The sequence below is a fragment of the Salmo salar genome, chromosome ssa10 (genome assembly GCF_905237065.1).
Source record: "Salmo salar chromosome ssa10, Ssal_v3.1, whole genome shotgun sequence".
Classification (NCBI taxonomy): domain Eukaryota; kingdom Metazoa; phylum Chordata; class Actinopteri; order Salmoniformes; family Salmonidae; genus Salmo; species Salmo salar.
Window position 1 is genome coordinate 65,186,565 of NC_059451.1, and position 137,185 is coordinate 65,323,749.

Below are 137,185 nucleotides of genomic sequence, written 5' to 3' on the forward strand. Positions count from 1 at the left end.
ACGCCGCTGTTTGGATATAACTATGGATTATTTTGAACCAAACCAACATTTGTTATTGAAGTAGCAGTCCTGGGAGTGCATTCTGACGAAGACAACAAAGGTAATCAAAACTTTTGTAATAGTAAATCGGAGTTTGGTCAGGGCTAAACTTGGTCGGTGTCTAAATAGCTAGCCGTGATGGCTGGGCTATCTCCTGAGAATATTGCAAAATGTGCTTTCACCGAAAAGCTATTTTAAAATCGGACATATCGAGTGCATAGAGGAGTTCTGTATCTATAATTCTTAAAATAATTGTTATGCTTTTTGTGAACGTTTATCGTGAGTAATTTAGTAAATTCACCGGCAGTGTTCGGTGGGAATGCTAGTCACATGCTAGTCACATGCTAATGTAAAAAGCTGGTTTTTGATATAAATATGAACTTGATTGAACAAAACATGCATGTATTGTATAACATAATGTCCTAGGGTTGTCATCTGATGAAGATCATCAAAGGTTAGTGCTGCATTTAGCTGTGGTTTGGGTTTATGTGACATTATATGCTAGCTTGAAAAATGGGTGTCTGATTATTTCTGGCTGGGTACTCTGCTGACATAATCTAATGTTTTGCTTTCGTTGTAAAGCCTTTTTGAAATCGGACAGTGTGGTTAGATTAACGAGAGTCTTGTCTTTAAAATGGTGTAAAATAGTCATATGTTTGAAAAATTTAAGTTTTTGCATTTTTTAGGTTTTTGAATAACGCGCCACAGGATTACACTGGCTGTTACGTAGGTGGGACGATTTGGTGCCACCTGCCCTAGAGAGGTTAATCATTTATTTACTAACTAAATAATCACAGAAATGCATAAAGAACCAAACAGGAGATATGGTTACAAGGAAATTATAGGGGAGGTTCCCTAGTGGGCTAAGCCGATATGGCGGCTTGGTGGAGAAAGGGAACTGGGTGTGGACTGAGAACATGCGGGAAAGACAAAAGGGATCACTACACAGTTGATAATTATATTATTTGAAATGCTAACCCTTTGCACATGAACGCTCACTCATTCGGGAATAATTGCAATCAATATATATTTACGCCGAGTGTGTCATTGTGATCTCTGTTGGAATCGTCAGTCCGTCTGTTGGAGAGTTCATCCGAGTCTCTTTCTCTCTCTCTCTGCTTCCCTGAAGATCAAAGTATTTCCTGGTTAGAATGGTAACTTCAGAGTACCTTTCAGAAATGTTCTCATAGAATAGATGTTTCGGCGGTTGTCGATAATAGCATCCCAGGTTTACCTAATTTCTAGCTGCAGACTAGTAAATAGTATCTAAGATTTGCTCTTATTCTATCGGGATCGATAGTCTCAGAGTTTAACCATTTCTCGTCGTGTAGCCAATGCTTCACGTGGTATGGTTAGGAATTCAACGACCATTGTAACCTTAGCTTACACTGAGGTTTTTGAGGTCTGAAGAGGATTTCCTCAGGAGGGGGTTTTATTTGTAAAAATAGGAAGGGGCGGTTCCATGATGCCAGATCGTGTCTGTGCTCACGGGGGTGGGCCAATGACTTAGTTAAACTTTAAAGGGAATACAATGCTCTCACATTAAAGATTTATTAACATCACATTACATCATTTCACAAACAGTTGCATCTTTTTTTCATTCATTTTATACAAGAATTCGATGCAAACCCCATAATTGAGAAATGTACACATTCAGAGATATAGTTATGTGTGTTTCCTGTCCTCTCTGAGGTCACCAAATGCAACACACTCATCCTAACCGTCCCTTAAGTGTCCACGGACCATTCCCACCTTCTCACAAGTGGACATTTTGTTTCAAATTCCCATTTTGGGGATTTAGGAGTTCGCCATGTGAAATACTTTGTTCTCTCTGTGTCTCTCTTTCTGCATGATCAGGGGAAGAGAGTCTCTGCCAGGAATTTATGACCTGAGATAACAGAACCTGGGTGTAGGGGAGAATGAGGGGGAAGTCACTATCTATACCCAGAAAGGGCCACGTCATGACAGTCTGGACCCTGATCTCTCTTTTGACGAACTTATCAAGAAAATTTCAAGGGCAGCTTTTTTCCATCTTCGTAACATTGCAAAAATCTGAAACATTCTGTACAGAAATGATGCAGATAAGAAAAGCCATGCTTATGTCACTTCTAGATTAGACTACTGCAATTTTCTACTCTCCAGCTTCAGTTAGTGCTAAACACGGCAGCTAGAATCCTGACTGGAACCAAAACATTTGATCATGTTACTCAGTGCTAGCCTCTCTACATTACCTTACTGTTAAGGCTAGGGCTGATTTTTTTTTTACAGCTATCCTACAAAGCCTTACATGGGCTTGTGTAACCGATGTGAAATGGCTAGTTAGTTAGCGGTGGTGCGCGCTAATAGCATTTCAATCAGTGACGTCACTCGCTCTGAGACTTGAAGTAGGGTTTCCCCTTGCGTTGCAAGGCTTTTGTGGCGCGATGGGTAACGATGCTTTGTGGGGTGTCAGTTGTTGATGTGTGCAAGGGTTTCTGGTTCGAGCCTGGGTTGGGGCGAAGAGAGGGACGGAACCTACACTGTTACATTGATGCTGTTGACCCGGATCATTGGTTGCTGTGGAAAAGGAGGAGGTCAAAGGGGGGGTGAGTGTAACTGATGTGAAATGGCTAGTTAGTTAGCGGTGGTGCGCGCTAATAGCATTTCAATCAGTGACGTCACTCGCTCTGAGACTTGAAGTAGGGTTTCCCCTTGCGTTGCAAGGCTTTTGTGGCGCGATGGGTAACGATGCTTTGTGGGGTGTCAGTTGTTGATGTGTGCAAGGGTTTCTGGTTCGAGCCTGGGTTGGGGCGAAGAGAGGGACGGAACCTACACTGTTACATTGATGCTGTTGACCCGGATCATTGGTTGCTGCGGAAAAGGAGGAGGTCAAAGGGGGGGTGAGTGTAACTGATGTGAAATGGCTAGTTAGTTAGCGGTGGTGCGCGCTAATAGCATTTCAATCAGTGACGTCACTCGCTCTGAGACTTGAAGTAGGGTTTCCCCTTGCGTTGCAAGGGCCGCGGCTTTTGTGGTGCGATGGGTAACGATGCTTCGTGGGGTGTCAGTTGTTGATGTGTGCAAGGGTCCCTGGTTCGAGCCCGGGTTGGGGCGAAGAGAGGGACGGAACCTACACTGTTACACTTGCTCCTACTTATCTCTTCGATTTTGTCCTGCCATACATACCTATACGTACGCTACGGTCACAAAACACAGGCCTCCTTATTGTCCCTAGAATCTCTAAGCAAACAGCTCGAGGCAGGGCTTTCTCCTACAGAGCTCAATTTTTATGGAATGATCTGCCTATCCATGTGAGAGACGTAGACTCAGTCTCGACCTTTAAGTCTTTACTGAAGACTCATCTCTTCAGTAGGTCCTTATCATGGCTCAGGCTAAGACCCAGATGCAGACACAGAAGGCGGATAGTCCGAGTCTCAGAGCTTATTATTGTACAAGGGGCAGGCAAAAGGTAAGTCAAGACAGGCAAAGAGTCGTAATCCAAATCAAAGTCGGGCATGTACACGACGGCAGGGAGGATCAGGGTCAGGACAGGCAGAAAGGTCAGAACTGGAAGACAAAAAAAAAAAAATAGAACACAGGAAACACGCTGGTAGGACTTGACGGGACAAGGCAAACTGGCAACAGACAAACAGAAAACACATGTACATATAAATACACAGGAGAAAATATGGACAAATGGGAGACACCTGGTGGGGGGTGGAGACAAGCACAAGACAGGTGAAACAGATCAGGCTGTGACAGTACCCCACCCCTCTAGGGGCACCACCTGGAGTCCTACCCTGGCACATACCTGGTTGACCGGGGTACCGGCGCCGGACCCCACCCATGAGGGCTGGGTCCAGGATGTTCCTAGCGGGGACCCAGCACCTCTCCTTCCTGCCCCGAGGTCAAACACTCAGGAGGCACCTCACCGTGTATGCCGGATGGCCATCAATGAGACGGGGCAGAGGGGTGGGTTTGGAAACAGGAGAAAAAGGAAGGTGAGACAGGGGTTTAATTCTAGATACATGGTGTGACGACCCTCCTACATGGTGTGACGACACATCTGCCGAATTCTTTCTCTTTGCTCTTGTTTTCTTTAATAGGATGTCGGTGGGCGGAGCAGGGAGGGTCGTCAGCGAAATGGGACACACCTGTGCTCGGGACCATATTAGTTTGTTGGTGATGTGGACACCAAGGAACTTGAAGCACTCAACCTGCTCCACTACAGCCTCATCGATGAGAATGGGGGCGTGCTCGGTCCTCCTTTTCCTGTAGTCCACAGTCATCTCTTTTGTCTTGATCACGTTGAGGAGGAGGTTGTTGTCCTTGCATCACATGGTCAGGTCACTGACCTCCTCCCTAAAGGTGACAGGCGGACCTATGCACCGTCTATGAACGCAATCACTCACTAACACTACTGATTACTGACTACACACCATTGTTAATTGTATATAGTTTACTTTAGCTAATAAATATATTTTTGTCATTCCTTGATCTCTGCATTGTATCGCTCTTTGTTATGGGCTACTAGCTGGTTCGTGACAATGAAAAGTGGGATGTATACAGAGAGTGCGGGGTAACATTAGGTGAACTGCAGAGGGGCTAAGGACCTAAGAGATGGGGAAAGGGCCAATAAAACGGGTTGAAATTTGCGGGACTCTACCCGGAGGGGCAGATCCCGGGTGGAAAGCCATACCCTCTGCCCAAGATGGTAGCGGGGAGCAGGGGTCTGGTGGCGGTCTGCCTGTCGTCGATACTTGGAGGTGGTCTTGAAAAGAGCAGCCCCGGCTCTCTTCTAGGTAAAGGAAGACCCCCTTGAATTGGACAAAAATGGCAACTTGTTGGCATTGGGTGAACCATATACACAATCACAAATACCACTCAAATGGACAGCAGTTCATCAAAACCCTATTGCAAGCGGAACATGGCAAATGCTGTGTCATACTCCAAAAATCCCAAAGATGGTGAGCAAGTTCCACCGTAGATTCTCATATGGCAAATGGTCACAAAGTCAGGTCCCAAGGGTGAAAATATTGAAACCTCATAAAAAGTGCTGACATAATCTGATGTTTTGCTTTCGCTGTAAAGCCTTTTTGAAATCGGACAGTGTGGTTAGATAAAGGAGAGTCTTGTCTTTAAAATGCTGTGAAATAGTCATATGTTTGAAAAATTGAAGTTTTTGTATTTTAGAGGAATTTGTAATTCGCGCCACGCCTATCATTGGATATTGGAGCAGGTGTTCCGCTAGCGGAACGTCTAGATGTAAGAGTTAACCTAGAAGGTCTATTTGTCATGTTTGATCATAGGAAGTCATAGGAAGTAAGAATTTCTCGTTGATGTTGATTCAGCATGTCCATTTCGTAACGGGAAGTCCTTATGGATATACATTGGCAATAGACACTGTCAACTTGCAGAAGAGCATGTTCACACTGACAATATAGCATATGTGTGATGGACACTGTCCAATCGCTCATTGGTGTTGATTTCAGCCTGTCCATTTGGTGATGGAAAATCCCAAATTAAATACATTGGAAATGGACAAATGTAAACTGTCAATTTGTTATGTCTTACAATGAGCATTTACAATCACAAATTGTACATGCTCTAATATACTGCATTGGGTTCCCAGGTGCTGGTGATTGAAAACTTCCAAAATGACCAGGGTGTGGGAGTCCCCTGTTGGTTTGACCCGGGTGGGGGAGTGCTCCCTATGTGGGTATGAAGCCCAAGCACCCCCCGGAAGCCATTTAAAGCCATATCAAAAATACGCTCCTGGTAACCCGTTCAATCACCAGATGCACGGCTCTGTCATTGACTTACATTGGGTTCCCAGCTGCTGGTGGTTGAAAACGTGCAAAATGACCAGGGACGCCCCCTGCTGGTTGGACCCGGGTGGCAGATGCTCCCTACCCGGCCATGGACCCCTAACACCCCCCGAAGCCATTTAGAGCCATATTAAAAATACGCTCCTGGTAACCCGTTCAATTACCAGGTAATTACCATTTGCAATGTCTTACAATGGGCATTTACCACCACGAATTGGACATGCTCTAATATACTGCAAAAATGACCAATTGACTGGCCCGTTGAAACTCAGGATGGCCAAGCAGTGATAGTTGTTCCTCTCCATCGCTCGTTGGTGTTGATTTCAGCCTGTCCATTTGGTGATGGTAAATCCCTCATTAAATACATTGGAAATGTACACTGTACATTTTCAATGTCTTACAATAGGCATTTACCAACACGAATTGGACATGCTCTAATATACTGCAGACATGCACAATTGACTGCCGAGCAGTTCCTCTCCATTGCTTGTTGGTGTTGATTTCAGCCTGTCCAATTGGTGATGGTAAATCCCTCATTAAATACACTGGAAATGTACACTGTCCATTTGCAATATAAAATGTACAATGCCAATATATTACACTGCCATCAAGTCAGCCATCAGTCAATAAGATATCATACGGACACCAAACTTATAAATACTGACACCAAACTCACTTAGTCCAACTCTTTTAGAAGCCAACTATCACATATTTCAGAGCCGGCCCACAATTCATAGTGCCTTCTGTTAAAACCATAAAAAAACATCAATAAAATAGTTACATTCGAGCTGCGGGTCCAGTTCTGACATTATGTGTAGGCCTAACTGAGGCGACCCCTAATCCCGAGTTTTGGGTCAATAGGTCAGCGACCTTAATTAGTGCTGAAAATTCACTTTTCCCAGGCATTGCTACGGGGTCCCTGAAAGAGCTATTGGACAGAAACTGTAGGGTCTGTCTCTATGGGCCGAGGCGGTTTCAATGCACCTAGTCTTGTGATTCTGGGACTTTTCTAAATGTCATCATTTTCGCGACATTAATAATGAATTGAAGTTATTGCAAATGGACGAGGCTGAACCTACTAGAGCCACATGAATCACCGTGCAATACCGACTGAAGCCCTAGAACAGGTTTATAAAGTTTCAGAGCTCTAGGCCTGACGGTTCTTTGATAGTTCGAACCCGGGTAACTATTGCAGGCTCTGTGTGTCTTTAAGCCCCACACTGTCACTCCACATTGACTGTGTGTGTGTGTGTGTGTGTGAGTACAGAAAATCACAGAAATCACGTAGAGCTCCAAAACCCGCTTTAACGGATTCGCCTTAACATGACGCAACTGGAACTATAACTTTTTTGAAGAAAAAGAACACATTTATTTAACTTGACGGGACAAGGCGAACTGGCAACAGACAAACAGAAAACGCAGGTATAAATACACAGGAGATAATGTGGACACATGGGAGACACCTGGTGGGGGGTGGAGACAAGCACAAGACAGGTGAAACAGATCAGGGTGTGACAGTCCTATGATCGAATGTAGTCTGGCCCAGGAATGCAAAGGTGACTGCCCTTGCTTTCTCTGTCTGGCCGGCTCCCCTCTCTCCACAGGATTCTCTGCCTCTGACCCTACTACGGGGGCTGAGTCACTGGCTTACTAGTGCTCTTCCATGCCGTCCCTAGGAGGGGTGCGTCACTTGAGTGGGGTGAGTCACAGACGTGATCTTCCTGTCCGGTTTTGTGCCCCCTTGGGCTCGTGCGGTGGATGAGATCTTCGTGGGCTATACTCAGCCTTGTCTCAGGGTAGTAAGTTGGTGGTCTGTTGATATCCCTCTAGTGGTGTGGGGGCTGTGCTTTGGCAAAGTGGGTGGGGTTACATCCTGCCTGGTTGGCCCTGTCCGGAGTTATCGTCGGATGGGGCCACAATATCCCCCGACTCACCCTTGTTTCAGTCTCCAGTATCTATGCTGCTCTCCTTCCCCTTCTGGAGGACCCTAGCCCTATGATCATGCCACAGGACTACCTGGCCTGATGACTCCTGGCTGTCCCCAGGCCACCTGGCTGTGCTGCTGCTCCAGTTTCAACTGTTCTGCCTGCGGCTAGGGAACCCTGACCTGTTCACCGGACCTGCTGTTTTCAACACTCTCTCTCTCTACTGCACCTACTGTCTCGACCTCTGAATGCTCGGCTATGAAAAGGCAACTGACATTTACTCCTGAGTTGCTGACCTGTTGCACCCTCTACAACCACTGTGATTATTATTTGACCCTGCAGGTAATCTATGAACGTTTGCACATCTTGAAGAACAAACATGTACTCTTATAATCTCCATCAGGCACAGCCAGAAGAGGACTGGCCACCCCTCAGAGCCTGGTTCCTCTCTAGGTTTCTTCCTAGGTTCCTGTCCTTCTAGGGAGTTTTTCCTAGCCACTGTGTTTCTACATCTGCATTGCTTGCTGTTTGGGGTTTTGGGCTGGGTTACTGTATAGCACTTTGTGACATCTGCTGATGTAAAAAGGGCTTTATAAAGAAATTTGATTGGTATATTCTTAATTCCAAACTTTTACTTTTACATCTGTGTGTATTGTTGTGAACTGCTAGATATTACTGCAATGCTGGAGCTAGCAGTAACACAAGCAGTAACACAAGCATTTCGCTACACCCGCGATAGCGTCTGCTAAATATCTGTATGCGACCACATTTTTTTTATTTAACTTGATTTAAAGAGATTCTCTGGTACTTTTGTATACATTTTAGCCAGATATTAGCACTCATGAGCCAAAAGTGCCCCTGAAAATTGCGTACTATGTCACATACGTGTAGATACAGTGCCTTCAGAAAGTTTTCACATCCCTTGACTTTATCAACATTTTGTTGTGTTACAGCCTGAATTTAAAATGTATTAAATTTAGATTTTGTGTCACTGGCCTACACACTATACCCCATAATTTCAAAGTGGAATTATGTTTTTAGATTTTTTTACTCATTAATAAAAAATGAAAATCTGAAATGTTTTGAGTCAATAAGTTTTCAACCCATTTGCCATGGTAAGCCTAAATACGTTCAGGAGTAAAAAAATATTTTTAAGAAGTCGCATAATAAGTTGCATGGATTCACTCTGTGTGCAATAATCGTGTTAAACATTACTTTTGAATGACTACCTCATCTCTGTAACGCTCACATACAATTATTCCAGTCGAGCAGTGAATTTCAAACACAGATTCAACCACAAAGACCAGGGATGATTTCCAATGCTTCGCAAAGAAGAGCACCTATTGGGAGATGGGTAAAAATAAAAAAGCATACATTCAATATCCATTTGAGCATGGTGAAGTTATTAATTACACTTTGGATGGTGTATCAATAGACCGAGTGACTACAAAGGTAGTAGTGTCCTTCCTAACTCAGTTGCTGGAGAGGAAGGAAACCTCTCAGGGATTTCACCATGAGGCAAACGGTGACTTTAAAACAGTTACAGAGTTTAATGGCTGTGATAAGAGAAAACTGAGGATGGATCAACAATATTGTAGTTACTCCATAATACTAACCTAAAAGACAGAGTGAAAATAAAGAAGCCTGTAAAGAATAAAAATATTCCAAAGCATGCATCCTGTTTGCAATTAAATACTCAAGTAATACTGCAAAAAATGTGGCAAAGAAATGTACTTTATGTCCTGAATACAAAGCGTTACATTTGGGGCAAATCCAAGACAACAACACATCACTGAGCACCACTCTTCTTCACCACTTGCAAGCAGGGTGGTGGCTGCATCATGTTATTGGTATGCTTGGCATCGGCAAGGAATAGGGAGTTATTTAGGATAAAAATACATTTAATAGAGCTAGGCATAGGCAAAATCCTAGAGGAAAACCTGGTTCAGTCAGCTTTCCAACAGACACTGAGAGAAAAATTCACCTTTCAGCAGGACAATAACCTAAAAAACAAGACCAAATCTACACTGGAGTTGTTTACCAAGATTACATTAAATGTTCCTGAGTGGCGTAGTTACAGTTTTGACTTAAATCGTCTTGAAAATGGCTGTCTGGCAATAATCAATAAACAACTTGACAGAACTTGAAGAATTTGAAAAATAATAATGTCCAAATATTGTACAATCCGTGTGTGCAAAGCTCTTAGAGACTTACCCAGAAAGACTCACAGCTGTAATCGCTGCCTAAGGTGATTCTGACGTATACAGTTGAAGTCGGATGTTTATATACACCTTAGCCAAATACATTTAAACTCAGTTTTTCACAATTCCTGACATTTAATACTAGTAAAGATTCTCTGTCTTAGGTCGGTTAGGATCACCACTTTATTTTATGAATGTGAAATGTCAGAATAATAGTAGAGAGATGTCACGCCCTGACCTGAGAGAGAGGGTTTGTTTCTCTATGTGGTTAGGTCAGGGTGTGGGGTGGGCATTCTATGTGTTGTATTTCTTTGTGTTGGGCCGAGTATGGTTCCTAACCAGAGGCAGCTGTCTATCGTTGTCTCTGATTAGGAACCATACTTAGGCAGCCTGTTTTTCATTTGGGTTTGGTGGGAGGTTGTTTCCGTTTAGTCTAGAGTACCTGACGGGACTGTTGTTTTTCGTTTTATTGTTTTGTTGTTGAAGTGTTTTCATTAAAAATCAAAGAATGAGCACTATACACGCTGTGCCTTGGTCTCCATTCAACGACCCCTGTGACAGGAGAAGGATTTATTTCAGCTTTTATTTCTTTCATCACATTTCCAGTGGGTGAGAAGTTTACATACACTCAATTAGTACTTGGTAGCATTGCCTTTAAATTGTTTAACTTGGGTCAAATGTTTCGGGTAGCCTTCCACAAGCTTCCCACAATAAGTTGGGTGAATTTTGGCCCATTCCTCCTGACAGAGCTGGTGTAACTGAGTCAGATTTGTAAGCCCCCTTGCTCGCACACGCTTTTTCAGTTCTGCCCACAAATTTTCTATAGGATTGAGGTCAGGGCTTTGTGATGGTCATTCCAATATCTTGACTTTGTTGTCCTTAAGCCATTTTGCCACAACTTTGGAAATATGCTTGTGGTCATTGTCAATTTGGAAGACCCATTAGCGACCAAGCTTTAACTTGCTTCAATATCTCCACATAATTTTCCTTCTCATGATGCCATCTATTTTGTGAAGTGCACCGGTCCCACATGCAGCAAAGCACCCCCACAACATGATGCTGCCACCCACAAGCTTCACGGTTGGGATGGTGTTCTTCGGCTTGCAAGCCTCCCTCCTTTTCCTCCAAACATAATGATGGTCATTATGGCCAAACAGTTTTATTTTTGTTTCATCAGACCAGAGGACATTTCTCCAAAAAGTACGATCTTTGTCCCCATGCGCAGTTGCAAACCGTAGTCTGGCTTTTTTATGGCAGTTTTGGAGCAGTGGATTCTTCCTTGCTGAGAGGCCTTTCAGGTTATGTTGATATAGGACTCGTTTTACTGTGGATATAGATACTTTGTACCTGTTTCCTCCAGCATCTTCACAAGGTCCTTTGCTGTTGTTCTGGGATTGATTTGCACTTTTCGCACCAAAGTATGTTCATCTCCAAGAGACAGAATGCGTCTCCTTCCTGAGCGGTATGACGGCTGCGTGGTCCCATTGTGTTTATACTTATGTACCATTGTTTGTACAGATGAACGTGGTACCTTCAGGCGTTTGGAAATAGCTCCCAAGGATGAACCAGACTTGTGGAGGTCTACAATTCTTTTCTGAGGTCTTGTGTGAGCTGAGAGCTGTGTGAGCTGTGTGAGCTGTCTGACAGGCAGCTGTGTGAGCTGTCTGACAGTGTGACCTGTCTGACAATGAGAGCTGTGTGACCTGTCTGACAGTGAGAGCTGTGTGACCTGTCTGACAGTGAGAGCTGTGTGACCTGTCTGACAGTGAGAGCTGTGTGACCTGTCTGACAGTGAGAGCTGTGTGACCTGTCTGACAGTGAGAGCTGTGTGAGCTGTCTGACAGTGTGAGCTGTGTGACCTGTCTGACAGTGAGAGCTGTGTGAGTTGTCTGACAGTGAGAGCTGTGTGAGTTGTCTGACAGTGTGAGCTGTGTGACCTGTCTGACAGTGAGAGCTGTGTGACCTGTCTGACAGTGAGAGCTGTGTGAGCTGTCTGACAGTGAGAACTGTGTGAGCTGTCTGACAGTGAGAGCTGTGTGACCTGTCTGACAGTGAGAGCTGTGTGAGTTGTCTGACAGTGAGAGCTGTGTGAGTTGTCTGACAGTGTGAGCTGTGTGAGTTGTCTGACAGTGTGAGCTGTGTGACCTGTCTGACAATGAGAGCTGTGTGACCTGTCTGACAATGAGAGCTGTGTGACCTGTCTGACAGTGAGAACTGTGTGAGCTGTCTGACAGTGTGAGCTGTGTGAGCTGTCTGACAATGTGAGCTGTGAGTTGCTGTCTGACAGTGAGAGCTGTGTGAGTTGCTGTCTGACAGTGAGAGCAGTGTAAGCTGTCTGACAGTGAGAGCTGTGTGAGCTGTCTGACAATGTGAGCTGTGTGAGCTGTCTGACAGTGGGAGCTGTGTGAGCTGTCTGACAGTGTGAGCTATGTGAGCTGTCTGACAGTGTGAGCTATGTGAGCTGTCTGACAATGTGAGCTGTGAGTTACTGTCTGACAGTGAGAGCTGTGTGAGTTGTCTGACAGTGTGAGCTGTGTGAGCTGTCTGACAGTGAGAGCTATGAGAGCTGTGTGAGCTGTCTGACAATGTGAGCTGTGTGAGCTGTCTGACAGTGTGAGCTGTGTGAGCTGTCTGACAATGTGAGCTGTGAGTTGCTGTCTGTCAGTGAGAGCTGTGTGAGTTGTCTGACAGTGAGAGCTGTGTGAGCTGTCTGACAGTGAGAGCTGTGTGAGCTGTCTGACCATGAGAGTTTGTAACTAGTACAGGCATGATGTATCAAATGTCGTTTTCTAAATTCATTGTCACGATAAATTTTTACATCTGGCTTATTCTTCTTTTAGCCCATATATAAAGTATAAAGGTGCTAGAGCCGTGTGGCATGCCACAACACTCAGAGAGGGAGCGAGTGTATGCATGCCACACGGCAGCTTCCCGCCTATATATAGTCTGGGTCGATTTGGGGGGGGGTGGGGGGTCCATTAATGTCATCACATTGACCTTTAACCCGGGAGCTGGGCAGCCACACGGCTGATGTGAACTTGAATTTCAGGGGAAAGAGAGAGATACAAACTCATACAGAGATGGATACATGCATGTGTACAACACACATACACGGTATAGATACAGCACATTATAATTATGTACTGGTGTACGCTTTTATACACAGACGCACACAGACGCACACAGACGCACACAGACACACACACACACACACACACACACACACACACACACACACACACACACACACACACACACACACACACACACACACACACACACACACACACACACACACAGTCTCTCTCTCTCTCTCTCTCTCTCTCTCTCTCTCTCTGTGTAATGGCTGTGGTTTCTGAGAATGTAGTACAGTTCAGAAGACTAGGTGCTAAGACACACTGATGGTTGGGATGATAAAGTAGGGCGCTCACAGAGGGTGAGGTTCCCACAGCCTTATCCACTGACTGTGAACCTGTGGTGGCCAGGGGACACTGATTTTTAAGGCATTTGAGCCGACACTCACTGGCTACACGCCGCACTGCATCAGCACCGCACCACGACATCTCCAAACCTAACAGACATTAAATTACTACACCCAGATATCAATTTCTGACATTTAATGACGCACCCCAGCCCGTTCTCTTGTCCATGCACAAAACATCAGCGATATACACAGTAAACTGATGATGACATACTAGATAAAAGATTTGCTTGTTCATTCTTAGTTGCTCATAAACGTATAGGTAGGCTATCTATGAGTTAGAGTAAATACATTTTATACTAGCCCATGCACAGCATGAACGAAACAACAAACCTCCACTAAAACATACTCTGAATGCATGGGAGAAAGAGACAGTAGAGAGGGGGGAGGCAGAAAGAGAGAGTCAGAGAGAATGAGTTAGAGCGGGGGAGAAGGAGAGTCAAGTGCAATGAAAGCTTGAACAATTACATAATCAATGAGATGCCACCGTTTGTAGTGGGGGTGCCTCCAAGATGCTTTGAGTACATTTGTCTGGCGGAAGAAAGTGTTCGTGATGGTAAGGTCGTACTCAGCACATTTGGTGAGAAGAACAACTCCATTGGAGTTGATGTTGCCAATGCCTTCCTTTCTTTTTTGTAGTCATAATGCATCTTGTCTTACCAATTTTATTGTCCACAATAATTCTTTAGTAATGTCAACCATGTGCGTATCGAAGACAACGTGAAAGACAGACTTGGGATTTATACATACACTACATATACAAAAGTTTGTGGACACCGCTTCAAATTATTGGATTCAGCTATTTCAGGCACACTCGTTGCTGACAGGTGTATAAAATCGAGTACACAGTCATGCAATCTCCATAGACAAACATAGGACGCACGTAAACATTTCTGTTTTTTATTTTAATACATTTGCAAAAATGAATTTAATCCATTTTCAAATAAAGCTGTAACATAACAAAATGCACTGTAAATAACCCCTTAGTTTTCTTATTTGCATCTGGTGCTGTTGGCCCATATACATTTATCACTCTTCATTTTGTTCCTCTGATGAAGCAGTACAATATTAAATGATCGATGTCTGCAAAGTCTGTTATTCTAAGCTCTTTTAGATACATTCCTTCTACTGGAGACTTTGTTTCTCACCTTTGTTTTTAACTTGGCTTTGGAGTGGTGGTGGGAACTAACTCTGGCAGGGAAGGGAGCAGAGGGGAGGGGGGCATTGGGGGAAGGGAATCATTGTCATCTCCCTCTCTTTCGGGGGTTGGGGAATTAGTGCTGAAGTCTGATTTGCTCATGTCCTCAAAGGACACTTCTTCCTCACTCTCACTGCGGCTGGACCTGGAGGATTGGATACCCTCATCGACACCTTCGTCTGAGAGCTGGTCACCCTCACATTTGGATTCAGCTCCCTCTCTCATTCACTGGCACCTGACTTTCAGCTGCGCTCGGACCAGTCGTGGTGACCACCAGCTCGGCTGTGGCATGGGGGATGGAACTCACTCTCGGGGTCGGTGGCTCTGCCACTCTCTCTCTCTCGCATCGTTCAGCTCTTCCTCTGGGCTAGATGGGGTACCAGCCCTCGCTTTGTAAGCATACGACTGGGGACACTTGAAGAAGTCGTGGTCCTCTTTTGCACACAGGGTCCACTTGCTTGGAGTATCACAGTACCTGGATTTGTGTCCAAGGTCTCCGCATCTCACACTTCATTTGTGGGCAATCCTTGACCTGGTGGTGGCCCCTGGCAGATGTAACACCGAGGGATCTGTCCAGGGTAGGACTTCCCGTTGTACAGGCCCAGGGAGATTTAGTTAGGGATTGTTATTGACTGCCCACTGGTGGTTTTGCGCAAGAGCACTTTGTACTTGCCACCTCCATACCATATCTACCATATCCCAAACTTATCCACAGGTTTCACTGCAGGTAGTAAAATAGTTTAGTACCTGTTTAGAAACACTTAATCGTTGTGATCTGGAACTCTTTCCATCCAGAACTTTACAAAGACCTTCTTAACATCCAGCTTAATGGAAGACTCCATTGTCCAGTTCTTCCACTTTGCAGCTGTCTCTTGGGCTGACTGGACTTCTAAGAAGAGGCATAATGGAGGATCTTCCTTGAAAACAAGTATGACATCTCTCCAGTTAGGCATTGCAATGAATGAGTAAACATCAGCTGCACTAATCCAATTGATTGGAATAAGAGTGTCCCTCCAACATAGTCACGGTTTGGTGGATCTAGATTTCCGGTGGATTTCAATCTTGCCCAGTATTGACCAAAACGTGCGGCAAATGCCACCCAAGGATGTGCCATATGGCTCTGAGAGTCCAGAGATACTACGTTATTGGACTATTACCATGGCAAATTGTTTATCTACACTTTGGTTTGTAATGGACAACCGCAAGGTCAGCCAAACATCATGTTTACTAGTTGAGTTCAAGGGAATGCCTTCCTTTCCTATTGTTCCTGTCCAAAGGTTGTGATCCCGGCCAACCCTGGCATTGAAGTCGCCAAGAATAATTATTTTATCCTAATTTGGGATGCTTGACAGTGTTGGGTCTAAGCTGTCGTATAAAGTCTCCTTTTACTTCCTGCTGTGAATCCAGAGTTGGAGCATAGGCACTCAAAACTGTTGCCATCTCATTGTTAGCAAGAACAAGATGTATGTTCATGAGATGCTCACTGATCCTAACGGGAAATTCAGAGAGGTGGCTGATGAGCTGGTTCTTGATAGCGACTCCAAGGCCATGGATCCTGGACTCATCAGTGGCTTTCCCTTTCCAGAAGAAGGTGTACACACCCTTCTCCTCCTTTAGTTGCCCTCCATCTGCCAGATGGGTTTCCGAGAGGTCAGCTAGGTAAATCTGGCAACTACTAAGTTCTCTGGCTACGATCGCAGTTCTCCTCTCGGGTCGATCACTGGTTGCACCATCCATTAGGGTGCACACATTCCAGGCTCCAAAATATATTTTCCTTTGTTTCTGACCGCATGTAGGTGATCCCTCTGGACGTGGTGATCCAGTCAGGATTTTTTGAAGCAGGCTATTTTTAGGGCACCTTTTCTAGCCCCTTCCCCTACTGGGGTGAGCAGTGGCTCCTAAAGAGGGCTGCTCAGTCATGGGCGCAGCTGCCGAAGGGCTCTGCTTCAGTCCAAGAGCCCAGCAATTGAATCTAACACCCACCGCTTGACGTGCCAGCTCGTGACTAGGAGCTTCCAGATCAGTGTTAATTTCATCAACAAAAATAGTGACTAAAATATTCATAAAAAACACAGATTTTTCAGTGGCAATTGACGAGACTAAAATGAGACAAAATTATCTCGTGGACTGGAGAAGAGTTTATGGAGATATTGAGAGCTTTTCAGTGATAAGCACAATTAATATTATCAACACAGATATGCAACGTAGTCCTGTTCAGCAGTGGGAAGGACGCGCCACACCCGGTACACACAGCCTACATCAGCTGGTGAGCAGCGGGGGAGCAAGTGATGACTGTAGCCAGACATGCAGACCAGCTCCGCTCCGGCTCCACCTCCGATTAAACACATTGTGCAGGCAACTCTCTTGCTTCCCTTTAGCTAACCAGTCACCACCAGATTTCTAGTTAGCTACCCTTTGCCTGGTTAAGAAACACAAGCTGCTTTACAATGTTTTTTTGTTAGCATTGAGTTTACTAGTAAAACAACAGTATAGCAATGATTTTTTTCTCCCTTGAGGATATAAAAGTAGTCTTTTAATTTTTAGTCTCGCTCAACCCTCCCACTGCATTCCATATCCAGGTTCTGTAGTCAAGTCTCCCTCTATCTCTCAGAGAAAACAGCTTGAGAGATTACCGTAAAAAAAATGTGACCCATGTTACCGGCACTATGTTTTTTTTCTTTCTATCGTACATTGGCGGGCTGCATTTTACATTCATAAAGCATGTCGCAGACCGTTCCAAAACTGGGCTACTTGCGGACCAGACCATTAACCATTTGTTCAGTCATGTTAACTCATTAGCTAGCTATAGGACACAATATTTTGGAACGTTCAGATAGAAATATGCTATGTAGAACAAACATGCGTCTCTGACATGTTGAATGAGGAATAACATTGGCTTTATTCATGGGATTTCTATCTGCAACATTCGAGAACGTTTTGCAACTGAACATGGCCCTGGTAACATTAGCAGTAGCCTATATGCAAATATTTGGTGGCACAGAATGAAAGGAAAAGGGATAGCAAACAATTTATTGACTAAATTCCTCTTTCTACTACACAATATCTGACTGGGTAAATCATTTTATTTTGAATTAATGTCGACTCAGCGACTCAGACATGAGAACTTGGACCATGACTCAATCACTGGGACTCGGACTTCAGCCATAGTGACTCGACTCGTGACTCGATCATTGGTAACTTGGACTCGAGCACAGGGGGACTTGGGACTTAAGGTTTAGTGACTGGGCGAAACAGTCATTAGCCCCTGTTCTACTTTTGGACATCAATGTTGATGCGGCGTCTGTTGAACGTTGATAACAATGGCAATCCTACTTTGCCAATACTTTGCAGAACCATCTGGTGATTGTGCTACTCTCTCTCTCTCTCTCTCACTCTCCATCTGTCTCTCTCTGTCCCTCTCTCTCTGCGCTTGTGTGTGTCTGTTTGTTTAGTATGTAATGTGCAATATCTATGTAGACTGAATTAGGAATTTACATGGCCAGATAATTATTATATATGTTTGTGTAATGGCTGTTGAAGGGAGTAGACCAAGGCGCAGCGTGGTTAGTGCTCATCTTGTAATTTATTAAACTGAGAACACAATAAACAAAGAAACTAAAACGACAGCCCACAGTTCTGTCAGGTTAGACAACTAAACAGAAATTAACCACCCACAAAACCCAAAGGAAAACAGGCTACTTAAGTATGGCACCCAATCAGCGACAACGATGTACAGCTGTCCATGATTGAGAGCCATACCAGGCCAAAACAAAGAAATACCAAACATAGAAAAAAGGACATAGAATGTAACCCCAAAACACACAGAAAAACACCCCGTGCCACGCCCTGACCAAACTACAATAACAAATATTGGTCCGGATGTGACAGTTTGTCATATTTCTGCTATTGGTAAGAGAATAGGATGTTATTCAAAAAAAATATGTTGGTAGGACAAGGCTATGTATGTTTGTGCACATGGAAGTTAGTGATTTATATTTACTATAGGTTAATGAGGCAATACAAATGTGATATGACTAAAATGTAACAAAAATTAAAGGGCATTTAGTTGACTAAAATGGCCCACTAGACTAAATCATTATTCAATTGACAAAAATATTTTATTTTAGTCAAAATGACTAAGACTAGACTAAATCTAAAAGAAAGAGTACCAAAATGAACACTGTTCAGATCTCACAATCCTGCCCCCTTCTCCACTTGCTGAACTCCATAGGACTTTGGTCCTGGATGTTTAGGGGAGATTCCCTTTTAGAGGACGCCTGTGCGTGACATTGTTTAACATGGAGAGACTGATGAACGTGCAGCCACCACACGGTCCTTGATAGATGGGGGTCGTTTTGACATGGACTCCAAAACGACTGGGGACCCTTCTCTGCTGCAGCCTTCCTCCACCTTTACAGCCATTGTGACTTGCCATACATAATCTTCTACCTGCTCCACTGTTGAGGTCTTGATTGGAACCTCCCCCTTGACCTTACCACCATGGGTGAACCTACCAGGAACTAGCTTAGCTCCAGACGGCATTGCTCTCGGGATCATTGGAACTGTGTAAGCTTCTCCACCAAGGCAAGGTGGCGATACTCTGAGAAGATTATATCGTTGTTCGAGCTAGGGACTGCCGTGACATAGACATCATAAAGGCCATGATCAGCACAGATGACTATTGGACAGATCATTGTCTTATCTGCTCCATAATGTCCATCAGACTAGTGCAGAAGAGGTCAGTTTACAAGACGCAGACTCGGCAACACCTCCAGGCCTCGCTTGCTGAAAAACTCCTACAGGAGTATCCAGAGGATATCGGAGAACACTGGGGTCTGCTCAAATCAAACAAACAACAGGACTGGTTTGATGAGAATGACACAGAAATAGAGCAGCTCATGACAAAAAAAGGAAAGCCTTTTGTGCCTGGCAGAACGACATCAATTTCAAGGCCAAAAGAGAGGCTCGCTCCAAAGCTAAGGCTGATGTCCAGCGCAGGCTGAGACATCAGATTGTCCATGTTGCTTAGTTTAAAGAAAATGGAAATTCAAATTGTCCATGTTGCTTAGTTTAAAGAAAATCTTCCTTTTTCTAAACTACCAAAAGTGTGTCAGGACAAGCAACAGAGAAGATGACATAATGCAAATGTATATATAAATCACAATAGAGAACATCAAGGCCATCTTTAACAACATCTCCCATTAGCCTTTAAAGAAAAGAGAAATGGAGAGACTTGTGCAAACTCCAAGTATTTCAATCAAATGTTTTAACACTCCCCCTTCAAAAAGGTCAAGAACATGTGGTGGACTGAAAAAGCCCTGGAAATCCAATGGCTGGCAGACACCGGTGATTCCAGAGGCTTCTTCAGTGCCACCAAGTCAGTGTATGGTCCAAGCTACTGCGACATAAACCCCCTGCACTCTAAGGATGGACAAACATTGCTGAAGGACAATGAGGCAATCAACACCTGATGGAGAGATCACTTTCTAGAACTCCTCAACCACAACAGCACCGATGATTTGAAGGTTATCAACCAAATCCCCCAGATATGGTGACATGGGGGATCCTCCCAGTGTGACCGAGGTGCAAGATGCCATCAGGACCCTGAGAAACAACAAGGCCGCCAGACAAGACAGGGTTCCAGCAGAAATCCTAAAGGAAGACAGACCAGAGCTCCTGCACCACATACCTGCCCTGCTCCTGAAGATCTGGGACAAGAAAGAACTACCTTCAGAGCTCAGGCATGCTCTGATAGTGTCCATCTTCAAAATGGGAGACAGGGCAGAGTGTGGGAACTACAGAGGCATGTCTCTCCTGTCAACCACACGCAAAGTAATTGCACATGTTTTTGCCAACCGAATGCTACCCCTGCCTGAGGAAGTACTCTCAGAATCGCAGTGCAGCTTCCGCCCATCCAGAGGTACTGCAGATATGATTTTCACAGCACGCCAACTACAAGAGAAATGCAACCATTACACATGGCCTTCATAGACCTTACAAAAGCCTTCAACACAGTTGACCGCCACGCTCTCTGACGGATACTCTCAAAATACGGCTTCCGTGACAAGCTTGTCAGAATACTGAGACTGCTTCATGATGACATGTCTGCCACAGTGCTCAGCAACAGCGGCTCAGGCCCTTTCATTGTAGAGACAGAGGTCAAACAGGGCTGCATCATCATGCCCACCCTGTTTGCAATCTTCATTGCTGCCATCCTCCACCTTGTTGGCCAATACCTGCCACAGGGAATTCAAATCCTGTACCGGAAAGATGGCAGGCTATTCAACCTCATGGGGCTTCATTATGCCGACAACAATGTCATCACAGCAGACTCCGAAGAAGACCTTCAGTGTTTCCTGGATGCCATTGCCAAGTCATACAGGCTCCTGGGTCTAGCCTTGAATTTAAAGAAGACTAAAATCTTCCCCAACCACCACCCAACAAGCCCTCTACTCCACCAACAATACAGGTTGACGATAACACCCTTGAAAATGTGGATCACTTCCCATACCTCGACAGCCTTATCTTCTCCAAAGCCAACATTGACTCGACAATAAACTATCCCCTGAGTTGTGCCAATGGAGCTTATGCAAGACAAAGAACATTTGTGTTTGAATACCATGACCTATACAACTAACTCTCATGTCAGAATGATGTTCATCCATGTTTCTCAAACGTCAAATTTCGAAGTTCTTCCAAACATCAAATGTCAAAGTGTTTAAGGTTAGTTTTAGTCATAAAATCAGAATTTTTAAGGTTATGGATAAGTTAAGGCATTACATCCAAATTGTTATGGTAAGGGTTAAGATTTGGGATAGGCTTAAAACAAACATTTTTAAATCAACTTTCTATTGCTGGATTTGAACACACAACCTTTGGCATCAGCGGCAGATTCTTACACCCATCTGGCATCCCTGTCCACAAAGATCTAGCAAAACCGAAACCTACTTGAAGGTAACAGTGCTCCCTGTTGCCCCTAGTGGCTGGTTTCTACGACATCTCCCGACGTCCTCAGACATGGATGGACGTCGAATACTGACTTGTATCACGGGTGACCTGGCTGGACCTACAGGTCCAAATGAAACTCCTGGTCTACAGGACACTGCACTAAACAGACACAACTGAAGAAAAAACACTCAAGAGGGAATTGCACTACACAAAAAAGATATCCACCATGCCGCGGAGGAGAAGTGGCAGCTACACAAGTAGAGGCCCAACCAGGAAGGCCCAACCACCACCCCTGCCCACACTGCACCAAAATATGTGGCTCCTGGATTGGCCTCTACAGCCATCTGAAGACCCACAACTAGAAGACACCATGGAGGACAATAATACTTGACTTAAGTGATCGCCGATGATGGTGTGTAAGTAGACTACCATGGTAATGTGAGTACCGGTATGTAGCTCTATGGGTGTGCTCTATGGGTGTGCTTCAACAGGACATGCGTGTGGTAATGTGCATGTCCCCAGACCACAGTATTACTGTGACAAGCGGAGTGACAGGACTTCAGCTATATTGCACTGTGATTCCAGACACAATAGCTGTTGACAGACAAAACACCTGCAAATGCCACCATCTGCAAGCCACATATACCCCCACATGACCCTTCAAACCGGTCATAAAAAACATTCCAGGCCCCAAACGCTTGTAAGTCATACCCCAACACAACGCTTCTAAATCATACCCCAACACCTTTAATTGACTGGTCCCCTCTGTTGACACAGGGCTGGTTAAGGAAAAGCTACACTTCTCATAGTTACCAAGAAAAAGTGTTCATTATTTTTGTCTTTTAACACATATATACACTTTTTGGCCCACTTACCCACTTTGTGCATCAAGGGTTCATTTGACATGGAGGATAATCTAACACTTGTTTGTCACGAAACAACGTTTATTGGGTCCTACTATTACAATGCATAAAATACAATGCCAACCATTCGCTCGAACACAGACACATTGGGTTCCAAGCAAAATTGCGTGATTATTCAAATATTGTTATTACCTTGGATATGAACTCTGAATGTGATTAGGCATGAACGTGTTTAAAATGTCTCTTGCTTTCTGCAATCAGATGCATATATCTCTAATTGTCATTATAAAAAGAAGGGATAACTTCTTGGAATTTCTAATTTGTTCAAACAATGTTTTTCCATTGGTTATTACATGTGGCAACGAGGTAAAAGGTCAATGAAAATAACGTCTGGTACATGAACATTTCAAGTTTCACGTTCCAGGGACTTCACGAGCTAGAAGGCTAAAGCTAGTTACTAACAGAGAAAGGGGTGCCGCGGTAGGATCGGTATCTACCTTTGATCATCAGACGCAAGCATGGGAGGAATAGTGTGAAGTGCTTGGTCATTTTTTAGAGTCGAACAAAATAGAAGATAATGGAGAGAAAATAGCTATTCTGTTGAGTTTAGTGGGAAGCCAAACCTACAATCTACGAGAAATCTGCTTAGTCCTGGTAATCCTGGAGATTTGATGAGCAAGTGGACTTGCTAAAAGCACATTTCAACCCGAAGCCAAGTGAGATTGTGGAAAGGTTTAAGTGTAATTAAAGGAACAGAAATGCAGATAAGAGTGTTGTGGACTATGTAGCACTTGCACAAGATTGTAATTATAGGAACAATCTGAAGGAATTGCTGAGAGATAGGCTGGTCTGTGGCATAACCAATGACCAAATTCAACTGAAGTTATTATCCAAGACTTGTCTTATGTTTGATAGAGCATTGGACCTTGTTCCAGCAATGGAGATTGCCAACAAGGATGTAAAAGAAATCCAGGGGAAATGTGTGGACAGTGCTGTGACTTGGAAGCAAGGGACAGGCCAGGGAAGTGTGCACAAGCTAAGCATGCGTCAAAGAGAGGAACCAACACGAGGTGAGCTCATGAAAACATGTTACAGATGTAAAGGTGATCACATGGCAAGTGAGTGATGTTTTCAGGATGAAAAGTTACATAATTGTGGTAAATAAGGACATATCAACGAGCATGTAGGGCAAAATCACCTTCAGAGAGTTCCAACCCAAAAGGGGGAGGAAAGCAAAAGCAAGGAAAATGAGTGAAAAAGCATGGGATACATCACATCAGCAGGGAAGATGAACAAACAAAGAGGAAGAATAGGAGGATACATTTACAGTGTACACTGACCTTATTTTCCAAAAGTGGCTCATATCACATTGAAATTGAAAGTCAGATGTGGAGTTTGAAGTTGATACAAGGTGCAGTGAAACCATAATGAACAGGTCAGAGTACTCAAAGTTGTGGGAGAGTGCAAAAGTTCCAGACTTAAATACTTGTTCTCTGCATCTGTAAATGTAAGGTGAGAGAGTAGACACAGTAGGTGCTGCTAATGTAACTGTGCAGCACAGAGATGCAGTGCTTTAGACCTCTGCGCCACTCAGGAGCACAAGTCTTTCTGTATCTGGCACAGAACAAAACCCAGAAATACTCACAGCTGTAATCGCTGCCAAAGGTGCTTCTACAAAGTATTGACTCAGGGGTGTGAATATTTATGTAAATTAGATATTTCTGTATTTCATCTTCATTATGGGGTATTGTGTTTAGATGGGTCAGAAGAAAAATCTATTTAATTCATTTTGAATTCAGGCTCTAACACAACAAAATGTAGAATAAATCACGGGGTATGAATACTTTCTGAAGGCTTTGTAGCTGTCTGATTTAGAGAGAGAGACAAGTGCCTTAGCAGAATGCAATCTAAAGCTTGTGTGGTCCAGAGATGAGAACTCTGCGAGAAAGCCTGAGTTCCTGAAAGGGAATCAGCCCATGCTTGTTGAATAGCACTTGGTTGATCTCTGGGAGCAGGACACAGCAAAGCTCAATAGATAATGTGAGACAAAAGTGAGAGACAAGAATTAATCAAATCACAGCAAAGGAATGTATTTAGTTTGTGAGCTAGAAAATGAACATACTGACTATCCCAGGCAGGGTGCTCTGCAGTCATCCTACCCCAACTACTGACAGAGATAATGTAGGATTTCTTATTTATCAGTATGAATTCAATTAGTGGGTCCTGCCTTGATGACTGTGTTTTCTTTACACTATTTGTCTTATATATTTTGTCATCTTAATTTATTAAATGGAATAAACATGCTCCTTCTAGCAAGAAAATGATCTACTTGTTGTAACTAGCTAGATAACTAGCAAGCTAGCTACATTAATAAGGTTGCTGCGTTTTAACCTCTGCAGGATTGGTGTCCCTAAACCGGGACAGTTGTTGCTCAATATGTGATAATGTTACTAGAATGACTTTGTAAACAACAGCCAATTCCGGGACATGGACATGTCTTATATTGGCAGAAAGCTTAAATTATTGTTAATCTAACTGTAGTATCCAATTTACTGTAGCTAGTACAACAACAACAAAAAATACCATGCTATTGTTTGAGGATAGTGCACAACAACAAAACAGTTTTATCACGGCAACTGGTTTGATACATTCACTTCTGAAGGTAAATAATGTACTTACATTCAGTAATCTTGCTCTGATTTTTCATCCTGAGGGCCCCAGAGAAAAACATTTGTGTAGTTTTGTTTGAAAAAAAGAAATGTTTATATTCAAATGTAGGAACTGGGTTTTACAGTTTGACCCCACTGATGTCTCTGGCTCCACCCCCCGCCTGGCCATCTAGATGTGTGAAGGTTAGTGTATTTTCTGTAGGGAAGCTAATGATCCATCATGTATGACATTCCTGTGAGTGTGTAAACTTCATTTTTTTATTACCATAGCATTTTTGTATGTTCTCTATAATTATATACTTGAAAATGTATATTCACCAATTTGGCACATTTGGGCAAATTCCTGGCAGACTTGATACAAAATGTTGTGTAGTGATGTAATTCTTCACTGGATCAGTCTGACACTTTGCACACACACTGCTGCCATCATTTGGACAACATCTAAATTACGCCTAAAATCCTATCTGAGTGTATGGCCTTTCTCTTGCATTTCAAAGATGATACGATTAAAAAAAATTGAAAACGCATGTTATTTTGTTTGTATTATCTTTCACCAGATCTAATGTGTTATATTCTCCTACATTAATTTCACATTTCCACAAACTTCAAAGTGTGTCCTTTCAAATGGCATCAAGAATATGCATATCCATGCTTCAGGTCCTGAGCTACAGGCAGTTAGATTTGGGTATGTCATTTTAGGCGAAATTTTTAAAAAGGGTCATTTTACAGCTTGCATTGATGGTATCAGGTACAAATAACTAAATAGTCAAGTTAACAATACAGTAAATAAAAGAGACTACCTGATAGCAGTCTGTCACGGACAGGAAGAGGTGTAGCGAGAGGTTTCACTATCGCCAAAATCTTTCCAAAATAAGCCCAATACATTTCTATGTGCTTATTTTGGACCTAAGCTTGTCACCTCCTTCCCGCCTTTGGGACAATGACTCCCATTGTTAGGGTGGAAACATGAGCATCCCATAATTATATACAGAACTCTGGCTGTCACCAGCTGTCTACTACCATAGGTATGGATGAAGTGATTAGCAGACGTGATCAGCAGAGATCGCACCATGGATAGTACACACGTTTTTATTGGTTTACAGTTTAGTACTCGGCAGCGTTTGCCTGTCCAGCTAGCAAACATAAAAGTAAGTATTTTGCAAAAATGTGCAAGAAAAAACATTGCCAACACATGTAAATGTGTTCAGATGAAACAAATACAGTGCCTTCGGAAAGTATTCAGACGCCTTGACTTTCTCCCCCTTTTGGGTTACTTACAGCCTTATTCTAAAATTGATTAAATCGTTTTTTCCCTCATTAGTCTACACATAATATCCCATAATGACAAAGCAAAAACGGACTTTTTGAATTTTTGCAAATTTACAAAAAATAACAAATATAACAGTTGAAGTCGGAGGTTTACATACACTTAGGTTGGAGTCATTACAACTCGTTTTTCAATCACTCCACAAATTTGGGGACAAAGACCATACTTTTTTGAGAAATGTCCTCTGACCTCAATCCTATAGAAAATTTGTGGGCAGAACTGAAAAAGCGTGGGCGAGCAAGGAGGCCTGACTCAGTTACACCAGCTCTGTCAGGAGGAATGGGTAAAAATTCACCCAACTTATTGTGGGAAGCGTGTGGAAGTCTACCCAAATTTTTACTAGGATTAAATGTCAGGAATTGTGAAAAACTGAGTTGAAATGTATTTGGCTAAGATGTATGTAAACTTCTGACTTCAACTGTAAGTATTCAGACCCTTTACTCAGTACTTTGTTGAAACACCTTAGGCAGCGATTACAGCATCAAGTCTTCTTGGGTATGACGCTACAAGCTTGGCACACCTCTATTTGGGGAGTCTCACATTCTTCTCTGCAGATCCTCTCAAGCTCTGTCAGGTTGGATGGGGAGTGTTGCTGCACAGCTATTTTCAGGTCTCTCCAGAGATGTTCGATCTGGTTCAAGTCCGGGCTCTGGCTGGGCCACTCAAGGACATTCTAAGACTTGTTCCGAAGCCACTCCTGCATTGTCTTGGCTGTGTGCTTAGGGTCGTTGTCCTGGTGGAAGGGGAACCTTCGCCCCAGTCTGAGGTCCGGAGCACTCTGGAGCAAGTTTTCATCAACGATCTCTCTGTACTTTGCTCTGTTCATCCCTGCCTTGATCCTGACTAGTCTCCCAGTCCCTGCTGCTGAAAAGCATTCCCACAGCATGATGCTGCCACCACCATGCTTCACCTTAGGGATGGTGCCAGGTTTCCTCCAGATGTGATGCTTGGCATTCAGGCCAAAGAGTTCAATCTTGGTTTCATCAGACCAGAGAATCTTGTTTCTCATCATCTGAGAGTCTTCAAGTGCCTTTTGGTAAACTCCAAGCAGGTTGTCATGTGTCTTTTACTGAGGAGTTGGCTTCCGCCTGGCCACTCTACCATAAATGCCTGATTGGTGGAGTGCTGCAGAGATGGTTGTCCTTCTGGAAGGTTCTCCCATCTCCACAGAAGAACTCTAGAGCTCTGTCAGAGTGACCACCGTGTTATTGGTCACCTCCCTGACCAAGGCCCTTCTCCCCAGATTGCTCAGTTTGGCCGGCTGGCCAGCTCTAGAACGAGTCTTGGTGGTTCTAAACTTTTTTCATTTAAGAATTACGGAGGCCACTGTGTTCTTGGGTACCTTCAATGCTAAAGACATTTTTTGGTACCCTTCCCCAGATCTGTGCTTCAACACAATCCTGTCTCGGAGCTCTACGGACAATTCATTCGACCTCATGGCTTGGTTTTTGCTCTGACATGCACTGTCAACTGTGGGACCTTATATAGAAAGGTTTGTGCCTTTCCAAATCATGTCCAATCAATTCAATTTACCACAGATGGACTCTAATCAAGTTGTAGAAACATCTCAAGGATGATCAATGGAAACAGGATGCACCTGAGCTAAATTTCGAGCCTCATAGCAAAGGGTCTGAATACTAATATATTTTAATAGATTTGCAAAAATGTCTAAAAAGCTGTTTTCGCTTTGTCAATATGGGGTATTGTGTGTAGATTGCTGAGAATTTAAAAACAAATCAATTTTAGAATGAGGCTGTAACTTAGCAAAATGTGGAAAAGGTTAAGGGGTCTGAATACTTTCCGAAGGCACTGTATACACAATATCTGACCAACTGGCTCGATTCGGTCTTATGTAGCAACATTTGAAATTGTGTTTTTTACATTGAATAAAAGTACAGATTAAGCGCTAGAAAATTGTATATCATACACAACAGTTGAGGAACAATGGGAAAGTAATTATGCTTTGAAAGTTGATAACCTTGTAACCCCACTTTTGAGAAAATGTCCCTTGAATATTTTCGTACGCCTACTGGAGAGTTCTTCTTTGTCTACACACATTCAGCATCAATCATCAATATTTGTATTAAGCCTTACCCCCACCCATCTCTTCATTTTTTTATTTTTTATTTTAAGGGGTGGATCAGCTTAATATTGCGGAAAGAATGTTGCTTCCATCAATGTAATTGTCTGCATCATTTCCAATCCCCCATATATTTTTTGGGTAAATATATACATCCATATACATACACGCATGCATACATATACACATATATACATACACATACCTATATAGACATACATACTTTTTTTTGAATATACCTTTATTATTCCCTGCAAACCCTACCACCCTTCCCCCAATTAGAGTAAACCAATAAACACTTAGGCTTCTACCTTCCGTTTATATATCTTATACACATTTTACAGACACAATCTATTTTACAATAGTTATATTTTGTTTGTTTTTAGTCCTTCCTCTATTTCTGATGTCCATCCAGTTTGATTTCTATTTGTAACTGTGCTATTTCACAAAAGTTCTGAACATATATACATACAACCACTCATCTCTTTAAGGATTCACATGTGAGGCCATGTGCTAAACAGTGAGTACATTCGTGTACTAAACAACCAAAGATTTCAAGACTAAAGGCTGGCTTATACTACGTCTGTCAACATGTCTGTATACAGTTCAATATTACAGGAAAATAAACTCACAACAAGATCATTATTTACAAGTTACAGAATATTAAAGAAAATAGCTTACAGTTGTGAGTGTGAAGAAATAAAAGCAGGGCATTCTACTGAAATAATTTTAGAACATGGACTCTGTCTCGTTGGCCTAACGTTATATCCTAATTTGACTTTGGTGCGGGTAATGTTGTTCTTCACATTACTGTCTCTGGTAAACACACACTATATCAAATAAAATCAAAGTTTATTTCTCACATGCACAGGATACAGAAGGTGTAAATGGTACAGTGAAATGGTTACTTGCATAGTGGAGTCTTTTGTTTAGACATGTAGCTAGCTAGTTAAACAATGAACTATAATCTCAACTCATAACAATACTACCCTGCATGAATCTACAGGTAGCTAAACGCTAACAAACTAGGTTCAATGTTAGCTAGCTAGCTAACATTAGGCTATAACTAGAAATTCAAAAAAACACTAATACTAGTACTGCATAGATCATACATGTAATGTTAGCTAGCGAGCAAGCCAGTTAACGTTAGCTAGCTAGCTAACAGTACGCTTTAACTTGCAATGAAAAACGACTCTCTGACAAAATTGAAAATTATAATATCTGAAAATGTAGCTAGCTAGACTCTTTCACCTGTAAACATGAATGAAGGCTTCTCCTTTTCTGTCATAGATGCCATGGTTGCCTTTAGTTTGAAGATGTATTCCAGAGAGGTGTTTTATACAACAGCCTTCTGTGTTCTCTTTTCGACTCCTTCCACATTTGCAATCAAACGCCTGAATTTTCTCCATCTCCTTAGCTATCATACTCTGCTTCCAGTGATTTCAAAATGTGGTCCTCCAGAAAGTGGAGAGGTGTGTTTAAAAAAAATCCCAGTTAGAAAGGATTACCTACACCTACTGAGCAGCTCATTATGGACAGAAGCGTGCTAGACGACAAACCAATCCGAACTCATCTTTTGGCATGTCCAACCCATCCATTATCTCATCCAATCATGGCCTGCGGGAAGGTTCCTGGCTTTTCCATGGCTAAATCAACTAGGCTCGTAATTTAACAATTGTATTCGTATTTACAGATGGCATACAAGTTTGCTACTAAGGCACTTGAAAGTTCACATGTTCCAGAAGTTATTTCTGTCAAAAAACGCATTTTGAAAACTAGTCACATATGTAAAAAACAGCTTCTCCCTCAACAGAGATCAATCATGTCCCAAACTAAAGCAGATAGCTTGCTATGGCTCACCACCTAATTGTAACACACCCAAGACACACGTTGTTAGTGAAGCTGCGACTGCCTGTCTGTTACGCCATGTTCCAGTTCAGTAATAAAGCACACAGTTTATAAAGAGCCACTTCTTCCAAGGCATAAAGAGTTCCATGTGTTATTACAGTTTCATGTATAATTTTTTTATCCAAACATTTGGTAATTGTAAAAGCATCGATCTAGCCAAAATGTTGCCTGTTTGCAACCATGTTTTACCAAGCTAGCTAGCTAACCAGGCTAGCGATGAGCTAAGCTAGATATCTAGCTAGTGCAGTTCACGTTGGACAATTCCAGTTGAAACTGGAACGAGAAAGGTCTGGGTTCACTTTTAAAATTACATTTATTGACTGCTAGACCATGTACATAAACCTTGACTAACCATGGGGTCTAGAATTTTTTATACATTTCCCATTTGGCATATCTCTTTTGTTGTGTTTTGCAGCAGCAGTAACAGCTGTGTTGACATGACAAATGGGTTCCGAACAGAATGGTATAGAGCTGACCAGCTTGTGGTCCTAAAAAATGGAAATGAGTTACCTCTGGTTCATCAGCCATTCATACTGTATGGGGGAAATTAATGTGATAAGAATGGGGTTTTATGATAAACGTCAAAAATAAGGTCTGCGGTTAACACAGACTTAAATCTTACACATTTTGTTCTATGAGATAATATCAGTCAGTTAACATGACCTATATGAATTATGAAGCCTTTAGGTGCTTGTTTTGATTACATAAATGCTTAAAAATTCACAAAAAGTTATGTTAGCTGAAGAAGATTGTCATAGAACAAAATGTATAAGATCTCCTACACCTGTTTTTATCACATACCTTATTTTCAGCATTTATCCAAAAACCCTACAGAAAAACCCATTCATTTCCTAATAGACTTTTAACCAACGAGCCATGGCAGGGTTAGTGCATACAAAAAGTGACCATTAGGCTATTGCTCTATGATTGATTTATATTTCTTGTGATGCAATTCAACTAAATTGCAGGAAATTTTGGGGGGTTGAGACACTGACCAACCCAGTTGCAACTTTGTTGCAAGCAACATAAACATACAGATAGCTTGTGAATATCGGCTTTTAAGGTCAATTTTAATTGCAACTGGCCAAATGTAGCCTACTTGTTGATGTTTCGCCCACTATAGGCCTAGGCCTACTCCATAGAAAGTCAATTGCAACCTAAAGACATTGAGTTCCAAAAATGGTTAAGCAACACAATTTTACCCCTCTCCAAATTAATATTTATTCGGGTGATATTAACTTAAGCGCAGTGTTGTAAAAACGTGCAATGGCGAGCCTGCCAGTTGGAGCGCATGCAAGGGGAGCGAGCACCGGTCACTCCCCACCGCCAATGGCCTGCTCGCCCCAACCGGCTGCTCTGGGACTGCCTGTCAAGCCCAGCTCCTCGCGTCTACCGGTTCCCTTATCACTATATCTTCTCTACTCTACCTTTCTGAAGAAACAGCCTGGCGTTACGTCAGACCCGGGCAAAAACCGCAGGGCAAGCAAGTCGGCGTCTAAGGAGCTAGGTAGGCATTGCTGCCAAACCCGGGTTAAGGCTGCTCACTCACAGCTCAGCGTTCAATGTCATTAAAAAGGAACACTTTTCAACCGCGGCAGCATGTGGTAAGTCAATTTTTCTCTGATTAATTTTTCCAGCCGTTGGGATTTTTTTTTACCATTTTCACTCACATGACACTTTGACCAGTTGTCTCTGGCTGGCATAATTGCGCTAAAACTGCGGTAACACCGTGTGTTGGAGATTGTTCAAAAGTAGACTAACAAACGTTCGGCCACTTTGAAACCGACATGACATGATGATGAGGCACCCAAGCTTTTCAACAACCACTTGCAGAGATTTTTTCTTCATTTTTTCAATTTGATTCTTGATCATTTCAAAACAAACATGCCTCATGCTCGAAATAGGAACCCTAGCCCCATCCCTGAGGTAACATGGGATACGGGATTGAAGGAGATGAACGAAACTTGGAAGGGAGCTATTGCCTGTCTCGGGGTGGCAGTCTTTTTCGTCATGACCATTGGGATCATATACTGGCAAGTGGTGGATCAGCCCAACAAGAACTGGATCCTAAAGGGGAGTTATAGCGGGCTAATCTGGGAGAGACGGACTCACTCTCTGGTCATACAGACACTGACAGAAGACAAGACCTATGTGGAGATTGACGTGGGCAACGTGGGGAACCCCGATATTGAAGTGCCGTTTGTCAGGAACCTGTGCTGGCTCAATAAGACGGAGTTCTGCTATACATGGGATTCGGTGGCGGAGGTTAAAATATCTTTGGAGGTGAATGAGGCGACGGAGACGGAGTGTTATAGCATGACATGGGCGCCGGTGCACTGTCATGTGGAGCTGAAGGTACGGGAACGGTTTCTCTCTCTCTCTCTCTCTCTCTCTCTCACACACACATACACACAGCCGATTCAGAAAGATATCAGACTATTCAGAGACGTTTTATTCACATAAACCCATCAGGATATATTTTCCAAAATTGTCGTTTCCAAATCAATCAATTTACATACATAAGTGGCTTTTACATACATACGTGGCTTTTCTTATTGGGAGACGGGTGTTGGTTGTCACACTTTTTATTGTTGTGTGTATTTGTCAGCACCAGTTTATCTTACAAGAGTCTTTTCAATATTATGAGAAAGACCAAGGTCTTTGGTTGAAATGGGGTCCCGTTTTATCCTGCATATCTTATTCCAACATGGAGTTAGTTATAACCCATCAAACTCTCTGTCCACTTGTGACAACCAGACCCATTGTGGGGTGGGTTGTCACACAGTATGGGGGTTGGTTGTCACAATGTTTGCTAGTAGCTTATTCCTTTTGTAACAGGAAATTAAGCAATATAGCATATAGTGTATTGCATATGATTGAACAATATTCCTAACAACATTCAGCAGTTTATTCCTTGATAAGAACATGACATGTTGAGTAAATTTGTGCGTGTGAATGTAAATTTAAGACTGCTGTCCTATTTTTGTTCTAAAAAATATGTGTGTGAGAGGGAGGCAAGGAAGTGAGCTCTCTATAGTACAAGCAAAAAAGAGCTTAGGATTTATTGTAATGTCCCTGAACAATATGCCCTGCACACCAAAATTGGTTCTGTGAAAGTTCCCAAAACATTCGTTAGGTTGTGGAAAATATTCTCATAACACAAAAACTGTCCAGTTGGACTGATGATTACACAATGTTTGTGTAAAACATTTTCCTGATGTTGCAAGAATGTTCCCAGAATGTTGCTCTCACATTTTGTTGCAGCAGTATGTTAGTAATAATAACACTGTTCTAAAAACTTTACTGGTACATTGTGTTATTACATTACCTGTAAACCTAATGAGAATGTTTGGGTTCGGGGAATGTTCTTTTGTGGTTGTTACAGATGTTGTGCACAACATTTTAGTGAATGTTAGGACAACACTCCAAGGATATTTAATTGTAATATTATTTTATTTGTAATCAAAAACATTCTTTGAATGGTATGTTTGGTATGTTATCATCCTAATGTTAGATAAAACCCTAACTAGAATTTTAATGGTAATTTTAGCTATTATTCTGGGAACGTTCCCGGTTGCACGGTGGTTACAGTGGATTGAATTCTGACAAGGGCATTTCCAAGTGAAAGGCCTCATGAGCACTAACATAAGAGCACTTTGGTGTCAAATGAAAGCTAAGAGACAATTTTTTTTTCATTTTCATTTTTATTCATTAAGGCATATATACATTTTTCATATTTTTTTATCTAAAAAAAATGGAGTAAGCAAAGGCTTTGATTTCTGGTCAAACATATGGAAGACGGGTCTTAGAAAACAGTAGAGTATAGTTCAGTACAGTACAGTTCAGTAGACTAGAGTTCAGTACAATACAGTAGAGTTTAGTACTGTACAGTACATTTGAGCACACTAACGTAGAGTACAGTATAATTTACTGTATTGTACTATACTGTACTGTACTCTACTGTACTGTGCTCTTTTGTACTGTACTAAACTGTGCTGTGCTGTACTTTTCTCTTCTGTGCTGTTCTGGGATGTCCAAACCTGTGAAACATAGATGTCTATGATTGGTACAGATTTGGTCCGGTCTGGGCTAAACCAAATTTGGTCTTGTTTGGAGGCGAAGCTCATTAGAATAATAGCCAGTATGTAGAATAATAACCACACATAGAATAGACGATTCTATATTTTTACCATGAAGAGAATGACATTCATTATTATGCATTTCTGTATTGTACAGATCAGGGACCAATGATGTCATTCTGTTACCATCATTATGTTACCATAGAATTGCCCACAATCAACACCAATTTGTTTTTATAATGGAGTTGATTATGACAACCACCCACCCAATGCTAATTAAGATGTTAGTTACCACATGACCTAGGAACTCAGAAATAGGTTTGAAATATATCTCTCCCTTTCCTCTTTTCATCAAACATAATTGTTCATGGATACAGCTGCACCATCTACAGCTGCACCATCGAGAGCATCCTGACTGGTTGCATCACTGCCTGGAATGGCAAATGCTCGGCCTTCGACCGTAAGGCACTACAGAGCGTAGTGCGTACGACCCAGTACATCACTGGGGCCAAGCTTCCTGCCATCTAGGACCTATATATTAGGCGGTGTCAGAGGAAGGCCATAAAATTGTCAAAGACTCCAGCCACCCTAGTCATAGACTGTTCTCTCTGCTTCCGCACGGCAAGCGGTACCGGAGCACCAAGTCGAGGTCCAAAAGGCTTCTGAACAGCTTCTACCCCCAAGCCATAAGACTCCTGAACTGCTAATCAAAGGGCTACCTGAACTGTTTGCATTGTCCCTCCCCCCCTCTTTTACGCTCCTGCTACTCTCTGTTTATTATTTATGCATAGTCACTTTACCTCTACCTACATGTATATATTACCCCAATTACCTCGACTAACCGGTGCACCCGCACATTGACTCTACCAGTACCCCTGGTATATAGCCTCGCTTGTTATTTTACTGCTGCTGTAGGGGGTGCGTACTGGCGGCAGAGAAGTCAGGCGCAGGAGAGCAAAAACTGATTTACAACGGCGCAGTTTAATAAATAAAACCACCGTAAACAGAACAATAAATGAATGGGTAAACAAAACCCGTTACACACCAGCATAACGTGAACAAGCACTACAATAAACAATTCCGGACAAGGACATGGGGGAAACAGAGGGTTAAATACACAACATGTAATGATGGAATTGAAACCAGGTGTGTGGGAAGACAAGACAAAACAAATTGAAAATGAAAGGTGGATCAGCGATGGCTAGAAGACCTGTGACGTCGACCGCTGAGCGCCGCCCGAACAAGGAGAGGGACCGACTTCGGCGGAAGTCATGACAGCTGCTGTTTAATAATTTGTTACTTTGATTTTCTATTTTTTACTTAACACTTATTTAAATGTTTTTCTTAACAAGCATGGTTGGTTAAGGGCTTGTAAGTAAGCATTTCACTGTAAGGTCTACACCTTTTGTATTCGGCACATGTGACAAATACAATTGGATTTGATACCCCCATTTTCTTTTACTTTCACCTACACTACCATTCAAAAGTTTGGGTCAAATTTCGCTGTTTATGTCCATTAAAATATAATCAAATTGATCAGAAATACAGTGTAGACATTGATAATGTTGTAAATGACTATTGTAGCTGGAAACGGCTGATTTTTAATGGAATATCTACATAGGCGTACAGAGGCCCATTATCAGCAACCATCACTCCTGTGTTCCAATGGCACGTTGTGTTAGCTAATCCAAGTTGATAATTTTAAAAGGCTAATTGATCATTAGAAAACCCTTTTGCAATTATATGTTAGCACAACTGAAAACTGTTATGCTGATTAAAAAAGCAATAAAACTGGCCTTCTTTAGACTTGTTGAGCATCAGCATTTGTGGGTTTGACTACAGGATCAAAATGGCCAGAAACAAAGACCTTTCTTCTGAAACTCGTCAGTCAAGTCTTGTTCTGAGAAATGAAGGCTATTCCATGCGAGAAATTGCCAAGAAACTGAAGATCTCGTACAACACTGTGTACTACTCCCTTCACAGAACAGCACAAACTGGCTCTAACCAGAATAGAAAGATGAGTGGGACGCCCCGGTGCACAACTGAGCAAGAGGACAAGTACATTAGAGTGTCTAGTTTCAGAAACAGATGCCTCACAAGTCCTCAACTGGCAGCTTCATTAAATAGTACCAGCAAAACACCAGTCTCACCGTCAACAGTGAAGAGGCGACTCAGGGATGCTGGACTTCTAGGCAGATTTGCACAGAAAAAGCCATATCTCAGACTGGCCGATAAAAAGAAAAGATTAAGATAGGAAAAATAACAGTCACTGGACCAAGGAAGATTGGAAAAAAGTGTTATGGACAGACAAATCTAAGTTTGAAGTGTTCGGATCACAAGAAGAAAGAACAACATTCGTGAGACGCAGAAAAAATGAAAAGATGCTGGAGGGGTGCTTGACGCAATCTGTCAAGCGTAGTGGAGGCAATGTGATGGTCTGGGGGTGCTTTGGTGGTGGTAAAGTGGGAGATTTGTACAGGGTAAAAGGGATCTTGAAGAAGGAAGGCTATCACTCCATTTTGCAACGCCATGCCATACCTTGTGGACGGCGTTTAACCTGTTAGGGCTAGGGGGCAGTATTGACACGGCTGGATAAAAAACGTACCCGATTTAATCTGGTTACCACTCCTACCCAGTAACTAGAATATGCATATACGTATTACATATGGATAGAAAACACCCTAAAGTTTCTAAAACTGTTTGAATGGTGTCTGTGAGTATAACAGAACTCAAATGGCAGGTCAAAACCTGAGAGATTCCTTTACAGGAAGTGGCCTGTCTGACCATTTCTGGAACTTCTTTGCCATCTCTATCTTTTACTAAGGATCTCTGCTCTAACGTGACACTTCCTACGTCGTCCATAGGCGCTCAGAGCCCGGGAAAAACCTGAATGTCGTCATCCCAGCCCCAGGCTGAAACACATTATCGCCTTTCTCAAGTGGCCGATCAAGGGACTCTGGGCTTAGGCGCGTGACCTGACCGCCCCCGTCTTTGTGATTTTTCCTCTGTTTGCCGAAAAGGAGATTCCCGGTCGGAATATTATCGCTTTTCTACGAGAAAAATGGCATAAAAATTGATTTTAAACAGCGGTTGACATGCTTCGAAGTACGGTAATGGAATATTTAGAATTTTTTTGTCACGAATTGCGCCATGCGCGCGACCCTTCTTTACCATTTCGGATAGTGTCTGGAACGCACGAACAAAACGCCGCTATTCGGATATAACGATGGATTATTTTGGACCAAACCAACATTTGTTATTGAAGTAGCAGTCCTGGGAGTGCATTCTGACGAAGACAACAAAAGGTAATCAAACTTTTATAATAGTAAATATGATTATGGTGAGTGCTAAACTTGCCGGGTGTCTAAATAGCTAGCCCGTGATGCCTGGGCTATGTACTTAGAATATTGCAAAATGTGCTTTCACCAAAAAGCTATTTTCAAATCGGACATATCGAGTGCATAGAGGAGGTCTGTATCTATAATTCTTAAAATAATTGTTATGCTTTTTGTGAACGTTTATCGTGAGTAATTTAGTAAAATGTTAGCGAATTCCCCGGAAGTTTGCGGGGGGTATGCTAGTTCTGAACGTCACATGCTAATGTAAAAAGCTGGTTTTTGATATAAATATGAACTTGATTGAACAAAACATGCATGTATTGTATAACATAATGTCCTAGGGTTGTCATCTGATGAAGATCATAAAAGGTTAGTGCTGCATTTAGCTGTCTTCTGGGTTTTTGTGACATTATATGCTAGCTTGAAAAATGGGTGTCTGATTATTTCTGGCTTGGTACTCTGCTGACATAATCTAATGTTTTGCTTTCGTTGTAAAGCCTTTTTGAAATCGGACAGTGTGGTTAGATTAACGAGAGTCTTGTCTTTAAATAGCTGTAAAATAGTCATATGTTTGAGAAATTGAAGTAATAGGATTTTTAAGGTTTTGAAAATCGCGCCACAGGCTTCAAGTGGCTGTTACGTAGGTGGGACGAATTCGTCCCGCCTAGCCCATAGAGGTTAATTGGAGCCAATTTCCTCCTACAACAGGACAATTACCCAAAGCACAGCTCCAAACTATGCAAGAAGTATTTAGGGAACAAGCAGTCAGCTGGTATTCTGTCTATATTAGAGTGGCCAGCACAGTCACTGGATCTCAACCCTATTGAGTTGTTGTGGGAGCAGCTTGACCATATGGTACATAAGAAGTGCCCATCAAGCCAATCCAACTTGTGGGAGGTGCTTCAGGAGGCATGGGGTGAAATCTCTTCAGATTCCCTCAACAAATTGACAACTAGAATGCCAAAGATCTGCAAGGCTGTAATTGCTGTAAATTATGGAATCTTTGACAAAAGCAAAGGACACTAGAGGTCGACCGATTAATTGGAATGGCCGATTAATTAGGGCCGATTTCAAGTTTTCATAACAATCGGAAATTGCTATTTTAGGACGCCGATTTGGCCGATAGTTTTTTTTTAGGTTTTTTTACCTTTATTTAACTAGGCAAGTCAGTTAAGAACACATTCTTATTTTCAATGACGGCCTAGGAACGGTGGGTTAACTGCCTTGTTCAGGGGCAGAATGATAGATTTTTACCTTGTCAGCTCAGGGATTCAATCTTGCAACCTTACAGTTAACTAGTCCAACGCTCTAACCACCTGCTTTACATTGCACTCCACGAGGTTACGCGAATGCAGTAAGAAGCTAAGGTAAGTTGCTAGCTAGCATTAAACGTAAAAACAATCAATCAATCATAATCACTAGTTAACTACACATGGTTGATGATATTACTAGTTTATCTAGCCTGTCCTGCGTTGCATATAATCGCTTAGGTACACGTTGCTCCAACCATAAACATCAATGCCTTTCTTAAAATCAATACACAAGTATATATTTTTAAACCTGCATATTTAGTTAATATTGCCTGCTAACATGAATTTCTTTTAACTAGGGAAAATGTGTCACTTCTCTTGCAAACAGAGTCAGGGTATATGCAGCAGTTTGGGCCGCCTGGCTCGTTGCGAACTGTGAAGACTATTTCTTCCTAACAAAGACAGCCAACTTCGCCAAACGGGGATGATTTAACAAAAGCGCATTTGCGAAAAAAGCACAATCATTTCACGACTATACCTAACCATAAACATCAATGCCTTTCTTAAAATCAATACACAGAAGTATATATTTTTAAACCTGCATATTTAGCTAAAAGGAATCCAGGTTAGCAGGCAATATTAACCAGGTGAAATTGTGTCATTTTGCGTTCATTGCACGCAGTCAGGGTATATGCAACAGTTTGGGCCGCCTGGCCCGTTGCGAACTAATTTGCCAGAATTTTACGTAATTATGACATAACACTGAAGGTTGTGCAATGTAACAGGAATAATGTTTTGTTTTCGAGATGATAGTTTCCGGATTCGACCATATTAATGACCTAAGGCTCGTGTTTCTGTGTGTTATTATGTTATAATTAAGTCTATGATTTGATAGAGCAGTCTGACTGAGCGATGGTAGGCAGCAGCAGGCTCGTAAGCATTCATTCAAAATAGCACTTTCGTGCGTTTTGCCAGCAGCCCTTCGCAATGCATTGTGCTGTTTATGACTTCAAGCCTGTCAACTCCCAAGATTAGGCTGGTGTAACCGATATGAAATGGCTAGCTAGTTGGCCGGGTGTGCGCTAATAGCATTTCAAACGTCACTCGCTCTGAGACTTGGAGTAGTTTTTTCCCTTCCTCTACATGGGTAATGCTGCTTCCAGGGTGGCTGTTGTCGATGTGTTCCAGGTTCGAGCCCATGTAGGAGCGAGGAGAGGGACGGAAGCTATATTGCTACACTGGCAATACTAAAGTGCCTATAAGAACATCCAATAGTCAAAGGTATATGAAATCCAAATCGTATAGAGAGAAATAGTCCTATAATAACTACAACCTAAAACATCTTACCTGGGAATATTGAAGACTCATGTTAAAAGGAAACACCAGCTTTCATATTTCTCATGTTCTGAGCAAGGAACTTAACGTTAGCTTTTTTACATGGCACATATTGCACTTTTACTTTCTTCTCCAACACTTTGTTTTTGCATTATTTAAACCAAATTGAACATGTTTCATTATTTATTTGAGGCTAAATTGATTTTATTTGTGTATTATATTAAGTTAAAATAAGTGTTCATTCAGTATTGTTGTAATTGTCATTATTACAAATAAATAAATAAAATAAAAAAATCGGCCGATTAATCGGTGTCGGGCGGTTTTTGACCATCCAATAATCGGTATCGGCATCGGCGTTGAAAAATCATAATCGGTTGACCTCTAAAGGACACAATTATTATTTCAATTAAAAATCATTATTTATAATCTTGTCAACGTCTTGACTATATTGCCTATTCATTTTGCAACTCATTTCATGTATGTTTTCATGGAAAACAAGGACATTTCTAAGTGACCCCAAACTTTTGAACGGTAGTGTATGAAAAACATTTATATCATGCTGACATAAATTGACCAGGTGGAGGAGTTCTTTCAAAGAATTCACATATTTGAACCTTAAAAAAATAACACACAGTGCCATTTTGATTGGGAGTAATTAGCACTGTGACAACCAACTCCTGAGATAAACAGCCCCAGTCTCGTCTATACTTTAATATTTAGCCTATTTTTCATAATTAACAGTGAAGCTTTTTGGATTGTGTGCACTAGGCCAACTGTTTGTAGCCTATTGTTTGTAGAATTTTTTGGGGACTGACAAATTAGTTAATTGATTGTTAAAATGTACCCTGGAAACAGTTTCATTTGTGACTCTTTTCAGCAAACTAGGCGTATGTCGCGGGTCACTACTTCACAGGAGAGCCATTTGAACGTAAACTATTTTTTTTTGCTGTTGCCAGAAATGCCTTCTGGAACATGTGAACTTTTGTGTGCCTTAATAACAAACTTGTATGCGATTTGTAAATACAAATAAATTGTTAAATTACGAGCCTAGTTGGTTAAGCCACAGAAAAAGTAGTAACCTTCCCACTAGCCATGATTGGCTGAGATAATGAGTGGGCTGGACATGCCGAGAGAGGAGTTCAGATTGGTCTGCCATATAGAGGGCTTCTGTCTGTTTGAGCTGGCCAGTCTGTGTTCGTAATTCTGTCGAACGCAGCTTTTTTTATGTATCGTGTAGTGGAGCTGCATAAGGGTTGATCTCCACTTTCTGGAGGATCGAGTTTTGAAATCAGTGGAATTAGAGTATGATATCTAAAGAAATTGAGAAAATACCTGTGTCCGGATGACATCTTCAAACTAAGGGCAACCATGGCATGGCATCCGTGACAGTCCATCATGCATGATGATGTATACAGATAAGATAGTCTCGCTAGCTACATTTTCAGATATTACACTTTTCTAATTTTGACAGAAAGTGGTTTAATTTCAAGCTAAAGTGTACTGTTAGCTAGCTAGCTGACGTTAGCTGGCTGGCTCGCTAGCTAACGTTACATGTATGATGTTATTATTCGTGTCTCAGAGCTGTTTGCTTTGCTAGATAGAGCCTAATGTTAGCTAGCTGACATTGAACCTGGTTGGTTAGCTACCACTACCAGCAGATTCATGCAAGGCGTAGTAACGTCATGAGTTGGCACTATGTTCATTGTTATTTAACTAACTAACGTTAGCTGGCTGGCTGGCTTGCTAGCTAACGTTATGTGAGGTGTATGATCTCATATGTTGTTTACCTAGCTAGGTTAATTGTGTTTACCAAGCTAGCTACATGTCTTAAGCTAAAGTGTACTGTTAGCTAGCTAGCTAATGTTAGCTGGCTGGCTCCCTAGCTAACGTTACGTGTATGATATTATTATTCGTATCCCAGAGCCTAATGTTAGCTAGCTGGCTCGCTAGCTAACATTATGTGAATGATGTTATTATTTGTATCTCAGAGCCATTTGCTTTACTTGTTAGAGCCTAATGTTAGCTAGCTAACATTGAATCTGGTTGGTTAGCTCCCTTCCGATTCATGCAGGGTAGTAACGACATTATTTGGCACTATGTTCATTGTTGTTTAACTAGCTAACGTTAGCTGGCTGGCTCGCTAGCTAACGTTACGTGATGTGTATGATCTTACACGTTGTTTACCTAGCTAGGTTCATTGTTTACCTAGCTAGCTAGCTACATATCTTAACAAAAGACTCCACTATGCAAGTAACCATTTCAGGTAAGCTTGTAAATTCAGTCTGAGTATGCCAGAGCGCAGAATAACTGATGAATTTATGAATGCATAACACCCGTTGAATATGGCCAGTGTCAGTAAACGTCGGCAAAAAAGCGTAATGAAATTGTTGCCAGCAGAGCTGGTTAGGCTGTTTTCATGTTATCCAGAGGTAAACAAATCATCGCCCAGAGCGTCAAGTCTGCGTTCCGAATGCTCCGAGAGCGAAACGAGTTGGGTGGGGCTAAAGCTTAAGAGGGTGTGAACGATGCTGAATGGGTGTAGACAAAGAAGAGCTCTTCACTAGGTACCAAAACTTTCAAAGGCCATTCTCTCAAAAGTGAGTTTACAAGTTTATCAACTTTCAAAGCAGAGTTGCTTTCCCATTGTTCCTCAAACATGCAGTGTATGATATACCATTTTGTAGCTCTGAGTCTCTTCTTTTATCGAATGTAAAAAACACAATTTCAAATTTTGCTACATAAGACCAATTTGAGCCAGTTGGTCACATTTATCCTAGACATTTATATTATTTGGTTGAACTTGAATACATTTTAATCAGATATCCAGTGCGTGCACGATGCACAGACATGGCTGTGGAAAGGAAGCAGGATCTTCAACGTCCAGTCTGCTTCGCCATGGCACTGGGTTCTAAGACCACAGAATTACTGTCCTTCAGTCCCTCCTGTTGCCTAATGATGAAATACTTAACAATTCGGATGTTTTGAAAGTTTAATCCTTGTATTGGTACATTCCCTGGCATAAGTCTGTTGTCCCGTGTCATTTGGCGATTCCAGTGGGTTTATATCCTAAAAGAATGTCATTTCATAAGTCCCAAATCCTATCACGTGTGTGAGAGAAATTTTAAGATTATGTTATAATGCTGTTATTGCATCAAATGGTTGTTTTATGCAACAGAATAAGGGGTTGTTAGAACACTCATCTAGAGCACTCAATCGATTCACTTTATATGTGTGTGTTGTCTTGATCGGCTCCCTTATTAATAAGTGAATAAAGATTTAGTTTAAGTATAACTCTGACTTGTGTGATAAATTTGTCTCTCCTCATTCGATAGTAAAGAAATGAACTATCACACGTGTCTCAGGTGACCGCCTGGCACTTGTATAAATTCCTGGCACGGAGCGGAAAATACTTGGAGGAAAAGCAGAATGAACATCATAGAGACTAGGGTGAAAGACTACAAATGTGGCGTGATTTGGTTTACGTGGACATATTTTCTTCTTTAGGCTACAGTGAAGTGGTGAAGTGGAGATGACCATGTTCTATGCACATTTGAAGAACATTTAATGTAATATTGTAGGCCTGTCATTTTTCATTTGATTCAATGTCACATGCAATTATTATTCCACATAATTCACCAGCTTTACTATAAGTGTATTGATCAGGTAGATTTTTTTTTTTTTTTTATGTAACCAATTTTGATGCCCAAAAATGACAAAACACAGTTGCTTACAGTACTACAGTACTTATCACAATTTGATTAGAGTATATAATGAGTATGTGGAGTGCAATATTTTGCCAGTTACACTGTAAAGAGGATGCCATGAATTTGACAGTAAGAAAAGTGGCAAGTACATTGCTGTATTTTACATTGCAGTAAATCTACTGTAATCTAAATACATTATCAAAGCAAGTGCTGTGTAATTACACACAGTACGATACCATACAATTGCATGTATTATACTGTAAAAAAGTAAATGCTACTGTAATCATAATGAATGAATGAATGAATAAATTAATTAATTAAATTCATTTTTTTTTTCACCTTTATTTAACCAGGTAGGCTAGTTGAGAACAAGTTCTTATTTGCATTGAGGGGAGGGGTTTGTTTTTCACAGTATTTTACTGTAATTACATAGGATTGGTTGGCTGCTAGGTAATGTGTTTATGAATATTTGGTGTTTTATATCACTTGCACTACTAGAGGCCTTAACAAAGGCTTCCAAACTGGCAGTGACTACAGGGCAAAACAGACCAAAAATAAATGGCAAAATGTTCAACCATTTAAGGCTTAAAGGCCCAATGCAGCCATTTTTCTATACATTTTAAATCATTTCTGGGTAACAATTAAGTAGATTACTGTAATAGTTTTCCATTCAAAAGGTTAAAAAAATAATCATAAATAGCTTTTTAGCAACAACTTTTTCTCTCTTTGTTATTGGTTTATTAACTAATTTAACACCTGGTGATGTCACCAGGCAAGCCGAAACCCCACCCATTCAAAACATGCTGATTATATACACTGAGTGTACTAAACATTAGGAACACCTGCTCTTTCCATGACATAGACTGACCAGGTGATTGCAGGTGAAAGCTATGACCCCTTATTGATGTCACCTGTTAAACCCACTTCAATCAGTGTAGATGAAGGGGAGGAAACAGGTTAAAGAAGAACTTTTAAGCCTTGAGACAATTGAGACATGGATTGTGTATGTGTGCTATTCAGAGGGTGAATTGACAAGACAACATATTTAAATGCCTTTGAACGGGGTATGGTAGTAGATGCCAGGCGCACCAGTTTGAGTGTGTCAAGAACTACAATGCTGCTGTGGTTTTCACGCTCAGCAGTTTCCCGTGCGTATCAAGAATGGTCTATCATCCAAAGTACATAACACTGATCACATTTGTTCACAGTGTAACGTTTTACAGTGTTAGTTTCATCAGCTTTTGTACAAAATGATACGAAACACAGGAAAAACTGAATTGTTGACTGCACTAGGCCTTTAAGACGTGTTACCACTCCAACCTATCCCCTATACAATTTAAATTGATGGGGCAATATAACCACATAGGGATTAAATTGGTAGACCAGTCTCACTAACGGGTGCAACAAATATAGCTTTTTACAAGGTATGCCTCAAAATATGTTATTGAGACAGAAACAACAATACCATGCACCCACTTGTGGTCAAAAGTATTTTTGTGCTCCAAAAATACGGAACGATGCAGTACCCTTGAAATACAGCAAATCTTTCCCCACCCACAATGCACCATAGTTTACAGTATGCTGCAGTAAAATGTTTCACAGTATTTTACTGTTGATGATACCCCAAATTACTCTATAAATGACAGTTTTGCGTTACAGTGTACAGTTAAGTCAACTGGATATAGCGATCACTATAATTAAGATTTCATTGGATACATTTGTTGTAAAATTGTTCTGACAGGCTACACCTAAGTGTTTTTTAGATATGGCAGATTTGTCTGGATAATTTGTTGATAGTTTATGCAGCATCTACGTATTACACCTCTCTTGGCCGTATGAAATCTAAAAGAGCTACTTCTGATTTATTAATATATTTATTGAAATCACAGCTCTTGGTAGAAAAGTCTGTTGCCCTACAACCAGCTCATTATTTTTGTAGACAGCACTTTTTAAGTTAGATCTTCAACGCTCGTGCGCTCTTCCATTGCTCCTCCTTTTTCTTCTTCCTTATCCTCCTCTTCCCCCTTCTCCTCCTCCTCCCCCCTCCTCCTTTATTTTTTATGACGATATGTATTAGTGTTTGAGGTTGATTCTAGATGACACTCAAGACCTCAGATCAACCCCTTTAGATTTTCCAACTCTGTCTCAATCTCTGTTTTCTTCCACTGTGTATTCTTTATCATTCAACTACCTTTCATCTATCTCTCATCATTTTCCTCCCTCCTTCTTTACCTTGTTTCAATTCACCTTTCTCTCCCTGTTCTGTTTCTTTAGAGGAATATTCTCTCTTCCTCCCGCCTTCCACTTTCAGGAGCCCAGTCTCTTTTTTCTCTTTGTCCATCTCTCACTCCCTCTTGCCAGTGTATTAATCTCCTCTCTCTGTCTTTTCCGACCATCTACTTCTCTCTCTCCTCCTATTTCACTCACTCTTTAACTGTATGTCTTCTCTAACTGTTTTGTGTGTGTGTGTGTGTGTGTGTGTGTGTGTGTGTGTATCTCTCCCCCCTCCCCAGGACTGCTTCTCCATGGCTAACATGTCGTGGTACGGTGGTGCCAGTGTCCAGAACCAGAGCTGGCCAATCAACGAGCAGAATGTCACCATGCAGCCGTTCACTGTTAGCAACCTCAGGGACAACCCCTCTGGCTTTGGCTCAGTCCTCGAACGCTACTTCCTGGGCTCGTCAGGTAAGGGGTCGTCGCCTTGACAACGAGCGCAATATCTGGTCCGTCGGCTTAATAACAGGTGCAGAATGAGAATGTTGAGCCAGATTGATTTAGCTAAAAGTTGCCCCTATTCACTGATACAGGGTTAGATACATTTTCCATCCCCTAATGGTTATGGTTAGGACAGGGGAAGGGATATCTGATTCTACATCTGTGGTTATTGGTGACTTTATGAGTCACAGGGACAGGGGGAAGCCCTGTCGTTGTTCTTTGTTGACTTACTGTATCACTTACAGGCCTACGGGACACATGCTCTGTAAATAGTGTAACACAATACAGGTTGTCCCTGGGTTTATTCATTGAGAGATTATACTACAAAGAGCAGCAAACCACCAAATGTACATGAACTCCTAGGGATGCAGCCCTAATTGCCTTTTGTTTCTATTATTAGAAGCAACAGATTACTTTATTGGAAAGGTTATTTTGGGGGGGTGTTGGTTTTATCGGGATAGGAGTGTGGGGAATGCCATGCTAGTGGTCCCAGCCGGATGTAAATGTGTGTGTGTGTGATGAGGGGTATTGCAATGACCCCTGGGGACTATGGACCACCACGCCTGCTATGTGTGGCATGTGTGACAGGGCTTCTGAGCTCCAAACCCAGTCTCTGCTTAAAGTGAGCCATATGTAAACACCAACCACACACACACACACACACACACACACACACACACACACACACACACACACACACACACACACACACACACACACACACACACACACACATACACACACATACACACACACACACAATGAGAAAAGGGTACAAAATACAAACACATCTTAATGCAATGTGTGTGAGTCAAGGTTTGTTTGTGTACGTGTGTGTCTGTGTTTGTGTGTATGTGCGCACGCGTGTGTGTGTGTGTGTGTGTGTGTGTGTGTGTGTGTACACATGTGTGAGTGAGAGAGTGTACCATGACTGTGTGTGTGTGTGTGTTGGAGCTAAAACATGCTAATCTTTGTCCCAGACAGCTTTGCCAGTCCAGATCAGATCATGGGGCAATACATCAACTAAAGGCCATAATTATCATCATGTGATACAAACAAAGGCCCTTTGTGATTCATCAGACCATTGTGTCCTCACACACACACACACACACACACACACACACACACACACACACACACACACTTATATAACACAGTAGCAGGAGCTTAACTGTCACATGACTTAAATCTCTTTTCCACCTTCTGAGAGGGCAGCAGTAATGTCCAGGACCTTTTAACCCTCTATCTATCACTGTGCTTTGAAGACAAATAACAAAAGTGCTCTGGGCTGAAGCTACTGTCGCTATCTCTGGGCATAGCAAAGCTGATCCACAACCATGCCAGACATGCTAATGTGATACTAATGCTAACATTTTGCAGGTAATATTTCCTCATTCAAAATTAACACAGAATAAAATGTAGTGCCGGTTTCCCAGATACAGATTAAGCCTAGTCCTGGATTAAAAAGCTTCTCCATTAAAAGCGCTTTTCAAATCAAATCAAATTGTATTGGTCACATACACATATTTAGCAGATGTGATTGTGGGTGGAACGAAATGCTTGTGTTCCTAGCTCCAACAGTGCAGTAATATCTAACAATTTACAACAATACACACAAATCTAGAAGTAAATCATGGAATTAAGAAATATATAAATATTAGGACGAGCAATGTCAGAGTGGCATTGACTAAAATACAGTAAAATAGAATACAGTCACGCCTGCTCCCTCTCTCCCTCCCTGGCGCTCGAGGGTGCCAGGCTGCCCTGCATTACGCACTTCTGACACCATCATTACACACACCTGCTTCCCTCGTCACGTGCATCAGCGACCATTTGGACACACCTGGACTCAATCACCTGTATTATTTCCTTCCCTATATTTGTCTGGCCCCCAGCTCTGCTCCCCGCTTCCGCATTGATTGTCGTATGTCTCTGTTTTACCCGGTTCTGATGCTGTTCCTGTCCTGTTCCATGTCTGTGTAAATTTAATGTTCACTCTCCGTACCTGCTTCTCATCTCCAGCGTTGGTTCTTACAGAATACAGTATATACATATGAAATGAGTAAAGCGGTATGTAAACATTATTAAAGTGACTAGTGTTCCATTATTCAAGTCACCCTTGATTCCATGACTATGTATCTAGGGCAGCAGCCTCTAAGGTGCTGGGTTGAGTAACTGGGTGGTAGCTGGCTAGTGATGGCTGTTTAATAGTCTGATGGCCTTGAGATAGAAGCAGTTTTTCAGTCTCTCAGTCCCAGCTTTGATGCACCTGTACTGACCTCGCCTTCTGGATGATAGTGGAGTGACCAGGCAGTGGCTCGGGTGGTTGATGTCCTTGATGATCTTTTTGGCCTGCTTCTGACATCGAGTGCTGTAGGTGTCCTGGAGGGCAGGCAGTGTGCCCCCGGTGATGCCTTAGGTAGACCACACCACCCTCTGGAGAGCCCTGCGGTTGCAGGCAGTGCAGTTGCTGCACCAGGCGAGGATACAGCCCGACAGGATGCTCTCAATTGTGCATCTATATAAGTTTGTGAGGGTCTTAGGGGCCAAGCCAAATTTCTTCAGCCTCCTGAGGTTGAAGAGGCGCTATTGTGCCTTCTTCACCACACTGTCTGTGTGAGTGGACAATTTCAGATTGTCAGTGTTGTGTATGCCGAGGAACTTGTAGCTTTCCTTGAAGCCCAACTCTGTTGTGTTGTCTGCAAAGTTGATGATTGAGTTGGAGGCCTGTGTGGTCACGCATTCATGGATGAACAGGGAGTACAGGAGGGGGCTGAGTATGCACCCTTGTGGGGCTCCTGTGTTGAGGATCAATGAAGTGGAGGTGTTGTTTCCTACCTTCACCACTTGGGGGCGGCCCGTCAGAAGGTCCAGGACCCAGTTGCACAGGGCGGAGTTCAGACTAGAGGTCGACCGATTAATCGGAATGGCCGATTAATTAGGGCCGATTTCAAGTTTTCATAACAATCGGAAATCGGTATTTTTGAACGCCGATTTGGCCGATTTTTTTATTTTGTTTATTTTTTATATTTTTTTTAGACCTTTATTTAACTAGGCAAGTCAGTTAAGAACACATTCTTATTTTCAATGATGGCCTAGGAACGGTGGGTTAACTGCCTTGTTCAGGGGCAGAAAGACACATTTTTACCTTGTCAGCTCGGGGATTCAATCTTGCAACCTTACAGTTAACTAGTCCAACGCTCTAACCACCTGCTTTACATTGCACTCCACGAGGAGCCTGCCTGTTACGCGAATGCAGTAAGAAGCCAAGGTAAGTTGCTAGCTAGCATTAAACTTATCTTATAAAAACAATCAATCATAATCACTAGTTAACTACACATGGTTGATGATATTACTAGTTTATCTAGCCTGTCCTGCGTTGCATATAATCGCTTCGGTACACGTTGCACCAACCATAAACATCAATGCCTTTCTTAAAATCGATACACAAGTATATATTTTTAAACCTGCATATTTAGTTAATATTGCCTGCTAACATGAATTTATTTTAACTAGGGAAAATGTGTCACTTCTCTTGCAACAGAGTCAGGGTATATGCAGCAGTTTGGGCCGCCTGGCTCATTGCGAACTGTGAAGACTATTTCTTCCTAACAAAGACAGCTGACTTCGCCAAACTGGGGATGATTTAACAAAAGCGCATTTGCGAAAAAAGCACAATCGATGCACGAAGGTACCTAACCATAAACATCAATCCCTTTCTTAAAATCAATACACAGAAGTATATATTTTTAAACCTGCATATTTAGCTAAAAGGAATCCAGGTTAGCAGGCAATATTAACCAGGTGAAATTGTGTCATTTCTCTTGCGTTCATTGCACGCAGAGTCAGGGTATATGCAACAGTTTGGGCCACCTGGCTCGTTGCGAACTAATTTGCCAGAATTTTACGTAATTATGACATAACATTGAAGGTTGTGCATTGTAACAGGAATATTTAGACTTAGGGATGCCACCCGTTAGATAAAATACGGAACGGTTCCGTATTTCACTGAAAGGAAAAACGTTTTGTTTTCGAGATGATAGTTTCCGGATTCGACCATATTAATGACCAAAGACTCGTATTTCTGTGTGTTATTATGTTATAATTAAGTCTATGATTTGATAGAGCAGTCTGACTGAGCGGTGGTAGGCAGCAGCAGGCTCGTAAGCGTTCATTCAAACAGCACTTTCGTGCGTTTTGCCAGCAGCTCTTCACTGTCCTTCAAGCATTGCGCTGTTTATGACTTCAAGCCTATCAACTCCCAAGATTAGGCTGGTGTAACCGATGTGAAATGGCTAGCTAGTTAGCAGGTGCGCGATAATAGTGTTTCAAACGTCACTCGCTCTGAGACTTGGAGTAGTTCTTCCCCTTGCTCTGCGTGGGTAACGCTGCTTCGAGGGTGGCTGTTGTCGATGTGTTCCTGGTTTGAGCCCAGGTAAGAGCAAGGAGGGGGACGGAAGCTATACTGTTACACTGGCAGTACTAAAGTGCCTATAAGAACATCCAATAGTCAAAGGTATATGAAATACAAATCGTATAGAGAGAAATAGTCCTATAATTCCTATAATAACTACAACCTAAAACTTCTTACCTTGGAATATTGAAGACTCATGTTAAAAGGAACCACCAGCTTTCATATGTTCTCATGTTCTGAGCAAGGAACTTAAACGTTAGCTTTCTTACATGGCACATATTGCACTTTTACTTTCTTCTCCAACACATTGTTTTTGCATTATTTAAACCAAATTGAACATGTTTCATTATTTATTTGAGGCTAAATAGATTTTATTGATGTATTATATTAAGTTAAAATAAGTGTTTATTCAGTATTGTTGTAATTGTCATTATTACAAATAAATGCGGAAAAAATTGGCCGATTAATCGGCATCGGCTTTTGCGGGCCCTCCAATAATCGGTATCGGCGTTGAAAAACCATAATCGGTCGACCTCTAGTTCAGACCCAGGGACCCGAGCTTGATGATGAGCTTGGAGGGTACTATGGTGTTGAAGGCTGAGCTATAGTCAATGAACAGCATCCTTACATAGGTATTCCTCTTGTCCAGATGCTATTTGGCAGTGCAGTGCAATGGCGATTGCATCGTAAGCAAATTGGGGTGGTAAGCAAATTGAAGTGGTTCTAGGGTGTCAGGTAAGGTAGAAGTGATATGATCCTTAACTAGCCTCTCAAAGTTCTTCATGATGACAGATGTGAGTGCTACGGGGTGATAGTCATTTAGTCCAGTTACCTTTGCTTTCTTGGGTACAGGAACAATAGTGGACATCTTGAAGCAGGTGGGGACAGCAGACTGGGATAGGGAGAGGTTGAATATGTCCGTAAACACTCCAGCCAGCTGGTCTGAGGTCGCGGACTAAGGATGTCTTCTGGGCCGGCAGCTTTGCGAGGGTTAACATGCTTAAATATCTTCCTCACGTCGGCCAAGGAGAAGGAGAGCCCACAGTCCTTGGGAGCAGTCCACGTTGATGGCACAGTGTTATCCTCAAAGCGGGCGAAGAAGGTGTTTAGCTTGTCTGGGAGCAAGACGTTGGTGTCCGCAACGTGGTTAGTTTTCTCTTTGTAATCCGTGATTGTCTGTAGACCCTGTTACATGTCTCGTGTCTGAGCTGTTGAATTGCGACTCCACTTTGTCTCTGTACTGACGTTTTGCCTGTTTGATTGCCTTATGGAGGGAATAACTACACTGTTTGTATTCAACCATATTCCCAGTCACCTTGCCATGGTTAAATGCAGTTCTTCGCGCTTTCAGTTTAGCGCGAATGCTGCCATCTATCTACGGTTTCTGGTTTTGGTCGGTTTTAATAGTCACAGTGGGAACAATATCCCCTATACACATCCTGATGAACTGTGTCATTGTATACATCAATGATATTATCTGAGGCTACACGGAATATATCCCTGTCCACGTGATCAAAAGAATCTTGAAGCATGGATTCTGATTGGTCAGATCAGCGTTGAATAGACCTTTGCATGGGTATTTCCTGTTTTAGTTTCTGCCCATAGGAAGGGAGGAGAAAAATGGAGACGTTATCTGACTTGCCGAAGGGAGGACCTTGTAGGCATCCCAGAAGAGAGAATAGCAGTGGTCGAGTGTTTTCCCAGCACGAGTTCTACAGTCAGATTCTACAGTCAGATGTTTATAGAACTTTGGTAGCATTTTCCTCAAATTTGCTTTGTTAAAATCCCAAGCAACAATAAATGCAGCCTCAGGATATGTGGTTTCCAGTTTGCATAAAGTCCAGTGTAGGTCCTTGAGGGCCGTCGTGGTATCGGCTTGAGGGGGAATATACACGGCTGTGACTATAACCGAAGAGAATTCTCTTGGGAGGTAATACGGTCGGCATTTGATTGTGAGGTATTCTACGTCAGGTGAACAAAAGGACTTATGTTTCTGTACGTTATCACAATTACACCATGAGTGGTTAATCATGAAACATACACCACCGCCCTTCTTCTTCCCGGAGAGTTCTTTATTCCTGTCTGCGCGATGTACTGAGAACCCAGCTGGCTGTATGGACAGGGACAGTATATCCGGAGAGAGCCATGATTCCGTGAAACAGAGTATGTTACAGTCCCTGATATCTCTCTGGAAGGAAATCCTTGCCTTGAGCTCATCTACTTTATTATGCAGAAACTGAACATTAGCGAGTAATATACTTGGAAGCGGTGGATGGTGTGCCCGCCTCCTGAGTCGGACTAGAAGTCCACTCTGAATATCTCTTCTCCGCCGGCGGTATTTTGGAGCAGCCTCTGGGATAAGTTCAATTGCCCTGGGGGGTGCGAACAAAGGATCCAATTCGGAAAGTCGTATTCCTGGTCGTAGTGCTGGTGAATTACCGCCGCTCTGATATCCAAAAGTTATTTCCAGCTGTATGTAATAACACAAAAAACGTTCTGGGCTAATAGTGTAATAAATAACACACAAAAAAAACGAAATACTGCAATGTTGCTTAGGAGCTAGAAGCAGAGCTGTCATGTCTGTCGGCGCCATCTTGCTTTTTAGTCCAGGGCTAGGAAAGCGTACCATAATGTATAGAGCCCACGTGGTTCTCTATTCCATTTGTTTTACATTAAATGCATTGTATCCATTTCTTTGGCTCCTTTGTCTCTGCCCTCCATTGAAAATTAGTGATTTTGTAGAGTGAATCCACGGTAACAATGAGCTCAGGTCTCATTGTTCTACTGTATCTACTGAACGTGACAATAGCAGCAGCTGATCTAGCTGAAACGCAATCTGTCTTGGGAAAATCATTGATCTGTCACTGTAATATTGGTGAAAGCAAAAGGGTGGAAACCATGTTTTTACCTATCCACTCACTTACAGATCAGTGGTCTATCATCTCTATGGGAATAGAAGTACCCAGCTGGCAAAACTGGTAGCAATGACATCATGGTCAGATTACATACTGGTTGTATAATGATGTTTTGCTAAGAAATAACAACCAGAATATGACATCATTCCCATAATGTCTTGATTTTGTCATTAAAAATAGCATCGGTTACATTGAGAGTTGTGATATGGTGTAAGACGTTTACAACCAGACAATGACCTCATTACGATGTCACACTAAAACCTGATAAGGTAAGCTGATCAAATGGTTTTGAGGAAACCGATTGCCTTGAGCCATTTGAGTTGGAAAATGAATCATTTGATTATGCTGTACTGTCAATGTTTGAGTAAGCAATGTACTACAAGTGTTCCTGTTAACTGTACTTGAATAAACAACGTAAATGTAACATAACACTATTGATTGAAGCTAACTTAAATGATGTTGTTGACTTTACTTGAATAATTGAGTGAAGTGCTTAAATTATGTTGTTGACTTTACTTAAATATACTATGTTATTGTCATGTAACCCTTGTGAGTGAAGTTGACGTAAACACAATTGAGTTAAGGTCACTTGAATGTGAAAACTTGCTACTTAAATGGTTTAAGGAAACCGATTGCCTTAAACCTATTAAATGAATGTATATGAAACAAAATAGCTGTAAAAAACTTTAATGCAAAACAAAGTTACTTTTGTCCTTTGTAAAACAAAGTTACTTTTGTCCTCCGGAGAGGGGGTACAAAAAGCACAGCTGATTGGGGGTACTTAAGGACTGGAGTTGGGAAACACTGACATAGGCTTACTAATATAACCTGGTACATCAACAGTATATCATTGGTAAAAATTTACAAAATATCCACCAGAGAAACATTTGTATATTTCGCCTAAAATCACTTGTGATAAGTGCTGGGCTTTGTTTAATTTGCCTGGTGCAATGGAAAAAATGAATATTTACAAAAAGGCAAACTCTTTGTTACCTTTCAAATACTATTATTATACTTTCAAGGTGTAACAAGTAGTTGATCATTGAACCAGATCTGATTCCAGCGTTATATGCAGTGCCCTAAAGATCTGAGTCCTCCGTCTTACCTGTAGCCTAGAGCATGACACCTCAGAATGTCAACCAAAGCGTCAGCGATCCTTCCATTCTTTGATGCCCTCTGAAGTACAAGGTCATCAAAGAAGGGGTGTGACGGTCGAGCGCAGCATCGAAGGTGTTCGGCATGTCCTGGTTCGTTATTTGCAGAAACTGCATACACCTACATTTGGAAATGACAGACGGCAAAGGACAGTTTTTAGCAATATTATCACAAGTTTGGCACAGCAAAACAATTGTTATATTTGGGTAGAAAAAACAGCTGTGCAATTTTACCTTCGACCACATGCGCAGAGCAGGCCAGAGATCAAGGAACTCCTTTACAGGTGGGCTGTAGGTGACGCCACAGGGAAAATGTGATCTGCATCAAGGCTATACTTGAGATGATAAGGATAGTCCATCATGTACTGGATTCTGTTTGTCAATGTCTCCTTGAAGTTCTGAGTGTCATGGGGAGAATCTCAATTGCATTTCCTCTCTCTTTGTTCCCATCTCAAAACCCACTGGGTGAGAAGGTCAGAAGGGAGGGAACTCTTACCTTCTCGTCCATTGGGTTTCGAGAAGGAGGCGAGGAGAGAGGATCTGATGACGTCATGTTAGCTATTACAACGTAACGTTAGCCCTGGCATGCCAGTTAGCAGCCTGATTACTAGCTTGACAGATTATGCTTTAAAATTTTACAAATTAACACACATGATACAAATGAACAATTAATAACTTTATACCATTGAGAAAGTATCCACTGTTGCTGGCAATAGATGATAACAGCTTGCTATGGAGATAAAACCAATTTAAGGAATCGTGGCGATTTTGCCGCCATGTTGGAAATAATTTTTTGGAACTTGACAAATGTGCCTTTGGAACGTCAACGTGCATGACGTCAGACGTAATCAAGGTCACACTTGAAAGAGCTTGCATCTAACTAATTTCTTCTATCAAATACACTCAATCATATTGAGTGCAATCTATAATAACTAATAATTGAGAAATAACTACTGAGTGAAAGTGAGTAAATTTTACTTTTAGTAACCTTTGAGTAAATTGTACTTAATTCTTTTAGCAAGATATACTGTTAGGTTTTACACTGCATGTGCCATGGGGTTTGCCAGCTGGGAAGTCAGAATGCATGTTAAAGGTATTCAAACAGGCCCTGAGACTCAGGCATTGGCTGTGAGAGACTGTCTGTGTCTATACTGTCTGTGTGTGTGTGTGTGTGTGTGTGTGTGTGTGTGTGTGTGTGTGTGTGTGTGTGTGTGTGTGTGTGTGTGTGTGTGTGTGTGTGTGTGTGTGTGTGTGTGTGTGTGTGGCTGTCTGTCTGCCTGTGTGTGTGTCTATAGTCATAGAGATTCTTTTAAATTACTAGAGGGGCTATGTCATAAATCCTCAAAGTTCCAGAATGGAAATCCAAAACCAGTCTAATTGGAATGAATGGCAATAGAGGCATAGGTGATGCATTTCCTGCTTTTACTTATGCAGGACAATAAAAGTAAGGCATGTGATGTATCAGAAATGGTGTAATGGAATTATAGTCAACTTAAAAATATTGTAATATAATTATTAATGCAGTTTATACAGGTTTTATACACATTTTCTGTACAAAAAGCCTTTAAAATATATGTAAACAGACCTTAAATGTCTCAGGAAAGCTGTGAGTGCTATTATATGATACAACCTCAGTACTGTCTACGTCCTATCATCAACTGATTTGAGCCAGTGTATGGCTGTGGATTGACTGCATAGAGGGCTTGCAGTTGACGTATGATGCCTCCTGGCGGTCATGTTGGAAGACCACCGCATTAATTATTCCGGCAACAACAGTTAAGTGGCTACCCCAAACTGCATGATAACAGTGCCTTAAACTAGTTGATTCATTACCACGGTCATTTACTGTGCAGCATTTGGCTGCTCTAACAAGGCAGGAAAGAAAATATGAAAACACATGTTTACCGATTCCCCGCAATCATGAAACACCATTGGTGACATCAAGAAGATAAGTCTCAAGAACTGTCAGAAATGCGAGAAAAAAAAAACATTTTGCCCGTCACGACCTGAACCCAGACAGCTGTCAGTACATGGTCTGCTACGATAATTTCATTACTGGTATGTCAAGTCTGATTGATTTTGAGTGTAGTTTAGCTGTTATGCTAAGCAGGTGTTAACAACAACAGTAAGTTAGATAAAATTAGCTAGCTAGATAGCTGGTAGTCTAGCTATTAGTATGTGTCCCATGAGTCTCAAGTTTTGGGGAAGCAATTTTTTCACCATAAAAATGCACCTTTATAACAAAGGATCGCATTCGTCTATCATCACATTTGCAGACTAATGTAAGCCTACTATTCCTAATGTGATGAGTAGATTGGATAGTCATAATTTAGGCTATTAACGAGCGCTTAGTGGCAAAGACCTAAAGGCTATATCAGAGACTTTTCTTTCCTTTGTACAGGAAACATGTGGCCTTTGATAAAAATGTCATACACTTTTACTACAGTTTATATGACTGAAGACATTAGCAGAATCATTTTTTTATTTGATGGTAGCCTAGGCCTACCCTGCTGACACTGACAACAAATCAATAAAAATGACTTTGTCTTGAATGTAACCATGTTATCTTGGCCTATGGAAAAGGGTCATGGCTAGAATGGATATAGCTTTTGTCAAATGAATGTCAAAAGTACATTTTTGGCATTTTAGCTAACCCTAACCCTTTTTCCTTATCTTAACCTAATTATCCTAACCTGCTACGTTAATTATCTTAGCCTGCAGCGTAAATTACGTTAATTTGACAAAAGATGGATCCCTTCTAGCCATGACCATGAAAAGGGGAGACACAAATTGTACAATATGAGGTCCATATAGCCTGGAGGAGGACATTATTGTCCAAAACAACTCCAGTGGCACTGAACCAATTATCATTTGTTGAGAACTTTATTAATAAGAGGAGGGAAATTGTATAGACATTACAGCATAAGAAAAATGCCTCAATGGGATAGGACAACTTATCCCATTGTTCCAGCCCAACAATAGATGTAATCTTTATATGACACTAAAACACCTGAATGAATTCAACACAACCAAACAAGATGGTTTAGGTGACCTAAAGAAGTGATATTCTAACATCAGGTGTGATTTTCATTTGTTTATGTTCTGTTCACCAGCTGATCTTTATCAAGACACCAATGTCAACTGGATTCCCCCTGTGAAGATGAGGAATGCTGCAGCAGCATCAGTTTCTACTTCTACTACTTTGTCCTTTTCCAGATATGAAAGGAGACATCCCTCAATTATACGAGATGGTTGTTATATGCTGTGCTTTGGTTAATCTGAATGATTCTGTTGTGCAATATGAGTAGAGCACCTTCACCTTGTCTTCATGACAAAATAAACCGTGTAAATATATAAAATGTAATTTGGAACAACATGTAAAAGACTTGTTAATGATATTGTAAACATACTGTACTTTAATAATAGGCTATATTGTTTTATGGGTTGAAATTAAAAGTATTTTGTCTGTCATCTCTGCTTTAATATATTTAATATAGCCTAACTATTATTTTTGTATTTTAAAATTTAAACACATTTAGCAAAGATAATATGATTGTTGTGGTAGTCTTAGGCAAACTATTATCACAGTGGCACCTCCAAGTGCCACTCAGACCTTCTGTGAGAAATGTATCTGGAATTGAACTTGGTAGTAGTAGTGTGTATGTTTTAAACCTCTACAGGATTGGTGGGTCCCCCACGGGACGGTTTAGCTAACGTAGGCTAATGCGATTAGCATGAGGTTGTAAGTAACAAGAAACTTTCCCAGGACAAAAACATATCTGATATTGGCAGAAAGATTAAATTATTTTTAATCTAACTGCACTGTCCAATTTACAGTAGCTATTACAGTGAAATAATACCATGCTATTGTTTAACCTCTATGGGCTAGGTGGGACGCTTGCGTCCCACCTACGCAACAGCCAGTGTAATCCCGTGGCGCGATATTCAAATACCTCAAAAATGCAAAAACTTCAATTTTTCAAACATATGACTATTTTACACCATTTTAAAGAAAAGACTCTCGTTAATCTAACCACACTGTCCGATTTCAAAAAGGCTTTACACCGAAAGCAAAACATTAGATTATGTCAGCAGAGTACCCAGCCAGAAATAATCAGACACCCATTTTTCAAGCTAGCATATAATGTCACATAAACCCAAACCACAGCTAAATGCAGCACTAACCTTTGATGATCTTCATCAGATGACAACCCTAGGACATTATGTTATACAATACATGCATGTTTTGTTCAATCAAGTTCATATTTATATCAAAAACCAGCTTTTTACATTAGCATGTGACTAGCATTCCCACCGAACACTGCCGGTGAATTTACTAAATTACTCACGATAAACATTCACAAAAACATAACAATTATTTTAAGAATTATAGATACAGAACTCCTCTATGCACTCGATATGTCCGATTTTAAAATAGCTTTTCGGTGAAAGCACATTTTGCAATATTCTAAGTAGATAGCCCGGCATCACAGGGCTAGCTATTTAGACACCCAGCAAGTTTAGCATTCACCAAAGTCAGATTTACTATAAGAAAAATGTTATTACCTTTGCTGTCTTCGTCAGAATGCACTCCCAGGACTTCTACTTCAATAACAAATGTTGGTTTGGTCCCAAATAATCCATTGATATATCCAAATAGCGGCGTTTTGTTCGTGCGTTCAAGACACTATCCGAAAGGGTAAATAAGGGTTATGAGCGTGGCGCATTTCGTGACAAAAAAAATCTAAATATTCCATTACCGTACTTCGAAGCATGTCAACCGCTGTTTAAAATCCATTTTTATGCCATTTTTCTCGTAAAAAAGCGATAATATTCCGACCAGGAAATCGTTTTTTATTACAAAGAGAGTGAAAGTAAAAGCATGCTATCCCCTCATGCACGAGCCTCAGTCTAATGGCCCTCTGATAGAGCACTTGCCAAACGCGCTAATGTGTTTCAGCCTGGGGATGGAATTACATCGTTCAGCTTTTTCCCGCCTTCTGAGAGCCCATGGGAGCCGTAGGAAGTGTCACGTCATGCCAGAGATCCCCTGTATTTGTTAGAGATGATCAAGGAGGGCAAGAAATTGTCAGACAGGCCACTTCGTGTAAGGAATCTTCTCAGGTTTTGGCCTGCCAAATGAGTTCTGTTATACTCACAGACACCATTCAAACAGTTTTAGAAACTTTATGGTGTTTTCTATGCAAAGCCAATAATTATATGCATATTCTAGTTACTGGGCAGGAGTAGTAACCAGATTAAATCGGGTACGTTTTTTATCCGGCCGTGCAAATACTGCCCCCTAGCCCCAACAGGTTAAGAAGAGTGCACAGTTATGAACTTGAAAATGTATTAATAAACCAATTTGGCCATTTGGGCAGTCTTAATAGACAATTTTGAACAGAAATGCAATAGTTCATTGGATCAGTCTAAAAAGTTGCAAATACACTGTGCCATCTAGTGGCCAAAATCTAAATTGTGCCTGGGCTGGAATAATACTGTATGGCCTTTCTCTTGCATTTCAAAGATCATAGTACAAAAAAAATACAAAAAAAACATATTTTTTCCTTTGTATTATCTTTTACCAGATCTAATGTGTTAAATTCTCCTACATTAATTTCAAATTTCCACAAACTTCAAAGTGTTTCCTTTCAAATAGTATCAAGAATATGCATATCCTTGCTGCAGGGCCTGAGCTACAGGCAGCTGGATTTGGGTATGTCATTTTAGGTGAAAATTGTAAAAAGAAAAAGAAAAAAAAGGGCAGAGTCCTTAGAGATTTTTAAGCTAAGGATCCCATCACTTCTTGCTTCCAGACATTTCACCAGCTAGATTACAAGGGTTGGATTTGCACTAAACAATTTCCTGTCAGCACAAGGCAACATCTCGTTCTAGTATAATGATTAGTACTCTATATATACAAAAGAATGTGGACACCCCTTCAAATTAGTGGATTCGGCTATTTCAGCAACACCCGTTGCTGACAGGTGTATAAAATCAAGCACACTGCCATGCAATATCCATACACAAACATTGGCAGGAGAATGGCCTTAATGAAGGACTCAGTGACTTTCAACGTGGCACTGTTATAGGATGCCACCTTACCAACAAGTCAGTTCGTCAAATTTCTGCCCTACTAAAGCTTCCCCGGTCAACTGTAAGTACTGTTATTGTGAAGTGGAAATGTCAAGGAGCAACAACGGCACAGCTGCGAAGTGGTAGGCCACACAAGCTCAGAATGGCCTAGTGCTGAACCGCTTAGTGCGTAAAAATCATCTGTCATTGGTTGCAACACTCACTACTGAGTTCCAAACTGCCTCTGGAAGCAACGTCAGCACAAGAACTGTTCGTCAGGAGCTTCATGAGCTTCAATGGTTTTCTATGGCCAAGCAGGCACACACAAGCCTAAGATCACCATGCTTAATGCCAAGCTTCGGTTGGAGTGGTGTAAAGCTTGCCACCATTGGACTCTGGAGTAGTGGAAACGCGTTCTCTGGAGTGATGAATCATGCTTCACCATCTGGCAGTCTGACAGACAAATCTGCGTTTGGCAGATGTCAGGAGAACACTACCTACAGACACAAAAGTGAGCAGTTCAGTCATCTGCACCCAATACAGCTAGCCTTCAACATATTCTCATAGCATACAGTACATATTCTCACCTCTTTGTTGATTGATATCCATTGAATTGTGTTCATTTTCTGTTTTAGAAAGATTTGCACAAATATGAAAGAATAGATGCTATCGTCATAAAACAAAATCACTTTAGATCATACAAGGGATAAACCTTACCTTAAATTGAGGAGAACTTTACATTTTTCAGTTAAGTACCTGCACCTGCTGTCCTTTTAAATCCAATTTTTTCAGTTGGGCAGTTAGGTTCCTACAAGAACCCCCACCAACTAAGGAGGTTCCTCAATGAACCCCACCTACTATAGGGTTCTTGGAAGAACCTTTTGGGGGCAATTTTCAGTACCAAGAACCCTAAGGCTTTTCGAAGAACTTTGAGAATCTTAGAAGAACCCTTGTTGAACCCCTAATTTTTAGAGTGTATGTTAGGCCCTGATCTGGCAATGCCATATGGCTGTGGGTTACACTAGTTCATTTAGCAGACAAGATTTGCTTAGAATTCTGTGGCATTATTTAATATTATTTTATAGTATGAAGAATACAATTGAACATAACTGAATAAAATAGAAAGGACATTTTCTCCAAACGATTTGAGGGAGTGTGCACATGCAGCTGTTCTGTGTTGAGCCGGTTAACAAAGAAACAGGCACTCTTACTCTTCTATGCTTAATTTAAAGTTATTTATGTAACTTTAGTTGTGATAAAAATGTTGAGCTATATGTTTTGATTTTTAATACATTGTAAGGCTGCATGATGCAACTCTAATGATTATTATTTGATACATTCTAAACATTCATTGTTTCACACAATATCTTATCACAGCACTGGCAAACCATGGTTGGCCAACATGGCTGACCTTTGGACCATCATAAGAAGGTTCATGTCCATTCTAGTATTTTAATTCCTAATTCTATGTCTATACTTCTGTCTGTCTGTTCGTCCGTCCGTCTGTCCAGCAGCAGCTGAATACCATGTCTTTGTCTTGGCTGGTAAAATGAGCTTCCCTCGACCCAGTGGTAACCTTTTTAACTCTTGCACCGGTACCCCATGCATATTAAGACATTGGGACAGTCGAGGGGTGTGTTTTTTTTGTGTTTTTTTGCAGTGGGCTATTGTTGTTTCTGAGTTGTCTAACCTTGGACCTTTCAACAGTGGCCTAGTATCCTCTTTGGTCCAAACCAGGCTTGGCTTTGGCCTTGAGACACTTTGGTAGGTAATGCTTCCTTCTGAGTTCTGAGAGAGAGCGCAACAGAGAGAGAAGAGAGAAAATGAGAGAGATAGAGATAGTCCTAAAGAGAGCGCAGGAGAGAAAGAGCATACGGGGAAGAGACAGAGACAGCGCACAGAGGAGAATAAATACACAGAGTGCAGGAAAGATACAAAAAAAAGAGAGGGTAATGGAGAGTACAGGAGGAAGAGAGTGCAGGAAAGAGAGAGAGCAGGACAGTGACATTTGAGCTAGTTGCCAACTGGGGGAGCTTGTCCTATGCCCACCTGTCTTAAACTGTACAGAACAACTGGAAGTACTGGAGTGCAGATTAGATATCGCTGAGATGCAAGATACCTTTTTTTTTTGAGCTATCATGCGAGCCTTCTAATGCCCAAAGGCTTATTCCTATATTTACACATCATTAAGTAATGTAGATACACGTTACAGGAGGTTACCACAACCAAGACGTAAGCATTATTGGTGTAAAGTATACTATAGGATAGGTGATATACTACCGGTTTATAACAGTTGATGATACATAAACATTGCCACCTACTCATATTAGATGTGATTCATGAACTTGGTCTCACTAAGGCTGGGATTAAATCCGAGGCGCATTGTAATGTAGAGCGCTTGACATTTAAAGGTGTGTGTTTGCGATTTAGCCGACATTTGCAGCATTAACTGTGAATGTGATCTCTGTGAACCTATTGCCTTTAAAAGGTGCATTGTTGGCTGTATAGTGCACTGCTCTATAACGCCCCTCAGATTGTTAGTTAAGTTCAAATCCATCTCTGATTGGTAAGGTAAACCTTCACAGACGGGCTATACCTGGGAAAACAAAATATTATTGAAAAGAGTATTATTGAATGGAAAAATGTATGTTTTGCCAAGTAAAGTTTTTTGTCTGTGAGAGCAATTAGATATTTGGTTAATCTTGCATATTTCATATTTGATGTGTTTGAAACTCTGAAGTGTGACAACGATTGTACAGATCACACTGTTAATGATTGTCAGATGATAAGCAAAGTAATGTGTGTAGGTGTGTGCATGTGTGTGTGTGTGTGTATGTGTGCGTATGCGTGTGCGTGCACATGTGTATGTTTGTGTGCGTGTGTTTGCATTTATTGTATTAGCTTTGACTTTAACCTCGTACATTTAGGAGACATAATATCATAGCATACTATTTTCCACTCAAATATAATTAGCCTATTTTCCATTCTCTTTTTTCTGGAGGTCCATAATTCACAGACAAAGGGTTTCTCTTCAAATCCCCTTATGCTGACATACCTAAATAAGACAGATCGCTTGGCTCTCCTCAAAGTTTCCACAACCCATCATTACAAATAAGGCCCAGAAAAGATCCTGTCCTTTGTTGTTTTCCTAGCAGGCTCTTTTAAATGATGGCCTGATAGCTCCTCCAAAGAGATCACCTGTCTTAGAATCAGTCTGGAACCAATAAAAGTAATTCATTCGGCTGTCTTCTGATATCTGTTGTTTTTTCCGCCATTCCCTCCTTCTCCCTCTTTTAAGAAGTTGCTATCAGAGATTAGCGTTTGAAATTAATTCTAGACAATGTACAAGACCTCAGATCAACTCTGTGAGATGTTTCCACTTCTCCCTGCTCTCCTCTTTCTCTCTTTCTATTCCCCGCTCTCTGTCCCTCTCTTTCTCTGTACCTCTCTCCATCTCTCTCTCTCTCTCTCTCCCATCTCTTTTTCTTTCTCTCCATCTCTTATTCTCTCACTCTCTCTTTCTTTCAAACTATATATTTCCATCTGTTGATCCTAGAGAAAGAGAGACTCTCCTCCTTCTTTAGTTGTTTTTCTAGAAGACCTTGCCACGCACAGCTCAGAGACAGTAAGGACAGAGTGGTCATACATAGAAGTGGTCTCAAATCTCTTTCTCAGGTCTGCTGTCTTCAATGCCTTTCAGAAGCAGGTTTACCTCTAGGGCAGTGTTTCCCAACTCCAGTCCTCGAGTACCCCCAACAGCACACGTGTGTTATAGCCCCGGACAAACTGTTGCGGGTACTCGAGGACTGGAGCTGGGAAACACTGCTCTAGGGTACCCCAATCTAAACCACTGGAAACCAGGGTTGTGTTCAATAGCCACCAAACTGGAACTTTCACCAATGTGTCATTCATGCACAATGAAGGTGTTCCGTGAAATACCATGAGAACATTTTGTTTAGTCACGAATACATCAGACAATGATAGGCTCACCATTTAGTGAAAACAGGTTTTTAGAAATGTTTGCCAAATTATTAAAAATAAAAAACAGAAATACCTTATTTACATAAGCATTCAGAACCTTTGCTATCTGACTCGAAAATGAGCTCAGGTGCATCCTGTTTCCAGAGATCATCCTTGAGATGTTTCTACAACTTGATTGGAGTCTACCTGTGGTAAATTGAATTGATTGGACATGATTTGGAAAGGCACACACCTGTCTATATAAGGTCCCATAGTTGACAGTGTATGTCAGAGCAAAAACCAAGCCATGAGGTTGAAGGAATTGTCCGTAGAGCTCAGAGACAGGATTGTGTCGAGGCACAGCTCTGGGGAAGGGTACTAAAACTTTTCTGCAGCATTGAAGGTCCCTAAGGACACCGTGGTCTCCATAATTCTTAAATGGAAGAAGTTTGGAACAACCAAGACTCCTAGAGCTGGCCGCCCAGCCAAACTGAGCAATCGGGCAGAAGGGCCTTGGTCAGGGAGGTGACCAAGAACCCGATGGGCACTCTGAAAGAGCTCCAGAGTTCCTCTGTGGAGATGGGAGAACCTTCCAGAAGGACAACCACCTCTGCAGCACTCCACCAATCAGGCATTTATGGTAGAGTGGCCAGATGGAAGCCACTCCTCAGTAAAAGGCACATGACAGCCCGCTTGGAGTTTACCAAAAGGCACCTAAAACTCTCAGACCATGAGAAACAAGACTCTCTGGTCTGATGAAACATAGATTGAACTCTTTTACCTGAATGCCAACCGTCATGTCTGGAGGAAACCTGGCACCATCCCTCCGGTGAAGCATGATGGCGGCATCATCATGCTGTGGGGATGTTTTTCAGCGGCAGGGACTGGGATCGTCGTCAGGATCGAGGGAAAGATGAACGGAGCAAAGTACAGAGACATCCTTGATGAAAACCTGCTCCAGAGCGCTCAGCACCTCAGACTGGGGCAAAGGTTCACCTTCCAACAGGACAACGACCCTAAGCACACAGCCAAGACAATGCAGCAGTGGCTTCGGGACAAGTCTCTGAATATCCTTGAGTGGCCCAGCCAGAGCCTGGACTTGAACCCGATTGAACATCTCTGGAAAGACTTGAAAATAGCTGTGCAGCAACGCTCCCCATCCAACCTGACAGAACTTGAGAGGATCTGCAGAGAAGGTGTGCCAAGCTTGTAGCGTCATACCAAAGAAGACTCGAGGCTGTAATCACTGCCAAAAGTGTTTCAGCAAAGTACTGAGTAAAGGGTTTGAATACTTATGTAAATGTGCAGTGGCGACCCGTCATTCAGGGCAGTTGGGGCAGTTGGGCCCCACTTGTTTTGAGCCCCATTTAAATGTAATTTTTTTTTTAACATTTAAAAGTTTGGCATGTTATTTTGGCATTAATACGTGTCACATATCAGTTTGCAAACAATGTAAAAAATATATATGTATCATTGGATTAATTAAGCTGCATACAATCATGATCTCTTTTTTGTTTTCTTGAGTAAGGCAGCTCCAAAATGTAAGTGTTTCAGCCAAGCTCAGTGCTTTCTGTGGTGGTGGGACAAGCCAGCAGAAAATATGGAGCGTTGCGCCATGATTGGCTCAGTGATTCTGTCACTCATGGGTACATTACCTCACCGCGAAGTCTAAGGGGAGACCTCAAAAATTCTAGCCCTTTGGGTGCTGACATAGAGTTACATTAGAAGTGCCCATCCAAGAAGGCTCAAGGTCATTGGCCACAGATAAAATGACGTCAAATCACGTTATATGTACAGTAGCTTTAATTGGACTGATCATGTCAACATCATACTTTCAAAATCTTAGCTAGCAGTCATCATCATGAATCAAGTCGACAATCTACTGGCAAATCCTTTTCAATCCTTGTCATATGAAGATAAATAATGAAGAGAAATTATAGATAAAACGTATCGGTGCTCATCGGCCATTGGACATAAACGTTACACAGCAAGTTGGAAATCGCAAATTCAACAATGAGTGGTTTGGAAGAAAGTGAGCACAGCACAACAAGGTGAGTCCAAAAATGTATTGTATGCTGCTGCATAAATGATGTTATATGCCAGGGAGATATGTGTACTGTAGCTAAGAAAGTAATACTAGGTGTATGTTGTGTAGTAAGCTGTTAGTAGCCCATGTGCCTCATGCTAATAATTTGGTCCCTTTTCACCTCTTAATTTTGCCTTCTGTTCTGACTTTGCAGTGCACATGCACATGTAGCCTATAGCCTGTTTTAGAGAAATATAATCATTGAATATTGTAAGAGTGTAACGATCTGGGCGTAGCTGGTGCAGAGGAGTCAGGCGCAGGACAGCAGAGATGAGTAATAAAAGTAACTTTACTCAATAATATACATTCCATGTAATAAATACCAAGCCCACACAAAAGGACCAAAATACATAAAACAAACACGCACAAAAACCATGGGGAAAACAGAGACTTAAATAATGAACATGTAATTGGGGAATTGAAATAAGGTGTGTAAAACCAAGACAAAACAAATGGAAAATGAAAAGTGGATCGGCGATGGCTAGAAGGCCGGTGACGTCGACCGCCGAACACCGCCCGAACAAGGAGAGGGACCGACTTTGGCGGAAGTCGTGACAAAGAGCTTTCATTGTCTGCTTATATGCCCCTGTTATTTATCCTACGGTTCTGACTTGGTGTACAGGTAGAATACTGTAAGAATGACCCACGTTCTGAATTCTGTCGCTGTACATTTCATAAGTGCTGAAAAAAGTTATATTGACAACGTCCGTCCTAGCTCGCTCATTAATGTCTTAATCAAAATGTTGGATTGCCTCATCGTTCCCTTATGCCATAGTTTGTACATCTCCAATGTCAGTAGAAACCACGTTTATTTAAACAAATCAGCCATATCAGCTATCTTTTTGTAAAAGGCAGTAAATGAGGCTGAATGAACTGTTTCGCTGCCAGACAAGGCTCCACTGATAGCCAGGTGTAGCAGTGGTAAGGTGTTAGGACTCTGCTGTTGGGACAGCTTTATGCAGGCCCTAACAGTTTGCGGGCACCGTTTGTCACTGTTAAAGTTTTGTGTAGTGGCTTTGCTGGCATGCATGAAATCAATTGTTATTTTTATGCTCCACCAAGATTTACATGCTAAAATCACCACTGTAATTGTGATATTTCAGTATTTTTATTTATTTTTGGCAAAAACAGTTTTTGCTTTGTCATTGTGGGGTATTGTGTGCAGATTGATGAGGAGAAAAAAAATATTTAATCAATTTTAGAATAAAGCTGTAGAGTAACAAAATGTGGAAAAAGTCAAGGGGTCTGAATACTTTCCGAATGCACTGTAAATTTGAGAGTGCATGCAGACACACACACAAACACACATTTTAACGGGATGCCAAAGCCATCCAAGAAAAACAAGAAAGGCTTATTAAAAAGTAAACGTGCTTCACTCCTCACTTCCTGTCCCTCTGTAGTGAAAGGTCAAAGTTAAAAGGTGACATTTGAAGTGACCCTGTGCACCTTGTGAAGGGTTAGGTGGGTTTTACAGTGGTGGCTAGCCACCGATGAATGGGGGAATTGGGGGCAAATGCTCCAGCCTGACTTCCTGCTGCTGCTGTGGACCAGATGGGCTGCAGTCTTTTACCTGTAAACAAGGGTTATAAAAATCTGTATTCAAACACTGGGAGAGCATTAAAGTGTGTGTGTTTGTGCGCATGTGTGTGTACATGTGTGTGTACATGTGTGCAATGAGTGAATCGTTGTGAGAGACAGAGAGATGGTGTTTGATTTATGTTCTAGCTCAACAGCTGTAAAACCGATACATGTGTGAGTGCCATATCATTCACGTCTGCTCAATAAAATTCATTCACTTTATTTTTTATTTTTACTTCTATGCGTCTGCCGGCTTTGAAGGTAAAAGGATACGGTCAGTCTGACATTCAATTTTTCTTTTAAGAGCCAGTGGAAAATATTTCATGGAACCTGGTAGTATTTAGGGAATTGTTCTAAAAATAAGAGACACCCCTGAGCGCCCTCCAATATACCATTAAACTCCTGAGGAAGCCACCTTGGACGTAACTCAAACCCTAAAACTCTTACATTTCAACAAATTACAGTTATTGATTCTCTTATTGGTTGGAATCCTGTCTGTTACACGCATCATAGGCCACTGTTCAATCCAAAACGCAGACAAGATTTTCCAGCAAGGGGTATGAAAACACTTTGGGGTGAGTTAAAAAAATCTGTTTTTATTTCACCATGAAAATGTTATTTGCTGTGTGGACAGAAAAGCCAGATTAACTTCATATTCCTTCAAACAGCTCTGTTGTGCATGTCTTTAGTCTGTATTTAGTTCAAGTCTGTATTTAGACCTGACCTGAAAACCTGGTGACCTGTTTAGATTTAGTCCTGCCCTATACAGTACATATTCAGTACACTCTTAGAATTAAAGATGCCTGGAAGAACCTTTTGTGTTGCCACACCAGCAGAACCTTTGCAGTTCAAAAAGGTTCTTAGAGGAACCCCTCTGAAAAGGTTATTTGAGGAACCCCTGTATAATGGTTCAAACTGGAACCTTTTTGTAATGGGAGAGGTTACATTTTGAACTTTTTTAATAATATATTGTAGAGATGGCAGCCTATCAGATCGGAGGCGTGGCTTATTGGAGGTGTGGCTTTGAGATAGTTATTTTGGGCCACCCTTTGTGTACATTTAATTCCTGTTCATCATGTTAAGTTTGTGCAAAAAAATATGTATTCATATTACATATTCAAATATAATATGAAGAATGTTAACATTGCTGATCACATATAGCTATTAAGTGGTAACTATTCCAACTTTGGGATTTGCATAGGCTCTTGAGAAACTCATACGCCTCTGTTAGCCTCATTGAGGCTACAAAACTGTCAGTGTTCAACCCTAACGTGATGACAATACAACAGAACAGAAAGGATGAACGGGAATGACATTTATTCTAAAAAAATATCTTAAAGTCACGCCCCTACTAAGCCACGCCTTCACTCCAGGGTTCCTCCAGGAACTCGTTGCTACATTGAACCATTAATGGTTCCTCCAAGAACCCCTCAACTAACTGAAGGTGGAAATATGAATCATTGACTAGCAATGGTTCGTTGAGGATCTCCAGGGTTCCTCAACTAATTATAAGAGTGTACTTATATCCCCCCCTTCCACAAAACACGTGTAAATATTTTTTCTATAAATTGCGCCTTTCTGTATTATACTTAAGCTAAAAAATGATATTCTACTGAGCCATTTCCTTTGTTCGTATTCTTATATTTTCTTATTCATTATTGTTGTTGCATTGACGAGGAGTTTGCAAGTAAGCATTTTGTTGGATGGTGTATACCATGTGTATCCTGTAGATATGACTAATAAAACTTGAAACTATTTACTTACATCAACATAATCGGTGACATTTTACTGTTCCTATTCCTTTCCACGGAATGCAGAGATTTGTGATAAGTTTAGGTCAGATCTCTGCAACTTCGTTGTCACAGGACAAAAACATTAGAGTTGGCAGCTCAGACCAGACGTATAAAGGACCAAGATAAAAGTGATACGCATTGATAGCAAATTTGTCCATGCGATTTGAATGTATGCAAAACGTTCGACCCTGCATTCTATGAACCAGTGGAGACAGCAATCCACTAGCTAATATTAGCATTTGCTAATTAAAAACAAAGTCAATTTCCCCCTTTTAGTATGCTTTATATGTCATGCCCCCCCAAAAAACAATAAATTACATTACATGACCAAAAGTATGTGGACACCTGCTTGTCGAACATCTTATTCCAAAATCATGGGCATTAATATGGAGTTGGTCCCCCCTTTGCTGCTATAGCAGCCTCCACTCTTCTTGGAATGCTTTCCACTAGATGTTGGAACATTGCTGCGGGGACTTGCTTCCATTCAGCCACAAGATCATTAGTGAGGTCGGGCACTGATGTTGAGCAATTAGGCCTGTTTTGCAGTCGCCGTTCCAATTCATCCCAAAGGTGTTTGATAGGGTTGAGGTCAGGACTCTGTGCAGGCCAGTCAAGTTCTTCCACACCGATCTCGACAAACCATTTATGTATGGACCTCGCTTTGTGCACAGGGGCATTGTCATGCTGAAACAGGAAAGGGCCTTCCCCAAATTGTTGCCACAAAGTTGGAAGCACAGAATCGTTTATAATGTGCTTTAGAGTTCAGATTTCCCTTCACTGGAACTAAGGGGCCTGGCCCGAACCATGAAAACATCCCCAGAACATTATTCCTCCTCCACCAAACTTTACAGTTGGTCCTATGCATTGGGGCAGGTAGCATTCTCCTGGCATCCGCCAAACCCAGATTTGTCGGTCGGACTACCAGATGGTGAAGTGTGAACATGTTTTCACACGGGAGGCAGATGGTTCGAGTCTCTGATATTTATTAGTATCCAAGGGGGCAGGCAAGAGAATGGTCGTGGACAGAGAAAAAGATCATAACAAGGTCAGAGTCCAGGAGGTACAGAGTGGCAGGCAGGCTCGAGGTCAGGGCAGGCAGAAATGGTCAGGCAGGCGGGTTCAGGGATAAGTACACTGGGGAAAATAAGTGACACCTGGAGGGGGTGGAGACAATCACAAGGACAGGTCAAACAGATCAGGGCGTGACAAGTATATATATGAGATGAGTAATGCCAGATACAGTGCCTTGCAAAAGTATTCATCCCCCTTGGTGTTTTTCCTATTTTGTTGCATTACAACCTGTAATTTAAATAGATTTTTATTTGGATTTCATGTAATGGACATACACAATATAATCCAAATTTGTGAAATTAAATGAAAAAAATAACTTGTTTAAAAAAAATCTAAATATTATTTTTTTACCGAAAAGTGGTGCTTGCATATGTATTCACCCCCTTTGCTATGAAGCCCCTAAATGAGATCTGGTGCAACCAATTACCTTCAGAAGTCACATAATTAGTTAAATAAAGTCCTTCTGTGTGCAATCTAAGTGTCACATGATCTGTCACATGATCTCAGTATATATATACACCTGTTCTGAAAGGCCCTAAAAGCTGCAACACCACTAAGCAAGGCGCATCACCAAGCAAGCAGCACCATGAAGACCAAGGAGCTCTCCAAACAGGTCAAGGACAAAGTTGTGGAGAAGTACAGATCAGGGTTGGGTTATAAAAAAATATCAGAAACTTTGAACATCCCACGGAACACCATTAAATCCATTATTAAAGAATTGAAATAATATGGCACCACAACAAACCTGCCAAGAGAGGGCCGCCCACCAAAACTCACGGACCAGGCAAGGAGGGCATTAATCAGAGAGGCAACAAAGAGACCAAAGATAACCCTGAAGGAGCTGCAAAGCTCCACAGCAGAGATTGGAGTATCTGTCCATAGGACCACTTTAAACCGTACACTCCACAGAGCTGGGCCTTACGGAAGAGTGGCCAGAAAAAAGCTATTGCTTAAAGAGAAAAGTAAGCAAACACGTTTGGTGTTTGCCAAAAGGCATGTGGGAGACTCCCAAAACATATGGAAGAAGGTACTCTGGTCAGATGAGACTAAAATGGAGCTTTTTGGCTATCAAAGAAAACGCTATGTCTGGCACAAACACAACACCTCTCATCACCCCGAGAACACCATGGATGTTTTTCATCGGCAGGGACTGGGAAACTGGTCAGAATTGAAGGAATGATGGATGGTGCTAAATACAGGGAAATTCTTCAGGGAAACCTGTTTCAGTCTTCCAGAGATTTGAGGGTTCACCTTCCAGCAGGACAATGACCCTAAGCATACTGCTAAAGCAACACTCAAATGTTTTAAGGAGAAACATTTACATGTCTTGGAATGGCCTAGTCAAAGCCCAGACCTCAATCCAATTGAGAATCTGTGGTATGACTTAAAGTTTGCTGTACACCAGCAAAACCCATCCAACTTGAAGGAGCTGGAGCAGTTTTGCCTTGAAGAATGGGCAAAAATCCCAGTGGCTAGATGTGCCAAGCTTATAGAGACATATTTGTCTTATTTCTTGTTTGTTTCACAATAAAACATATTTTGCATCTTCAAAGTGGTAGGCATGTTGTGTAAATCAACCTCCAAAAAGAAATTTTAATTCCAGGTTGTAAGGCAACAAAATAGGAAAAATGCCAAGGGGGTTAATACTTTCGCAAGCCACTGTATGTAAACATTATTAAAGTGACTAGTGTTCCATTCTTTAAAGTGGCCAGTGATTTCTAGTTTATGTCTATAGGCAGCAGCCTCTAATGTGCTAGTGATGGCTGTTTAACAGTCTGATGGCCTTGAGATAGAAGCAGTTTTTCAGTCTCTCGGTCCCAACTTTGATGTACCTGTACTGGCCTCGCCTTCTGGATGATAGCGGGGTGAACAGGCAGTGGCTCGGGTGGTTGATGTCCTTGATGATCTTTTTGGCCTTCCTGTGAAATCGGGTGCTGTAGGTGTCCTGGAGGGCGGGTAGTTTGCCCCCGGTAATGCGTTGGGCAGACCAGCTCCACCCTCTGGAGAGCCTTGCGGTTGTGGGTGGTGCAGTTGCTGTACCAGGCGGTGATACAGCCCATCAGGATTCTTTCAATTGTGCGTCTGTAAAAGTTTGTGAGGTTTTTAGGTGATTGTCTGTAGTCCCTGCCACATACATTTCAGAGCCATTGAATTGCAACTCCACTTTATCTCTATACTGACGTTTAGCTTGTTTGACTGCAGAGTGAATAACTACACTGTTTATATTCTGCCATATTACACTTACATTTACGTCATTTAGCAGACGCTCTTATCCAGAGCAACTTACAAATAGGTGCATTCACCTTATGATATCCAGTGGAACAACCACTTTACAATAGTACATCTATATCGTTTTTTTTGGGGGGGGTAGAAGGATTACTTTATCCTATCCCAGGTATTCCTTAAAGAGGTGGGGTTTCAGGTGTCTCCGGAAGGTGGTGATTGACTCTGCTGACCTGGCGTCGTGAGGGAGCTTGTTCCACCATTGGGGTGCCAGAGCAGCGAACAGTTTTGACTGGGCTGAGCGGGAACTGTGCTTCCGCAGAGGTAGGGAGGCGAGCAGGGCAGAGGTGGATGAACGCAGTGCCCTTCTTTGGGTGTAGGGACTGATCAGAGCCTGAAGGTACAGAGGTGCCGTTCCCCTCACAGCTCCGTAGGCAAGCACCATGGTCTTGTAGCAGATGCGAGCTTCAACTGGAAGCCAGTGGAGTGTGCGGAGCGGGGTGACGTGAGAGAACTTGTGAAGGTTGAACACCAGACGGGCTGCGGCGTTCTGGATGAGTTGTAGGGGTTTAATGGCACAGGCAGGGAGCCCCGCCAGCAGCGAGTTGCAGTAATCCAGACGGGAGATGACAAGTGCCTGGATTAGGACCTGCACCGCTTCCTGTGTAAGGCAGGGTCGTACTCTGCGAATGATGTAGAGCATGAACCTACAGGATCGGGTCACCGCCTTGATGTTAGTGGAGAACGACAGGGTGTTGTCCAGGGTCATGCCAAGGCTCTTAGCACTCTGGGAGAAGGACACAATGGAGTTGTCAACCGTGATGGCAAGATCATGGAACGGGCAGTCCTTCCCCGGGAGGAAGAGCAGCTCCGTCTTGCCGAGGTCAGCTTGAGGTGGTGATCCGTCATCCACACTGATATGTCTGCCAGACATGCAGGGATGCGATTCGCCACCTGGTTATCAGAAGAGGGGAAAGGAGAAGATTAATTGTGTGTCATCTGCGTAGCAATAATAGGAGAGACCATGTGAGGATATGACAGAGCCAAGTGACTTGGTGTATAGCGAGAATAGGAGAGGGCCTAGAACTGAGCCCTGGGGGACACCAGTGGTGAGCACGTGGTGTGGAGACGGATTCTTGCCACGCCACCTGGTAGGAGCAACCTGTCAGGCAGGACGCAATCCAAGAGTGAGCCGCGCCGGAGATGCCCAACTCGGAGAGGGTGGAGAGGAGGATCTGATGGTTCACAGTATCAAAGGCAGCAGATAGGTCTAGAAGGATGAGAGCAGAGGAGAGAGAGTTAGCTTTAGCAGTGCGGAGAGCCTCCGTGACACAGAGAAGAGCAGTCTCAGTTGAATGACCAGTCTTGAAACCTGACTGATTTGGATCAAGAAGGTAATTCTGAGAGAGATAGCAAGAGAGCTGGCCAAGGACGGCACGCTCAAGAGTTTTGGAGAGAAAAGAAAGAAGGGATACTGGTCTGTAGTTGTTGACATCGGAGGGATCGAGTGTAGGTTTTTTGAGAAGGGGTGCAACTCTCACTCTCTTGAAGACGAAAGGGACATAGCCAGCGGTCAAGGATGAGTTGATGAGCGAGGTGAGGTAGGGGAGAAGGTCTCCTGAAATGGTCTGGAGAAGAGAGGATAGGGTCAAGCGGGAAGGTTGTTGGGCGGCCGGCCGGCCGTCACAAGTCGCAAGATTTCATCTGGAGAGAGAGGGGAGAAAGAGGTCAAAGCATAGGGCAACATGAGCAGGACCAGTCACATTTAAATGTATTTGACCAGGTAAGTTGACTGAGAACACTTTCTCATTTACAGCAACAACCTGGGGAATAGTTACAGGGGAGAGGAATGAGCCAATTGTAAGCTGGGGATGATTAGGTGACCATGATAGTATGAGGGACAGCTTGGGAATTTAGCCAGGACACCAGGGTTAACACCCCTACTCATACAATAAGCGCCATGGGATCTTTAATGACCTCAGAGAGTCAGGGCACCCATTTAACATCCCCAATCACTGCCCTGGAGTATTGGGATATTTTTTTAGACCAGAGGAAAGAGTGCCTCCTACTGGCCCTCCAACACCACTTCCAGCAGCATCTGGTCTCCCATCCAGGGACTGACCAGGACCAACCCTGCTTAGCTTCAGATGCAAGCCAGCAGTGGGATGCAGGGTGGTATGTTGCTGGCGAATGTGGTGGTTCACGCTTTCAGTTTTGCACGAATGCTACCGTCTAGCCATGGTTTCTGGTTAGGGTAGGTTTTAATAGTCACAGTGGGTACTACATCTCCTATACACTTTCTTATAAACTCAGTCACCATATCCGTGTATGCGTCTAGATTTATTAAGATACCCGGAACATATCCCAGTCAACATGATCAAAGCAATCCTGAAGTGTGGATTCCGATTGGTCAAACCAACGTTGAATAGTACAAAGCACGGACACTTCCTCTTTGAGTTTCTGCCTATAGGACGGGAGTAGCAAGATGGAGTCGTGGTCAGATTTGCCGAAAGGAGGGCGGAGCAGGGCCTTGTAAGCATTCCAGAAGTTTGAATAGCAATGGTCAAGTGTCTTAGTAGCTCGAGTAGGACAGTCGATATGTTGATAGAACTTTGGCAGCCTAGTCCTCAGATTTGCTTTGTTAACCTCTTGGGGCTAGGTGGGACGCTAGCGTGCCACCCGTGGTGCACTCCATCAACAGCAGGTGCATTTCAAGAGCGGCAAATTTGAATCCAAATAAATGTCAAAATTCAAATTTTTCAAAAATACAACTATGTTACACCATTTGAAAGATAAACATCTCCTTAATCTAACCACGTTTTACGATTTCAAAAGGGTTTTACGGCGAAAGCATAAATTTAGAGTATGTTAGGACAGTACATTTACAAGAGTTGTGTGTAATGTTTTGTTAAGTCAAAGACAGGGTCACCAAAACCATAAAACCAGCTAAAATGATGCACTAACCTTTTACAATCTCCATCAGATGACACTCCTAGGACATTATGTTAGACAATGCATGCATTTTTAGTTCTATCAAGTTGATATTTATATACAAAAACAGCGTTTTACTATGGCATTGATGTTGAGGAAATCGTTTCCCTCCAATAACCGGCAGTCAAGTCAGCGTCACAAATTAAATAATTAAAATTAGAAAACATTGGTAAAATATTATATTGTCATTTAAAGAATTATAGATTTACATCTTTTGAACGCAATCAACTTGCCAGATTTAAAAATAACCTTACTGGGAAATCACACTTTGCAATAATCTGAGCACTGTGCCCAGAAAAATACGCGTTGCGATACAGACTAGACGTCATGTTGGGGAGATCTAAAATCGAAAATACTATGTAAATAATCCATTACCTTTGATTCTCTTCATCAGATGTCACTTCCAGGTATCACAGGTCCATAACGAATGTAGTTTTGTTCAAAAAAGCTCATCATTTATGTCCAAAAATCTCCGTCTCGTTAGCACATGATGTAAGCCAGCCGGACTTCTCGTCATGAACGAGGGGAAAAAATATATTTCCGTTCGTTCAAACATGTCAAACGTTGTATAGCATAAATCATTAGGGCCTTTTTTAACCAGAACATGAATAATATTCAAGGTGGACGAATGCATAGTCTTTTATAACGTATTGGAACGAGGGTACCCAACATGAAGTAGCGCGCCAGGTGTCTAATGGGACATCACCGTTCCATGGCTCTTGTTCGGTCAGATCTCCCTCCAGAAGACTCAAAACACTTTGTAAAGGCTGGTGACATCTAGTGGAAGCAATAGGAAGTGCCAAAATATTCCTAAACCCCTGTGTTTTTCAATGGGATAGGTTTAAAGTCAATACAACACATCAGGTATCCACTTCCTGTCAGAAAATGTCTCAGGGTTTTGCCTGCCAAATGAGTTCTGTTATACTCACAGACACCATTCAAACAGTTTTGGAAACTTTAGAGTGTTTTCTATCCATATATAATAAGTATATGCATATTCTAGTTACTGGGTAGGATTAGTAACCAGATTAAATCGGGTACATTTTTTTTATCCAGACGTGCAAATGCTGCCCCCTAGACCCAACAGGTTAACATCCCCAGCTACAATAAATGCAGCCTCAGGATATGTCCAGTGAAGTTCTTTTGAGGGCCGTCGAGGTGTCGGCTTGAGGTGGGATGTAAAACGGCCGTGGCGATGACGGAGGAGAATTCTCTTGGGAGATAATATGGTCTGCATTTAATTGTGAGGTATTCTAGGTCGGGTGAACAAAATTACTTGCGTTCCTGTATGTTCCTAGAATTATGCCATGAGTCGTTAATCATGAAACAAACCCCTCTCGTAGCGATATGTATTCCTGTCTGCACGATGTACTGAGAATCCTGCTGGCTTTACCGAGTCTGACAGAGTATCCCGAGAGAGCCATGTTTCCGTGAAACAAAGTATGTTACAGGCCCCCATGTCTCTCTGGAAAGAATTCCTTGCTCTAAGCTCATCAACTTTGTTATCCAAAGGCTGAACATTAGCGAGTAATATACTCGGAAGCGGTGGGTGGTGTGCGCGCCTCCTAAGTCAAACCAACAGGCCGCCTCGAGTGCCTCTCCTCCGCCGGCGATATTTTGGGTCGGCCTCTGGAATAAGTTCAGTTGCTCTGCGGAGAGTGAACAAAAGATCTGCTCCAGGGAAGTCGTATTCCTGGTCGTAATGCTGGTAGTTCTGGTGCGTTACCGCCGCTCTAATATCCAATAGTTCTTCCCAGCTGTATGTAATGAAACAAAAAATTTCCTGAGCTAATAATGTAAAACTTTGTACGTAAAAAACATTTAGGACGTACTGCGGAACGCTAAAATATCCTAATGATTATGATCACACTTCCTCGATTAAAATATTATGGCGACAGTATAGGAAATATGGTTTGCTATGGTTTAGAAACTTGGGAACCAACTCGAGTTATCTGTGTGGCCCTATCACCTGGACAGGTTGAAATACTGTAACTTCATGCCTAGAATAAAAACATCCAGGCTTCTGTCATAACTGTCAATTTATTGGAAAGAAAATTAATAATTACTGGGGGCAGTTTGGAAAAAACGAATCCCATTCGAATCATCCTCTGGAATAACGCACTTTCTGGAATAATAATTACATAACCAACGTTCTCTAGTAATACTAGTCCTAAGCAAATAGGTCTATGGTCATGTGCATGCTATGCATACATGTGTCAGGTAAAGAGAGCAAGTGTTGAGGGAATAGGGAAAGTTTTTCCTAAACAAATGGGGGATTTCAGTAACAGAACTTTTCAGTCAGAAATGGCTGTAATTATGTTGCAGCTTCAGCAACACGGACAGCGCAATAAACACTGATGTTCTGTGGTGGTCGCTGCAGCAGGAAGGAGAGAGAGAGAACGGGTACTTGTCACTCGCTGTCTTTTTTTTACACAGCACAGCAAGTCTGAGCCCGACCAAGCAAAATCAAATAAATTGCTGGTGGACTCCCTCTAGTCGTTTGTGTGTCTTAATTATTTAATCAAACCGTGTACTTAAAGCATCAGAAGAGCTCAGTGAATATAGTTGATTTGATTAAAACACATAGGATGTGTCAAAAAATGGAAAAATACATGTTTAAAAAATTTGACGAATCTATTGGTCAAAAGAACAGAAGACTCTTGATCGACCACGATTTTTTGGTTGTTGGGGACAGCCATTGTGTACAAATTAATTCAAAATGAAAAGCTGAAATTGTTATGCCAAGCCTAAAAAAAGTTCAGGAGTAAAAATGTGCTTAACAAGTCACATAATACGTTGCATGGACTCACTCTGTGTGCAATTATAGTGTTTACCATTATTTTTGAATGACTACCTCATCTCTGTACCCCACACATACAATTATCTGTAAGGTCCCTCAGTCGAGCAGTGAATTTTAAACAGAGATTCAACCACAAAGACCAGGGAGGTATTCCAATGTCTCGCAAAGGGCACCTATTGGTAGAAAAAAAACAGACATTGAATTTCCCTTTGAGCATGATGGTTATTAATTACACTTCAGATTGGAGTATCAATACACCCAGTCACTACAAAGATACAGGCGTCCTTCCTAGCTCAGTAGCTGGAGAGGAAGAAAACCTCATCAGAGATTTCACCATGAGGCCAGTGGTGACTAAAACAGTTACAGAGTTTAATGGCTGTGATAGGAGAAAACTGAAGATGGATCAACAACATTGTAGTTACTCCACAAAACTAACCTAAATGACAGATTGATAATAAGGAAGCCTGTACAGAATTCAAATATTCCAAAACATGCATCCTGTTTACAATAAGGCACTAAAGTAAAACTGCAAAAAATGTGTCAAAGAAATGAACTTCATGTCCTGAATACAAAGCGTTATGTTTGGGGAAAATCCAACATCACTGAGTACCACTTCATATTTTCAAGCATGGTAGTGGCGGCATCATGCTATGGTTCTGCTTGTCATCGGCAAGGAATAGGGAGTTTTTTTAGGATAAAAATGGTTCAATCTGCTTTCAAACAGACACTGGGAGACAAATTCACCTTTCAGCAGCACAATAACCTAAAATACAAGGCCAAATATACACTGGAGTTGCTTATCAAGGTTACATTAATTGTTCCTGGGTGGCCTGGTTACAGTCTTGACTTAAATAGTCTTGAAAATCTATGGCAAGACTTGAAAATGGCTGTCTAGCAATGATCAACAACTAACTTGACAGAGCTTGGAGAATTTTTTTAAGAATAATGTGCAAATATTGTAAAATCCAGTGGGCAAAGCTCTTAGAGACTCAGAAATACTCAGTTGTAATCGCTTACAAAGGTGATTCTAACATTTATTTACTCAATGGTGTGAATACTTATGTAAATGAGTTATTTCTGTATTTCATTGTTTTCACTTTGTCATTATGGAGTATTGTGTGTAGAAAGGTGATATATATTTTTTGATCCATTTTGAATTCAGGCTGTGACACAAAATGTGGAATAAGTCAAAGGGTATAAATACTTTCTGAAGGCACTGTATGTGGATGCCACTCTAGATGACATCACACACACACACACACACACACACACACACACACACACACACACACACAGTTGTGTGACATATTTTTACACTTCATCTTCTCCTTTCCTCTTCCTTTCTATCTTAATGCTCTCTGTTTCATTTTTATGTTTCATTTTTATGCAAGGCTTTGGAAGTGGCAAAGTTTACGGATTGCCAGTGTTTGTTGTCGGTGACTCAAGTTCATACTTTTCAACGGTGAACTCTTTTCAGGTGGTTGAAGTGGGTCGTAGCTAAACGGTACAGATTATTGCCACGTCTTTCCTACTGAGTACTGATACTTAAATAATACCTGTTTTAAAGGTAGCAATGCATGAAGTAAACAGTAATATCATCCGATTTCTGCAACAACGATGAATATAAATAATACATGTTTTAAAGGTAGAGTCAGCGATGCATGAAGTAAATAGTAATATCATCTGATTTCTGCAACAATGAAGAATATGAATCACAACGCTAAACTTTCTCTGCTGTTTTGGTCCCACAACTTTGCAGCAGTGTGAAGACCACCCATGCACATGTGCAGATCTTTTTTTTTCTCTGCTGTTTTGGTCCCACAGCTTTGCAGCAGTGTGAAGACCACCCATGCACATGTGCAGATATTTTTTGCAAGTGTAACATCGCTCATCAGCAGTTCATCCTGCTACGTCATATTGTTAAGTATCAGTTTAAAATATGAACCCAATTACAGTATAGTTAACGTGAGTACCATTAGTGCTTAAAGTGGACTGAAATAGTTACCCATAATCAATTTGGCTGCCTGTACAGTTTATATTTAGATGCTGATCCACAATTAAAACTTAAGAAATGCAATGTATTTGGTCATTAAGAGTGGGGTGGTGACTTAATACCTTGGGAAAGGCGGCTGAAGTGTTACCACTATCCCTTTGACATTCTCCATTGCACACACATGCTCGCACCATCACTGTTATTTTATTGAAAATGTATTGACTAATTTTGTACCGTGCTTTCGGACCACATTGAGAAAATGTTTGCGGTCCGAGGCGTTTCACTTCTCATGAGGTGCTGGACAGAATAATTAATGTATTTATTGGCAATTTGATATTAGAATTTGTGAATTAAGTAAAAATATATGTCAAGGTACTGTGTTGTTGGAGCAAAGACAGAGAAAAATCCATCAGCATAGTCATGTTATGAGTTAGAGAGAATATTCCTTGTTGTTACACAGGAACAATCAGAGCCACTGCTATTTTTTTCTGATCCCCTGGCATATAATAGACTTTATATAGTACAGCATGTACAGCAGACTACTCATCTGATCTTATTGTGATCAATTGCCGGCGTGATCACAGTAAAGCCATTGAAACAAGAGAGACCCACATTTGAGTCTTAAGGAGCTCGGTTCTCAGGGTTCTCGGACTCTCGGACACGGCCCAAATTGACCTTAGTTAGGCACCGATTTAGGATTAGCCTACCCTCCCATGATTGTAACCTAAACCATAATGGTGGGGAAATGCAAAAATGACCTTATATCAGTGTTTATAGGGGTAACTATATAGGATTCTGTCCTGGTGTATGGGGCAGGGCATGGGACAGTTTCATAAGAGAGACCTGGTAGAGACATGGATGGTGGAAAGGAGGTTGGTGGGGGGTGAGGTGAGGAGGGAGGTAACCTGAGAGGTAGGAGGCATTCCTGGTAGGGCAGCTACATCTGTGGACACAATTATCTGGTTCACATAATCTCATTTCACATGGAGGCTGTGAACACCATAAATACAAACAGGAGTGAGGGAGAGAGAGAGGATATGAGAGTAGAGAAAGATATGCTTTAGGTTAACTGTCCCAAGAAAACAATTGCGAAGTTAAATAGATTTGATTTTGCTGTGTAGAAAAATGGTCTGTTAACGTGTACTTTGTTGTGGATTTCTTAAAAACTGAAAGTTTATATTTTTTATTTGCCTAGGTGGCAGCAAACCAATTTTTGCTAACCAAGTTCGTTAGCTGGTTATTTAGTAACGTCCAGAATCTCCTGGTTAGCATTTATGAAGAATATTGCAATGCTAGTGGAAACAGATTGTATCAGTTATTGGTGCATTCAAAAGCATGTGGAAAGCAAGCAAGGATACAGTCCATTTCCACTTGCAAAAATTCTAGACAGGAGATTATGGGGCTCGTTTCACAAAAATTGCTATGGGCAAGAAGAAATTGCTAAACCTGTGCCACGAACTTGTGCCACTTGTGCTTGTTCATGGAAATTACGAAGTTAATCGGCCACTCTGCAAACATTTTTGTGAATTGCCTTCGTGAAACGAGTTAAAATAACCTGCTTTCCAACTTCAAAATGGTTTTGAAATAACACTAACTCAGAAATAAGATTTAACTTCAACTAAAGTTGGGAAGTTCTACTAAGCTGGGAAGTTCTAAGCTATACCAAGGATCATTTTGAATGGAACAACAGATAGTCCCCACAAAAAAATCACAAGGAAGTCAGGAAACATATATGTGACCGACCAGCTCGATTCGGTCTATGTAGCAACATTTTAAATTGTGTTTTTTACATTGAATAAAAGTAGAGTCCAAGAGCAAGAAAATTGTATATCATACACTACAGTTGTGGAACAATGGGAAAGTAATTCTGCTTTGACAGTTGATAAACGTGTAACCCCACTTTTGAGAAAATGGCCCTTGAATGTTTTGGTACACCTACTGGAGAGCTCTTCTTTGTGAGGCCATACTAAACAACCAAAGATTTCAAGACTAAAGGCTGGTTTATACTACGTCTATCGACATGTCTGTATACAGTTCATTATTACAGGAAAATAATCTCCCAACAAGACCATTATTTACAAGTTACAGAATATTAAAGAAAATAGCTTACAGTTGTGATTGTGAAGAAATAATAGCAGGGCATTCTAACAGAACACTTTAGAAGATGGACACTGTGTCGTTGGCCTAACGTTATATCCTAATTTGAATTTGGTGCGGGTAATGTTGTTCTTCACGTTACTGTCTCTGGTAAACACACACTATATCAAATAAAATCATAGTTTATTTCTCACATGCACAGGATACAGAAGGTGTAAACGGTACAGTGAAATGGTTACTTGCATAGTGGAGTCTTGTTTAGACATTGATAATGGAATTTTATATCCTAATGCTATAAATTAACAATCAATAAGCCTTGATTAATCCAACAGGGTTTGTAAGACACTGGGATCATAATTAGGCAAGGACTCAGCTTTCTGCAAAAGGTCTGTTCAGTTTATTCAGAGAACGTTCTGAGGTCCGAATAACAAAGATGTTCATTTTATCCTCTCTCTCCGATACGCACACACATCCACACCCAAAAGTAGATAACCTATGCACACACATACGCACAGACAGTAGGTGAACAGTATCTCTTCCTTGACCTGCTACCACTGTTCCAGCACTGCCTGTTCCTTTCCCCATAGATTAGGAGAACCTTGAAGGCTCCTCCCGGTATCTCTAAATTCACACACACATTTCTCTCCCTTTCCAGCCTCTACTAGACCTTTATGAGACTAACGTTCAGTACATTAATTATTAATTATCCATGCTCCATAACTACTAATTAATGATGGATTATTGATTAATTTACCCTTATTAGATAATTCTCTTATCAGACATGTAGCTAGCTAGCTAAACAATTAACCATAATCCAAACATAACATTACTACCCTGCATTAATCTACAGGTAGCTAAATGCTAACAAACTAGGTTCAATGTTAGCTAGCTAGCTAACATTAGGCTATAACTAGCAATGCAAATGGCTCTGAGACACAAATAATATTACTACACAGATCATACATGTAACATTAGCTAGCGAGCCAGCCAGTTAAAGTTAGCTAGGTAGCTAACAGTACGCATTACCTTGCAATGAAAAATGACTTTCTGACGAAATTAGAAACTTATAATATCTGAACATTTTGCTAAATTTAGCTCTTTTTCCTGTAAACATGGATGAAGGCTTCTCCTTCTCTGTTGCGGATGCCATGGTTGCCTTTAGTTTGAAGATGTAATCCGAAGACAGGTGTTTTATACAACAGCCTTCTGTGTTCTCTTTTCGACTCCCTCCAAATTTGCAATCAAACGCCTGAATTTTCTCCATCTCCTTAGCTATCATACTCTGCTTCCAATGGGCATTCCACTGATTTTAAAACTCGGTCTTCCAGAAAGTGGAGAGATATCTTTCAACAAAAAAATCCAGTTTGAAAGGATTACCTACAACAACTTAGCAGCTCATTATAAACAGAAGCCATTATCTCGTCCAATCATGGCTAGCGGGAAGATTCCTTCCTTTTTCTGTGGCTAAAGCAACTAGGCGCGTAATTTAACAATTGTATTCGTATTTACAGATGGCATACACGTTTGTTATTAAGGTACATGAAAGTTCACATGTTCCAGAAGGTATTTCTACCAAAAAACGACTTTTTACACGTGACATATGCCTGAAACCAGTCAAATATATACACTGCTCAAAAAAATAAAGGGAACACTTAAACAACACAATGTCACTCCAAGTCAATCACACTTCTGTGAAATCAAACTGTCCACTTAGGAAGCAACACTGATGCAAGGAGGAGCAGGAGAAGCACTGCCAGAGCCCTGCAAAATGACCTCCAGCAGGCCACAAATGTGCATGTGTCTGCTCAAACGGTCAGAAACAGACTCCATGAGGGTGGTATGAGGGCCCGACATCCACAGGTGGGGGTTGTGCTTACAGCCCAACACCGTGCAGGACGTTTGGCATTTGCCAGAGAACACCAAGATTGGCAAATTCGCCACTGGCGCCCTGTGCCCTTCACAGATGAAAGCAGGTTCACACTGAGCACGTGACAGACGTGACAGAGTCTGGAGACGCCGTGGAGAACGTTCTGCTGCCTGCAGCATCCTCCAGCATGACCGGTTTGGCGGTGGGTCAGTCATGGTGTGGGGTGGCATTTCTTTGAGGGGCCGCACAGCCCTCCATGTGCTCGCCAGAGGTAGCCTGACTGCCATTAGGTACCGAGATGAGATCCTCAGACCCCTTGTGAGACCATATGCTGGTGCGGTTGGCCCTGGGTTCCTCCTAATGCAAGACAATGCTAGACCTCATGTGGCTGGAGTGTGTCAGCAGTTCCTGCAAGAGGAAGGCATTGATGCTATGGACTAGCCCGCCTGTTCCCCAGACCTGAATCCAATTGAGCACATCTGGGACATCATGTCTCACTCCATCTACCAACGCCACGTTGCACCACAGACTGTCCAGGAGTTGGCGGATGCTTTAGTCCAGATCTGGGAGGAGATCCCTCAGGAGACCATCCGCCACCTCATCAGGAGCAGGCCCAGGCGTTGTAGGGAGGTCATACAGGCACGTGGAGGCCACACACACTACTGAGCCTCATTTTGACTTGTTTTAAGGACATTACATCAAAGTTGGATCAGCCTGTAGTGTGGTTTTCCACTTTAATTTTGAGTGTGACTCCAAATCCAGACCTCCATGGGTTGATAAATTGGATTTCCATTGATTATTTTTGTGTGATTCAGCACATTCAACTATGTAAAGTAAAAAGTATTTAATAAGATTATTTATTTCATTCAGATCTAGGATGTGTTGTTTAAGTGTTCCCTTTATTTTTTTGAACAGTATATATGTATATATTTTTTTTACACATGTATTTAACCCCTTATTTGTGGAACTAAACAGTCTCCATATATACTTCCATTCATTTTTTCAACTGGTACCGGGGGACCTTCAGAAGAGTCTTGAGTCTTGTGAGGCCTGTGGGCATCCTAGAGCAAAACAACTGACATGTACAGTGAGATGGTTGTTTTATGCTACAGATAGATGTTGGCAGATCGGCTATACCAACTTCAGATGAGTCCCAAGACGCTTGTGAGGGTCATAGAGCAAAACACAGAACACCATGGTGTTCATGGGAGTCTCTTCTTTCATAGAGGAAAAGATTTTGTGAGAAGACCGATTTTCGGGATGTCTCATGGTCTGACAAACACTGCTCTAGCTCTGTCACCTTTCACTGTAAGTACAGAAGTGCGACATATGCAGATGCGGTGGATTGAGACTCATCCAATGCAAAAAAAACAGATCTCTAGCTTAAACTGACAGATTTTGATTATGCTAATTATATTTCAGTTATGGCGTGGCATTGAACTTAGGGGGTTTAAGATTGTGGTTGCTTGGTTGGTTAAGCAGAATTGAGCACTATGAAAGGATGTATGATGGGGCACCTGCTGTAGGGGAGAGTAACTGGTAGTAGTTGTAGGTTTTTACACATTACGCAAGACCAGTATTTGAGTATATTTGACCAAGCGTGAATACCCCAATGGCGGTTTGATTGGTATTGAGCCCCTAGATATCATCCTAAAGATGCTTTTCCCACTACCATGCACTGAGATCAGCTGACTCTACCACCCAATCCCCCACCATTGCCACAACACCTATCTCCCTTCTCTCTCACACATTATGTCACCCCTCTCGCTCTCTCACACTATGTCATTTCACTGGCATCTGACTGTCATTTCCGAGCCTGTGACTCTCAAATGTTCCTGCATCGTGATTTGTGACTCACAGTTCTCTGGTGACCCATCAGGTAAACAAAACAAATGTGAATAGGCAGTCACAAAACAGGTACAACCCAATAGGAACTAAACACGATGTACCATTTAAGAAGCATTGTCAGCGGCAGACCTGCATCTAACACATTATGTCAATTACTTTTAAATACTTTAGCTGTGGCTGATTTAGACTGTGTGTGTAAGGGCTCTCTCTATATGTTGTTGTGGGTCTTAACCCCATTACTCGTTCCCTCCCTCAGTCCTCACTCCCTTTAACGATCGCTCTCATCCTCCCTCTCTCTTTCTCTATCATCAGATGAGATTCTAATGTAGATTCAGGTGAGCAGGAGATGCAGAGTGAAGGGTAGACACAGGGATTAAACCCCGGTCTCAGGCTTGTTGTACATGTGCATAGAACCAGAAATGTATTACTCTCTCTCTCTCTCTCTCTCTCTCTCTCTCTCTCTCTCTCTCTCTCTCTCTCTCTCTCTCTCTCTCAATTTATTTATTATTTAACTAGGCAAGTCAGTTAAGAACAAATTCCTATTTACAATGATGGCCTACCAAAAGTCAAAAGGCCTCCGGGGGGACGGGTCCTGGGATTAAAATAAATAAATAAATACAATATAAATATAGGACAAAACTCACAAAACTCACAAGAAAGACAACACAACACTACATAAAGAGAGACCTAAGACAACAACATAGCAAGGCAGCAACACATGACAACACAGCATGGTAGCGACACAACATGGCAGCAGCACAGGGTACAAACATTATTGGGCACAGACAACAGCACAAAGGGCAAGAAGGTAGAGACAACAATACATCACATAAAGCAGCCACAACTGTCAGTAAGTGTCCATGATTGAGTCTTTGAATGAAGAGATTGAGATAAAACTGTCCAGTTTGAGTGTTTGTTGCAGCTCGTTCCAGTCACTAGCTGCAGCGACCTGAAAAGAGGTGCGACCCAGGGATGTGTGTGCTTTGGGGACCTTTAACAGAATGTGACTGGCAGAATGGGTGTTTTATGTGGAGGATGAAGGCTGCAGTAGATATCTCAGATAGGGGGGAGTGAGGCCTAAGAGAGTTTTATAAATAAGCATCAACCAGTGGGTATTGCGACAGGTATACAGAGATGACCAGTTTACAGAGGAGTATAGGGTTCAGTGATGTGTTCTATAAGGAGCATTGGTGGCAAATCTGATGGCCGAATGGTAAAGAAAATCTAGCCGCTCGAGAGCACCCTTTTCTGCCAATCCATAAATTATGTGTCCGTAATCTAGCATGGGTAGGGTGGTCATCTGAATCAGGGTCATTTTGGCAGCTGGGGTGAAAGAGGAGCGATTACGATAGAGGAAACCAAGTCTAGATTTAACTTTAGCCTGCAGCTTTGATAAGTGCTGAGAGAAGGACAGTGCACCTTCTAGCCATACTCCCAAGTACAGTCGTGGCTAAAAGTTTTGAGAACGACTGTCACAAGCATCGAAATGAGTAGACCAAGGCGGAGCGTGTATAGTGCTAATTTCTTTTACTTTTAATGAAGACACTTGAACCAAAACAATAAAACGACCAACAACAGTTCCGTAAGGTACACACTGACAAAACGGAAAACAACTACCCACAAAATCCAAAGGAAAAACAGTCTGCCTAAGTATGGCTTCCAATCAGAGACAACGATAGACACCTGCCTCTGATTGGAAACCATACCCGGCCAAAACATAGAAAACAAAACATAGAAGTAGAAATCTAGAAAAAACCCATATATAAACAGAAAACCCAAAACCACCCAAAACAACCACCTGTCACGCCCTGACCACTCTACTATGGAAAATGACCTCTTACAAGGGTCAGGACGTGACAATCACACAAATATTCATTTCCACAAAGTTTGCTACCTCAGTGTCTTTAGATATTTTTGTCAGATGTTACTATGGAATACTGAAGTATATTTACAAGCATTTCATAAGTGTCAAAGGCTTTTATTGACAATTACATGAAGTTGATACAAAGAGTCAATATTTGCATTGTTCGTCACCAAACTGTTCCTGGACGGTTGGGAGAAGTTGCTCTCGGAGGATGTGTTGGTACCATTCTTTATTCATGGCTGTATTCTTAGGCAAAATTGTGAGTGAGCCCACTCCCTTGGCTGAGAAGCAACCCCACACATGAATGGTCTCAGGATGCTTTACTGTTGGCATGACACAGGACTGATGGTAGCGCTCACCTTGTCTTCTCCGGACAAGCTTTTTTCCAGATGCCCCAAACAATCGGAAAGGGGATTCATCAGAGAAAATGACTTTACCCCAGTCCTCAGCAGTCCAATCCCTGTACCTTTTTCAGAATATCAGTCTGTCCCTGATGTTTTTCCTAGAGAGAAGTGGCTTCTTTGCTGCCCTTCTTGACACCAGGCCATCCTCCAAAAGTCTTCGCTTCACTGTGCGTGCAGATGTAATCACACCTGCCTGCTGCCATTCCTGAGCAAGCTCTGTACTGGTGGTGCCCCGATCCCGCAGCTGAATCAACTTTAGGAGATGGTCCTGGCGCTTGCTGGACTTTCTTGGGTGCCCTGAAGCCTTCTTCACAACAATTGAACCGCTCTCCTTGAAGTTCTTGATGATCCGATAAATGGTTGATTTAGGTGCAATCTTACTGGCAGCAATATCCTTGCCTGTGAAGCCCTTTTTGTGCAAAGCAATGATGACGGCATGTGTTTCCTTGCAGATAACCATGATTGACAGAGGAAGAACAATGATTCCAAGCACCACCCTCCTTTTGAAGCTTCGAGTCTGTTATTCGAACTCAATCAGAATGACAGAGTGATCTCCGGCCTTGTCTTTGTCAACACTCACCCCTGTGTTAACGAGAGAATCACTGACATTATGTCAGCTGGTCCTTTTGTGGCAGGGCTGAAATGCAGTGGAAATGTTTTTGGGAAATTCATTTGCATGGCAAAGAGGGACTTTGCAATTCATTGCAATTCATCTGATCACTCTTCATAACATTCTGGAGTATATGCAAATTGCCATCATACAAACTGAGGCAGCAGACTTTGTGAAAATTAATATTTGTGTCATTCTCAAAATTTTTGGCCACGACTGTACTTGTGTATGAGGTGACTACCTCAACCTCTAAACCGTCAGAGGTAGGAATAACACCTGTGGGAAGAAAGGCATTCTTCTTACCAAACCACATTACATTTGATTTGGAGGTATTTAGGACAAGGTTAAGGGTAGAGAAAGCTTGTTGGACAGTAAGAAAGCTTTGTTGTGGAGCATTTAACACAAAATCCGGGGAGGGGCCAGCTGAGTATAAGACTGTATCATCTGCATATAAATGGATGAGAGAGCTGCCTACTGCCTGAGCTATGTTGTTGATTTAAATTGTGAAGAGCACTGGGCCTAGGATCGAGCCTTGGGGTACTCCCTTGGTGACAGGCAGTGGTTGAGAAAGCAGAATTTCTGACTTTATACACTGCATTCTTTGAGAGAAGTAGTTCGCAAACCAGCCCAAAGACCCTCAGAGACACCAATACTCCTTAGCCGGCCCACAAGAATGGAATGGTCTACCGTATCAAAAGCTTTGGCCAAGTCAATAAAAATATCAGGACAACGTTACTTAGAATCAAGGGCAATGGTGACATCTCATTGAGGACCTTTAAAGTTGCAGTGACACATCCATAACTTGAGCGGAAACCAGATTGCCTTCCCGAGAGAATACTATAGACATCAAGAAAGCCAGTCAGTTGATTATTGACAAGTTTTTTCAACACTTTTGATAAACCGTGGCTGCCTTCCAAGCAATGCGAACCTCCCGAGAAAGGAGAGACAGGTTAAAAAGGTTGGAGATAGGCTTGGCGATGACAGGGGCAGCAACCTTATTTTAGTGTTTTTTCCTATACAGCCCCCTTTGGTTAGACAAAGGGTTTGAGGTTCCTTATTTATTTACTATAGATCTTAACCTGAGTCTCTCTCTCTCTCTCTCTCTCCTCCAGGTGTAGCAGTGCTGGTGTCCCCAGATGTTCCTCTTCAGGTGGGAATGGAGAGCCGACAGCATTTTTGCCTGCAGTCTCCCTCCAGCCTGGAGCGCACCCCGCTTCAGTACACTGTGTGCGTGGGCCACAACATCAGGGCTGTACACCAGGAGGCGCTGCAGCAGCTCTCATCGCCCAGCAGGGAGCTGCCCAACTTGGATGTCTTATGGTACAACTCCCTCATCTTCGTCTTCCTGAATTGTATTACATTTAATTTAGATGATAGTGGACATTTAACAAAAAATCGAGCTATGTGTAATAACTTATGGATGGAGATCATTACCTATTCATAACGCGACTAGATGCATCCACAGGCAATGTCTACGATTGGTATAACGCCGGTAGCCGCTTATGGATATGACAGCTCTAACGCAATTCCACTTCCAACACTGCCAAGACACCAGCTATGCGGGTGTCAGCTAGTGCGGATTGATTGAAACCCAACGAGATCTCACAAATTTCCATTTCAGTTGGAATCCTAACTTGAGATGCCTGTGCTTTTAAATCAGCAGTCGCATAATTGATACATAACGCATTGATGTCAAACAATGTATGCATGTGGATCTCAGGTTAGAATTTCGGTCTAATTGACCAAATATCTGTCTGTCCATCCGTCCCTCATCCAGGTTGCCTTTCTGGAAGCTTCTGGCCAGTGTGGACTCAGGGCCAAAGGTAGAGAGGGAGTTGAGGACTTTCTCCAACCGTCTGAGGAGACACCAGCTGGGAGAGGGGGCCATCAGCCTCAACGAACATTCCACCGCCCTCCTCGCCGACATGGTATGTCCCTTCTCTCCTCTCCTTACGTCAAAGAATTCAACCCAAATGATTACCATTATGACAAGCAGTTTCTAATTAACTACCTGGTAAGCAGCGGCCTGAAAAATAAAGTGTTACCCTCGCCTCCTCTCTCGTCTTCATTTTGATCCTCCAAGGTGTTTGATTGACAGTCGCTGGACCCAGGTTTGAGTCCTGCTCGAGGCTACCCCCAAAAAGGTTTTTGAAAATAAGGGGTAGTATAGAAAACTTTATTTGCCCAACAGCACCTCACAAACAAGTCGAGAGGTTCGGATGTGTATTTGTGGTGCCAGGACAACAACCCCTCTCTCAACGTGAGCAAGACAAAGGAGATGATCATGGACTACAGAAAAGGAGGGCCGAACACACCCCCATTCACATCGATGGTGCTGTAGAGGAGCAGGTCGAGAGATTCAAGTTCCTTGGTGTCCACATCACCAACAAACTATCATGGTCCAAACACACCAAGAAAGTCGTGAAGAGGGCACAACAATGCCTTTCCCCCTCTGGACACTGAAAATATTTGGCATGGGTCCCCAGGTCCTCAAAAAGTTCTACAGCTGCAACATCGAGAGCATCCTGACCAGTTGCATCACCGCCTGGTATGGCAACTGCTCGCCATCCGACCGTGAGGCACAACCGAGGGTAGTGTGTACAGCCCAGTACATCACTGGGTCACACTTCCTTCCATCCAGGACCTATATACTAGGCGGTGCCAGAGGAAGGCCTAAAAAATGGTCAAAGACTCAAGTCACCCAAATCATAGACTGTTCTCTCTGCTACCACACGGTAAGTGGTAGAGGAGCGCTAAGTCTAAGTCCAAAAGGCTCCTTAACAGCTTCTACCCACAAGCCATAAGACTACTGAACATTTAATCGTAAAGGATGCTCTCGATGGTGCAGCTGTAAAACCTTTTGAGGATCTGAGAACCCATGCCAAATCTTTTCAGTCTCCTGAGGGGGAATAGGTTTTGTCGTGCTTGCTTCACGACTGTCTTGGTGTGCTTAGACCATATTAGTTTGTTGGTGATGTAGACGCCAAGGACCTTGAAGCTCTCAACCTGCTCCACTACAGCCCCGTCGATGGCAATAGGGGCGTGCTCGATCCTCCTTTTCCTGTTGTCCACAATCATCTCCTTTGTCTTGATCACGTTGAGGAAGAGGTTGTTGTCATTGCAGTCATGAGTGAACAGGGAGTACAGGAGGGGACTGCGCACGCACCCCTGAGGGGCCCCCGTGTTGAGGATCAGCGTAGCAGATATGTTGTTACCTACCCTTACCACCTGGGGGCGGCCCATCAGCAAGTCCAGGATCCAATTGCAGAGGGAGGTGTTTAGTCCCAGGTTCCTTAGCTTAGTGATGACCTTTGAGGGCGCTATGGTGTTAAACGCTGAGCTGTAGTCAGTGAATAGCATTCTCACATAGGTGTTCCTTTTGTCCAGGTGTGAAAGGGCAGTGTGGAGTCCAATAGAGATTGCATCATCTGTGGATCTGTTGGTGCGGTATGCTAATTGGAGTGAGTCTAGGGTTTCTGGGACAGTGGTGTTGATGTGAGCCATGACCAGCCTTTCAAAGCATTTCATGGCTACAGACGTGAGTGCTACAGGTCGGTAGTCATTTAAGGCAAGTTACCTTAGTGTTCTTGGTGGTCTGCTTGAAACATGTTGGTATTACAGACTCAGACAGGGAGAGGTTGAAAATGTCAGTGAAGACACTTGCCAGTTGGTCAGCACATGCTCAGAGTACACGTCCTGGTAATCCGTCTGGCCCTGTGGCCTTGTGAATTTTGACCTGTTTAAAGGTCTTTCTCACATCACCTGCGGAGAGCGTGATCACACAGTCGTCCGGAACAGCTAATGCTCTCATGCATGTTTCAGTGTTACTTGCCTCGAAGCAAGCATAGAAGTTATTTAGCTCATCTGGTAGGCTCGTGTCACTGGGCAGCTCTCGGCTGTGCTTGCCTTTGTAGTCTGTAATAGTTTGCAGGCCCTGCCACATCCGACGAGCACCGGAGCCGGTGTAGTACGATTCGATCTTATTCCTGTATTGACGCTTTGCCTGTTTGATGGTTCGTTGGAGGCCATAGCGGGATTTCTTATAAGCTTCCAGATTTTAGTCCAGCTTTTTGAAAGCGGCAGCTCTAGCCTTTAGCTCAGTGCGGATGTTGCCTGTAATCCATGGCTTCTGGTTGGTGTATGTACGTACGGTCACTGTGGGGACAACGTCATCGATGCACTTATTGATGAAGCCAATGACTGAGGTGGTGTACTCCTCAATGCCATCGGAGGAATCCCGGAACATATTTTAGTCTGTGCTAGAAAAACAGTCCTGTAGCTTAGCATCTGCTTCATCTGACCACTTTTTTATTGACCGAGTCACTGGTTCTTCCTGCTTTCATTTTTGCTTGTAAGCAGGAATCAGGAGGATAGAATTGTGGTCAAATTTGCCAAATGGAGGGCGAGGGAGAGCTTTGTACGTGTCTCTGTGTGTGGAGTAAAAATGTTTACCTCTGGTTGCACATTTTTCATGCTGATAGAAATTAGGTAAGACTGATTTAAGTTTCTCCTTTTTGCTTATGGCTGTATACAGCTCATTGAGTGTGGTGTTAGTGTCAGCATCGGTCTGTGGGGTATGTAGACAGCTACGAAAAATACAGATGAAAACTCTCTAGGTAGATAGTGTGGTCTACAGCTTATGAGATATTCTACCTCCAGCGAGCAAAACCTCGAGACGTCCTTAGATATCGTGCACCAGCTGTTGTTTACATAAATGCATAGGCCCCCGCCCCGTGTCTTACCAGAGGCTGCTGTTCTGTCCTGCCGAGAGAGTGTATAACCCGCCAGCCGAATGTTCTTAGCGTCGTCGTTCAGCCACGACTCGGTGAAACATAAGATATTACAGTTTTTAATGTCCCGTTGGTAGGATAAACGTGTTTCAGTTCATCCCATTTATTTTCCAGCAACTGAATGTTAGCTAGCAGGACTGAAGGCATGGGCATATTAGCCATTCGTTGCCTGATCCTCACAAGGCACCCTGATCTCTTTCCACGAAATCTGCGTTTCCTTCTCCAGCGAATAACCGAGATCTGGGCCTGGTCAGGTGTCTGTATTATATCCCTCCCGTCCGACTCATTGAAGAATAACTCTTATTCCAGTTTTAGGTGAGCAATCACAGTTCTGATGTCCAGAAGCTCTTTTCGGTCATAAGAGATGTCCTACAGTCCTACTCATATTATCTATGCATAGTCACTTTACCCCTGCCTCTACTAGCCTGTACCCCCGCACATTGACTTGGTATCAGTACCCCCTGTATATAGCTTCATTATTGTTATTTCATTGTGTTACTTTATTTATTATTATTTTTACTTTAGTTTATTTAGTAAATATTTTCTTAGCTCGATTTTCTTAAAACTGCATTGTTGGTTAAGGGCTTGTAAGTACGCATTTCACAGTAAGGTCTACACCTGTCGTATTCGGCACATGTGACAAAAATGTCTTTGATTTGATATCTTGGTGTAACGGCTTAGATGTTGGGTTGTGCAGGTCAGGTACTACCCCTCGGTGTCTGCAATACCTTGACATCTCATTAAAACAAATACATCTGTAGGAAGAAAAATAGTCCTATGCCCCCGGCTGATAGTCGGACAGCCGAGACGTTTGACTGAGGCTGGGATAGGCAGGGCAGGGAGCCAAGAGAAACTAGTTTAGGTGAACCTGACACCTAGCTAGTGCCTCAGCTACATGGGAGAGGAGTCGCCAGTTCATCTCCTGTTATTCTAAATTCACTGTCTATCATAACACACCAGGTTCGCGTTCCATCTCCACAGTCACTTTCCCACAGATGGAAGAGAAGATAGAGAGAGAGAGAGAGAAAGTAAGAGAGAGAGAGAGTGAATGAGGGAGAGAGAGAGAGGGGAAAAGAGAGAGGGAGCGGATAGAGGGACAGAGAGGGTGTGAGATGGGAAAAATAGAAACTGAGAGAAAGAGGGGGAGAGGGAGACAGAGGTGGAGAAAGTAAGGGACGGAGAGATAGACCAAGAAGTGAAATAAAATAAGGATAATGGAGAAAGAAACATTGCGAGAGAAAGAGAAGGATAATATTTTTTAGATTCAGAACAAGAGCGTCTCTTAAGCGGATTTAAAGTTTTTCCAACTTAATCAAAGGGCGTTCTACAGTTGCTGAGGCCACCCAGTTCACTTTGCTAATAACGTAAAATAATCCAAGGGTACAGTTAGCGTATGGAAACTTTGGCACGATTGGCAAAGTAGCATAAGTGTGAATGCGAACGGCAACAATGAATTGCTGCAAGGACTATGCTTCTCTCTCGTTATATTTTTACAAGTATTCATGAGTTATCAGTCAAGCCACAAGTTTTATTTTCTAGTTTCCATATTAGCTTTATACAACGGATCCTTGAGTTGGAACAACCACTTGGCATAGAGCGAATTGGGATATAAATAGGACTGCCAGGTTTCTGCCTTTATTGCTGAAAAAACTCTGTGTAATGTAAGGTTGGCCAAACAAAATACAATTGGATCATACATTTTTGTTAGATAAGCATTATTCAATGGTACATTTACATTTTAGTCATTTAGCACAGGCTCTTATCCAGAGCGACTTACAGCTAGCTAGTGTGGTAAATACTATAAGGGACTATTGGTCTCCCTTTAAATGAAATACAACTTGTAAAGACTTTATAGAGCATTCATATGCTCTATAAAGCACTACATATCGGTAGATATTTCTCAAATAATTTCCAAGCTACATTAAGGGGATATACTCAGTCCTTACATCTGTTGCTCTGTCAAATGCAGTACAACCCTTTTCCACCCTTCATGATATTTGCTTATGAAGTGTCTAAATAGGCAAAAGTGTAATAATTACTGTGTAATGGTTGACCTCATGGGGTCAAGCTCAAAAGGTCAACTTTTATAAAAAGGCTTTCTTAGTTATGCCATTACATAAGCATTACAAATCCCCTTCGCCCTTTTTTTCCTCACGTCTAATCACCAGACGATTAAATGAGATGTTAAACAGTCGTGACAGAGGTCATATCGCCATAGTTACATCTTTACTTAGCAGTTATAGCAGCCACAGAGTTCAAAGGCAGCATGAGTCAGCTACTTTACTCAATAGGAGAATTAGTAGAATTTAGAATTGTGAAATGTCTGTTCTTTTCAACCAATAGTGTCCTTCAGTGTCCCTTTCTTGGTTATGTTTCAACAGTATTATTATTTGATAGTGTAGCTGTTGTTGAACATGGCTTACTTTGAAATGTATTTATTGAAGTGATGAAGATTAGGTCTACCTAAACAAGTAACTTCAATAAAAAATGGAAACTTTGTCAGTAAGCAAAGCGGCAACATCTTGTTTTCAATCAGGTTATAATTTTCAAAGAATAAAGAAAAAGGAAGAGAAAAAAGTCAGTTCACTGTATTGCTGCTCCCAAACACCAATTGTTTATGAAGCTTAGGTGATATGATCACAATGTTTTGACCAACATGGTCTTCTTCAGTTCCCAGTTCATATCCCGCATTGTCTCTCTTCCAGTCTTCTGCTCCAATATCTCTTTCTCTCTCCCTACAGGACCATGACTACCTCACCAGCAGGAAAAGGGGGACATCCAAGAGACAGACCAGGGACTTCAGGGACCTCTCACTGATCAAGCTTCTAAACATTTCCATCACCCTGTCCCCGTTCCTGAGCGTGGACACCACCCAGTTCCACAAGTCCCTGCTGGACGGCACTGAGGCCTATTGGCTCAGCCTCCCCGTAGCCCCACAGGGGCGGCTGGTAAGCAGCCTAGCCCAGCCAACCCTCACTGCCCTGGGGAGTGGTGGACCTCTACACTCAGAAAAAAGGATTACAAAAGGGTTCTTTGCGAAGGGATACGTTTTTATCATGAACCGTTTTCATCCGAAAAACCCTTTTTGGAAGACAAGGGTTTTTTGTAATGGGTTCCCCTATCGGGACATGCCGAAGAACGCTATATGGTTCTACTTAGCACCGTTTTTTCTATGAGTGTGTAAATGGGAGATCCATTGGACCTGAGGGAGGTGTCCGTTGTGATGGGGTGGCGGGTGGTTGTTATCTGGATGATAAAAAGAAAAAATGGCATCCTTGCATTTGATATTTATTGTGGTGTTTATTTCCTGCTTGTCCTCTTCAGGTATTGTCCAAGTCTGGCATGTTCTAATGTTTTAAGTATGTAAAGGCCATACAATGACATATTGTCCAATCTACTCCCTCTCTCTTTCCAGGTGCCTGTGCTGACCCAGTGGCGAGGGCAGTTCTGCGTGAAGCTGAACATCAGCAACCCAGAGGCGGTCAGCTGGTTCCTGGACCGGGTGGGCTTGCTGCAGGCCCGTTTGGGCATGGAGTACATCCATCTGGAGGGGGCAGAGGGGAACCCGCTGGACCTGGGCGGGGGAGACCAGTATATCGGCCAACTGGCAGATGTGGCAGCCAGGATAGAAGAGTCGGCTATCATGAATGCAGGGACAAGGTGAGGGCTGAGGGAGGACACACACACACACTCACAATACACTGACAATATGCATAACTATCATCTATCTCTCTTCCCCCAGGTCGAGCCACAAGCCTGTGTTTGTGCGGATGCCTCCTCTGCAGTCTGACTGGAGCTCCTCTGGACTGAAGGGCCTCATTCCCTCCTTGCTGCACCACACTCTGCTGGGGTACAACTTACTCATTCCCGACGCAGTAGGTAATACCACAGCTACTCACCATCACTATACCTTCAGTTCAGATTGTTCTACCAAAGACACTCACACTCTTGCTAGTGATCAAGCAAGCAAACGAGTGAATGTTGACTCACTCACTCATTAATTTGCTCGCTGTATTCATCAATCAATTTATCAATCCATACCTTTAAGCAGAGCTATCAGTCTATTATACCCTGAAATAGTCAGTCTATAGAATACAGTAAGTGTGATTCAGATGCTCACTGCTTTTACATTGTTTGGATAGTCCTGTATAAAGGGAAAGTTCAGCAAAAGTACATGTTAGCATATTTGTTTGCTTGCCCTGAAAGCAGTCTATGGACAAGGAGGGACTGCAATCCACACTTTAGTTTAGTTACAGTCTTGTACCATCGCTGCAACTCTCGTACAGACTCAGGAGAGGCGAAGGTCGAGAGCCATGTGTCCTCCGTAACACGACCCTGCCAAGCCACACTGCTTCTTGACACACTGCTTGCTTAACCTGGAAGCCAGCCGCCTCAATGTGTCGGAGGAAATACTGTACAACTGGTGATCAAAGTCAGCTTGCAGGCGCCCGGCCTGCCACAAGTAGTCGCTAGAGCGCGATGGGACAAGGACATCCTGGTCGGCCAAACCCTCCCCTAACCCGGATGACGCTGGGCCGGCTGTGACACACTGGGATCAAACCCGGGTCTGTAGTGATGCCTCAAGCACTGCGATGCAGTGCCTTAAACCACTGCGCCACTCAGGAGGCCGCCCAAATTATCTCTTGAATGAATTGTGTTGATCAATGACTTGATTTGAAGTTATTTTGACATGGTTTGGTCATGGGTTCACTGCTATTTCTGCCATAAAGTCTACAGTCAGACCTGATGCTATTTAAATGAACATCCATCGGACCACCGTTGATATTCTGGACGACTGCATATTCCCAAAGGTGAAACATCCTTGGGCTTTGGCAAAAAAACAACATATTCCCAAAATACTCTGAATTCCGGTTAGGGAACATATCAGACAAGTATTTACTTTGATGTGGAGAAAACAGAAATCTGTCAGAGAGAGGAAGGATAGATGGGCTGGAAATCACACTAACTTCTATCACCCTCTCAGACTAAAAGGCTATATTAATAACTGTTGGATTTCACGCCTTCAGTGAAATGTCCGTCTACCTCTACAGTATATGGGCATAGCAGGCTGGTTTGCTAAATTCTAACTCTCTCTCTCCCCCCACACCCTTCCCCTACATATCCCTCTCCATCTCCTCCCCATCTCTTTCTTTCTTCCAGGTGGTTCTCTATCTGGGAACCTGGTGACTGACGAGGAGCTGTTCATCAGGTGGCTGCAGATTGTAGCTTTCCTCCCCGTCATCAGCTTTGAGACACCTCCCTGGGTCTGTGGGGAGGACCGGGTGAGTGAACACCACCCTCACAAGACACCACAAAGACTCCAAATAGGGTTTCAACATTTCAAAAACATTACCAGGGTTTTCAAAACTCCTAGTTGGAAAATGCAACCTTGAACTGTCATATACACAAACACCCCAAATGTTCAGACCTCCTGTAAGACTACAATATTTGGGACTTTAGACCAAAGACCTTTTTACATACTCACCACCACACATTCCTATCACAGTGGAGAGTTGGGGAGTGAATTTGGCCAATTCGATGTGCTGGTGTCACGCCCTGACCATAGAGAGCCTTTTTATTTCTCTATTTGGTTAGGTCAGGGTGTGATTTGGGTGGGAATTCTAGATTATATATTTCTATGTTGGCCTGGTTCCCAATCAGAGGCAGCTGTCTTTCGTTGTCTCTGATTGGAGATCATATTTAGGCAGCCTTTTCCCACTGGGTTTTTGTGAGATCTTGTTTTTGTTAGGTACTGTGTAGCCTGCAGAACTTTACGTTCGTGCTAGTATTTTGTTGTTTTGACGGTGTTCATTTTAATAAAGGGAAAATGTTCGCCTACCACGCTGCACCTTGGTTTCCTTCTTCAGACGAACGTAACAGCTGGAGAGATGTTCTTTCATTCTTATAGGATAGTTTAGCTAGTGTGTTTCGGGTTACGGTGTATGCTCTGTCAGTGGAGGCCTGATATTCTGATAGTGTGTTTATTGATCCAGCAGCCTCTCCCTTTGCCTCTCGGTCACTCATTGCTTTTCCCACCGCGTTCGTCCATCAGTCCATCTGTCTGTCTTTTTGTCAGTCACTTTTGTGTGTTTGTGGAAGTGTTTAGAGTACATTGAGCACATTGTGTCTGGGTCTATCCAAACCTAGGCCTTTCTCCCTCCCTCTCTCCCCTCTCTTTCCCAGCATGATACTGGATCACTCCCCATCCTCACCTCTCTGATGGACATCAGAAATATACACTTCACCTAGTGGGCAAGGAAAACAAGGGATTAGGGCTCTAAGGGTAGTCTCAGGGTGTCTGGTCACCAGGGGCGGACTGAAACAATAATTCAGGCTGGGAATTTGACTCCATCCCAGGCCACCCTGTTCACGCAAACCACCAGACCGCTAATTTTGTAGGCTAACCCTATTTGTTGATGTAACGGGTTCCAAACTAGTTATAAATTTGGCCACTATGTTCAACTGGGAAGAAAGTTATCCACATTACAAAATACAAACATTTGGGACTGACCAACAAGTAGCCTATCTGAACACTGAGTTTTCAAGGTATGCTATGGCTATGGGTGCACCCTCAAAAACTCACTAGGAATACACAAGTCATAGCACATACAAATGTACAAGGCTAGACACACAAAACAATTAATTAGCCTACACTTTTTAAAAAGAGAATGAGATATACAGAGTTAGCTCAAATGTTCAAATGATTATCTTTATATTCAAGCATCAAGCATTTCAAAAGTATCAAAAAAATTCACACACACATTCACGGAACTTGAACAATAGCTACAACAATGTAAGTAAGTATAATACAAAAATCAAAAAAGCACTCCTCTACAAAAATGTTTAGATTACAATGTTCTCTCACTGGTTCCCATAAAGCCAACAGCACACAATAAACACATCTATACACTGAGTCAATGAAATTGAACATTGGCTACATAACTGCGAGTATAATATGAAAGTCCAAAAAACATGCCTCTGTACAAAAGCTTTAACTCACAGCAAATGTTCTTTCACCCTTGTCAGCCTGTTAAGGAAGAGTCATAACATAGCTACTTCAGAGTAACCAGTAAGTAATTACCACTAGTAACAATATTAGCTCAAAAAACTAGCCATGATTGTCGGCCATGTTTTCCAAGTTATATGCGGCTTCGTGTCTGTGTCCTCTGTAGCTAAGCCCACATTTACCAATAACTTTAACTACATCAATCACACGTTCCATGACCTGCCTCCTCTTTCTGACCTGGTCTCGTTGAACTGACATTTGATTATCACTCAGAAGGGTACGGATGTCTGCTTTGCTGGCTCTGAGGAAAAAGGCTTCTGCACTTTCTCTATGGGTCTTGCTTCTCTCATGTTCCTGTACTCTCTGATGGGCATGTTTCCAGGCCTGCATGCCTCCTTTGACAAATGTGCTATCACTGGCTGAAGGTTTTGCGAAAGGAAGACATACTGAGCAAAACAAGGAGTGAGTTACTTCATTGTATGTCAGCCATTTTCTCATTGTGCCATCTTTGGAGTGGAATACATTGGGAATGACTCTTTGGGGGGTTTGTTTTGGGTGGTACTGAAAAAATAAGTCAAAATCCTTGGACTGACGACGGGCAAAATAATCAAAATGGATTTTCAGTGCTTTCACTGTCCCTTTCTATTTTCTCTGTACTGGGCTCTCTTTCTGCACATCTGGTTGCTCTGCAGAATGAGATTAACATTGTAAATAACCTAAACTTAAACTTGTATTACTTGTGCAGTCATCAATTGTATGCCCCGCGATTAGTCCTACTGATAATCTCATAAATAAAGCACATATTCATCTAAAATCATAGCCTACATGTTTAGGTTTGTGCTCTGAAGTTGTACCTGAAGGTTCCTGCTCTGAGTCTGACTCTGAACTGACCACCATCTCCAGTTCTGCAGGAGCACCTGAAGCTCTAGTGCTGCTGCTGCTTCCTTCTCCACCTTTACAAAGAAAATACTCTATTATCATACTCACTATCATTAGTGTATCAGTAGGCTACATTAATACAGCTCTGGAAAAAATGAAGAGTGGTCTCTTCATTTGGAGTGGTCTCTTCATTTTTTCCCAGAGCTGTATATTATTGTAGTAACTTGTAATGCTGGTACTAATGGCACTAATGATCTTTGTCATTGCCTGTGCTGTGTCACACAGGCTACTGTGTTACGTTCATGGATGTATTATGGTTATGTTACTGTAGCCTGTTTCGCTGTACATGTGCACTTTCCCTAGCTTATGTGGCATGAGTCATGACCGAATGCTGGCAAATCCATAGTCTAGGTTTACTATTTTTTACTAGCTGAAACATATTACCTTCAATGTCATATTATGATCGCTATGTTGCTCTCATTGCTATGATATAATTCCTCCACGAAGACGTAAGACGTAAGACGTGCAAACTGTTTAGCCTACCGGCCGCTGTGTCACTATTATTAGCTAGGCTACTTAGCTAGCCATGCTGGGTGTCGTGTGTGTGTGTCAGTGTGTGTGTTTTAGCTAGTGTTTTTGACTGACCTGGTTCCTTACTGGCGAACATGTCGCTTATTTTGCAGCGTCTGTGGCAAGGGCCTTTCTCTTTTTTATTCTCTCCCTCTCTGCTCCACCTTTCCTCTTCTGACTGTCCATTTCGCCGTGCGACTTGTCTAAAATGTTATCTGTACAGGCAGGTAGACGGTTGCTATGTGCGTCGCGGAGAGACCTGATGTCATTTTTGGTGCGTGCACCATCGCGCGGGGACACTGCAGCGAGAGAGTGAGAGTCGCGCCTGATGCGTGGATTCTCTGTCAACTCATTCCTGCTTGCTATATTATTGATGGTCAAGTTGACAATTCACCGCAGGCCAAAACGACCCTCAGGCCACCGGGAAATGTCCCGGTGCTCCCGACGGCCAGTCCGCCATTGCTGGTCACTGATATCAATGGGCCTATTGCAACGAAGATTGACCACTAGATTATCAAATGGTACAGAGTCAGTGTGCAGGGGCACAGGTTAGTCGAGGCAATTGAGGTAATATGTACATGTAGGTAGAGTTAAAGTAACTATGCATAGATATTAAACAGAGTGTAGCAGCAGCAGCGTAAAAGAGGGGTCTGGGTAGCTCTTTGATTAGCTGTTCAGGAGTTTTATGGCTTGGGGGTAGAAGTCGTGCCTGGCCATGCAGTCATGAGGGAACAGGGAGTACCGGAGCGGACTGAGCACGCACCCCTGAGGGGCCCCCTGTGTTGAGGATCAGCGTAGCAGATGTGTTGTTACCTACCCTTACCAACTGGGGGTGGCCCGTCAGGAAGTCCAGGATCCAGTTGCAGAGGGAGGTGTTTAGTCCCAGGGTCCTTAGCTTAGTGATGAGCTTTGAGGGCACTATGGTGTTATCGCTGAGCTGTAGTCAGTGAATAGCATTCTCACATAGGTGTTCCTTTTGTCCAGGTGGGAAAGGGCAGTGTGGAGTGCAATAGAGATTGCATCATCTGTGGATCTGTTGGTGCGGTATGCATATTGGAGTGGGTCTAGGGTTTCTGGGACAATGGTGTTGATGTGAGCCATGACCAGCCTTTCAAAGCAGTTCATGGCTATAGATGTGAGTGCTACAGGTCGGTAGTCATTTAGGCAGGTTACCTTAGTGTTCTTGGGCACAGGGACTATGGTGGTCTGCTTGAAACATGTTGGTATTACACACTCAGTCAGGGACAGGTTGAAAATGCCAGCTGGTCTCTTGTTAAACCATCAATACGTGCAACATTTTTACATTAACATATGGAATTGTTTTAAGATGGACATACCATGGATCATTTAGCTATTTAAAACGCATTGAATATCACGTTCATAAATGGCAAAAAAAAGACATTCCTTCTGATGTATTTTTTGACAAAAGTTTTGAAGTGTCTGTCCAGTATCTAGGAGATATAAGATAAGGTCAGGATATATGTGACCGACTGGCTCGATTCGGTCTTATGTAGTAGCAACATTTGAAATTGTGTTTATTACAATGGATAGAAGTAGAGACAGAGCTTGAAAATGGTATATCATACACTACAGTTGAGGAACAATGGGAAAGTCCTTCTGCTTTGAAAGTTGATAAACTTGTAACCTCACTTTTGAGAAAATGGCTCTTGATAGTTTTGGTATTCCTACTGGAGAGCACTTCTTTGTCTACACCGATTCAGCATTGTTCACACCCTCTTAAGCCTTAGCCCCACCTAGCTCTTTAAGGATTCACTTGAGGCCATGTACTAAACAACCAAATACACTGCTCAAAAAAATAAAGGGAACACTTAAACAACACAATGTAACTCCAAGTCAATCACACTTCTGTGAAATCAAACTGTCCACTTAGGAAGCAACACTGATTGACAATAAATTTCACATGCTGTTGTGCAAATGGAATAGACAACAGGTGGAAATTATAGGCAATCAGCAAGACACCCCCAATAAAGGAGTGGTTCTGCAGGTGGTAACCACAGACCACTACTCAGTTCCTATGCCTCTTGGCTGATTTTTTGGTCACTTTTGAATGCCGGCGGTGCTTTCTCTCTAGTGGTAGCATGAGAGGGAGTCTACAACCCACACAAGTGGCTCAGGTAGTAGAGTTCATCCAGGATGGCACATCAATGCGAGCTGTGGCAAGAAGGTTTGCTGTGTCTGTCAGCGTAGTGTCCAGAGCATGGAGGCGCTACCAGGAGACAGGCCAGTACATCAGGAGACGTGGAGGAGGCCGTAGGAGGGCAACAACCCAGCAGCAGGACCGCTACCTCCGCCTTTGTGCAAGGAGGAGCAGGAGAAGCACTGCCAGAGCCCTGCAAAATGACCTCCAGCAGGCCACAAATGTGCATGTGTCTGCTCAAACGGTCAGAAACAGACTCCATGAGGGTGGTATGAGGGCCCGACGTCCACGGGTGGGGGTTGTGCTTACAGCCCAACACCGTGCAGGACGTTTGGCATTTGCCAGAGAACACCAAGATTGGCAAATTCGCCACTGGCGCCCTGTGCACTTCACAGATGAAAGGAGGTTCACACTGAGCACGTGACAGACGTGACAGAGTCTGGAGATGCCATGGAGAACGTTCTGCTGCCTGCAACATCCTCCAGCATGACCGGTTCGGCGGTGGGTCAGTCATGGTGTGGGGTGGCATTTCTTTGGGGGGCCGCACAGCCCTCCATGTGCTCGCCAGAGGTAGCCTGACTGCCATTAGGTACCGAGATGAGATCCTCAGACCCCTTGTGAGACCATATGCTGGTGCGGTTGGCCCTGGGTTCCTCCTAATGCAAGACAATGCTAGACCTCATGTGGCTGGAGTGTGTCAGCAGTTCCTGCAAGAGGAAGGCATTGATGCTATGGACTGGCCCGCCCGTTCCCCAGACCTGAATCCAATTGAGCACATCTGGGACATCATGTCTCGCTCCATCCACCAACGCCACGTTGCACCACAGGCTGTCCAGGAGTTGGCGGATGCTTTAGTCCAGGTCTGGAAGGAGATCCCTCAGGAGACCATCCGCCACCTCATCAGGAGCATGCCCAGGCGTTGTAGGGAGGTCATACAGGCACGTGGAGGCCACACACACTACTGAGCCCCATTTTGACTTGTTTTAAGGACATTACATCAAAGTTGGATCAGCCTGTAGTGTGGTTTTCCACTTTAATTTTGAGTGTGACTCCAAATCCAGACCTCCATGGGTTGATAAATTGGATTTCCATTGATTATTTTTGTGTGATTTTGTTGTCAGCACATTCAACTATGTAAAGAAAAAAGTATTTAATAAGATTATTTCTTTCATTCAGATCTAGGATGTGTTGTTTAAGTGTTCCCTTTATTTTTTTGAGCAGTATATGTCAAGACTAAAGGCTGGTTTATACTACGGGTGTCTTCGTAAATTCAATCTGGAGTGCCAGAGTGTGCTCAGAGTGCGCTCTGTGCGTTCATAAACTCAGAGAGTTGTCAGATTGTCCTTTCGTAAATTCAGAGCGAACACTGGACGCTCTGGCCGAGGAGTAGGGTTGATCCAAGCGTTCTGACATAACAACAGCAGTCAAGCACCCAAGCTAACTGGCTAATGTTGGCTAGCTTGCTAGCTACTTCCGGACACAAATGAGGGAACAGCTCACTCTGACAATTTTACTCGCCCTAGTTTTTATGTTATCCAGAGCGTTGGTGACTGCAACTGTGCTGCTGTTAACAATTTAATTACGCTTTTGTAAATTTGTCAGTTATTCTGTGCTCTGGCACACTCAGACGAGTGCTCTGAAATCGGAGTAGATAGCCAGAGCGAATTTATCAGCTACGTCTATCGACAGTTGTCGCAGTGACATCATGAACATTACCAACACATACTCACCAGCCCATGTTATAGACAGAAGCGTGCTACATGGCAAATCCGAACTCATCTCTCAACATGTCCAGCCACTCATTATCTCCGCCAATCATGGCTAACGGGAAGGTTCCTGGCTTTTTCTGTGGCTAAACCAACTAGGCTCGTAATTTAACAATTTTATTTGTATTAACAGATGACGTACAAGTTTGTTATTAAGGCACTTGTGGGGGTCGTAGAGCAAAATAGGCCAAACTGTTCGTTTTCGTGTCTCATGGTCTGACAAACAAGTTTGTAGCTCGGCCACCTTCCACCACAGATGTGGAAGACCAATATAGGCGGATGCAGTGGATTGAGACGCAGCCCAAACTCTAGCTTAAAATGATGTCATTATGTTACTTAGATTGATGCACAGGTGCGTCAATAGACACTTAAGGATTTAAAGTTGCACAAGAAGTTGCACAAATTGTACTTTATTGAAGAAACAATGTCTGAATTGGAAAGAAATGTGGTATGGGAGAGTAATTTCGTGTTATTTGGAAGTCGTTATCTTAACTTAGCATTTCCCAAACTTGGTTCTGGTGACCCCACGGGGTGCACGTTTAGTTTTTTGCCCTAGCACTACACAGCTGATTCAAATAATGAACAAGATCAAGCTTTGCAAAGTGCTTTGTTTTATAATGATATTTAAATTGTCTATCACGCGTTGCGGCATTCCATATCACTTTCATTTACAATGTGGAAATGAAATACAAGTTAGTCTTCAATAACTTTATTTTTGCAAAACAGTAGCTTTGATGTAGGCATAATTTGTCTTAATTGCAACAACAAAAAATTGGTGTGCAGTTAAAAATGTATTCACTAAATCATCGTAATTGACAAGTTACATTTCTGGTTGAATAATTTTATTTCAGTTGTAATATGTAATTCTTCCACTTGATCTTTTTCATATTTCGATTTCGTTGTTCCTAATAGGATGTAATATCATTGGGGCGGGATTTTGAACGCAGACAATTACCATTTCCCATGCCATTTCCGCTGTATAGTATCAAGAAGGCTTGACACGGAGCTCCGCGTAATCTCCCTTTAGTAGTGTGTTAAGAAATCCAGCGGTAACCTGCAGGGAATACACTACATGGGCAAATGTATGTGGAAACCACTTCATATTAGTGGTGTTGGCTATTTCAGCCACACCGTTGCTGACAGGTGTATAAAATAGAGCACACAGCCATGCAATCGCCATAGACAAACATTGGCAGTAGAATGGTCTTACTGAAAAGCTCCGTGTCTTTCAAAATGGGACCATCATAGAATGCCACCTTTCCAACAAGTCAGTCAAATTTCTGTCCTGCTAGACCTGATCCAGTCAACTGTAAGTGCTGTTATTGTGAAGTAGAAACGTCTAGGAGCAACAACGGCTCAGCCGCAAAGTGGTAGGCCACACCAGCTCACAGAACGGGACCGCCGAATGCTGAAGTGCGTAAAAATAGTCTGTCCTCGGTTGCAACACTCACTACGTCAGCAACGTCAGCTGAAGAACTGTTTGTTGGGAGTTTCATGAAATGGGTTTCTATGGCCGAGCAGCCGCACACAAGCCTAAGATCACGGTTTGCAAGGCCAAGCGTCGGCTGGAGTGGTGTAAGGCTCACCACCATTGGACTGGAGCAGTGGAAATATGTTCACTGGAGTGATGAATCATGCTTCACCATCTGGCAGTCTGATGGACGAATCTGGGTTGCATAGTGCCAACTGTAAAATGCATAGTGCCAACTGTAAAGTTTGGTGGAGGAGGAATAATGGTCTGGGGATGTTTTTCATGGTTCAGGCTAGTTCCCTTAGTTCCAGTGAAGGGAAATCTGAAAGCTACAGCATACAATTATACTCTAGACGATTCTGTGCTTCCAACTTTGTGGCAATATTTTGGGGAAAGCTCTTTTCTGTTTCAGTATGACAATGTCCCGTGCACAAAGCGATGTCCATACAGAAATGGTTTGTCGACATCGGTGTGGAAGAACTTGACTTGCCTTCACAGAGCCCTGACCTCAACCCCATCAATCACCTTTAGGATGAATTGGACACTGCTTGCTAGCCAGGCCTAATCACCCAATATCAGTGCCCAACCTCATTAATGCTCTTTTGGCTGAATGGCAGCAAGTCCCCGCAGCAATGTTCCAACATGTAGTGGAAATCCTTCCCAGAAGAGTGGAGGCTGTTATAGCAGCAAAGGGGGACCAACTCCATATTAATGCCCATGATTTTGGAATGAGATGTTTGACGAGCAGGTGTCCACATCATTTTGGTCATGTATTGTACGTAAGAGGTGGCTATGTTTTACCTTCACCAAAGCACAGTGGCCGTGGCCGAAATCGTTCTTGCCTATACTACTTCAACTATATACGGTGTACTAACCATACAACATACTTTACTGAACAAAACATGTAACTTGTTGGTCCTATGGTTCATGAGCTGAAATTAAATACATTTTCAATACGCACAAAAAGCGTATTTCTCTCCACTTTTGTGTACAAATTTGTTTACATCCCTGTTAGTGAACATTTCGCCTTTGCCAAGATAACCCATCCACCTGACAGGTGTGGCATATCAAGAAGCTAATTAAACGGCATCATCATTACACAAGTGCACCTTGTGCTGGGAACAATAAAAGGCCACTCTAAAATGTTTTGTCACACAATGCCATCGATGTCTCAAGTTTTGAGGGAGCGTGCAATTGGCATGCTGGCTGCAGGAATGTCCACCAGAGCTGTTGCCAGAGAATTTAAGGTTAATTGCTCTACCATAAGCCGCCTACAACATTGTTTTAGAGAATTTGGCAGTACGTCCAACCGGCCACACAAACGCAAACCACATGTAACCATGCCAGCCCAGGTCCTCCACATTCGGCTTCTTCACCTGTTGGATTGTCTGAGACCAGCCACCCAGACAGCTGATGAAACTGAAGAGTATTTCGGTCTGTAATAAAGCCCTTTTGTGGGGAAAAACTCATTCTGATTGGCTAGGCCTGGCTCCCCATCTGGTGGGCCTGGCTCCCAAGTTGGTGGGCCTATGCCCTCCCAGGTCCACCCATAGCTGCGTCTCTGCCCAGTCATGTGAAATCCATAGGGTCTAATGAATTAATTTCAATTGACCGATTTTCTTATGTGAACTGTAACTCAGTGAAATTGTTGCATGTTGCGTTTATTTTTGTTCATTTCAGAATACAGTTTAGTAAAAACGGAACAAATACACAAAGTATACAAAACAATAAGAACACCTGCTCTTTCCAAGATATAGACTGACCATGTGAATTCAGGTGAAAGCTATGAACCCTTATTGATGTAATTTCTTAAATCCACTTCAATCAGTGTAGATGAAGGGGAGGAGACTGGTTAAAGAAGATTTTTAAGCCTTGAGACAATTGATAGATGGATTGTGTATGTGTGCCATTGAGGGAGAATGGGCAAGACAAAATACTTAAATTCCTTTGAATAGGGTATGGTCAACATACTATTGCTTATCCATACTAAGAAGTTGTCATATAATGCACAATTGGGTTTTCCCTGCAATTAATTCATTTGGAACATCCCCTTATTTGATTATCAGCTGTTGTCAAACACACATTGATCTGAAAAGAAGATTATCTTCCTCAATAGTGTGCAGCGAATTCATACTAGATGAAAGCCATCCTGGCATTTAAAACATACTCCATAAAAAGAAAAAACGTTATGTTTTCGCATACCCAATGAGACTACTATTTAGAATGCAAGTAAGGGTTTTCAGCTATGCCCAGTGGCTTTTCGGAGAGATGATGGTGGGTGGGGTGATAGTGCTGGGGTACTGGAAGCGAGGGGGTGGAATTGTCTGGATTGGGTGGCTAGGTTTTGCCTTAAGCAAAGCACAGTGTCTTTTTTAGCGAGGATAGAGGGTGAGGTGATGATGGTGGTGAAAGAGTGTTTTTCCCCCTTCTGTCAATGGGAGCAATCGGTTGGCCCCCTCTCTCCCTCCGGCCCAGTATCACCTGTGGTTAGGAGTCCATCTGGTCTACATTAGGGGCTTCCTCTAGATTTATGACTCTCTCACTCTCGGGCCATGATGCGAGCCACTTCGGCAGGAATGATAATGAATTTGAGGACAAGTCTTGGAAAAAGGCTTTATTACAGTCATTAAGGTTCCCATGTGTAATTGACTAGTGTGACAGGGCTGAGGGAGATCAACTCATTTTTCCACTTTTGGGAAGCGAAGAGAGGGAGAAAATATCCAGAGAGAAACATCATTTGCATGGCAATTATGGAGAAATGGGAAATGTGAAAATATTGGTCAGTCAGTGATTGAGGGACTGCAGTTTTTCCATGTCGGTCCTTGGCTGTATCTCAAATGACACCCTATTCCTCCATATGTGGTTCTGATAAAAAGTAGTGCACTGTATGGGAAGTAGGGTGTCATTTGTGTCTCAGAGAGCTTGAATTAAGTGGTGTTCTGCTGGATATATAACACATGACAAATTACAGTAGACTGCTATTATTGTGTTGTCGTGAGAAATACCTTGGACTACCTTTATTTTCCATAGTGTGCGCGTGTGTTTGGGTGTATTTGCATTGGCCATCATAGTGTGTGTGTGTGTGTGTGTGTGTGTGTGTGTGTGTGTGTGTGTGTGTGTGTGTGTGCGTGCGCGTGCATGCGCAACACCCTTCAGAGACTGTTACATCAATCACCGTTTTGAGTCCAAATAGGATACAACCATGGTTTAAACCGCGTGCCTGTTTTCTTAATTAGAGCTCTAGTCATAGCCAGGCTATGATTCTTCCACATTAATTTCGACAAATGTTTTCCCCCCTTGTCAAAATACATAGTTTTATGGTTGTGGTTGGGTTTTGTTTCCGTCACGGGAGACTGGAGAGGACGTTAACCCGGGTGTGTGACCCTTCCTGGAATGTCCGAGAGGTTTGGCCCGAGCCGGAGAGAGGAGACGGACACTGTTAGACCGCAATGTTAACAATGCTCTGTTCTTTATTCCTGCATGTCTGAGAAGGACAGCTGAACTTGGCCCACCTCTCTCTCAACTCAAATGCATTTACACGTCTTTAATGTACACTGAGGACCAGTTTCCGCACCCAGATTAAGCTCACTCCTGGACAAAAATTCATGCTCAATGGAAAATCTCCACTGAAAGTGCTGGGCACAGACGTGTTCAAATTATATTTTTGATTTACATTTGATTTAGTTGTCAACTAACCTGAATTCAATGTGAGATCAACAAAACATGTCACCATGTCATTGGATTTAGGTTAAAAGTTGGGTGAAAAAAATATATAAGTCCCTTACGTTAATGACTTCTTTCAAATTCAATCAGTTTTCCACATTGATTCAACGTCATTACATTATATTTATTTTGTTGAAATTACTTGCAAACAACGTTGATTCAAATCAGTTTTTTGCCCAGTGGGATAGGCTTAATCTGGTTTAAGACTGGCCCTCAGTGTACAGTAAGTACATTGCTTGCAGCTTTGGTAGTTCCAATGATTGTTCAAAAGTATGTTGTTTCCGTGTATTTCTATGTGATTGTCCCTCCACCCTAGGTGCTGAACTTGACGCGGGCTCTCATCGCGTGGCACCAGGACTTTGTGGTTCCACTGGTGACGAGGTATGCAGAGGACTGGATGACCTCGGGGAGCCCAATTTACCGGCCCCTGTGGTGGCTCAGCCCTGATGACCCTGTGACCTTCACCATTGACGACCAGTTCCTCATCGGAGACGAGGTGACCGAATGACACTCAGACGTGGCATTGTTTTATACTCGTTCTGATTCTGCTGGTTAAGATTGAAGTGGATGGCTCAAATTGAAGGACGCACAACGATAATAAACATTATTATTGCATAAATTCTGGCACAACCTTCTCCGTTTATAAAGCCCCCTTGCACGAACTTCAGCCATACCTTACTTCATTGTTAACCTACAGACGTACGAGCTACCAGACCCGGTCTCAGAGATGGCCAACTCTGGAGATCCTTTTCGGAGTTAGGTAGATCTGCATTTAGTTTTTTTTAAACCTTAATTTTTCAGTGATCTCCAGAACTCTCTCAAATTGGATGTTTTGGTACCACTAGGGCACCTTTAAACAGAATAGTTTTTATTTTCTTTATGGTCGTTTCATGAAGCTACTTTTCTTAAATTGCTTGTAAATATAAAAATTGCGTTGGAATTGTACATTTGTATGATTTATTGCAGGGTTCTCTTGTAAAAGAAGCAGGGGTCTCAATGAGATTTTCCTGCTTAAACAAAAGGTTCAATAAAAAAATATATTTTTAAATATCCCGTTTGGGGCCTACTGAATGAGACCCCCCGGTTTCCAAGTGTAAGAAAGAGGCCTAGGGCCTCAGTATTCATCTCAGACAGTCTCCTGCGTGGATTCCACTTCTAACACCAACATCAACTAGTGGCCAATGCCATCCTAGAAGACTGAGGCCCTAGGTCTCTTTATTACAGTTGATGTCAGTAGTGGGATAGACATGTATTGCATGCTCCTATCACTCCCATAGATTTTTAGCTAGCGGTGGTTAAAGTTAGCAAATGTTTGTAGTGGCTGTTTAATGAAAACCAAACCATGGAGTACAGTTTCTCTTGGCCGGTAAACTACTTTCAGGGTGAGGAACCATCTAACATTAAGTTTTAAAATACTGAACTTCTCCTATAATGTGTTGTTGTTATTATTATGTATTTCCAGGTCCTTGTTGCCCCGGTAATAGAGAGGGGGACAGTACAGAGAAATATTTACCTGCCCGACGGGGGCTTTCAGTGGCAGGACAGCCGCAACGCCCAGGTGTTCGACGGGGGAACTCTCTTGGAGGACTACCCTGTCGCCCTTGAGGAGGTTGCCATTTTCTTACGGAGGAGATCTTGAGGCTCAAGTCACGTGATTTATACGTGACCTATCCGGATACTAGTTTTGAATCCTTTATTTTATGTTTTACTCGTGCTGTTCTCAAGTTGCACTTTTCCACAAAGACAATTGACAGAGGCTCAAGACTTCTTCTTGAGATTAGATGTGAATATTTTTATACTTGCACTTTACAATTCAGAACGATTTGTATTTTATTGACGTCGTTTTCTTCTCTCTTCCTTTTTTAAACTTTAATCTATTGTACCTCTCGGCTGATTGTTTCAGGACTTCTTTTTTGTTTATTTTAATCATTGCTGTTCTTGCTTTTTTGTATCTAAGAAAGAAACCTGTGTGTTTACATATGATTCATTTCTAACGTTTAACTGCTGCCGGTTCTCATGGAGACATGGAGTACCAACGCAAGCCCCTCTTTCGCTTAAAAACAAAACATATGAATTTCTAAAGAAGACCAAACGAAGGAAAAGGAACAGAAGGATATGGTTTCTGCTAACGGAGAGCCTGGAAGGAATGAATGAGATGAATGAGATGTTAGCTTAATATGAAAGAGGCTGAAGCAGCTTGGTATGTCTCTCTCATTCTTTGGAAAAGCTTTAACTTGAACTTACCTAGGCTCAGAGCTGATGTATGATGAATGTACCTCAACTTTAGTTTTTCATTGCTTTACTACGCTAACAAGTCTGTCAATCAACACTTACACACTTCAAGACTTCGAGACACCCCTCTCCTTTAAAGCACTTATTTTTTAAACTCATGCTCAAACAATATGAAGAATATAATGCTAATATTCTTTATTGTACTTTACAACCTTAACATACACTACTTGACCAAAAGTATGTGGACACCTGCTCGTCAAACATCTCATTCCAAAATCATGGGCATTAATATGGAGTTGGTCCCCCCTTTGCTGCTATAACAGCCTCCACTCTTCTGGGAAGGCTTTCCACTAGATGTTGGAACATTGCTGTGGGGAGTTGCTCCCATTCAGCCACAAGAGCATTAGTGAGGTCGGGCACTGATGTTGGGTGATTAGGCCTGGCTCGCAGTCAGCGTTCCAATTCATCCCAAAGGTGTTCGATGGGGTTGAGGTCAGGGCACTGTACAGGCCAGTCAAGTTCTTCCACACCAATCTCAACTAACCATTTCTGTATGGACCTCGCTTTGTGCACGGGGGCATTGTCATGCTGAAAGAGGAAAGAGCCTTCCCCGACCTATTGTTGGAAGCTCAGAATTGTCAAGAATGTCATTGTACGCTGTATCATTGTCATTTCCCTTCAAAAACAGCCCCAGACCATTATTCCTCCTCCACCATACTTTACAGTTGGCACTATGTATTGAGGCAGGTAGCGTTCTCCTGGCATCCACCAAACCCAGATTCGTCCGTCGGACTGCCAGATGGTGAAGCGTAATTCATCACTCCAGAGAACCCGTTTCCACTGCTCCAGAGTCCATTGGCGGCGAGCCTTACACCACTCCAACTAATGCTTGGCATTGCGCATGGGGAACTTAGGCTTGTGTGCTGCTTCTCGGCCATGGAAACCCATTTCGTGAAGCTCCCGACAAACACTTCTTGCTGACGTTGCTTCCAGAGACAGTTTGGAACTTGTTAGTGAGTGTTGCAACTGAGGACAGACGTTTTTGTACGCTCTTCAGAACTCAGTGGTCCCGTTCTGTGGCTGTCTGCTCTATTTTTTGCACCTGTCAGCAACGGGTGTGGCTGAAATTGCTGAATCTACTAATTTGAATGGGTGTCCACATACTTTCGTATATATAGTGTAGCTTGTCAAGCTCTACTCTGGTATAAGCAACCCATTTGAGTGCCTTTTTTACACATGAACTTGAACCTAAACCACTGTCCCAGTAATAGCATGCACCATACGCAACAGATATTGCTTATAGCAGCTTAGCCCACTCAAACCTCCTACTCAATATGCTGTCTGTCTTAAAATATTTTAGTAGGATGGTCTATAACCCCCCCAAAATAAGGTGCCCCAAAGTTCCTGCATATGTCAATGGTTGGAAACACCTATGTACTGTTTGCGCTGTCATAGCTACCGTTGCAGCACAGTTTGGATGCAGATTAGAATGACTATTGTCAAAGAATGCAAGCCCCTCCCCTAATTGTATACAGGGTGGATCACCATTGAGACCAGGGTCTCATTTGCAAGGGAGCCCGGTGAACAGGAACATACAATAAATAATATCAATACAATAAATACAATAAGAGTAATCAAAACAAACAAGTCACATATCATCTCCCTTAAACTCGATCTAAACTGTCCAATTCAGACAAGTGAGTCTAATTTCAAGGTGGCCTTAAGGTTATTCCATGACCTGGGGGCATAAAAACCAGCCAGTCCAGAGAGTGGGTCTGAAAATAGCTGGATCTCCAGTTAAGACTGACTTCGAAGAACCGCTGAGTTAGAAGAACCACTTTATATACAGAAAGTAGCCACTGCTGGGCCCTTCTGGTAGTCAGAGACTCCCAGTCAACAGAGCTATAGAAAATGCAGTGATGTGTAAAAAAAATTGTCCCCAGTGATAAAGCGCAGTGCTAAATGATAGACTGAATCGAAAGGGTTTAAAGCAAAGGCTGCGCATGCATGTAGATTATATCACCATTGTCAAGTACTGGGAGAAGCGTTGCTTGAGCAATCTTCCTTCTACTTTCCGAAGTGAGGAAGGATTTATTTCTATAAAAGAAACCAATCTTAATTGTCAACTTTTTTTGTCAGTTTTTCAATGTGTGTTTTAAAAGAGAGCTTATCGTCAATCCAAATAAATGGGGAACTTTGGGATCCATTCAATTAGCAAATATGCAAGTCCTCAGGGTCAATATTAAGAGACCTAGAGAACAACATACATTTGGTTTTATTAGCATTTAGCATTCATTTAAGATCACTAAGTGATTTTTGAATTGAGTCAAAACCATGATGAAGGTCATGAATGGCCTGCTGTAATGAAGGGTCACAGAAGTAAATAACTATAATCCGCATAGAGATGAATGTTATAGGTCTTAACAGATAGACCAATATTAGTTACATAAATAGTCGACAACAGGGCTCAAAATCAACCCCTGCGGCACATCTTTCGTAATATTAAGGAAACTAGATTTGATACCGTCAGTAAGCACACATTGTGTCCTGTCCGTTAGATAGTTCTTGAACTAATTGCAAGATGCCTGATCTAGGCCTATTTCAGACAAACTTTGAACAAGTAAAAAAATGGTTGACCGTATTAAATCCCTTCGGCAGGTCAATAAATAAGTCAGTACACATATTTTTATGGTCTAAACAATATAGCACATCATCTAAGACAAGTGTAGCCACTAAAACAGTGCTATGTTCGGGTCTAAAACCAGATTGATGTTCATTAAGAATAGAATGAGAAGTAAAAAAAGTTTTAAGCTGAGAGTTGGCCAGGGACTCTAAAACTTCGGCAAGGCAAGATAGCTTGGAAATTGGATGGTAGTTATCCAAGTCAGAAGGATCTTATGCCATCTTATGAGGACTTATGAGGACTCATATGAGGACATATTATGAGGACTTATGCCATTTTCCAGATAACTCCAGAAACAATTGCCAAGTTAAAAATATAGGATAAGGATTCTGCAATAAGTGGGGCAGAAATCTGCAGCAAAAAGGGATCAAGTGAGTCAGCTCCAGCAGATTTTTTTTACATTGATCTTCAATAAGGCACCTAGTACATACTGTAGACGTCCAATGGTTGAAATGAAAATGAGGAATGTGTATCTGGGAATGTAATAGTTCTCTGCAACCTGGCTCGAGGTGAGTAAAAGGCTTCCTCTGTTGGAATCAGAGTTTTCAGAAGCTATTTTATCAAATAGGTGACCCACTGAGGCAAAGTGGTTATTAAAAATGTCCATCACAAATGTCCATCTTATCTGGCTGTCATAACATGCTGGGGTAATGAGGGGAGGGAGTTTTGTTTCAGAGATTTGACTACCTTCCAGAAGGCAGCTGGATTCTCACCAGTTCAAGAAGTATGTCGATGTTGCCTTTTTTTTACCAGGCATAGACATATTTTTCAAGCGTCTGAAGGACTGCCAGTCAGACTTAAATTCAGTCATCCTAGCCTTAGCCCAAGCTACATTTCTCTCCAGAAGTATTTCTGTTAGTTCATGCGTGAACCAGGGATTAGCTTTATCCCTTACCCTTAGTTTCTTGAATGGAGCATGCTTATCTGCAATAGAGCAAAGAAGTTAAACAGTTTAGGGCCTGATGCGAAATGCCTATAATTTATCTTGAAATAATGTGAGGGCAAGATGTAGGTAGCTTCGCATCTCTTATGCAGACAACGGGACAATGGTCACTGAACTCATTAGCAAAAATAACATTGGCTGTATACTTATGAGGGGCATTTCTCAAAATAATAGCTAAAAGAGTAGATTTTTCAGGGTGTTCAAAGTTGGGGTGGGTTTGTTCAGTTAACAACTGAGTTAGATTTAGCTCAATGCAGCACAAGGTTTTTGCCACGGGAACCGAGATGTTTCACACCATAAAGCTGGCGATGATAAAGGCTGGTGAGATGGCAGAGGAGGTCCGGAGGTTTTTGTGCCTCCCGCCGGCCACAAAACCCATTATGGCTGACGGAGGAGCCGGTGCGTCAAGACACCCTCGAGGTCCGATGAGAGGAGGAGCGCAGCGGATTGGAATCTGGGACAGAGTCCCCTCGGGAACTTAGAGGATCCGAGGCAGAATCCCCCTCGGAAGGAGTCCGGATGGCGCTGGAGTCTTGGGAAGCCAAGATGGTAAAGCTGTTTGACAACTGGATTTGGGTCGGGCTTTCCAGCACCAAAGAAACCCCACTTTCCACAGGCCACTTCCCTCCATTTGGCCTATGGCGGGTGACGTGCTTCCATGGTTGGGCAGCAGAATTGGTGAGAGTATTATTCTCGAAATCCAGCTGAAGCAACGTTCCTGCTCCATTTCCCAAGGGAGTGGGAGGCTTCATTGGGGAGGGGTGCCTGGAAGGCATTGGCCATTCAGTCAAGGAGTGTTGAGATGGTGGTGATACGCTCAACACATTGAAATGACGTCCAGCCTGTGGTGTGGAGAAGGTAGGCATGGGTACTTTCCCCAGTAGATTGTGCAAGTTTTTAATCTGTTTGCTAAGAGTAGTCACTTCTTTCCTATAGTCTTCTGCAAGTAAACAATTGTTGCATCGAAACTCCGGTCAGTCCACATTGTCCTGGAAGAGAGCATAGTAAATAATGCTCGCTTTTTTCCCTGAACGGGAAAGCATCCATGGAAAGAGACATAGGAACTAAAGAGATAACAATTTCAGGCAGAGTAATAAAATAGACAATAACTGATTTTCCGGACCTATACAGGCCGTCGGTAAATAGACCCAATATATAAATACACCAAATACAAAAAAATATATTAAACAAAATAGACTCCAGCCTGTTAAACTTAACTTTCTTCTACAAACAATTCAGTCTCAAACAAATGTGTGCGCTCTCTCTCTTTCCAGTGACCCTAACCTTCATGGGATAGTTCAGGGAAATTACATATTTAGATATGTTTCCTTGAAAGCAGTCTAGGTACAATGAGTGACTGCAATCCACACTGCAATCCAAATCATCTGTTAAATGGATTGTGTTGCTCAATGGTTCAGATGATTTTGGCAGAACATTTTAAATGGGGATACTATTTGGTCCCAAAATGCTAATATTACCCGTAGCTAGTTTAACAAAACCAAATTGTGGATTGCAGTCATTTAAGGTAAGAATTTCTAAATATGTCGTTTCACTGAACTATCCCTTTAAAGAGATAGTTCACACAGCTACATCTTGATTGCTTATAGTAGAAATGCAGTGTTTCTGTATTATTATTTCGTAATATGATAGCATATTTGTCTAACATAAAGGGCCGGTGGGAACCATTCATTGGATCCATGAATTGTCATCAGTGCCCTTATCAAGATAATATTGATATTAATATTCTCAAATATATTTTGAAGGCTACACAGCAATTGAAAGAAGGATCTACTGTAAAGATTTTGTATTAACATTTGACTGAATTGTCAGAGTGACCTGCTATACAGTTAGATAGACAGCCAATCTGGTTTAGAAAGCATGTGATTTTTATAGAGACTGTCCAAACATAGAGCAATGTCTCCACACATTACGGACCTGCTAAATGAGTTGGTTAGTGAATTCATTATTTGATTTACTGTAACTATGCCCTCAGTTCACAAACAGATTTTTAACCTCATTCTTTATATCCAGCACCATACCAATCTATGTGAAAACGGTGCATTTCTAAGTTTTGTAGTCAGGAAGATGGAAAAGGTTTTCAGCAATTACTCCCGGTGATGTAATTTTCTAATAAAAACGTTTCCTTCGTAAGAAATCAAAAAACAGTCGTTGCTTAACAAATCAAACCTCGGTACGGATTCTCTCTGGTTTGTTTGCCATTCTGTGACCTGAACTGCGTCAATTAATTACACCTTTCATTTTGACAACTTAATTGATTTACTTTAATTTGACTTGTTTACTGTATACAGAAAGAACACTCAGGTCTACTGTTAGTAGCTAATCAAATCACACCAATGTCTTAGTGCCACAGCACATTGTGAGCATGTGTCTTAAACGTCTTAAACCCTATTAGAGATGAATGTACTTAACCGTTATGGCCCCAATGCAGTAGAACTAACTGTTTATGTAAAGAGCTTTTCTTTTTTCCTGCTTATGTTTTTCAGTGTATGCTGTTATATGGTACTGTAGATGCAAGTTGCTAAGATAAGCTTGGAGACACTTTTCCCACCACACGCTGAGCAAGCCTGATCATATGTACCTTGTTGTCAGCCCTCTCTTATACAGTAGGAGGACGGACCAGGTATTACTATAACCACATCAGCAATGTACATATTTCAATGACTGTGCAATTACATGTTTTATTTTTCTCTTCTGTAAATTGGAGAAATAGAATCGACAAACTGCAATAAAGTTTACATTTTCTTACAGATGCTGTTTTTGACTTTGTTAAATGATGACAAGACAGATCATGATATCTCAAGATTGTGTTACTATGGACATGGTCAATGTGTGTCTCTTTGTCAGAGCTCTTGTCTGTAGTTATTGCATGATTATAGTATTATCATCTGTGCCTTTGGACAGAAAATAATGTGTGGTTACTTGTTTCTGTGTGCTTGGCTGTGTGTGATTGTATGTTGTGTTTTGTGCTCATGTGCATGCTTGTTTTCTTATTTGTCAGTGTATGTGTGTGCCGATGCAGTCATCCTTATATTTTTGTGCATGTGTGTGTGTGTGTGTGTGTGTGTGTGTGTGTGTGTGTGTGTGTGTGTGTGTGTGTGTGTGTGTGTGTGTGTGTGTGTGTGTGTGTGTGTGTGTGTGTGTGTGTGTGTGTGTGTGTGTGTGTGTGGTTTTACTATCCTTGTGGGGACCAGAAGTCCTCACAAGGATAATAACACATGGAAAATCCAGACAAGTGGGGACATTTTGTCGATTACCACAAGGGCAATGGCTGTTTTAGGCTTAGGGGTTAGGGTTAGAATTAAAGTTAGGGTTAGAAGTTAGGGTTAAAATATAATTTTCTATGGGAATCAGTTGTTTGGTGCCTACAAGGATAGCAAAACAAACGTGTGTGTGTGTGTGTGTGTTTTTCCTGCTTGCTTGTGTATTTCTGTGTGCTCATATTCATGATTGTGTGCTTCGCTTTTCAAGTGTGTGCTATCTTGGTTTTGTGAGTGTGCGCTTGGCTAGTTTTGTGAATGTGTTTTTGCTTGGTTGTACGTCTGCTCACTTGCTTGAGAGTATGCTCATGGTCATGTGCTTGGCTTTGTGAGTGTGTATTCACTTGCTTGTGCATTGGTGTGTGTGTGCAGTCTACATATGGACGTCACTCACTCTACCCCCCTCCGTGTCAGCCAGTCTGTCACTGTATATCTGCGTCCATGCTGACTACTAACATCTCCACTAATTCCTCTTAAAGCTAATAAAAGTTATTTATAGTGGCGTTGAGCATGCGGTGGTGGCTGAGATTCTCTGGGGAATCACATTCCCCCATGCAGCCCCCCCCCCGAGCTACCTTTCAGCTCCCTGCCTGGCCGGGATCCACCCAGGGGCCCCTTTCTCGCTTCTCTCTCCTTCCCTCTCTACTCCTTTACTTCAAACAGACGGGTGCAGCAGGCCACCGACATCTTACCTTCATCAAATCACCCTACTCAGCCCTATTTAGGATTTATGTAATCCCTTTTATACTAGGTATTTCTTAAAGCAGGATCAATGAGTTAGCTTGCCAGCTTTTAACTGGTAAGGTTAAGGTTAATTCTGCCATGTGAAATACCAGCCGGGTCTCCGGAGGTATTTTTGGAGAGTGACCTGGGTCATGTTCATTAGGCACCAAATGGTCGAAAACAGAGTGAAACAGGGAAAGACGCTCATTTTCGTTTCCATTGCAAAACATTTTAAAGTGTTTTCTGTTGTGTGCCCTAATGAACACAACCCAGACAAGACGGCATTGAAGGGCAAAATTCCAATAATTGGTTGTTACAGTGTTAAGCTGCGCGACACAGGGGAACACAAGAGCAGACTCAGATGAGGAAACAGGGATGAATGAACCAAAATATTTATTGTTACACAGGGAGATATGGAGTGCAGATCCGGGGAAGCTCGGATGAGTTTCAGAAAAACCAGATGTGGAGACTGAGGTTGAAGTTAGCTGAGTAGAACAGGGTAAACAGGTCCTGAGGGGAATCCAAGGTAGTGGTGGTGAGTAAAATCCAGAGCAAGGTAGTTGGGTGGTGAGATGTGGAACAGGAGACAGGAGCCAGAGAGGTAACTGCAATACACGGTGTCAGGCAGGGAAATAGGCACAGCAGAGTAACAGGATCTTGAATAATCATAAATGGCTAGAATCATGAACTGAGCAGAGATTACAATCTGGCAAAATGGAAGTGGCAGGACTGAGTATTTGTAGAGGTCTTGATTATGGAACGAGTTGCAGCTGGTAGGGATCTGCTCTGACTCCAGCACACCTGTCTCCAACCACACAGAGAGGGAGAGGGAAAGAGAGAGAGTGTACAGGGGGAGTAACTGCAGGTCAAGAAGACACCGGATGAACACCAGAGGGCGTAGCAGGAGCAGATGTGACATACAGTTTAGATAGTCTCATATCTTAGTCATTCTGAATGCAAGTTGCAGGTGAATCAAATGTCAGAATGTTGGCTGTCCCCACTCTGTTTGGATTCCGATAGGAATTACACGTCACTTTGCAAGCCTGCATAATGTAACTTTCAGGCCTGATGAGTGTTAGGGTAAAACTAGGCCCTGAAAATGACACCTTATGAAATATGCATTGTATTCTGTTAAATAATTTCATTTGAACTATAATATGTTAGCCTAGAATCTCACTTGAAGGCCACAGGACTGACAATGTATGTACACAACAACCATGTCTTTGTCACTAACAGATACAGTCATGGGTGGTAAAACTCAACATTTTACTTGAATGGCAAGGCATTCTGGGAAATATGTAAATAAAACTTTTCACTAAGCAGTGTGTTAATTTAACACTGAAAAGTGTGGACCTGTATAGACACTGGACCAGTGTTAAATTTAACACTGTGTTGATTTAACACTGGAGAATTTGCTGTCTACTCAATTAGCTTTGAGCTTAACACAACCTTGCCAGCCAGGCATGAAAAACAAATTGTACAGCCAAACTCGAATCAAGAATGCCACGAATGAACAACTTTGATATCCAATCTACATAACTGACATGAACCGACAATGTCGTTCGCTCTTTCTTTGCCCATTTCATAACGGCAAAGACTATGAATGAATGGTCACTTTGGTTTAGAATGTGGACACCCCTGGCCTGTATTAATGGATCAAAGCACATGATGATTGGCCAGCCAGCACACACGGCAGACAATATGGTCTATTTTTTTAGGGTGTTGTGTACTGGGGAGACAGGCAGATGAATTAAACTGGTGACAAGCAGAGGCCTGAGACCTCTCGCTCAGTCTACTTTTAGAAAGTGCAAGTCAAGTTTTAGGTTTCAGTGTCTGCCCCAGAGTGAATGGGTTTTCCAGCTTGCCAATTAGACATACAATTTAAAAGCCTCTTGTCCACAGGCCAGTTGGTTGGGAGCCTCTTGTGCAGTGCAAGGCCAGTGTCAGTCTGTGTGTATGTGTGTGTGTGTGTGTGTGTGTGTGTGTGTGTGTGTGTGTGTGTGTGTGTGTGTGTGTGTGTGTGTGTGTGTGTGTGTGTGTGTGTGTGTGTGTGTGTGTGTGTGTGTGTTTGCATTTTTGTGCGCATGTGTGTGTATATTTGTGTATCTGCATGTGTGTTGTGGTTTGGTGTGGAGTATGAGTCTGTGTCTCGTCTGGCTTGTAGGCTGTTATTCATTCTCAGCAGATAGAATAAGGTATATTGTGTAACACAGCAGATGTAATGAATGCAACAGACTCAATCTCTTAGAGATATGTATTCAAAGAAAGTGTTTTGAAATTTTGATTTACAAAGGCCCTGCCTTTGAAAGTGATCCTTTTCCCCCAAGCAGCCAAGCTGCAGGTTCCCAGAGTTGACGAAGGGCAAGTAGACCTCAGGAATGCGGCCTTGAAACATTAGCCCACCAGCGGAAGCCCAGGGCTGGGTGACATAGGGGCGGGCGTACCATTCTGGAGGTGTGGGATTTAAAGGGTGGGGGGTGTCCCATCTAATCACTTCCTGTTCCTGCCCTGCTGGGAAATCTGTCACCTCGTGATAGGGGTCTGGCAGGACTGATTTATTCATCCTTTCTAGGCAATGTAGTAAACCAGGGGCGGACTTTGCCCAAAATGCCAGATGGGCTGGTTCATTTTTAGCCCAGTGGGCCTGTCTAACTTGGGTTTTTTGTGCAAAATTATTATTATCTGGCTAATAATGGGGGCTACAAGGGAAAAAAATGGGCTGGTGTGGGGGCCTTGAGGAAAAATATGGGCCAGTGTAGGGGCCTCAAGGGTAAAGAATTGTCCGGTGTGGGGGCCTCAAGGAAATGCCAGGGCTGATTTTTGGTCCCAGGCGGTCCTTGTAGTAAACTATAGCCTAATCATATTTAGGAAGTACATTTCCTTGGAAATATATCTGCCCCGTTGTTCTCCGCCCATGCATAGGCTATAGCCAAGCCTACTATATTTAAGTGAGACCACACGTGCTCCTGATCTAGTACATATGGCTGCTTAACTTGAAGCAGCGAATGATGAGAGCAGACACTTGCACTTTCTCTTGAGCTACGTTTTGCATATAGAATATAGGCTAACTTTTAAGAGGACGATTTGCAGGCAAAGACAAATAAATGGGTAATCAATATTTATTGAAAATGAAAAGGTGCAACGCTCGCTCACCATGGTAGCCTAACCTGTGCACGTGTTGCGCCTTTTCCTTTTCAATGATGATCACAATTTTTGATTGCACCTCCACTTCTTTACATTATGAAGATTTATTTACAGACACTGTAGTAAACTATAGTACCAGTCATATTTAATGTAATTTCCTTGGAGAGATAGCTGACACGTGATTCTCCGCCAATACATAGGCAGCCTACCCTTTTTCATTGAGACCACACATCCAGGTAGTAGGCACACTTGATCTCGCAGCTCAACTAGGACAGAAGAGGTAGGCTATTTAACTTGAAGCAGCGAATTCTGAGTGTGCGAATAATGCGACAAAGATGTGTTTTTAATACAGTAGGTAGGCGAATAAAAATAAAGCAGAAAGATTACTGTATCCAAGCTATCTGTGGGACAACAACAAATATTTTCATCCCAAAGTTGTCTGTGTGACCGCCTGCTCCCAACCGCAGCATGATAAATGCAGACCGCACCGCAATGATCTCTGTCAGGACTGCATGTCCCTCGGGCATCCCGCGGTAATGCCGCTGTCTACCTCGTGACGCCTTTAAAAGTTCTCCTTTTAATTTGGGCTCCCGAGGAATAACACTCAAATGCTGGTCTTTGACAGTTTTATTAATACCGCAGCAGGTGGATCTGCTTACTCTGTGCGATCCGTTTGAGTGGTGGGCTGCTGCAAGGGGACGGCTCCCTCAAGGTAAATCTACATTGCCTTGTAGCAGGAAGGATTTCATTTTCCTACAGTCTTCATTTCAAGTGGTTTTCAATTTTCTCAAAGAAGAAATTAAGGATGTAGGGCCTAGTTACACATGCTAGCTGGTAGCTCCATTCTTTGCTGGTTATGTCTGTATAATATTATATATAATAAAGACTTAACCAAATGGTTTCTAGATGTTGTTGTGTCAACTAGGGTCTGGATGAACACCAACCAAGACAATGTTCAAGGCAGGGGCTAAGGACCACGTACTATCCTGTTTGTTTTGAAGAAGCTTCAGACACTGTTTAACTTTCGCTACCTTTCTCTCTCTCACACACACACACACACACACACACACACACACACACACACACACACACACACACACACACACACACACACACACACACACACATTTTAAAAACGTTATTTAAATCCACAAATCACATGACAGTCGAGAAAGATTGAAACATTTCAAAGATCAGGGATATATGGACACTCGTGGATACCAAAAAGCACATTCTTCTCCATACAGCTTGGCTGACCATGACTGCTGACACAGAGCAGCACCTTCCTAGCTGCTTTGCTTTTGTCCTATGCATACACGCAATCTGTATGCCACGTACTGTCAGCCTATGTGCAGTACGTGGAGACATACTGTATCAGTACCACTAGTTTGCACTAGTACACAAGGCTCTTCAGGCATGATACAACGGGTGGATGTTTAAGTAGCTTGGCAGCAGAGATCTTCTCCGTGTATGAGTAACCAACTTCAAAAACAGCAACCTACATAAAAAAATGAGCACCTCCCTCTTGACTTCCCCCAACAACAACAAATTCTGGTGTATTTAGCACATTTACATTTAAGTCATTTAGCAGACGCTCTTATCCAGAGCGACTTACAAATTGGTGCATTCACCTTATGATATCCAGTGGAACAACCACTTTACAATAGTGCATCTAAATCTTTTAGGGGGGGGGGGGTTAGAAGGATTACCTTATCCTATCCTAGGTATTCCTTAAAGAGGTGGGGTTTCAGGTGTCTCCGGAAGGTGGTGATTGACTCCGCTGTCCTGGCATCGTGAGGGAGCTTGTTCCACCATTGGGGTGCCAGAGCAGCGAACAGTTTTGACTGGGCTGAGGTAGGGGGGCCAGCAGGCCAAATGTGGATGAACGCAGTGCCCTTGTTTGGGTGTAGGGCCTGATCAGAGCCTGAAGGTATGGAGGTGCCGTTCCCTTCACAGCTCCGTAGGCAAGCACCATGGTCTTGTAGCGGATGCGAGCTTCAACTGGAAGCCAGTGGAGAGAGCGGAGGAGCGGGGTGACGTGAGAGAACTTGGGAAGGTTGAACACCAGGCGGGCTGCGGTGTTCTGTATGAGTTGTAGGGGTTTAATGGCACAGGCAGGGAGCCCAGCCAACAGCGAGTTGCAGTAATCCAGACGGGAGATGACAAGTGCCTGGATTAGGACCTGCGCCGCTTCCTGTGTGAGGCAGGGTCGTACTCTGCGAATGTTGTAGAGCATGAACCTACAGGATCGGGTCACCGCCTTGATGTTAGTGGAGAACGACAGGGTGTTGTCCAGGATCACGCCAAGGTTCTTAGCACTCTGGGAGGAGGACACAAGGGAGTTGTCAACCATGATGGCGAGATCATGGAACGGGCAGTCCTTCCCCGGGAGGAAGAGCAGCTCCGTCTTGCCGAGGTTCAGCTTGAGGTGGTGATCCGTCATCCACACTGATATGTCTGCCAGACATGCAGGGATGCGATTCGCCACCTGGTTATCAGAAGGGGGAAAGGAGAAGATTAATTGTGTGTCATCTGCGTAGCAATGATAGGAGAGTGACCATGTGAGGATATGACAGAGCCAAGTGACTTAGTGTATAGCGAGAATAGGAGAGGGCCTAGAACTGAGCCCTGGGGGACACCAGTGGTGAGCACGTGGTGTGGAGACTGTTTCTTGCCACGCCACCTGGTAGGAGCAACCTGTCAGGCAGGACGCAATCCAAGAGTGAGCCGCGCAGGAGATGCCCAACTCGGAGAGGGTGGAGAGGAGGATCTGATGGTTCACAGTATCAAAGGCAGCAGATAGGTCTAGAAGGATGAGAGCAGAGGAGAGAGAGTTAGCTTTAGCAGTGCGGAGAGCCTCCATGACACAGAGAAGAGCAGTCTCAGTTGAATGCCCAGTCTTGAAACACACAAAGCACACAAGGGAACACATCATGAACATCAAAACAGATTCCTCTGACAAGAGAACGTTTGTGAATGTGCACTGCTGGTGGTAGTGCCTGTCTCACCTCACAATGGATCAGGTCAACAAGGCAGTCATGTCTAGCTACAGTATTTACAGGTTCCTAAATACACACCCACCGTTTCTTCTTGGAGTCAAAATGATCCCAGTTGGTAATCCATGTATGTAAAATATGTTGGTAGTATGAAGGTTAACGTATGCAGGGAATCACGGTACACTGATTTGAGTGAATACAGTTGAAGTCGGAAGTTTACATACACTTAGGTTGGAGTCATTAAAACTCGTTTTTCAACCACTCCAAAAATGTCTTGTTAACAAACTATAGTTTTGGCAAGTCGGTTAGGATATCTACTGTGTGCATGACACAAGTAAATTTTCCAACAATTGTTTACAGACATATTATTTCACTTATAATTCACTGTATCACAATTCCAGTGGGTCAGAAGTTTACATACACTAAGTTGACTGTGCCTTTAAACAGTTTGTAAAAATTCCAGAAAATGATGTCACGGCTTTAGAAGCTTTTGATAGGCTAATTGACATCATTTCAGTCAATTGGGGTGTACCTGTGGCTGTATTTCAAGGCCTACCTTCAAACTCAGGGCCTCTTTGCTTGACATCATGGGAAAATCAAAAGAAATCAGCCAAGACCTCAGAAAAAAATTGTAGACCTCCACAGGTCTGGTTAATCCTTGGGAGCAATTTCCGAATGCCTGAAGGTACCACGTTCATCTGTACAAACAATAGTGCACAAGTATAAACACCATGGGACCACGCAGCCGTCACACCACTCACGAAGGAGACCCGTTCTGTCTCCTAGAGATGAATGTACTTTGGTGCGAAAAGTGCAAATCAATCCCAGAACAACAGCAAAGGACCTTGTGAAAGATGCTGGAGGAAACAGGTACAAAGTATCTATATCCACAGTAAAACGAGTCCTATATCAACATAACCTGAAAGGCCGCTCAGCAAGGAAGAAACCACTGCTCCAAAACTGCCATAAAAAAGCCAGACTACGGTTTGCAACTGCACATGGGGACAAAGATCGTACTTTTTGGAGAAATGTCCTCTGGTCTGATGAAACAAAAATAGAACTGTTTGTCAATAATGACCATCGTTTTGTTTGGAGGAAAAAGGGGGAGACTTGCAAGCCAAAGAACACCATCCCAACCGTGAAGCACAGGGGTGGCAGCATCATGTTGTGGGGGTGCTTTGCTGCAAGAGGGACTGGTACATTTCACAAAATACATGGCATCATGAGGATGGAAAATTATGTGTATATATTAAAGCAATATTTCATGACATCAGTCAGGAAGTTAAAGCTTGGTCGCAAATGGGTCTTCCAAATGGACAATAACCCAAAGCATACTTCCAAAGTTGTGTGAAAATGGCTTAAGGACAACAAAGTCAAGGTATTGGAGTGGCCATCACAAGGCCCTGACCTCAATCCTATAGAAAATATGTGGGCAGAACTGAAAAAGCGTGGGCGAGCAAGGAGGCCTACAAATCTGACTCAGTTACACCAGCTCTGTCAGAAGGAATGGGCCAAAATTCACCCAACTTATTGTGGGAAGCTTATGGAAGGCTACCCGAAACGTTTGACCCAAGTTAAACAATTTTAAAGGCAATGCTACCAAATCCTAATTGAGTGTATGTAAACTTCTGACCCACTGGGAATGTGATGAAAGAAGTCAAAGCTGAAATAAATAATTCTCTCTACTGTTATTCTGACATTTCACATTCTTAAAATAAAGTTGTGATCCTAACTGACCTAAAACAGGGAATTTTTACTAGGATTAAATGTCAGGAAGTGTGAAAAACTGAGTTTAAATGTACACTGCTCAAAAAAATAAAGGGAACACTTAAACAACACAATGTAACTCCAAGTCAATCACACTTCTGTGAAATCAAACTGTCCACTTAGAAAGCAACACTGATTGACAATACATTTCACATGCTGTTGTGCAAATGGAATAGACAACTGGTGGAAATTATAGGCAATTAGCAAGACACCCCCAATAAAGGAGTGGTTCTGCAGGTGGGGACCACAGACCACTTCTCAGTTCCTATGCTTCCTGGCTGATGTTTTGGTCACTTTTGAATGCTGACGGTGCTTTCACTCTAGTGGTAGCATGAGAGGGAGTCTACAACCCACACAAGTGGCTCAGGTAGTGCAGCTCATCCAGGATGGCACATCAATACGAGCTGTGGCAAGAAGGTTTGCTGTGTCTGTCAACGTAGTGTCCAGAGCATGGAGGCGCTACCAGGAGACAGGCCAGTACATCAGGAGACGTGGAGGAGGCCGTAGGAGGGCAACAACCCAGCAGCAGGACCGCTACCTCCACCTTTGTGCAAGGAGGAGCAGGAGAAGCACTGCCAGAGCCCTGCAAAATGACCTCCAGCAGGCCACAAATGTGCATGTGTCTGCTCAAACGGTCTGAAACAGACTCCATGAGGGTGGTATGAGGGCCCGACGTCCACAGGTGGGGGTTGTGCTTACAGCCCAACACCGTGCAGGACGTTTGGCATTTGCCAGAGAACACCAAGATTGGCAAATTCGCCACTGGCGCCCTGTGCTCTTCACAGATGAAAGCAGGTTCACACTGAGCACGTGACAGACGTGACAGAGTCTGGAGACGCCGTGGAGAACGTTCTGCTGCCTGCAACATCCTCCAGCATGACCGGTTTGGCGGTGGGTCAGTCATGGTGTGGTGTGGCATTTCTTTGGGGGGCCACACAGCCCTCCATGTGCTCGCCAGAGGTAGCCTGACTGCCATTAGGTACCGAGATGAGATCCTCAGACCCCTTGTGAGACCATATGCTGGTGCGGTTGGCCCTGGGTTCCTCCTAATGCAAGACAATGCTAGACCTCATGTGGCTGGAGTGTGTCAGCAGTTCCTGCAAGAGGAAGGCATTGATGCTATGGACTGGCCCGCCCGTTCCCCAGACCTGAATCCAATTGAGCACATCTGGGACATCATGTCTCGCTCCATCCACCAACGCCACGTTGCACCACAGACTGTCCAGGAGTTGGCAGATGCTTTAGTCCAGGTCTGGGAGGAGATCCCTCAGGAGACCATCCGCCACGTCATCAGGAGCATGCCCAGGCGTTGTAGGGAGGTCATACAGGCACGTGAAGGCCACACACACTACTGAGCCTCATTTTGACTAGTTTTTATGACATTACATCAAAGTTGGATCAGCCTGTAGTGTGGTTTTCCACTTTAATTTTGAGTGTGACTCCAAATCCAGACCTCCATGGGTTGATAAATTGGATTTCTATTGATTATTTTTGTGTGATTTTGTTGTCAGCACATTCAACTATGTAAAGAAAAAAGTATTTAATAAGATTATTTCTTTCATTGAGATCTAGGATGTGTTGTTTAAGTGTTCCCTTTATTTTTTTGAGCAGTATATTTGGATAAGGTGTATGTAAACTTCTGAATTCAACTGTAATTGTTTACCACAGCAAATCTACTATGGCAATATTCCGACTCTTTGTATGAATGGAAACTAATCCTGGTTTGGCCTATTGTTTCCTATTTATGTTATCCAAAAGTGTCAAGATCGAGGGTAAAATATCCCCAGACTGTCCGTGTCTGAAATGTGTAAATATATCAAGTCAATCAGGGGATTGAGTTCTTTATGCCAGAAGGGCACGGGCCGAAATCAAACCCACACCGGCACAGGTCTACTGTATATGTACGATCTGAAGGCAGCAGCCCTAACCGCTAGACCACCCCAGGCCACAATTGAACTGAATTTTGACCTTAGAATACATTTGACCCTTGTATGTCATAGCCTATTGGAGAGCAAAAACTACCTTGTGTTATTAATCTACATAAAATGACAGTTGTTGATGTGTATGGCTGCTTTTTAGATACATTTTTGTACATTTAAATGTTGCAGTAATAGGACCTAGGACTAGCGTTTGAGAGAGTGAGAGCGAAAATTCTCCACGACAAAAGAATGATCAAGTTAAGATCCGACGTCTTCAAGCATAATATCTAAGGTGATTACCCAGTTATAACCAGTTGTCTATCTGGTCAAAATCACTAATACAGGTCCCCTCCACCCTCTGGTGGGATTGATAACTTGTTATTATGTTTTCAGATAAAAATAGATTCAAATAAAGGTCCTATCTATCAAATTACTATAGGCGAAATTACTGTAGGTGTTTTGGCTGGGGTCAAAATGACCACAAAGAACTTGAACATTTCTAAAGTCTGTATTGATACCGAAACACTAAACAATGACTTCGATTTGTTCAGAAAATGTTGATTGACAAAGTGATGAAACATTTAAAGAATTGAATAAAAGAGTTCTGCAGCCCTGATGTTGTTCTGTTTTGTTCAGTTGGTAGAGCATGGCACTTGCAATGTCAATGTTATGGGTTCAATTCCTGCTGGGGCCACCCACATGAAAATGAATGCATGCACTACTGTAAGTTGCTTTGGATAAATGTTTCTTCTAAATGGCATTTACTAAATAGTACAGAATGTCATGACCCAGTTTCAGCTCATTAAAAGTGCATCAGGCCTTCCTCAATTCCTTGATGTAATCATTGTTGTGGGTTTAATTCCTGCTGGAATTCGCACATTCTTCAAACGGGGCGTCATCATACCATACATCATACTCTATCTTTTAGCTCCCTCTAGAGGATACAATCATCACTACAATGAGCTGACACCCAAACATTTTGGAAGAGCTGTTGACTAACGGAATAGTAACCTTTGTAAAAAATAAAGCAGACAGTAGCAAAACTTTTGTGGGTGCTCCCAAAACTGTATTGGATAAACAGGAAAGCTGAGTGTATTCAAAGGTTTGACCTATCTCACAGGCTCACACTTTACGCATTTGAATTTATAAATCAAATGAAGGGATCACTCATGATATAGGCTAGATGTTCATTTGATGAGCATATATATATATATATATATATTTTCTCAATCAAATAGGTACATTTACGTAAAAAACACTTGTTGTAACAAACATACCAAATCAAATGAAATGTTATTGGTCACATACACGTGGTTAGCAGATGTTATTGTGATTCTAGCGAAATGCTTGTGCTTCTAGTTCCGACAACAACTACCTAATACACACACATCTAAGTAAGGAATGGAAGAATATATCGATATAAATAAATGGATGAGCAATGACAGAGCGGCATAGGCAAGATGCAATAGATGGTATAAAATACTTATGAGATGAGTAATGCAAGATATGTAAACATTAATAAAGTGGCATTATTAAAGTGACTACTGATCCATTTATTAAAGTGGCCAATGATTTCAAGTCTGTATGTAGGCAGCAGCCTCTCTGTGTTTAGTGATGGCTGTTTAACAGTCTGATGGCCTTGAGATAGAAGCTGTTTTTCAGTCTCTCTGTCCCAGCTTTGATGCACCTGTACTTACCAAACCTTCTGGATGGTAGCGGGGTGAACAGGCAGTGGCTCTGGTGGTTGTTGTCCTTGGTGATCTTTTTGGCCTTCCTGTGACATCGGGTGCTGTGTCCTGTAGGGCAGGTAGTTTGCCCCCGGTGATGTGTTGTGCAGACAGCACCACCCTCTGGAGAGCTTGCGGTTGTGGGCGGTGCAGTTGAGGTACCAGGCGGTGATTCAGCCCAACAGGATGCTCTCAATTGTGCATCTGTAAAAGTTTGTGAGGGTTTTAGGTGACAAGCCAAATTTCTTCAGCCTCCTGAGGTTGAAGAGGCGCTGTTGCGCCTTCTTCACAACACTGTCTGTGTGGGTGGACCATTTCAGTTTGTCCGTGATGTGTATGCCGAGGAACTTAAAACTTTCCACCTTCTCCACTGCTGTCCCGTTGATGTGGATAGGGGGGTGCTCCCTATGCTGTTTCCTGAAGTCCAGTATGATCTCCTTTGTTTTGGTATTTGGTATTTTATTAGGATCTCCATTGGCTGTTGTAAAAGCAGCAGTTACTCTTCCTGGGGTCCACACAAAACATGAAACATGAAGAAGTTCCATGCAATAAGGACTCTATATAATACTGTACGCTTTCTTGAATTTGTTCTGGATTTGGGGACTATAATAATCGAATTATTGAACATAAATTCAACATTTTGGTCGTCCATTAGGAAATCAAATATGCCATCATAATAAGTTAAATTGAGTATAATAAGATCATTATATGTAATCCAGTATTGAAATACATCCAAAAAGGTTTTAATGAGTTGACATGTGAAGAAAAATATGTTCTGCCGTTTCAATATCAGAGTTACATAAAACACAATGATTAAAGTCAATGTTAAATCTCTGTCTTAAGAAATCATTACAAGGCACGTTTTCACATCATGTTTTTTAGGGGGCAGCCAGGAGAATTACATGGGAGTCAACTTGAATTAGCTTAATTAGCCTTTTATTATAGTTTTGAATTTGCAAACAGTGAAAATTCTTTTTCATGCCACGAGAAGTACCGGATCCTGGCAAATGGGTTCCGGAAAAAACTGTCCAAAACTGAGGGGTGCTGTTCCGGAAGGATCTGGCTCAAATTAAGCACTGGCTGTAACAGAAATAAGTCTATGCTCATAAAAAACATTTTCCTTCCTCATCTTAAACGTCACCAACCGCCACAACTCTGTGTATGTTTGGTGGGACGTTGATTAAATATTCTCCTAACCCATAGAATACTGGACACATGAATGTTCTTGCAATGTTCCCATGAAACATGTCTAGAACATTACTATCTTAAGTTCTGAGAACATGGTAACCATGTTCTGGGAAACATTCCTTGCACATCACGGGAACATTCCTATGAAAACATTAGTTCATGACCTAATGAGACTCTTAAGGGAACGTTCTCTAAAGTTGTGGGAACATTTTTTGTTAGCTGGGTAAGTAGTATATAGTCTGAAAAGACTACATTGAAAGTATAGTATACCTAGTATAGTAGACAGCAATCTACATACAATGACGCTACACAAAACAGTACAGTTCTAGCCCTAGTAGACAGACAGCCTATGGTTAGAGTGTTGGGCCAGTAACCAAAAAGTTGATGGATCGAATCTCCGAGCTGACAAAGTAAAAATCAGTCGTTCTGTCCCTGAGCGAGGCAGTTAACCCACTGTTCCCCAGGCACCGAAGATGTGGATGCCGATTAAGGCAGTCCCCCACACCTCTCTGATTCAGAGGGGTGTGGGTTAAATGCGGAAGACACATTTCAGTTGAAGGCATTCCGTTGTACAACTGACTAAGTATCCCCCTTTCCCTTTCCTTATTACAGAACAAACAAACTGAGGAAATAGTAGCCTATATTGTCTGAAAAGACAGCTATACACAATGAAAGCAGTAGACGGCGCTATTGAGACCACAAGCAGTACAGTATAGCAGACTACATACAATGAAAGCTATACCACAGGAAGTACAGCAGGCTTCAGAATATTTGTTAGACCTACATACTGTACAATGGCAGCTACAATGAAATCAGTAGACAGTGCTACTGAGACCACAGGCAGTACAGTATACAGTAGACAACGCTAGACTACTAACTGAGGAAGTTAAACAGAATAAAGCAGAAGTCTGCGCTACTGGACTGACCACCTGCACTGACTCTCCACACGCACTCGCTCACACACGCACACACCCACACAGACACACACACACGCAAACACACACACACACTACACACATCACAATTGCTGCTTCCAGACTCTTATTTACTATTGCTAATACTGCACAATTTAAACACTTGCCCCCCCCAATCCCCCCTTTCTCTGATACACGTGTAAATATTGTATTATAAATTGTCTTCCTGTATTCTACTTGTGCTAAAATGTTTATTCTATTCTACTGAGCCATTTACTTTATGTTCATATTCTTATATTTTATTATTTGTTATTGTTGTAGCATTGTTGAGAAGGAACCTATACGTAAGCAAATTCATTGGATGGGATACCATGTGTATCGTGTACATACAACTAATACAACTTGAAATGTAAAACTACTAAGACCACAAACAGCACAGTATAGGCCTGGTAGTAGACAGCTGGTAGATATAATAAAATAATATTTTAATATAATATGCTTATACTATTTTATGTATGCTTATACTTACATATAATGGTAGTTGGCACTACTGAGACAACATGGTAAATACATTTCTAATCACATCAACGTTTTTTTTGGCCCCGTACACAGATTTGCCAATATTATCGCAGGTGCAGCGAAATGCTTATGTTTCTAGCTCCAATAGTGCAAAAATATCTAGCAAGACAATGACAATA

General features: G+C 42.4%; 1 protein-coding gene across 1 annotated transcript; it reads left to right on the forward strand.

The window, feature by feature from the left end:
- The first annotated feature begins 31,733 nt into the window (after nucleotides 1-31,733).
- si:ch211-236l14.4 (SITS-binding protein) lies at nucleotides 31,734-121,599 on the forward strand. The gene is made up of 10 exons (XM_014123862.2): nucleotides 31,734-32,801; nucleotides 46,666-46,837; nucleotides 91,723-91,930; nucleotides 92,388-92,538; nucleotides 98,142-98,348; nucleotides 98,816-99,060; nucleotides 99,143-99,279; nucleotides 100,561-100,682; nucleotides 113,290-113,469; nucleotides 114,436-121,599. Exons 1-10 carry the CDS (start codon nucleotides 32,331-32,333, stop codon nucleotides 114,610-114,612), a joined length of 2,070 nt encoding a protein of 689 aa, XP_013979337.1. The 5' UTR covers nucleotides 31,734-32,330; the 3' UTR covers nucleotides 114,613-121,599.
- The last annotated feature ends 15,586 nt before the right edge of the window (nucleotides 121,600-137,185 follow it).

What these genes read in the sequence shown, in the direction of transcription:
- si:ch211-236l14.4 (XM_014123862.2), top strand. Translation starts at nt 32,331, where the DNA reads ATGCCTCATGCTCGAAATAGGAACCCTAGCCCCATCCCTGAGGTAACA. An exon ending in ACTGTCATGTGGAGCTGAAG is followed by an intron (nt 32,802 to 46,665) that starts GTACGGGAACGG and finishes CCCCCTCCCCAG; the next exon opens with GACTGCTTCTCCATGGCTAA. An exon ending in CCGCCCTCCTCGCCGACATG is followed by an intron (nt 92,539 to 98,141) that starts GTATGTCCCTTC and finishes CTCTCCCTACAG; the next exon opens with GACCATGACTACCTCACCAG.